We start from the raw sequence: 144,179 nt of genomic DNA, 5'->3' as shown, positions 1-144,179 counted from the left end.
TTTCTATAACTTAAAAAATTATGTTTTTATGTTACGAATGTTACAGTGATTTAAATTTATACATGTTTAAAATATTTGAAAATGCACAAACATAATAATAAGTTCAAAATTTCCGTTCAGCACTATAAAGCATTATTAAATTTCGAAATTTAGAAAAAAATTGAAATGTTTGATATCTCAGACTAAAACTTTGACGGTATGACATGATTTAAAACACAATTAAGGTTATCTGCCCAAATATATTTGATGGAGAAAATTGGAACCTATTTTCCATACAATACCACCCAGCCAACTCTATTGTGAAATATATTAGAGATAAAGATTATTTAACAGTGTGAGTAGCGTCACATATTTTGCTTCTAATATTTCATGTTTTTGGACAATATTTTTTAATATATCCATAATATAACCATATTTTATTGTTAATAAAGTACTTATTCTAATAAACAAATGTCATTATCTATCCCAGCATGTACTGAAAAAAATGAAATCATTTGGTATAAAGTTTTGGATTAACCGTTCGTAGTTGCCATTGTTTTCAATCTCTTTATTTTTAGTATATCATATACACATAATTAATAAAATTTAGATCATCTCAAACCATGAAAATACTCAGGGTTCTATGGTTTTTGTAAAAACGAATATCTATTTTTTTAATGAATATATAATAAAAATAAAGAATTTTAAGACGAAAGCTACATTCGAACGGTTAATCCAAAACCGAATACCACATGAGATCATGCTTTCAGTACATGCTAAGATTGACAAAGTTTAAGTTCATACAAAAAAATTCAATGAGTACTTGTGTGTTATAAAAACAATTTATGAACAATAAAATATGGTTTAATTATGGATTAATTAAAATCGTTTACAAAGAAATTATATAATTAGAAGCAAAATAATTACGGATATTAGCTACTCCGTTACGTCTAATCGACAACGACGTGAAACTCGACTACGCACTTCAGGGATAATGGGGAAGGTATCTGCCATTCCAACATTTGTTTGGAGCATGGTCATATAGATAGGTCTGGCAACTTCCTATTCTTTGCCTTGGCTTGTCTTGTCCGCTTAATGAAGCTTGCGGCGGCCTGCGAACTAACGGCGCTAGCAGTATTTGAGCCCATCATTAACATTGTATTAAAGGGGAGTTTCGTACATAATTTTATATTATTCCTAATTCCATCTCAATTTTTGTATATTTTTTAATTCATTTGGATGCTTGGTAAACGTCTACTCTGTACCAATGCCTTAAAATCTTTCCGCATTTATCATTTAATTTGAAGTGGTGAGAGAGAATGCCTCGCTCTTGTATTGTGCCTGGCTGAAATAAAGGTAACAGCTTGAAAACCGTTAACCGTTAATTATTATTTTAGTTTTTATACCTAACTAACGATTCGGTTGAGAAAAAAATGACAAGCTGCAATACCAGGAAAATTAAGAGTTGAAGATTAAAATGAGCTACTGGATTAAAAATCGCATTTGAAAAATGACATTTGCTTGAAGATTAAAATGTATAGCAAATAATAGCAAATAAATATTCTTGATTTAAACACGCAATTAACATTTAAAACATGCTTTCTTGTGGGAGATCCTTTTTTTTTTTTTTGTTCCGCATTCTCAACACTCAAACTTTTAACTTACAAATGCGGTGAAGTTACAAATTATTGCTATACATTTAACCTCTAAAAATCTCCTAAATAAATAAATAAATCACAAACTGTAACCGAGGTTTAAAACGAAACTGACTTAAATTTTTTTTTCCCATTTTTATTCCAAATTTCCATTTAACGCGATGTTAATAATGGGTTCAACTACTACTAGCGCCGCTAGTTCGCAGGCCGCCGCGAGCTTCACTAATTGTAACCGAACGGATAATGAAGGTAAGTTGCCGGAACTATCCATGTGACCGTGGTCTGGAATGACTTCGAGGAAACAGTGGAAGATCGATATCAAGATGGCCGGATCGGAATTCGAATTTTGATCCCCTGAATGCGAGTCCATGGCCTAGGCTTTGACGCCACCGCGCTCTACAACAACATTCTTAAAATCAACTGTAAGGAAAAATTACACATACACCGAAATAACGCTTAAAGCATCAGAGAGTATCGCACTTATCAAACCGCCTCACTAACACAGATAAGATACACCCCATAACTAGGCGGACCCATTAAGAGTTACTCGTAAGATCTAAGTTACCCAGATCGTAAATATTGGTTTCCCTTTCCCGATGTTCTGCGTGGAACGTGACTAAAGGCACACGACGCTTGCCAAGTGCCTCATCATCCCACGTGCAAGGCAGTGACCTGGCGACAACCATGCCCCGAATGCCAACAATAGTTGTGTAGCCTCGGACATACTGCTCAGTGGTGGGGAGCAGACTATCACAAAGAGCGGCAACGCACTCCACGACTCCTGTCTAGTCCGGCTAGAACCATGGAGCTAATATACAGTAATACATCTGGAGAGGACAAGGGAAGGCCAGCAAAGGATGCGAGGTGAAGCCGGGTATCGGCGTTTGTTCCCTGCTTCCTACGCTGGAAGAAAACGAAAACGAGCCAAACTTGTCTCGCGCGGCCGTAAAATCCTCCAAACTAAACTCGCAACAGCTCCGAAACTATCGAAACAATCAAACTGAAAATTTTACTGGATTATCTGTAAACATTCTTCCCCACACCGCTTTAATCTTTTTTTCGAAACATGAATACTTTCATTTTTAAAAATTAAATACCTATTTACTGCCAAATTTTTTTGTGAATACGCAGAGTAAATTTCAACATCGAGGAAAAATTTTTGTTTGCAACTATAGGTGGGGGACACCTGCGTATGAAATTAGGAAGAAGCTTCAAATTTTATTTATATACCACTCTTGACGCATTCATCCCCATACTTTTATTTTTACAGAGAGTTGAAGTGGGAATAATGTTTCAGTGGGTAACACTACCGACATATGTCTTCGTAACGCACTTCTTTTTGTTATTATACTTCTCAAATTTTATAATTTCATACACAACGTTTATAAAAAACTAATTCTTACTTACTTCATTTAATCTATTACAAATCTCTTGTAATATACGTGTATTAATAGAAGTTAGAAGTCTTTTCAATATCATGTTCATGTTCCAGTCTACTTACTCAACCAACGTAACATGCAAACCTTAGCTAAACACTGGTAGAGAATTGTTTATAATAACTGTAATGCTATGCATATACTGACAATGTAAGAAACTTTCAATTTTATTAATTGTTTGCATAAGAATTAATAATTTTAAAAAATCATAGAATAGGCCTTTATAGACTGAAAACCTTTCACGTAGTTTCAAGTAGCGTACATAAAAGTTTTTAAATATATATAATTACCAAATATTGTTGAATATATTTAACATTTTTATACATGTTACAACACACATATAATAACAAGCCTATATAGGATATAAAAAGACAGACGCCAAATTTTAGCATTTTGTATTTCTTTTCTCTGTGTGAATAAAATAACAGTTCTTAACGTAGTTGCTAATACATACTGTACTATATTTCTTAAAAAAATACGAAAACCCCTGACATCGTCACCATAACAATGATAAATTTGCAAAATAATTAAGGCACGTCTTTTAATGCTACGAAGCACACTTTTAAGAGAAATGTTTTAAACTTATGTTGGGATTTATCTAATATCTTAAAAGCATTGTGAAACCGTTCCTTTGAGGGAAACCTTAATATACCGAACACCATATCATCCTTTAATCGAGTTAGATTTTCGCTTCTTAAGACCCATTTGTCTTCAAAATGCACTGTACACAATGCATGGTTCGGAGACGCAGTCCAATTTTTCCGCTTTGTCGCTTTTTCCCAGATCTGTCGTTGATCGTCACGTTTTGGAAATCTATGAAAAAAGTAAAGAATTATACTTACAACTGAAACAACTTCTCTTTGTTAAATAGTTTTCTTAGGTTTTTCGAAAAGTTCGAAGATTAGTTACTTCTGTTTAAAACATTTGCCACTTTTTTCTGATGCTTCAATAGTTTTGGGAATTAATTTAGTTAACAAATGAAAAAAAAATCTTTAATACATGTGAAAAGCAACGCCATCCGGCTTGGAATTCCATCGATTTGTACAGCCAAATGCGATACAGGAAATCACCATTGTAGCCGCACACCAGCGCCACTCAAACCTCAAGGACAAGTGGGCTGGGGCTGCGTTTGCAGTAGAAATACGCTCTCTTCCTCTTTCTTTTCAACCCTTCTTCGCAACCGGCTGGCTTCGCTCTCGCCCTACACATGTCCACTCCAGATCTTCTTACATGCTCCTTGGCTAGAACCCAGCCACCCGTGATGCAAACACAGTCGCCTGACCACCGCGACTCTGGTGATGTGAGCAGTGGCTGACTGACGCGAACAATCCAAGCTACTCGAACATACATGTTTTTCGTATGCATTTATTCATACGTAGATCGTGGTTTAGATTACGGTTCATTTTAATCAACCAAAGCAATAATCACAGGCTTATGAATCTTGTTTGTTGCAATAACAACTGCATTCATGGAATTACGAAGCCCATCGCTGTGCGGGTCCGTTCACGCTATCAAAAACGTGACTGTGAAACGGGTTTGATGCCAGAACTATATCTTATGGAAAACTTTCGGTATATATAGGTATATATTAAGGTTTTATATACAAAAATATGAGGAAGTATACAACAAACAAGCCCCCTATCCAGAGATGACTTGTGTCGGTTAAAACCCTTCCGCAAAACTCCTGGGCTGCCCCTCTGTGAATTTACGCGAGCCCTCCCGATGATCCTACGATTAATATGGTTCACCATCAACAGCGCTCTACCTAGGACAATACTTGATGGAAAGAATGAGTAGAATGCATCGGTACTGGAATAGAAATCACTTACTTCCAAGGGAAAGCAAAGTTGTTTGCGCTGCATCCCGAGATCTCTGGGGTTTTCTCTGCTGCAGGGGTGACATACTGTGCGCTGTCTGTCGCCGATGGACGAGGAATGTCCTCTCCCCGGAGGACTGTGGCGGCGTGCCCACAGGCGGCGTCGTGCCCGGGAGGACCATAAACAACTGTGCGTCCCCGTGCCCAGGGGAAAGTCCCGTGCCGGTCGAGTCAGCTGCTGGATAAGGTGGGTCCAAACAAATCAAGAAAACTGCACCTGTAGTGACTCCTGTGATAAGAAGAGAAACACAGGCGGACGCAGTTGGGGTCTGGAGGGAGAAGGCGGAGAGGATCTAGAGTAGGTACTGAGTACTCAGTAGGTAACTGCTCCCTGATGATGGCGACTGCAATGTCGACCGAAACGTCGGTGAATTATTCGCCAAGGACGCGGCTACAATCCAGAAGCCAAGCTACTTCAGACAATGACCGCGAAAGCCTGCGAACATTATTGTACTATATTTCGTTGTTGTTTATTCAAAAGTGGTTTTCAGTTGAGATTGTGGGCCACGGAGGTTGAGCGGCGACCTGGTTCGACCCACGGTGCCGTCAGCCGGTGGGTTTCTCCCTTCACCTCACCCGACCATCCACGCTCAGCTCAGCACTAACTACAACATGTCGACGAGAGTTAAGCCCTAATTTATTCATTCATACTATTTTCCTGATCTGATATTAAACCTAGCGAAATTAACGATGGTGACTCGCCAATACACGTGTATAGACATGTTAGGATTAGTTGTACAAATATGTACTGCCCAAAGCCCAAATTCATTCCAAGGAGATTAATATTTGATTTTTGTTGATTTTTTTTACCAAACAATTGCATGTGGTTTTCGTAAAGTGCTCTGATTATGATTCAAGTAAAATAATGCATGCATTTTGGGGACGGTCCTTCCAATAATACGTTGTCAAAATCTGATTATTTGCCACTTTTGAAAGCCCATTAAATTTTGCCAGACTATGTAGATATTCTCAAATCTCAGTGTGACTGAGTGCACCTAACAGACTGTCATGTCTCACGTCGGTTCTCGTTTACTTGTTGGCTCGGGAGTCAGTTATAAAATAAAATAAATCATTTTAAAATTATGCTGTGTCAATGAACACGTAATTAGATGCCTTTTTTATTTTAAAGTATTGCATATTGTTTCTGACCAGGGCGCTATTTGGGACTGATCAACACTGATCTTCACCGTGATCACGAATCTATCTTAACTAAGGAATCAGGTGTTAGGGTCTTGCGTAATAACTTAGCTTACGCACGATTATACACCAGCACGGGGGCATACGACAAAACTTAACTTAGAACTTAGAAGACTTAGCGGTAGTTGCGTTTGATAGTCGGCCCTGCAAACATTCAGAATAATTTCTGATGGAATTTCAAAAGTACCCAAGCGATTCTCTTTGGCAACAATTCATTTAGTTTTTATAACTTACTGTACCAACAGCAGTAAACATTTTCTTACGTAAGAGCAAATGATCTACTGATACTGTATAAAAAATTGTTCTGTATATAATCTAGTAAATTTGCATTATTTATATATTACTGTTATTGTGGCGTTGCTTTAATTATATTGTGGTTTGAAGCTATAAATTAATTTGTTAACATACGCTTGTGTTTGGACTTGATGGATTGAAAGGTAGGCAATCAGTGACTTATAATTTGAAGTATATGGAGATGTTTTAAATGAGATTATACAGTGTGCACTGCGTGGTGAAAGAAGTTTAGTGCTCTGTTGGACGATCAACAATAAAGATAGAAAGCAGGGGCGAAAATTTATAGGATATCAGGGGGAGGTGGTGTCACGGAATTACGTTTATTACTCCTGTTTCACAGTTATAAGATTTGCAAGAGCAAGCTGGCTCCCTCAGAAGGGGCTTGTATATTTCGTAAGGGGGGGGGGGTTTCCGGCCCCTCCCCCCGGATTAACGCCAATGGGTGGAAGACTTCACACTATTGGGCTTCAAGGATTCTATGCGGGCGAGAGAAACAACCGAATTGCCAGAATTAAATATGCTGTCGTCAAATATGAACAAACAAAACTTTCTCGTGGGAACTAGACACAAATACTGCAAATAAGAATTTGAAATGAACACATCTGCACTTAACTGAAAAAGAACTGACTATACAGAGAGTTTCCGAGCCAAACCGACAACATGCCGCAGGTGTCTCCTTACGAGAAACTAATATAAAAACATTTTTTCTCTTAAATTATTACTAACGTAGTATTGCTCATTTGGATACAAATTAAAAAAAATTAAACGAAATACCGGAAACAGTTTCAGTTAAATAAAAAATATACGATGGATGTTTCTCATAACATACCTGTTAAAATTGAGGTGCCTATATTAATGACCTTGGGTAATGAAATGTAGATGTATAATTTTATAGCCCAAAATTGCTATAGATTTACCTCCTGCACGATCAAACGATATGATTAACTGTGGTTTTCCTGCACGGCTTTATGAAACCCCAGGTGACTTCGAACAGCTCTTGTAAACAGTGCGTGCAGTACACTGTAGTAGTGGGTTGTAATTCTGCCTAAACCATTTAAAACAAGAACGTTATTGCCATCGCAATACATTCCTGCGTGCACGAACACCCGAGCATGTAACATGTAGCACGTGTTGCCTACCTGCCAGGCGATTCAAATATAGTTTCTCTTATGTAGACGCATTGCGTCGAAACTGCTTACCTGAGGGTGATCTGACAAGACGACATTTTTGTTAACTTTAATTTACTCGTTAGTTTTGTTCAACTAAATATCGGTTATAAGTTTTTATTGTCAAATTACGTGATAAAAAAAGTGGCCAACCTCTTTTATTCCTGAAGGAAAATTATATTCGCAAACATGGTTTCACAGTTATAAGATCTCTGGAAAAAGAAACTTTAAATTTAAATTTGTTGCCTAAATGGATGTCCTTACCGTCTTTAAGAAAATGTCCTTTAAATATCACATCAAAAAAAAAACACCCTAGTTTCCATCTATTTTCGAGTGAGGAATGACCCGTCAGACTTTGTGTATATGTGTGTATATATATAAAAGTAACTTCAGGATACTCATAACATCGCGTTTGTGCAAAATATGTTATGAGGTTTGAAGTGAAGTGGTCAAAAGCAATAACGCGAAATAATTAAAGAAAAAACTTACATGAAATGGGAGCTAAGAGGTTTGACAATATTAGTTTCGCGATTAAAATTGTGCTCACAGGCAACATACCTCACAGAGTGCGTCGTTTCTTGGTATTTTTGGAGTAATTTCATTGTAAGTTTGAAAATACCCATATCACATATCACAATTATTTACATTACCGTGACTATGCATAAAAAATATTAAAATTAAAAAAATATATGTATAAGGGAATGAAAAAGTGTTTCCGGAATTTTGAGTCGAAAATTGTATGTGTAATATTTTGCATGGAGAAAAAATACATATACCGCTAAACATTTTCCTGTTTCCGGAGACGCTAAGTTAAGAGCTAGGCGCCTGGTAGATAGACAATCTGCGATGCGAACTATGGCCGCGCATGGCCTACCTCTCAGTATAGCTACTATCAAGGACTTGTTGACGCTCCTGGAAGTCTCAAGAGATCCCGCCAGCCACGTATCGATGTTGCGTTGGTTGCCATCGAAGAGTTCGGGATCGCTCGGAAGTCCAGCCCGAACATTCCACCAGCAGAGACGTGGCGGACGTTGCCGTGTGCCCGGTTTTTTCGGTCTCTCCCTCCCCCCCTCACCCATGCATGAGGTGATTCCCCTCGCTGGTCCTGCGCATATCCTCTTCCTTAGAACATCCTTGTTCTCGCTGCGGTCTTGGGTTTGAGTCCCACCTCGGGAATCAGTTTGTACTCAGCTCTCGCACTAAGGCCTGTGTAAAAACTTTTTGAAAACCATTAAAATAAAATTAATAATCAAAAAAATTAGCTGGCTCCTTTGAGCGCCAGTCTCGTCGCATCCATGCCGACCCGGCTTCGGGCGGAAAACAACAAAAACAAAAGTTTCTAGTTTCTTTTTTTAATTACTGGAATAGAACATAACATTTTTTGTGCTCGCATATGCTTCTGTTACAGCAACCGCCACGGATATACATATGTGAGATTATTCCGGATCTACGGGGGCGACAACAAACTGCCAGAAACTAGGTTTGACATGAATGTGATCTACTGAAATTACGTAAATATACAATATTATCTGCAATTTAATACATACCACCATTGCAGTTTTCAACTGTTTGTCATAGAAAAAAAAATACATGAATGAAAAAATAAGAAAACAAATCTAAATCAGCTGATGTCAAGCAGATAGCATCTGTTTGACATCAGCTGATTTAAGCTTGTTTTCTGTGGGTTTATGTTTTTTTTTTTTGCATTTATGATTTTTTTTCCCATGGAAAACCGTTCAAAACTGCAATGACATACGTCAAAAATTCCCCATTGCATGAATTGTTTAAAGGACGTATAACGAGCAGTTATAGACCCCCGGGAAGAGTTCCCGCCGCGGGTCAGTCGGGTCGAGGCGTGGTCGCCGAAGACCTGCCCCCCGCGAGGTTTCTCCCCAGCAGCCCTTGGCCTTGCCCGCGGCCTCCCCTCCCCGAGCGCGGCGCCGGGTGAAAGCCAAGTGAACCGGCGCGGGTGGTCCTCCTCGCGGCCGGGCCGGTATATAACCCGCGGGTTGCGATGGCGGCGCGCGACAGTGGTGCCTGCTCCGGCTGACGGCGACCCCCGCCTGCTGCTCCTCGGCAGCGCCCCGCCCCGGGAGCCATGGCCGCCCAGCGCCGCAGGAGCCTCGTGGTCAGTTAGCCCCAGCTCTGCTCTTCGCGTGTGCCATCTCAGCTCTCGGTATCTCTCTGCCATCTGTGGTGGATGGCGCCAACCAAACTGCCAGATAACAAGACGAGCAGTGTTTGCAATAAAGTTACTTGTCGGAAATCAGGTCCAAAGCTGGAGTTCAGTATATTTTTTAAAAAAATTGGTTGTCTGTAATGTCGGTTTACGGACGATAGTTTAACGTGACAACGTCATAACAAAACATTGACGAAATGATTGCACACTTTTATGAATAAAATTGAATCATTTTTATTGAATTATCACTATTTTGTATGGATACAAAGAAGGAGTCAAATGAAATCTACAATTTAATTGATGAATTTACTTTTATTTGCACTCATCAATTCAAATATGTTTATTACTTTAACGAAGAGATTATTTTAACTATAACTTTTATACGTGTTTGCTATTTAACTTCTTCCAATCTGTGTAATTCTGTTAAGGATAGGACGATGATAGGAAAAGTAGGAAACGTATGGGAGTGTTTCAAGTTTAATGTGCCTCGAAAAAGTCAAATCGATGGTTGTTCCAATCGAGTTGAAGAGAGATAGATGCGGCGCAAGCGTACAATGAGCGTAACGGGACAAAGCGTAACGGGACAATGAGTCATCCTTTTTCGTGCGTGCAGCCGGCGTTAATCGATTTATTAGACGTCACGTCAAAAATATTTTTTCGCTTTTGTCGGAGACGTTAAATTACATAGTTTAAAATTTTGGTTCTGCAAATGGCAACGAATTCTAGAGGCGGGTTCGGAAACTACGCGTGGTTCGCGTCCAGAAAAGTAGTTGAAAACACAATTTGCCTATATTTATCACGCTCGGCATTATTTTAAAGAATCCTACGTTAAATTTCGCGTCTTCGAGTTTCGCATTACAAGTGTATTTGCAACATAACGCGAAAAAAATTTGATCGTTACCGAAGTTACATGTTGCTCATCTCTGGCGAGTACTGAAAGACTCACATTATATTTTTTTAAAGGACTATTTCTAGAATTGTAACTCGAAACATCCCTTGCATTTGTGGTTCTGCCACAAATATATTCAACAGATATTCTCTTAGTGTAATATCATGGGTGTAAACATTTGCGCAAATGATATTTATGTTGTTTTGCGCGCCTATTAACACCCAATATATTATACTGAGTTAATATTCATTGAAAATATTTGTGGCAGAACATCAAATGCAAGTGAGGTATCGAGTTAAAATGTTAGAAATAGGCCTTTATAAAAGGTTATGCCGAAAAAAAGGAAAAAATCAACTTTGCGTATGAGACGAAGCCTTAAGGGAATAGCTTCCTAAATTATTGTACATATAAGTATAGTTCTTTATGTTGGCTTATAGATGGTCTTATTACTTCAATAAGTTTGTTTTGATGGTTTTGAGAACTTTAATGACCAATTTATATCTAAATCCTGTCAAGAATTCTTAGCATGAAATGTGTGGTATACAATTACTATAAATTAAGAATTTGTAAGAACACTTTGTTTAAAATATATATTTTTAGTATATCATTTAGAGATAAATGAAAAGTTGGGTTTTCTCAAAATCTTGGAAATCTGAAGTTTCTGTGTTTTTTTAAAAACTGAGATTTTTATTGATTCACGAATGAGATCTTTAAAATAAATAAATCTACAACAATGGTCAAATTCAAACATTTGATTAAACATCTTTAATATTTTCAAAACCATTAAATAAATCTTTATTAAACTGATAAAATCATTTATGCCTTTAAAATGTATTACTAAATATTAAATTTACTTAAAATAATGAAAAACCATAAATTAATTAGCATAACAATTATGAATACTATTTTCTTAAGTCTTCGCTTTATATTAACAGCCTTTAGCGAATTACAGATATTTGTGAAAATGGGACTAAAGAAATAAAGCTTTATGCATCATCCAGTAGTGGAAAAACAAATAATTAATTACTATTGAGTGACTATGACGCTATAGGCCAGGGAAAAATGTGAGCAAGTCTTTCAGTATTCGCCAGAGATGTGTAACATCTATCCTCGGTAACGAGTAAATTCATGTATTCTCCTGTTGCAAATACACTTATAATACGAAAACCAGAAACAACATTTAAGATATAATTCTTTAAAAAAATGCTGAGCGCGATAAATATAATCAAATAGTGTTTTCAACTTCTCGAATCACAAGTAGTTTCCGCACCCGCCGCTAGAATTCGCTGCCAGAGCTGCTACGGCGACTTTCGAATCATTCAATTTGCAGACCGAAATTTTAAGCTATGTTATGAAACGGCTCCGATAAAACAGAAAATGACTTGAAACAATACTTAACCCCAGCTTCGGACCTGATTTTTGACAAGAAAAATTATTTAATTATTGCTCATCTTGTTAAAATTCTTCAAACAGTTAATACTATAAAGTTTACCTTTGGATTTTCAATTTTGGTTAGCGTCATTCGCCATAGATGGCAGCACCGTGGTTACACATTTCCGTTCCATGAGACTTCCGTTACATTCACTAAATTACTCCTTCCAAATACCGTATACGAGAGCTAAGTTACACAACCAATAATTTAAAATATTTGCGACTTTTACAAATAACAAAGTAGGCAAAATTAAAAAACAAAAATAATTTGCAATTTTTAAACTTATTTAGTGCTATAACTATAGTATTTTAAATAAAAAAAAATATTAATGTGGAAATGCAACAACCTAACATTGGGAGTGGAAACAGAGGTTCAAGCCTGTGTGCATAACTTTGCGACATGAAACCCTATCTTTACTTTTATTTTTATCTCGATAGTTAGCACTTCCTACAGCAGATGCAATCCGCGCTACTCATATCATTTGTATACTGCACAGTAACTCTGTAATAATTTCTCTATTCAATGTTTCTTAACTTTTGTAAGAATTTTTAGCTATGTAGAGTTACAATTACTGCTCTAGCCAATTAATAGTAAGTATTTTTGTGTCCTCAAACAGTCGCATTCCTGTAAAAAATTATTTCGTTTTCATCTACGGTATTTATTTTTGTACAGCATACGAACCTTATAGTGGACATTCAATTTTACTGCCAGGCCTGTGCTTAGCTCGTTTAGACAAGAGTTATGATCTAGCTGCTGCAGAGGTAAAATCAACGTAAAAATCGTCATTTATTCTAAAGACAGGACTTGTACTGGAGAATGGTGCATAAAATTTCAGTCATATTGTTATATGTTAATTTAAAGTTATATTTTAAGTTAACACATCACGTGAGACTACACAAGTCGGTACAACCACTTTTTTTTTAAATCTGTTTGAACTATAACAGTTATTGTTATAAGGTCCAAATATTTTTTTTATTTTTATTTTTATTTTTTTAACAAGAGACAATTCGTAATGTAGATAAAGGAATCAAAACAGTCAAATGAGATAGTCGATCTCAATTTGCTAAATGAAGGAGGGAGGTAAAAATTTTAATAAAATCACCAAATATTTAGAATCTTCCTCTTTAAACATAATTTGAATAATCGAGACTTAATCTCAAAACGTTTTTATTTTATTGTTAATTTTATTTTAAGACGCCCATGGGTACATTAAAATTTGAATTATAAACAAATCAAAAATATATTTTCAACTTAACTCTTGACAGAACTAACTGCCTGTAACATGACCAGGGAGTTAAAATGCAGCGCCTTTCGTTTTACTGCAAATATGACTAAACTTTCCAGGTGGAATCGCAAATATTCATACTTTCGAAAGTGACAACGATAATATGTTACTCAATCACAATGGCTAACTTTCGCCCCACCAAATACTGTGGTTTAGAGAGTCTGGGGCAATACTTTCGAACAATTTGAGGCCTGAAAAATAAACGGCTTGTTAAACATTTCACAATTATCCGTCAGGACTAAAGCCTAATCAAGCAAGCAGTTATATCATATTACTGTAATTATTATCCTAAATTATCCTAAATTAGTTTGTTTTTAATATTTCCTGTTTTTGCATATGATTTTAAATACGTTAATAGCATAACCATTTTTAATAGTTTATAAAAGTATTTTTATACTGAACATTTACTTAGTAGTTATTATGAACTTAAAGACAAATTTTTATATCAGTCCTAGCATTAGGTATACAATTTTGTATAACAGTTCGTTTGTAGCCTTCGTCTTAAATCTCTATATTTTAGTATATCATTCATAAATCAATAGAAATTAGGTTTTCCCAAATCCATAGAAACTTTAGTTTTTCAGGGTCTTGGGAAAAAGTAATTTTTTATTGGTTTACAAATGATGTACTAAAACAATGAGTTTTAAGATGAAAGCTATATACAAATGGTTAATTCAAAACTGTATACCAGAATATTTCTAGCATTCAGCACATGCTAGGACTGACATAAAATATTATTTTAAAGTTAATTTAGTAGAAAAATACTTTTATGGACAAATATGTCTAGATTATGAATTTATTCAAAATAATGTGCATAAATACGGAATAATCAGACTTAAAATAATTTAGGATATTAACCCCTTAAACGGTGGTTTATAGTGAAATATTCTGGCTCGAACACTGATTCTAAGCCGAAATGAAAGGCGATACCGTAGATAATTGTAATTCCAGCTTCGAGTAGGGTTTTCATGTGATAGTTCTTATCAGAAGACATGTTAGTTTACTTAAACATATAACCTGCCGTGTGTTTTGCTTTCGCGATCAAAGCGTGAGTGTCTATGCTCACAATCGGATGGATGAATGAACATCTCGCCTCTTAGATGACTTTTCACACCATACACTAACTGTTACGGGTGTGTTTCTTTGTTGCTGCGATCGCTTATGTGTAGGGACAGACATTTTTTGCGGGAAAATCTGAACGCCCATTAGACTGCAATATGGTATGTCTGCACCTACCGGTTTTTTTTTTTTTTTTTTAAACCCTTTGTGATTGGCGGCCGTCTGCAAGAGAAGCCATTGCCTTATTCGACCGGACCATTCAGGACGCGTTTGATTCCACGCTGAATTACTGCGCGATTGGTGTGCTGACAGTAGGCATATACCCGAAATAATCTCGACCAATTACGAAACACAGATGATGCTATAATGTTTTAACTCTCATCTAGTGTCGAAATTATTTTCTCGAAAAACTACATGCCCCTACTTACGTGGTACGATCATGTGGCGAGGGTTGGTGGTTCGATACCAACTAATTGGCATTATTCATTTTAATATGAGTAGCGAGTCGGTGGCAAGGTCGGTATGAGCCCACTGCAACCGTTGTCTTGTCTGTATGTGCGTAGGGCTATGTGAACTCATTTCTTCACTTTTACCTTACTACAACATCAGGGTTATGGGACGGTAATTAGTTCTTTAGGAAGTGAAATATTGTTGTCGGTAGACACCAATGGAGACAGTCGGTCCAGTAGAAAACCACGTGATTATTCACTTAAGAAAGTGGCCGATTTCTCTCCGGACTCATTGTGTCTCCTGCCGTGATGACTAGAGAACCGGAAATTTCACCGATTCTTTTGGTCACCAGATAGACTGCAATCATCTGTACATCAGCATGGATTTGATGATAGGTAGGGACTGGAACGATTCGCGGTTTCAGTGACCTCTAGGATAGACTCCACGATCCTCTATGTACTCGGGCTAATTACGCCTGCTCAATGGCTATTTACTCGTAACACCTGTTAACTGGGATGCTCGTGGTTCAAAACTTCTTTGTTGAGGGTTTTACATTGCCTCAGAGTCCTTCAGGTAAACTGTGGTCCAATCACTGAAGCAGCATGAATGTAAACTAGTTTGGATTCTAGCCTATCTCGAAATGAATCTGCGAATATTTCCTGTCTCTAATGACAGGTTCACAACTGTTCCGCCACTCCCCTCTACCAGTCAACTAGCAGCTAACGACAGAGACACCGCATTCCCTTTACCCAATCGAAAGGCGAGGCACCGGAGTAAGAGATAAGCCGGTCGGAAAACAAATGTGGGCTGAACATCCACAGTACTGTGAATTTCAGGATTCCGCAAAGGGGCCTCTACGTCACCTAGTTGTCAATTAGTATGGGCAGGCATTTTTCGCGAAAAAAATCTTAGAGCCTATTAGATTGGAACTAGCTATACCCGCTCATGCGGTTTCTTACTTGTGATTGGCGGCCGTCTGCGAGAGAAGTCGTTGCCTTTTTTGACAGAGCCACTCAGGACGTGCTTGCTTCCACACTTAATTACTGTGATTGGTGTTGTAACACTAGACATGCATCTGAAGGAACATCGCCCAATCACGAAACACAGACGACGCTACAGTGTTTCAACTTCCAGCTACTCTCGGAATCTTTTCGCGAAAAATGCATGGCCCTATCGGTGAGACGCGAACCACCAGGTTCTTTGAAACGATCGGCACGCTTCCGCCGATCTCGGCCAGGGTGTGCTGATCTGGAGCCAGTGCTCACGTCTTCAGCTTCAGTGCTCTGCAGCGGTAACACACTGCGCTCGCAGTCCGGAGGACACATGTTCCCAATGCTTTCCAAACAAATATCTTTACTGTACACAGATGTGCTTGCTTAATTGTTGATAGGGTTTCATGGAGTGTGGTTACGCACGGAGGCTTTGTTTGCCCGACAGAGCACGGGCTTAACGTGGCAGGACGTCCAGGATTACAGCGGGCTCCGAACCACTAGGCGCTGACTCAGTGCTCATGACTCCGAGACGCGCCCAAGGACGTATCTGAGGACGAGGTTGTTGGGGGTGGGGGACCTGCCCTGGGCGCCGGGTTAGAGGGATCGCAGAATAAGCTAACAAATTTATTGTACATTACAAAACGTTTGAAATAAATAATAGTTATACAATATCTAGCTAATATTTTTAACTCGCTCACTATAAATAATCTTTTTTTTTTTTTTCAATGAAGATAACCCAGTTTCTACACTGTATTTTTTCCCTTGTAAATCGAACAGAAATATCCACGCAAAATTACAGATATTTGTAAATTCGTACGTTTACATGAAAACAACTGTATCGCTGAAACGTAGTGTTCGCAGTAGTACTGGGTTCGGATTCTTACCCGAGCACCTATGCTTCGTTTTGTCCCAGTACCTCCCATAGTTAAAGTTATTTGTAAGCCGCTGCCTGAATAGCTATCCAGTATTAACTGGTGCACATTAATAAGCATAATAAAATGAAATTGAATAAAAAATCAATTGGAGTATAACATTATGAGCCAATTTCAGTAAAAAAAAATACCCAGTATCATCTCGCAGTACGTATTTCATATATGCAAAAATAACCATAGTCATATGTTGTTACATGTTGTTCAAAGTTACAATGTCTTTCTTGCAGTATTAAAAACCATTTCTTGGAAGTTGCTTTCCAAAGGAATCTTCGGTTAAAGTAGAGACAATTTTTTTTTCTGTGTCGCGTCTGGTACGTGACCAGGTGAGGAGGGGATCGCAGTTTCTGCCCCGGGCGAAGGGAGGACTACTCCCCCCCCCCCCCCCCCCCCACACACACACACACGCCACCCCGAAGACGCGACGGCGTGAAAGTGCGTGCTCCCAGGCCGCGAGCGTGCCTCATTGTTTAGCGCGCGCGGCGGGCGGAGCCGCGTGTCAGAAGTCGCTGACAAGGGCGGTACTCCCCCCCCCCCCCTGCGCGGGGGAAAGTGAGGAAAGCTCACCCCGCTCCAGGCCTCTGGTGATAACTGACGGAACCTCCCGCGTCGCCCGCCGGAAGCGACCTCGGCAGCGGTGCGGGACTGCGGATGAAAGCGCCAACTCCCATTTTGGGACGTCGATTATTTGCTGCTTCACTTCTCGTTTTCTCCGACGAAACCAAGCTTTCCACTTGAATTTCAATCATACTCAGTACCTAATAATGCATCATTGGGCAATAATTATTTGGAATTGTGGCTGGGCTGACAACCGGCGTTTTGAAGTCTTAACATACCATTAAAAAACTACTAAAATTTCTAAAGGTGTCTGATAATAGTTTTTAACGTGAATTATATATATTATAAATAGTTATAATAGAATATACAGGTGTTTCCACAAAAAAGAATATTAGGCATACAATTTTTGGAATGGAATATAGTGGGTATATAGGATAGGCAGGGCCACTGAGAAGAAAAAAGGGGGAGGGGTACAAATCTCCTAGGGGCCTCACTGAGTTTAAAAAAAAAAAAAAAAAAAAAAAATTTTTTTTTTTTTTTTAAATTTTTTATTTGAGTTTGCACTGATAGGGGGTTGAAAAATACCTTTACATTACTAAAATAATATATTGGAAACCTTTACAAGTTAGCATGTGATACACGGAGATCACGTTTACAACTATGGCCACGGTAACGCGTACAGTATTTTGGGTTTTGTAAGCTTGTGCACGAAGTAATAAGGTAAAAGGGGGGGGGGGGGGGGCTATACCGGTATTTTTTGTCCCGCGCTCTTATCTTCTCTCGACGGCCCCTTGGGACAGGCACTGGACTTGCGTTTCTAAAGTTATGCCTAAGTGGCGTGTGAGAGGCGCGGGCCTCATGCGTACGGAAGCCCTCGGCCCCCCTCTCCCCCCCCCCGGCTGCCCCCACGCGCAGTTATACTGCAAGTGCACGCGCGGATAAACTGGGAAAGCGACCCCCCCCCCCCCATATTAGAAATAAAAGGAAAGCTGTGTTTGACGAGCAACAGAAGCAGAGCTTGGAGAAGCTATCTCCGCGACTGATTGCGTCAGGGAAAGCTATATGTTGTTGCTAATAAGACTTGCCACAACCGGACATGCGTGTGAAAGTTGAGTCTTTCATTAGCCAAACAACATATTAGTTCTTCATAATTACGTACCCACTATAATTTTGAGTCCAACAGTCATTTAAACATGAAAGGTGAATCACAAAACTGCTATTTCAGTTTAAATAAAACCAAATTAGGCACGCGAGAAATATTTTTTCAGCCAGAGCAACTAACGAGTAAATGTATTTTTCGTTGTGTTCTGGTATTTCTGAGTAAACGATACACATACTTAATCCACAATAGTTGAAACAGCGCGGAGAGAACTCAGTTTTTATTTTTAGCGTAATTCAAGAAATTGTGCTTCGTTGAAATCACATAATTCCTGACAGTAAAGTAGTGACCGGATTGTACTGACTAAATAGAAAAAAATTTAAGTTTTGAAGTGAATTCCTGAGTTTTGAATTTTAGTGAATCACACTGACTTAGCTGGTATCAGTTATTCGACTGAGTTTTTCAGCGAGTAACGTTAAGCCTATTCTGGTGTTGACTTCAGATTCTGTTTCAGCGTAAAACTGCCATTGCACAGCAGTTCGTATTTCTGATCTAATCAAATTATTTCGTGAAATAATCTGATCGCTCATTAGACTGCAACAAGGTATGTCCGCGCTAGCGATTGTTCCCTTGTGATTGGCGGCCGTCTGCAAGAGAAGCCATCGTCCTGTTCGGCCGGGCCATTCAGGACGAGTTTGCTTCCGCACTGGACGGCTGTGATTGGTGTACTGACAGTAGACATGTTACTGAAATAACCCCAGCCAACCACGAAACACAGACAATGCTACAAAGTCTCAACACACACAGCTGGTCAGGAAATCTGTTTGCGAAAAATGCATAGCCCTAGTTGTTGGATATTCTCATCTCGCGTCTGTAAGACATAGTGTCTATTGAGGGAAGAAAATGCAGAAGATAATGTGTATTGGGTTTGTATAATGAATAAGGACTGGAGAATTTCGCGGGTTAAATGACCTCCAGGTTAGACTCCACAGTCTTTACTGCTTTATCAGGTAAGTCACCTGTTCATTAGTTGCTGACTTATGAGTCGTTTGAACTGGGTACTGGGTACTGGGTACTTCTTTAGTCGAGGGATTCTAATTAGTTCAGATTCCACCAGATAAACTGTCAGGCAATAGCAGAAGCAAGTCTATCACGGAATTAATCGCGAATTATTCCGGTCTCTAGGAATAAAATATTTCACCAATACTTGGAAGATTCTACGTAAATAATACAGACAGTTAATTTCCTTTAACAATGGTTTGGACGTTATTGATAGAAATGCATTTTAGGAGCAGTGCTTTTCATTTAGTTCCTTCATTAGTCGTTCATATCAGCTGGCACAAGCTTTTCTGAATTATGTTTTACTAATATATATATTACTTATATATTTGCCGTTCTAATATTATACTAATATAAATACATTTAATGCAATTAGCAATCAACGCACCCGAAAATGTTGAGCTGGTCATTTGCATCATTTGTTAAAATAAACCCGTCGTCTTAAGTATTTGGCATGGAGTACCAATTAAATAATCTAAATATAATGGTGCAAACTTTGAACTAGTTTTTGTATTAACCATATTCTTGTTAATAATTCTTTATGGTATTTTTATGTGATGGTTTGTGGTGCGAATATAAGTTTATATATGTTTTGTTAGTCACTAATAGTACAATCCTCGTTAACCGTGCGAATGAGAAGTGTTTTTAGCCGTAATCCAGTTGGTCTGATTTGTTTCTTGGAAGTGTTCTAAACCAATACGCGATGCTTTAACTGCAATTTGACCTCGTCGGTGCACTCGGGTTGACAAGCATTGGCAGGGCTGTGCAGCAAATTGCCTGCAGTGAAATAGATCTACTATTGCAAAAAAAAAAAAAAATCTCTCAAAATTCCTAACGAAATCAAGGATTATTTATTGTTTGATGCACTGATAAACGCCGAATTCTTGACTTCAAGCAGGATATACTCAGAGCACAAAGCACAGTTATTTATTATTAACATTTACCCACCAGCTAAAATACGATGAGCATGAAGAGAGTAGCTCTTTGGCATCTTAGAGAGTAGGTAGTCGTTTAGTAGTTTGGTTGGTGCTAAGGATACTCCTGTCCACCACGGACGGACGTCTGTGCGAACGCACACTTCAGAGGTGGAGCGCCATAGCCTGAGGGACTAGGCCACAAGAAAGTCGCATCATAGCAGAATATAGGCTCTGCCTAGTTCAGCGTGATGTAAGTCGGCCAACTTGAACTGGGAAAACCGGTTGTCGGCAACTCCCTGCTGGGTTTTAAAGTTACACCAGAGGTACATTCTTACTGCACATAGGAAGTGTACTTTTTATATGTCTCAGGGCTGCCAAACAGCTAGAAGAGCCCCGGGTGTGAACTCGCTATTTATAAACATTTCAACATTTATTGCAGGTATCTGATTACAAATAGCAATAGCCAAGCACATTCGTATGGTAGTTTCGTTTTAGGGATTCGTTTTTAACATTTTTTTTGATAGTGAAAAAAGCTATAACGAATGTTTTCGCGAGCGTTTGTAGGCATGAAAATTTTTTGCACAGATTTGTAAGCGGGATACAATTATCAGGTCACACCTTACAGTCCTCTAGAGGTGAGTTCTCATCATTTCGGTGCCTATAGCGCGTAGAGGCGAAGAGACGTGTGATGCAAGTGCCAGTGTCGCCTTTAGCCCCCTAAGAGCTCGTGCACCTAGCCAGGCCAGCTCTGAGTCCTAATTTCAAACAATGAGAATATCTCAGAATCATCTAGAGCAAATTGCTGCAAAAAATCACTAAGTACTAATGAGTACGCTACCTGTATGACAGAATGTAATCGATCGCGGATAACTGAAATGGCTTATGCGAAGCAGTTCGTTTTTTCGGGAACCATGATAATTTTGTTTTCTAAGTCCAATATTTACGTAAGTAAAATTTTGAAAACAGTTCTATAGATGTAAATTGTAGGAATTTCCCAGCCACACAGAAAAAGAAACAATAGTGAGTAGCTTAAAAAATTGTCAAAGTAAATAAATCGTACGAGCGACACAATTAACTAAACCATACATTTTTGTATAAATAATTGCCGAATAATTCTCTATATGACTAAATTTTGGGACTTGTAGTTATGAGGCGTGATGGAGATAAATGCTGCGTTGCGCTGAGGCGATGGGGCCTCTGGCGTCATTGTGGACTCCGGGACACTTCGATGCCGATCTCAGCGCTCACCCAATGAGTACTGGTGCACAGGAGAAGGGTTAAGGGAGTGACCCTAACCCAATGAGATGTTGCCTCATCAAGCACGACCTCCGAAATTCCGTGCGTATACATATATACATAGCAAGTAAGAAAATTTGGCTGCAACGAGCACGTGTTAAGTACTTTATTGTTCAGGTTTGAACCAAGAAATAATAACATTAGTCTCCTCGCTCAAACACCCGAGGGGTTTTTCCACTCTGGACTCTTGCATGGTAAGCAGGCTATGCAGCTGATGGTTAAGGGGGACGCCTGCTTAATTCACTACTGGATTCTATTGCCGCGTCACCTTGGCTGTATTTACTTCAGCCGTCCTTGAGGTCGATGCTGATGAAAGTGCTGCCCCCTCGCCCGGGTGGACCGAGTCCTCTCGGGCGAGAAGCGACGACGTATGACCGGCACGGTGTAGGTCGGTCGAGCCGTGACCGCCTGGCGCGGTGCAGCTCTGCCCCAGTTCTCGGCCCGGCGGGGTCCCGTTAATCCGTCTCCCCCCGAGGGCCGAGTCCCTGGACACAGGCCGCTGGCTCGCCGCCGGGGAAGCGTCGGGCATGCCTGGCCCAGGACATGGTCCTCGGGGCCGGCTTCGCTCACGTGAGTAGCCTGGCTGCAGGCCGCTGTGCTGTGGCCACTGAGTAACAAACAACAACCAACTAACAAGTGCGGCTCCAGTAGGGGCGGTAACCCTCCCCCGGGATACAGTATTATTATTATTATTATTATTATTATTATATACTAGCTGATGCCCGGCGTGCGTTGCAATTGTTTTTGTAATTTGTTTGAAGTAGGTACACTTTTACAAAGCATCTCCCTATCTCTCTATGTGTATCTCTACATATCTCTCATCTATATACATATATCTATCTCGCTCTCTATCTCTCTCTCTCTCTCTCTCTCTCTCTATATATATATATATATATATATATATATATATATATATATATACAAATCTCACTCTTTAGCAATGAAAGTATTAAAATTAAAAAAAAATTAAAATCTATGTTTTTACCTTATCTATAATTTTATCTATCTTTTTACCTGTCACGGGTGTGACATGGGCGTGTAAAAATAATTAACGCGCGTATTCGAAAGCAAAGTTTTTTTTCCTTCTAAATTTCAAAGCGATCGGTGAAGAACTTTCCGAGATGCAAGATCTTTAACGAACGAACATTTAATTTTTCGCTATATGGATTTTGGAGAGTACATTCATGTTCCTAAATTCTTATGTTTAACTTCTCCTTCATCAAAATTTATATGAAACTATCTAAGTTCAGTATTTTGGAACATAATAATTATTTGTAAATATTCTGACTTCTAATATATTTTGCAACTGCGTTTATTTTCTTTGTGCGATAGGCAGCCTCTTCCCCCCCCCCTGCCCCCCCTGGAGACGCCATTGCTAACAACCGAAGGCCCGGTATTCAGGCGCAGTGTTTTCATTGGGCCAGAGCCTTCAAGAGTTGATAGTCCTTGAGCGAGGTTCGTTCTGACGGACGTGGACTCGACCCAGAAGCCAGAAAGTAGTAGCGACTGTGCCCACAGGGCCTGCGTGGGGCGCGATGCATCCACGTTGTTGCTCATGCTTCCAGCACGAGCACATCGAGGAGGTATTATAGCGGCGTGGAGAAGTCAGAATGAAATTGTGTTATACGTCCAGTCGTTTGTAGCTCATCCTCCACTGTTGATATATCATTTGCGGTGGAGGGGGGGGGGGGGGAAACTCAATTGGGTTTCACCAATAGTGTTTTGCAGTAGCTATGATAATTTTTTTAACGATAGCGAGTAAAATCTAATATGTTGATGGTTTCACGTTATGAAAATATTGGAATAAGACTATAGGATATTTTACCGTTTGGTATTTTAACTGGTATTGTGGAATTTCTTATGAATAGTTCTGATAAAGTTACATTCTTGAAAAAAAAAAAAAAAAAGAGTTGTTAAACTGTCTGTCGAAACTGATTCTCGATTTTACTAATGACCGATGCGGGGATTAAACTAACGGCGTGTTGATGCCCAAGATCAGTTTTGTTTATGGTGAATTCATCCAGCTTGCATTAGCAAGAGAGTCATGATGTGTTTTCGTGCCTCTGGTCAGGAGGTGAAATCAGGCCTGGGTTCGGATCCCGGTATCCCGGGCAGGGTCGACGGTTCTCGGTGCGAGAGAAATCTCCTCGCCGGGTCCAGGAGCAGTTTCCCACGCAGTCGCGCCTCGGGGGACGAACCAGTCTGCGGGCTGACCACCGCGGTCGTCGTGTGGAAAGTCGGCAATTTACAAGCAAGCAGCAGGTCCTCGTGTATTTTCGGAACAGGTTGTTAACCTCTGAATGCTCAAACCTGCTCCGGGAGGTTGGAAATGCTGTGCTCTATAATTAGCTCTCATGTAAGTGAAAACTTGTAGGAACTTGATTGTTCGTTCTGCGGTAGCGCAGTGGCAAAACGGTGGACTCACATTCGGAAGACCCTGTTTCGAACCCCGAGTCCCATCCCGACAATCCCGATTTCTGTTTTCCATCATGTCTGAAATTACTCTATGCAAAAAAAGATTTTTTTTGCCAATGGTAATTTTTGATGTCTAGCTCTATTCCATCGAATAACGTTGCACTTATGCAGAGGTGCCCACCCCCCCCCCCCCCAAACACTATGACTCACCCCCCCACCTAATGATACGCCCCCCCCCCCCCCGAAATATGTTATGCCATTTTCTCAATGATTTACTCAATTATTTCATAATATTATACTTTTTTAGTATTATAATTTATCACATTTTGCATTAATTAAAACTGATTTTATAATAATAATTTTGGTCATATCAGGTAATATTTCCATCCTGAACCGACAGATGCCAAACTGCTTTTGTTGAGAAAAGTGCGGGGTTGCCAATTTGATTTACAAGATCCCTTTCAATTATCAAAGCACCAGAAACGTATTTTCACAATAGAAACTATAATTATGTAAATAATATATACATTTTTCTCGTCTTTTAACCACCCCCCCCCCCTTGAAATTTTAATGACGCAGTCTGCGTCGTTACCCCCCCCTTGTGGGCACCCCTGACTTATGTGTATTGATATCGAATGGTCTACCTCCACAGAAGACCTGAAGTCGTATGAATAAAGGTATAATTACTGCATCTTATTTCAGGATACCAAAGTTAAAGTCATTTTGGCATTTAAAAATTGTACCGTTTGAAACTAAGATGGTAACTTTCCATGAATTTTTGTACTGAATTGAACTCCATTAACTTAAAATAAAAACAATTCAATCTTATGATTTTTAAAAATTCGAGACACAAAAGCTTCATGAAATCTGTCAGTTCCCACCAATCATAGTCCAAGCGATCAAAGGAAGAATCTATTTGTTAGTATATGATGTCACTTTATGAGAGACTGCGAGAAGTTGTTGAATAATTCATTTTCTTGAACTGAACCGCTCATCGTAAACGATTGGGGAAATCACGCAGGCGAGATAAACGGAATGGTGAAAGCGAAATACTGATGTCACACTTTTATTTCAACACGGACGAGAAAAGTTCATTTAATTTTATTTTCATTCACTGTTGATGCATAGTATATTATTTTGTAAATATTAAATATAAGAAAAAATCGTTAGTTCACATGTTAAAATATTAATTTCATTAAGGCCTTTACTGCTTATAATATCCTGATAATTTGTATCCCGCCAAATTCAAATTTGCACGCTACTATTCACGCCTGTAACTTTGCAGGGTTTCGTTTCCGGACATATGTTCCTTTACAAAAGTTGATTGGTGTGGGATTTCCTTCCACCCATTAAGTTCTGCTTCGCAATTTGCGAACATTCTGTAGATGTGTATAATATGAGTGTCCCTCAAGCGTTTCGCTTCTAATGAGGCACTAAAACAAGGAACCGTCACGTTTCCAACTGCCGAGTGTACAATACGTCATACATGAGCTAAATTATACGTATCAGGGGCTTTTTCTCAAAGACTGGTTTCGAAAGTACTGGATCACTAGAGAACATATTTTAGCCACTTCTCGATATTTCCAACGCAACATGCCACTCAGCCCTGAGGTTTGGTTTCCTGAAGAAGAGGCGCTAACAGACGTCAAGCACGAGGAGTCTCGTTCTATTATTTGGCAGGATGAACACTAACAGGCGAACCGCTATGCGTAGAAACGCACGGCACTGCTCCCTGACACTAACATCATTCAAACGGGCAACGCGCACGGACGGCCCATGAGTACTGCGTAAGGGAGTATTTGTGTGGCACTGGGTTATCGGTAGGTCCGTGTATATTTTCCCCGAAAATATTTTTAAGACCAGCTGTGTGTTGGAAACTTCGTATCATTGCCTGTGTTTCGCGGTTGGCTGGGTTTATTTCAGGCACATGTCTACAGCCAGTACACCAACCATAGCCATCCAGTGCGGAAGCAAAGGCGCCTTGAATGGGCCGGCCAAACAGGGCGATGGCTTCTCTTGCAGACGGAACAATCGCTAGCACCAAAAATTAAGGATGCCCATAAAATAACTTTACAGTTTCAATTTATACCGTTTACATCAAATTATACATCAAATTGAAGGTGAACTATCCTAGTTTTACAAATGTTTAAATTGTGTACCTTTAATTAACAAGTCCGGAGTAATGGAAGCAATGGCCTCTTCAATTCTGTGTCTCAACTCTGGCAATCCATTAGGTAGCGGCGGAACGTAGACATTATCTTTTATAAAGCTCCAAAATGAAAAAAAAAATTGCATGCTGTTATTCAATTGAACGTGGAGGCCAGCGAAAAATAGCCAACCATTACGACCAATCCAACGGTCAGGGACTTCAACGTTCTACCACACTCGTACAAAAGAAACGCACGTTGAACTGAAAGTACAGTTTCACTCTTAGTACATTGCAGGACACAAAAAGGTTTACGCTCAGGAGTCGCCATTTTGCGTAGGTGGCGTTCAAGCGAGAAAATGACAAAGGAGTACCCGCGCATGCGCTAATCTAAAACTGTTTTGAGTTACTCTTTAATTGTGAACCTGAACCAAAACTCTACAACGCCTACAGTCGAAACTATTATAATTTATATCTGAGACATTGCTTAAGGACGTACTGCAAATGCCCCTAGTTATTGGTAACGACAGTCCACCACTTAAAGTGCAGGCCGACCAACCCGCTAGCTCCCCGCTCCGCGATGTTGAGCGCGAGGGGTAAGCTGCCGGAAGGTGAAGAAGGGGAAGGGAATACCTACCAGCGGATGTTGAACAGCCTCCTTGGGCGCGGCATCTTTCTTCGAGTCTTTCACAGTTCAAATTAAACGTTGACCACGGCAGAAGCGTCATTACAGTGACTGATGTTATTGGAACAGTTGATGTGTAACCGGACCGTGTCGAGGGCCCAAACCGCTACTTGGTTCTGCCTGCCGGTGCGTTGCGAGCAGCTAGTTAACTGAATTCTCACTTTATGGCACTTTACGAATTGCAATTACTGACTCGGCTACTATGTATTCTTCTATGATGTAATACATGTTTTTAGCTCACCTTCATGTGTTGTTTGAAAGCTGTATCACCTTGTTTACATGTGCTCGAAAATTATCCCCTCAGCACAGAAGTTATAAAAAAAAAAAAAAAAAAAAAGGATGAAATACCATTTAGTAAATATGTTTCCACGAACCTCCCCACATGTTTGTCTGCTGCAGATTGTATGAATGCAGTGTGTTCCTCTGTGTGTTTTCAGGTTGCACTGGTGGCAACACTACACGTCGCTCTGGTAGCCAGCAGGTCCGTCGGTGATCCGCAACAGCAGCTGTAAGTAACAACGCTTCAGCTCATATTTTCAAATACAAACAAGAAACGTGGTTGATAAGGGTGGATTGCCTTCACTGTAATCTCAAAATCATATGTATATGTGTATGGAAAGTGGGAAACGTGGCGGTCGTTACCGGGCGCCGGTGGATTTTCTCGGGGTACTCCAGTTTCTTATCACTCATTTATTCCGTCACTGCTCCATCTCGTCACCTTTCATCATATATAAATTGATGACCTCTTCGACAGCGAGGTCATTAGAGAAGGGGAAGGTACCGTCCCGGCATTTGCCTGGAGTGCTTTATGAAAATCTTGGAAAACCCAAGTGAGGATGGCCGGACCAAGATTCGAACCCACGTACTTCATAGTCAGAGTCCGGTGACTGACCACTGCTCTGTCTTGCTCTGTACGTCATGAATGCAGACTAATTCAGAGTGTTGTACAGTTTATTACAGTTTATTTCTTCTGCAGAACCCTTACATGAAAAATCAGACCTCGCTGGTGCAGTAAAATAAGTTGAAAGATCCGAGAGCTGGAACCAAACAAGGAGGGAAAATTAGGTCGTTAATTATGGTCAGCCCTTTTTTTTAAATTAAGTATTTCCAACTAACCAATCGTCATCTTGAAATACCTCGACATGGTACTTGTTCTCACATTAATCTTTAATAATTATTTTATTTTATTCATAGGTAGTTTATATAAATATTCATGTATATGTGATTTAAAATGTATATAAAAATGGGGTAGGAATAACAATTGATGTACGGTATCCGCATGTAAGAATTTTTCTTAAGTGTGTGCATTTATCCATGAAACATAAAAGTGCTTTTGGAATTCCAAATAAATGGGCAAACATATACTTATATAAACTGTATGTCAGTTTCAGTGGCGGATACAGGGGGGAGGGGGATATGGGATATACATATCCCCTAACCACGAAGTTATGAAACAATTTGCAAAATATCAGTGAAGACATTAAATATGTTACTGTGTTAAAAGCCACGTCATCTACTGTTACTACTGTAAGCCCATATGTCAGTTGATAAATAGTAATGCAAGTTTTTTTAAATTCGTGTTTCAATTTTTTTCCATTTTGTTTCAAATATCCCCCCCCCCCCCCCCACACACACACAATTTCTGTATCCGCCACTGCTGTGTGTTACTTTGTGTTCGATGTCCACTCCCTCATTATTAATTTTTTCAAACTGAAAATTTAGGCCAGTTACTGTTTATTCATTAGGGTGATGGAAGATGAAACTAGTATTATTAAGTTTTTACGTTTAGATGTATATGAATATATATATATGAATATATATATATATATATATACACACACACATACATACACACGCGCGCACACTGATGCACATACACGTATGTCAAGCTGTACACAAGTGGCACTTTAATCTTATAGGTCACATCATACTAAGCTTCCTTTCACAATATATTTTACGCAATGTCGGATAACTAACGTGTAAAAACAGTAACAGACTGTAACATGTACAGCCTACAGCACCGACGTAACAATGACTATTATGGCAAAATAAAGTTTACGAGTTTACTCAGTGGTATAGAGGTAATTACAATCCATCCAGATATTTTCGCACTTTTTTTTACTCAGTTTCCCTCAAACTCTATTAGATCTAACCAAATTTTGTCTCGTGTGTTTTTACTTACATTGTACATAGCAACGTCTGGGGTTTCTATAATTGAGAATTACCTGACAGCCAGTGACTAAAGAGACAGGGGAGAGAACAGTTTGTTACTTGTTAAAGATAAACTTTTCATTGTTTAATGTAAACATACGTTAATCCTCAGTAAAACAGTATATGGCTAGAAAGGGTTAATTTAACATATGTAATATTGTTATGACCACAGACAGCCTCCCCGACTACAGTCTCGAGGAGACTACGGATGGAGCCCTGAGCCTCACGGATGGAGCCCTGAGCCTCACGATGAGCATCACATAGAGCATGGACACGAAGAAGAGAAGCACCACCATGAACCGAAGGGGTACTGGAAGAAGAAGCTCATCTGGAAGCCGGATTGGGTCAAAGTTTGGAAACCGGGCTCCAAGAAGATTTGGAAACCCGCGTGGAAGAAGTACTACAAACCCATTTGGAAGCCTATTCAAGTTCCCGTCTGGAAGGACATAAAAGTACCCGATTGGAAGAAGATATGGAAGCCAGTTTGGGTTCCGATTCAAGTCCCAGCATGGAAAGAAATACAGGTTCCTGATTGGAAAAAGGTTTGGAAGCCAGTTTGGGTTCCCACGAAAATTCCTGCCTGGAAAGAAATACAAATTCCTGTCTGGAAGAAATACTGGAAACCAGTTTGGAAACCTATATGGGTTCCTGCATGGAAAGATATTCAAGTGCCCGCCTGGAAACAGATATGGGTTCCGAAACTTGTGAAGTTCTTTGTTCCTGGAGAGAAGTCTCATGGGAAGGACGAGTATGGTTGGGAATACACATCGCATGGGCTTTGGAAGAAAAAGGTTGTATGGAAACCACTGTGGAAAAAGATATGGAAGCCAGCAAAGAAACAAATATGGATTCCAGATAAGAAACTTGTGTGGAAAGAAGAATGGAAACAGGTGTGGAAACCAAGTAAGAAACAGGTGTGGCTTCCCTCGAAAAAACTTGTTTGGAAAGAAGCCTGGAAACAAGTTTCCAAGACGGTGAAGAAACAAATATGGATTCCTTCCAAGAAACTCATATGGAAGGAGGCATGGAAGCAGATATGGAGGCCAGACAAGAAGTTAGTTTGGGTGCCTGATAAGAAGCTGGTGTGGAAGGAAGCGTGGAAGCAGATCTGGGTGCCAGCATGGAAGAAGATCTGGGTGCCAGCGTGGAAGAAGATCTGGAAGCCAGTGTGGATCCACGAGTGGCAGATCATCCACGACCCTCACCCGCCACCTCACGACTGGAACAGGAGCTCCAGGAACAGCGAGGACGTCGGTGACCCCGGTCTTGGAGCGAGCCAAGGCTCCCAGTCGGTGGCGTTCCCGCAGAGCCAGGCTCCAGACCAGCAGGGTTGGGAGAGCAGGCAGAGCCGGGGAGTCGACGGCAACCCGCAGACACCTGCAGGGCAGTTCGCTCATCAGCCGCAGCAGACTGAAACTACCGCACAGCAGCAGAGCTGGCAGTTCCCCTCGAGCTGAGTCAAGCACTTCCAAAGACTATCAGGCGTTACCCTTCGCTACTGCAGTTACGTTAGCTGTAGCCATATCTGGTTGCTTTTAAAAATGAGTATTTGTTCGTGAATCATACAGCTGCTTTGTCGAAAGGACAGGAGACAATGATTCCATAGTTTCAGGTACAGATATTCATTAACTCAGTTAAGTTCACTAATGTTTTATAAATCAAAATTTTATTTCATTATGATTTACAAGAAATTAAAACTTCTGAAATTGCAGGAAGTATAACACGATTTTCCATAGGTCTCGACTAGTATTTCTATTCCTATACCAGTATTTTTCAGGGTTTATCGTAGACGAATCCTAGTCAGGTCTTCTATAATGGAAGATATATATATATATATCCCCGATTCTTTTCCGCGTTCAGTTTGTCGCTTCTCCAGTGTGAGGCTCACTTAACTTCAGTGATGGCATACTTAAGAAGCCCTTCATTCTAAGGGCATCACGACAGTAGGAGTCATCTTGCATGTTGGTGATCTTTGAAAATACAAAAGCATTCACGCATAACTTTATTCTTTGCAACAGAGCCGCCAACCTGAGATTATCATGTCCTACAATGGAACCATCTTGCGCCGATTTACTGCCGGATATGTTTTTTTTTTTTTTAACCTGCATTTAAGATATTAGTTCCGATTTTCACTCTTTCAGGTTTATTGTACGAAATAATTCGTTACACATTGAAGTGCTGTACAATAGGTACCTATTTGTCTAACGTGAATAATAACTGGCATTATAGCGTGGATCTGAAGCTAGCACTAATCTTTGTCATGATATGTTTGGATTTGCGAAGTTACCACGGGGAAAACTCTACTGGGAATCTACAGAGACTAGAATTTTTTATGACAGATCAAAAAAGAATTATTTTTTTGGAGTCCATGCGAATGTAAAATAAATAAATAAATAATAATAATTTCATCTAGTCTCCACATCATACTTTACACACTTTGATAATTATAATATCATCATTGCTGCCATTGTCATTTGTTTTGCTTTTAATGAAACACCATAACAATTATTTAGGTAGTGTATTTAGGAAGCGTAGGCGTATGTTGATGTAACAGTCTTTGACATTCATTTTTTGTTACCATTTTAAGATCCAATACGGGAAGACTAAATTAAGCATAAACAACAAAAATCATAATGAAATTTGTACAGCTTTGAAATGAGAAAGCTGATATTCTGTTCGAAATTGGTAGCCAATTTGAAACAGAAAGGGTTTCCTTAATTTTTTCAATCAGTTAACCGAAATGTGTTTTTTCCCCCTACCTTCTATATTAGGCCTAAAGAAATAAATGATTCCATCGACGGTTTTTCTGAAAGTTTGCTTAGGTAAAAATAGGGAGAGACATTATTGTGTTGTTAATCATTGTTTACTTGTTAATATGTGTATACTTGCGAGTGTGATTGAGTGCGAACATGCGCGTGTATTAGAAGCTGCCGTGTATTAATACCGTCTTGTAAATACATATGTGTTGTTTTTACTGTGTTTTAAATAAAAATATTTTTTATAAAACCTCTTGTTAAACTTACGTACTTTATTAAACCTTGTTCCTTATAATTCTGACTCAGTTTGTGTTGGGAGGAAATAATTTATTGTTCAAGGTATTGCAAGAAAAAGGACACTGTGTGAATTAGGAGAAAATTTTTGAACAAATTATCGCGTCTAGAGCCTATATTTCTCAATTTCACAACAAAGGGAAACAATAAAAAAAAAAGCTTGAGGAACACGTCATGGGACTTATGAGGCATGGCGAACACGTGCCATTGTGCCTTACTTACGTAAGACGAGTCTACCGTTATTTGAAAACACGTACGATTATATGCCATTTTAATTTTGGAATTACACCCTGGAATGTGAGTTTAATAACATATTTTAATAAAATTCAATCAAAATTAATAAGTCAAATTTTAAGGTCCCAGTGTACATAGGCGGTGTGCAGAGCACCAGAAGAAACCACGTGATTTCAAAACTGCTCGTGATGTCAAGAGTGGTGTTTGTTTACGAAAAACATTTAAGAATACGCTGAGGGGGGATAGTTAGTTCTGTTTCCGTATTTTGTTTTTAAACTGTATTTCTAGGGGAGTGAAAATTGCTAAAAACGTGTGTTTTCGGAGTAAATTTTGTACAGAAACGTCCGGTAACGATTCTTGAAATCACTCAAAGGACTTGCAATACACGTTTATTTTCACTTCTCCACCATCTAAGTTAAGGTTTCCGCTCAAATTTCATGGTTGCTCTATGCACGCTAGTTCAGAACCTTACGCTTGGATGCGACACAGAGCTAGGAGCATCAGAGAGCGTCGCGCTTATCATCCCGCCTCAACACATTTACAGTCCCGATTAGACGGGCCTCATAAGTTATTCGGATTCAAATGAATAATGTATGTTAGTTTGTAGGTTGATACAAGGACGCGACCGATATTCTTTCTTTCATTCTCTTACTGACAGTATGTACCTATACGTATACACGATTCGCACTGGGGAAGTGAAGATTTCGGTGCCGAACTACTGATTCCTAACACCGAGATGCACGTGTTACCCCAGAGGAACTCCAGACTAGGACCCGCCGGGAATCGAACCCGCAGCTTGGAGCGTGGCAAGCCTGCAAGCATCGCCGCGAGCGCTGGTCCTGACCGAACTGCTTCACGCAGGAAAGAAATGGACTGCGCTTTTGCAAAAAGGTCTTTCAAGTCATAGTAATTGCTATGCTATAAACGCTCGCACAGCACTTTTATTGATTTTTTTCATACTATTTTCAAGACATATGGCACAAAAAAGGTAAATATTGCACAAAATAATTATGATTACTGTACGAAGAGAGTAAAATAAATTGGTTCAATTTTTGAAAAGATATTTCTGACGCCTACGAATTGCAGTTTTCAGTTTGGAGGAAGACGACAGTCTGAAAGTCGTGGTTGAGAAAAGATCCCAACATAATTGTATGTATGTATTAAAGTGCTCTTTAGAAATATATGTTTCTATAATCTTTAAAAGTTTATTAAAAACAGCAGAGTTCTGTCATGAAAAAAATAATAATGAAAAATGGTAACGTTTTAAAGGACAGGGGATTTTTATCCAATTCAAATTGTTTGAAACACGCTGAAGCTTAATAACTGGACTATCTGTGACGAATATTTCGGTTCTTTATACCTCAATAAAGATCGCGGGCTTTCGCGACTTTGGCTTGTGGGATTTAGCCGCGCCGAGGGCGTCATCGTAGTCGCCATCATCAGGGTAGGTAGGGAAGGGACGACAAGATACCCTGACGATGGCGATTGCAATGTCAACAGAAACGTCAGTGATACCTTAACCCTGGCCGCGGCTAAGTACCACAAGCCAAGAAACTCTTTGAACTAGTGAATTTTAAAATCCCAATTTCCTTGAATATAGAATTCTTCGAATACTAAGGATTTGATTGGCCTATCCGTAATATGAACACGTGTTTGAGCTCGAGGGCGTGCCTGAGATGCAACCCCGACCACTGAGAGAGGGGCGACCTACACCGCCGGCGCGCCACGCACGGTCGCGGCGGCAGGGAAGGTCACTGAGGGAGACCTCCTCTTCCCGAGCGAGGTCAGGAGCATCGCGGAAGTGCTGAACTCGGCGGGGTGAAAGTGTAGCAGAGGTGAAAGCCGTCAGGGAAAGTGTTTTCCTTACCACTGCCCACATGTTGGCATCACCGAAAGAACCGCACACATCCGGTCGTTGGGCAAGCCGCGGGTTGCCGGGTCTTGAGGGAGACGTGGCCACGTTAGCGCTTGTTCACTCTCTCTCCCCTTGTTCGTCTATATTTTTTTTTTTTTGTGGAAACGCGGACATCGGTGGGAATAGGACGACGAGTTTCTACGAGCCAGTATTTCAGGAAGCTGGTCAATGACTTCCGATTTCGTATTAAAAAAAACTTCGAAGATTTGATTGAGATTTCATTTAATTTGATCGTCTGCATTCATAAATCTAACAGGATCATAATTTATCAGGAAATAACATAAATGTTTATCAAGATAAATTAAGAACACCATCGTGAAAATTCAAGTTATAGTTTGACTTGAAAATCGTCTTAAAGAAATATTTTTTTTTAAATTTTCCCGGGGGAGGAACCGTATTTTCCAAATGTTCCCCGGCAAGCCACTCTCTAAGATACAGTACGTCCATAAAAGTATGCCCCAGTTATAAAATTTAATAGTATCAACTGTAAGAGTTGTAGACTTGTTAGTTCAAAGTCACAATTAAAGAGTAACTCAAAACAGTTTTAGATAAGCGCATGCGCGAATACTGCTTTGTTGTTTTCTCGCTTGCAGTGCGAAAGAATGGTTCTTTCCCAAATTAGTAGAGGGTGAACCTGTCAAGTCTCTGACCGTTGGATTAGTCGTAGTGGTCGAGGCGACAAAGCTCTTTTTCACTGGCCTCCACGTTCACCCGACATAACGCCATGCGATTTTTGTTTCCATTGGGGCTTTATAAAAGATCGTGTCTACCTTCCGCCGCTACCTGATTAATTGCCAGAGTTAAGACACAGAATTGAGGGAGCTATTTGCTTCTATTACTATGGATGTGTTAACCAAAGTGTAGGAAGAATTGGACTTTAGGTTGGATGTGTGCGTATAGCTAAAGGTGCACATACTGGACATTTTTAAGAATAACTAGGTTATTCTACCTTCAATTTGACGCATTTGTTGTAAATAGTCTAAATTAAACTTGTATAATACACCATTGAAAAGAGAACGTTAGTTTACGGACATTCTGTACTAGGGCTCCACAAAAATAAATATTTTCAAAAGCCACCCAAAATACAGGGCCACCCTGGCGGGACATGTCCCTAACCAAATTTAAAAATGTGTTCATAACCTGTTTGCTTTTTTGATACGAAAAAAACAACAGTGAGTTTTTATTCGGCGCTGATACATAAAATAAGATAGATTTACCAGTTACGTCATACTTTAAGCCTTCAAGAATATTGATATACTTTTTTTTTTAATTCAGAGATAGTTCATAAATTTTTGCGGATAACTTCATGTACTTTGACGAGTTTAAAGAAAAAAAAAAAAACACTGAAGATATATTTATTGAACTGATGCACCCATACATGTATGCCCTGATCTTACAGAAAACGTTATTCTCTAGCAGAAGCAAAAGAAAAGAAAAAACCTCACGAGTCGCTCACGGCTACTTCCGCAACACATCTGAAAATGCTTCAAGATCGGGTGTAAGGTGTGAGGCCAGTGCGAGCACTCACGATGTATGACATCGTATCACATAACCGCCCTACATCGGCTAGGTATGAGTACGGCTCTAACATAGGTGCGGTATAAGGTGCGTGTGCACTCACTTGACTAGAAGGTAAAATAAACACCGCTCTCTCCACCGAGTGTTCGTTACGAGGGAACTACGGACTGTAAGTGTTGGAAAGTCCGAGGATGAGCTGAAAAGGTTTGCGGGCGATTTTTGCTGGATTCAAGGCCCTTTCCACAATGACACAGAAACGGAGACGGATCACGTAAACGGAGACGGATCTCCTCGAACATTTCACTATCGCGGCTGCTGCTTCCACAATTCACGGAAACGTAACAAATGAGTTTGCATTTCAAGGTTACGAAATACTAATTTAATTTAAAAAAAAAAAAATGCTTCGAAACCATTGCACGGGTACAATTTACGTAAATAATAGAAACAAGCTACAAAGTAATAATATACACTAGATATTCTTGTACTTGAAACAATATTTAACGTATTTACAACATAAACAAACATGGATACCACCGGAGCCAAGTACTCAGCTTCTATTGGTCGCACGGAGCAACGTAAACAGAAGAAAACTCAGCATTGCCGAGCCAATCCGTACGGGACCGTCTCCATCTGCGTGCTGTTGTAGGAACTCTGTTCCGTGAGATCCGTCTCCGTTTTGGCGGGTCGACTCCCTAGAGCTCAGCGACCTTGTAATCGACACGTCCCGCCTTGTCTGCTCCGCAGATAACAACGGCCTGGAAGTCTCCATGCCGTTCCGAAAACATTGGTCGAGAACAATCTCACGTACGGTGCAACACAGCGCAGATCTTAATGATACAAAGATGTGATAATGCTTTACGGTAATTTATTATTTAAAGGTAGTGCACCATTTGCTCGACTGGGCAGCTTAGTTAAATATAGTTAAACATAGCTATACAATTCTTTAAAGTTAAGAACTAAATTTGTAATTGTGGGTTGCTGTAGGAAACACAATTAATTAAGACTTGCATGTAACTCCCTCGCTGATGCTTACTTTTCCATTTGGTTTGGCTGAAATGTGAAGACGATCGACATGACACTTTCACGCACTTCAAGAACCTTACCACTTTTATGCACACGGGTTGGTATTTTTTCCATAACAGCACTCTGAAAGAACCATTTTAGTAATTTCGAGGGGTCCGAAAACCATATTTATAACAAACCATCCTCGCGTATTTTATAGTCTCCTGTTGTTGTGCTTGCTTTATAAACAAGAGAGGCTCCGGGAAGGAAGCCCTGCCTAGAACCAACGCTTAAAACTATCAGTCTGTGCGCTGCATTTCCTGTTGCCATTACCTACACCTTCAGCGTCACCTTTCTTTTGCCAACATTTCTGAAAGGTTAAATTAGTGTCAACCCAGGATTCATCCATGTCAAATATATTCTTTCCAGCCTCCCTGCACTGTTTCATCTGAGTCAGCTACCGTTATCGCCAAGCAACAACGTCAGATCTTTCGAGAAGAAGCATTCGCTTATTTTGGCTTCTTCTCCACACAAAACCCATTTCTTTGAGTATTTTACGCAGCGATGTCTTTCCCTAACTCCATCCGATTTTTTCTTTCAAAACTGGCAGTAGTTTCCTTGTCGTTTTTTTACTGCATAAAATTCGTGGCTAGTGTCTCTGATCACTCTTCTATCAAAGTCATCAACTGACAACAAACGTTTCCCAGTTTTTTTTTTGCTTGAAATGAATAATTAAACATGAGAGGCTGTTTAACGGTCAAATAAAGGAGTGATATATATATATATATGTAAATATAAACATATAAATTGTAAATAAATAATGTATTAATATAATATACATTAATATATATCATAAAATCATATATATTATAAAATATATAATGCAATATATAATGTATATAATGTAATATAATATCATGTAATATACCAAATGCAATATAATGTGTAGCAATATCGGCTACACTTGTAGATAAAAAATATTCTAACAAGCGGTGCAGAAAGTTGGGAAAATTGCCAAATGCAAAACAAACAAACCGCGGGTGAAATTACGGGGAATGCATTGAAAAACTTATAATGTTGTTGTTTGTTTTTTATTTGTCGTCTCTCTGTTGTGTTTTCGGATGCGCGAAACTGATCTTTGGCTTATACCTGTGTATCGCGCAGCTCTTTCGGTTGCATTTGTTAGAGGTACTAGCAGACATTTGTTGGCAGCTTCTTCATCACAACACTGGATTACACTACTTATAATTTCCCTCTCCCCACTATGTATTACTTTATTGTATCTTGAACGTCCTGCGTCGGGCTCCATTATTCACTTCAGACTGAGAGCGTGGCGCCTGATGTTTTTGCTATGAACCGCATAGCGGCTGATGTGCGCGCGCAGCTGCTTCCCCTCTCATTTACTCTTCCCCGCTTCCCCGCAAAACGACACGCCAAGACGTCGCGGCCCTACAGTACGTGTCATTGTAGAACGGGTCTAAGTGCTTGCATTAGACTGAAACCTACATAAAAAATGTCCCTAACTTTCAGAAAATAAACTGCAGCTGTAATTGCAGGTTTGGCCCCGAAGCAAATATAAAATATCGGTAGTGAAACAGATTATCCCGTTTTGTAAAACAGTCTTGGAGAATTTTGATGTGGTAAGCAGACTGAGTGATGCAGCGGCACTCGTGCCTTAGATAACTGCGGGGGCGCTGGGACCCGGCGCACAGAACAGGAACACTACAGAATTGGTTTCCATTCAATTGAAATTAAAAAAGTCTTAGATGCGACGTTAAACAAGAGGCCAGGCTATTTAGTTTTCCCAGGAATACTTTTGTAATGTGCATTTTAATTTATGTATATTTACAAATTTGTGATTAGAGAGTTATAACATAATGATTTGTGCCAGAATGGACGTATGGAAAGATTACTTTTTCCTTTAGAATGAAAATAATAATAAGACTTTATTAAATAGAGATTTTGTGGAGATTTTGTGATGGAAATTGTTATCATACAGTAAATGAATATTATAAAATTTGGTGGCACACGGACATCCCCAAGTTCAGTTAAGTATGTTGCATGATACCTCAGTTAAATTCGACACACCCAAACTTTTTTTTTTTGCTAAGCAGCAGGTCCCACCCATATGGTACCAGTTCAGTTAAGAGGCATACCACCAACTAAGGTCAGTAGTTGTTCCCTGAAGATGACACAGGTTGGGGTGTCCCTGATGCCTGAGGTTGGGCCGAAGGAAAGGAGCTGCCAGTTTACGACCCATTAACACTATAAATATACAGGGGTCTTCCTACAAATGTGAAAATGCAGTTGCATCTTTCTTGACAGCTTCGCCTGCAAGATCAGTTACCATCTTCGCATGATGCTCCCTGAATGCAGCTAACGGAGAAGGGACTATGAGTCTGGCTTTAAAAAAAAAACTTTTTAGCTACAGGATTAAACTCTTACAGAATTTCTTGGCTCGCCAAGTTGATGGTTATGCATTAGGCTGGTAACCAAGAAATGGAAAATTCTTATTTACTCATAATCTTCATATAAGGAGACGACCGACTACAAACGATAATGAGACAAAGAACAAGGTTCTTGAAATACAGAACTGAATTGATGTTGCGAAAAGAAACCTGCATGGAGTGCACCTGAAAGTGTAGGAACTACTAATGGATTATTTATTACGTATTTTAATTTCTAAGTTTTACATTTAATTGATGAGGAAGCCATTAGAAATATAGGTACTTGCATTATACAAATCAGGGTAGTTGAAGAATGAATAAGCTATGACCTATTGTAACGAATCTGGAGTGATTTACAGAAACCATGGAAATTAAATCAGGATAGACGGACCACGATTTGAATCTGAGTCATCCTTCCGAATGCAAGACCTGCTTTAAACCTTTGTGCCACCTCGCTTGGTACTTAATAATGGAACCGAAGAATAAAAGTGTCACAATATTTCTAGTAACGCATGGTTAAGCAAACATGACAGAACAGTTTGGGGGGCATGGTCGACTGACATGGAGGTAACAAGTATTCGTCGTTTTGGTCCACAGCTGTGCATGCTTGAGTATCGTGACCTTGAACCAGGAAGAAAGTTGGCACAGAGCCACCCAGACAGCACTTTCCTTGGAGGCCGTCCAAAAAGTCACGACAAGACACTGCGAGTGACTTGTCTCGTATGTCGTGCATGCGCAGAGTTGTTCTGAATGCACGGCGCCCACAAGTGACCGCTCATCTGACCTGTATCCGATCCTGGGGAAATGCCTGGCCACAATGCTCGCATGCAAACTAAGTGAACAGTATTTGGCTGTGGACACGTATGCTGCTTCACAGATGTACTTCTGCCATCTTTTGGTTGCATCTAACCCACTGTTGTCAAACAAATTAATGCATCTGGATGCTTACTGAAATGTAAACTACAGTCAAACTTTAGTTACATGCTTTTCAAGTGGGGAAAAATTGCAGTTACAGGATGTATGTGTAAAAAGAGATAAAATATTGTTACAATATACAAAAATATGAACTATGTAAGAAGAAAATATACAGAATAAAATACATAAAACAATGTTTAACCTTTATTAATGCTTTACCTTATGGAAGGGGAAAAAAATTAGTTACATGATGTGTAACAAAAATAAATTGTAATATATGCTTGCAAAATATTAACAAACATAAATATTGGCTCAGATTAGATCATCAGAATTAAAAATATGTATTTAAGTGTTAGTTTATTAACACACATGGTATAAAATTTTAATTATTTACATGTATGTATTTTTAAAAACATGGCTAGATTATTAACTCTGCAAACTAAGGCAACAGCAACCTCTGAAAATGTTTTCTTTCTTTTGTAAATGGTTAAGTATAACCACTACATTAATTATAATTAATGATAAAACATATTTTAATGATTTTTAAATTAGTAATATAACAGTTTGTTGTTATACTATGTATTTATTTATTTGCAACAATTAGTCATTAAATAAGAATTGCCATTCTTAGTTTATACTTGATTGTTATTTGTATAAATTGAATACCTAGCAACAATTTTACTATGACAAAAATGTTTATTGTCATTTTATAACCTTTATCTGCCAATAAACAAAAACACATTTTTTTTTAATCTGTATAAATTATGCTTCACTAAATTCTTAGAGAAAAAACTAAAAATTTTATTCACACAATATTTAACTTACAACACACAATAACAGCACAAAACAATACATAAATATAAGTACTACAGACAGACACAACCAAATATTTTGGTGCACGGAAGCTGGTTATGAAACAAAGCATGATAGCTTACAGTTATAAATCCATCTGAATTCTGACACAAAGACTTACTAACAAAACACTTAAACATGAATTTGCGAGCAGTATGCAAGCACAACTTGTCTGTTTTACAACCTCTACATTAAAGATGTTGTACAAAAGATACTGGTGTTTAACTCATCCTTACCTTTCATGATGCACATTCATTTGCGTTTATTCATGATATTTTTTTATAAAAGATTGACTGATAAGTAATGCATATGCCAAAATGAACTGATGTCCAAATCAAGTATCAATAAATTGTTAAACACATAAGATATGACTCACATTATATGAAATACATATGTGGAACATTTTTTTTATATAGTTATGGAAACATGTTTTTTACACTGATCTCAAACATTACTATGCACATAAGGTCTAGTTGTGAATGACAAATTAATTTTTAATACTGATAAGAATAAATAAATACTAATTACTGAACAGTGAACCGATGTTCCTACAGTGAAAACTCATTATAAAGTACTTCACTGTAAAGGAATTCTCACTTTAAAATATATATATTTTCAGGTCCCAACAAGATTTTTACATTTGGAAACCGTTCCGTATGAAGTACTTTGTAATGAGATTTCACTGTTCATGGAAGTTGTAAATAGTTAATAAATAAATTCACATACTATTATGGCATGACTGCTGAGCAATCACCCATGTAGTATGTAGGTAGGTAGTTGGAAGCCCAGCTGAGCAATGAACACAAGTCAGGACGACCAGCGCTCGCCTTCACACCCCGTTGAGGCTGCCGTCGGAATCCTTCCAGATCTGCGGGGGCTTGGAGATGGGGAACCACTCGTGTATCTCCACCGGCCCCCAGACCTTCTTCCACATGGCTTTCCACACCTTCTCCTGCTTCCACTCCTTCACCCAGCGCGCCTTCCACAGCACTTTCTTCTTCCACACCCCCTTGGTGGAGTTCTCGTCCGCCAGGGTGACGATCCTGGGCACGACCATGTCCACCGAACTCTCGTCAGTTGCAGAACATTACACTGCCAAAATTTCTAAAGTACTTGGTTTGACAAAAAAACATATTAATAGGAAAAAATGGCAACTGAAAGAATTTAATGTATTCTTAATAAATTCAACAGAAGATAATTTCTGAAGTCAATTTTTACAAAACAGGAAAATAGAAAAAAAAAAAAAACCAAAACCTGAAACTCTAATATTACTTCTAGTTGTAATACTGGATGGATCTTACAATACACTTATATTTAATTTTCATCGAAAATAGTAATGATGATAAATCAAGATAAACAAATACTTATGACTGCTAAACGTAAAAAAAAAAAATTAACATTTTACATAAGAATCCAAGATAAATTAGGAAGCAGACACTCGTTAGGTGGCACGAGGATTGCCTTTATAGATTTTATTGGAGTGAGAGGTATGCTAAAGTGAGAATTGCGTTCCATACTGACATTTCTGTCATTAGGCTTGGAGATGAAGTGCAGATTCTGAGAAACCTAGTGCAGAAAAAAAAACTTGGCGAAAAGTGGAGTTACTGGGTTTGATCACTGAAAAACAATCATTAAATTTATGGTTAAGAATTGAAACGCTTGCCTAAGACATGTAGATATATTCTTTTTTATAATGAGAGTAATGTATGCACAGGTAAGATAGGCTTGAACAAGCAAGACTAGCTACAACCAGCAGGCGTGACATCCGGGGATTAAGGAACGGAACTCCTAGCAAGTGACAGTTCTACTACTGACTGAGCCTCTGTAGCAGAGAGCTCAACATGAGTAACTGTTTTAACAGCCTTCGACACAGTAACAAGTTGCACAAGTTTAAATTAAAATTTTATATTAATGGTTTAATCCAATTTCAAGTGACTGTCCGTAAGTTTGAGAATTTGAGGATTATTCATCAGCCATAACTGATCAGTAAAGAATCTGTATCATATATAGAATGGACAAATTGTTAGGCATACATTTAAAGGGTAGCAGGGAATTCCAGGACAAGCAAATTTTCTTAAGGAACACAAATACGCAACCTTGCAAAGTTACAGGCATAAGCTGTCGTTTGGAAACTGGAATTTCGTGCACACCTGGACTGCACTCTACTGATTGAAGACCCATAATCACAACACCTAGACATTCAAATGCTCCGCGGAAGCAGAAGACACATTGAGCTGGCCACACACACACTAGCAGCCAGCAGTGCCTAGTGGAATGCACAGTTCAAATCTGTGCGCTACCGTCAGCGCCTGTAACTTTTTAGAGTTGGGTTTATGAACAACAACACCTGTTCCTTAACAAAATCTGTCTGAGTTGGCTTTACCTACCACCCCTTAAAACTTATTCCCAACTTTCAACATGGCAAGGGAGACTGAGCCTTAACTACACGTTGCTCACCTAGTTGGCTCCTGTTGCTTGAACTCCAGCGCATAAGTTAAAATGACCATGGCGCACACAATCACTGCAATCTGCAACACACAGCATACCTACTTCGCAACTGTCCCACACACAATAGATGGAGGTATGTTGGTTCCAGAATCAGAGCCATGATAGTTGTGTAAAGACCAGCCCGCTTAAAGGAGGCAGGTGGGTACACTCTGCTCCGAAGATCCTGGTAGTGAAGTCTGTGGGAGATGTCAAATGCATTTGCAAAATATTACAAAATGTGCTTAGTAACCATTTATGAAGTTATATTTGTATTAATAAACAGGATGTCCACACAAACGTGGAATAAAATTTTCTAATTATCCATGACCAAATTTTAAACTACCTTGACTTGTTTTTTTTAAAAATATTTTATATAGTTTGAATTTTTTGAAAGATTTCAAGAAGGAAAAACAGCTTACCCCATTCCCATATAAAGCATAGAATTATTTTTCAAAAATTAAAATAAAACAGAACCTTGCATATGCCATTTGACAGTGTGTGACTATGCAATAAAACACCACCTCAAACAAAATTCTTAGAAGGTTTGGATGATGGCAGACTAGAACATGAAATTTTCCCCTAAAATTACTATTACAGGGGAATTTCCATGACTTTTCCAGGATTTCAAGTAAATTCCCTGATTCTCATTTCTGAATAATTCCAACTTCCCTGTCTTTTCAGAAAGTGGACAACCTGATAAACAGCAGCACAGCCTAAAGCCACACACATTAAATGTCACTGTTTTTCCATTATCTTTTAGAGGCACCACGAACCAAGAACTCACTTGTTGCACAATATTTCGGAGCCCACCCAAACACTCTACGTGTGAGCCTTTAGGAAGACACCACAAACCCACCACCTAGGCTAGCGCAGACTGCCCGAACAGCAGTGCTGTCTTTGCAAATATGGCTTACAAATGGTCTTTACAAAATGACAGGAGCTGCATCTGAAGTGGATCCCTTAGCTAAGGGCATCGCAGTGGATGCGGCCATCTTTGCGTTGCTTCAGAATGCTCACAAGGGATGCCGGTGCATCCCTACACACGTCCACTAAAATATAGATTTCAAGGGATGCGACACTCGCATCCAAAAATGTGTCCCTGCATCCATTACCTTTATAATCGTGTTTTCTTTTGTTTGTATATAATATCACATTATTTCAGACATAAAATTTGTTTAAAACGTTATAAGCGAGTAATAACTCAAATAGAAACAAATAAAAAGTTCATAAAAATTACTAAATGGCAAACTTAAACTTACAGGGGTATTCAATGCTCATTTTTGGTATATTCAATATTTAGATTGCTAAAATTTATAACATCCATTCTACACTAATTTTTTTTAATTGGTCACAGTTTTTTAAGTTTTGCTGAATATTCGTAGATATCACGACTCGAGAAGGCTACGATTAGTACGACCAACAGTCAACAGCATTCGGATACCATCCATCCCTTAGAAACACATCCTTTACATTGTGGCTGCATGTGCTAAGGGATGTGAAAATGTGCTATGGACGCATCCATATGTATTCGGATACAGCTAGGGTTTACAATAGTTAAAATATAAACTGATTACAAAATTATAACAAATTGACCAACCAACTTTTGTTAACCTCATACTTGGAGGAAACTCCATTGGGCCTGTTTAAGGGTGCATGACCTCCTCACTTTCAACACACTAACTAGCAAAGCAGAAGCTCCTGGACGGTAGAGGTGAAAGTGTGCTCCATAACCTTTAATTATATTTTATAATGGCAAATTTACATCAAAAAGTGGTTTTGGTAGTATACAGTTTATTTACTGAAGGGTTGACGGTAATAAACTTTCAGTATTATTCACTGGAATATCTGTTTTTCAACATTAAATTACTATTTGTTTAATGCTCCGATTACCTCTATTCTTCTCAAAATTTACTTATCTGCTTGTCCTACAAAGACTACATTTTGTTTTTCTTATCAATGAATTACAATCTATGTAATTGTAAAAATAATTTTTAAAAGCAGGGATATTATTTATATCCTATAAATTTTCTAATCTCACTTAAATAAATAATTTATATTAGCATACAGAACTGGATATACTATTCATAGCACTAAAGGTGATGTTATACACTTTAATTTTATATAATTTTAAGATTGATTTATTTTAAGTTAATTCAGTTGCAAAGAATACTGTGGCACACTATTTTACAGTTTTTTTTAAAAGGTGTTCATTCTCCTCTTAAGTAAAAATTTAAATATTGTTTTAATAACAAAGCGGCAGTTACTGTAGTACTTTTTAGAGCATTCTATTTACTTTGCATTCCTGGTTGCTGACCTACGTTGAAATTGACTTTACTTGTACTTAAGCTGTTTTGCAGTTATCTCTGATAAAATCTCATGAATTATGGAGACCTGAGAATATAAGAAACCACACACACCGTGCGGGAACAGTACAAGGATTACTCACCAGTAAAGTCCTCATGTTGGAGAGACACCTGATGCACTTCCCACTTGTCCCACTGTGACTCTGAATTTCAGTCAAGGCCAATCAGCCACTTTTATACGACGGCACTGTTTGGACGCAGAGAGCAGCACAGAGAAACAAGGTCACCATGGCAAAGAAACTTCGGGGAGGCCCGCCAACACTTTCCTCCGCCGACGTTTGCCGCGATCACGCATTCCTGGCACAGCGACCTGCAGATGTGACCGGCACGCCACAGCAGGGACGCAGCCGTCAGGACCCCCCCCACGCACGGCCGGCCACTCTCTCCGTCTCGACCGGGAGAGATGGAACACCTGATCAGACTCCCCATGAGACACAGCAGTCGACAGAATGCCTTACGATGTCGTCTAGTGAGCTGGTCTTTTTGAGAAGACACATACAGCACACAATCCCATGAAGCAGAGTCACGTCATGAGAAATGGAGGGTGGATCACCGAGGAGTGCCATCAAAAGGTTAGAGGACATAAGGAAAGGAAACAGATGAGTACAGCCGACTTGATCTAAAAAAATCAAGTAGGCACATTTTTGGACCAAAATTTTTAACAGGTGATTCAGCTAACATTCAGACTTTGATAGCTGAATACCTATTGGGTTTTAATATACCACACAAACACAGATTCATGTAGCATCACATGAGCTAATTGTGCACTAATAATTATTTTGTATATTTGAAAAGAACATTCAGTTGTCAGTCAGTGTGGTCGCTGAAGAACCTTGTGGGAAATCCCACTGACCTAAGCCTATTTGTGCACAACCATGTATTATAACACCAAACCTTCACCTTCTCCTGACACGTGCAGACCTGCCAACATTCAAATTTAAAAAATCATGAGGTCCTCGATAAAAACTTTCAGGCCCATAAATACAGGTTAGATACAAAAAACAACAAATGAGAATCTTTAAATTTAAGTGACATACCTGTAGGTACATATGTTACATGGTCTCTGCTTCAAAATTTCAACAAATTATAGGTTGCAGATTTAATTTAATTGAACATAATTTAGCGCTGTCGTGTAGTGATCATGCAGGGCCGCAACTAAAAAAGACGTAAAATAACATTCTGCTCGTGTAACACTATTATCACTGTTCACAGCAAAATTAATTTTTTTATTGAAAGCAATACACTTCACGTGTTAGTTGTGTTTTTTTGTAGTGACATGTTTCACAATGTCTAATCTTCCACTATGCGAGATAGAAAAATCAGCACGGCACACGCTACAAAACGGAAAATTGCTTCCTTTACGTGACTCGAGTATTGATGAAAACTCATTACTGTAAGCTTTCGTAAAACTTGTTTTGTAACTTTTACAAACTAAATCTCGGGGCCCCGAAAAATCGTGAGGAAACACTATTTTGGCGTGAGGGCGTGAGATGGACCTTAAAGTCGTGAGCCTCACACCAAAATCGTGAGAGTTGGCAGGTCTGCACGTGGCTAAATGTATTTTCCAAAAGTGGTGGAGATTTACTGAGACCCTCACTGACAGTCACATGGCATGGAGCTTGTAACTGTACCGCTTCTCTGTAACACAATCATAAGATATCACATGCGTACGTATGATATGTGTGTTGTGTATATGTGTGTTGTGTATATGTATGTTTATGTATGTATGCATGTATATACATACACATACATACATACACACACACACACACTTGAGAATTTCAAACATATAAATATTGTGTATGTTTCTTTGTATATATTAGTACATATGAATAGCTATACTACACATGCATATGCATATTTTTATGCATACTAATATAGAAAGCTTAAAAATGTAGTCTTACCTGCATATTCTGTACCAATTAATTTTTTTCACTGTTTTTTTTACAGAAAAGTTATAATTTTTATAATCATTCAAATTAATAAGTTTCATATCCAATGCATGAGAATTTCATGCACCCATTTTTTTTTATTCTGTCCTTTAAAACTTATGGATTATTTGTGACAACAAAACCATAAAAAAACTGAAAATCACAACCTCACTGTAATTTAAAACTACATGTGTATAATTTTTTGAGAACTCAAAAGTTGCAGGACAGGAAAGGACAATGAAAAATAGTGGGAATGAAAAAAACTCATAGAATTACACTATATTTAATTGCTAGATTTTTGTACATGTTATTTCGCACCAATATGGCACAAAGATAATGTGAAAACCACACAGCAGGTGTGATGTTTAAGAAGGCTGGTCAGTTTCACGAGCCAACTCTTCCTCGTCCGACTGTGCAGGGTTCTCGGGGGGCTTGATCTGCACCGGGAGCAAGTCTCCCCACTTACTGGCGCGAGCACATCTGTACGGGATCCTACAAAACACAGGTGACGTGCTGCTTTGGAAGTCAAATCACAGGAGCCAAATTATAGGAGGAAGGGAAGGGTAGAAGGATGAACAACAGTCATCCACTCCATAAAAACATTTTTTTTTAGCAATGTGAAATGTTTTAAACATATGGAGCTCTATAATACTCTACCATACAAACAATTTTGAAATTTTTTTTACACTAATAAACGTTGCAACATTGTGACTTGGCACCTTACGGGAGAATTATTCTAAATTTTGTGTTTTGCTCATTATTTTAAACAAATTCATAATATAAATATTGTTTTGTTTATAAAGTTGTTTATAAATTTATTAGTATTTATTTTAATAGTTTTTAGAAATTTAAATGGTAATTTTTTATTATAGACCCTAGAATGAAATAAGAGCATGTCATTGTGTTGAAAAAAGATATATCATTTGAGCATAGCCTTTGACATGTATTACTTAATTTTTTGTATATAATTCATAAATCATAAAATTTTGATTTATCAAAACTCTGAAAAGCTCAGGTTAGTAGGATTGTGGGAAAACCAATTTTTATTGATTTATGAATAATATTCAAAAATTAAGTAATACATGTCAAAGGCTACACACAATTAATTTAAAACTGTATACATACAACATGATTGCATGCTCTAAGTTTATGCTAAGGGTGACATAAATTTGACCTTGAAGTTTCTAAAAATCATTAAATAAATAATTTAAAAAACTTTAGATTGTTTACGTAATATAAATTTTACAGATTGAAACATAAGTAGTATTCTCAAATAAAATATTCATTTTCCATCAAAATGAAATTCTATAGTTCATTTAACATAAACTTTTCCCTCCTATAAACTTGACTGAAAACGGAAGGTGAAACAAAGCATTATTTTCACCCACACAAAACAAATACTGTATTTCTCAATTCCTAAAACAAACATAAAATAATCTTCCCGCCTTACAAACCAGCCTGGTCGACCAAAAAGGAAGTAGGTAATCATGTCAAGTGGCACCCTTTGGACAACAGCGTTAGATGTCTGCAGTGAGCATCGAAGTGATGCTGTGGCTGGCGAATGGTGCTTCTGTCCCCTGTTAACTATTTGGGCAGTACCACGTCGCAGATTGCTAACAATGCTAATAAATCAGTTGCGACAGGCAAAAAAGTACGAAAATGTAAGAGGAGAGCAAAGGAGGGGGGAAGGAGTATTTTGAACATGTAGGGCAACCCGACAGGGATGTTACTAGACTAGTTTCCACCCGGGGTGAGAAATCAGCTTGGTGCCACCTCCCCCCTTTTTTTTTTCAACCAATCAAAACCTTTACCAATACCACCTCATATCGCCACCACATATTAATTTACATTATTCTAAATATTTTTTATTTAACTTTGATGGTAAATAAATAGATTTATTTTCAGTGGTTTGATTTTTAAAATATTGCAAGTTGGATGGTATGTGAAAAATACCAGTTTTTAAAATATTTGACAATATACCTGTAGATGTTTGTATCTTTCACTACAAATAATTCAGTTCATCTACCTCCAGCATTTTTTTTTGTGTTCTAACACTATGATATTCCAGTAAATATCTATAGTAAAAATTACTCTCTCAGTTTAGCGCTCCCCAAAATATGACACCCGGGACACAAACCCCGTCTGCCCCCCTCTAGTTATTCCCCTGCAACCCGACGGGCAGTTGCTTGTAGCGAGAGCAGAGGAACTAAAAAGGAATTCCTGTAACCCATCATTTAACCCAACAGGCAGCTCACTGCTGAGGGAAAGGAAGGCTCACAACTTATCGGGCAAACAACAGACAACTGTTTCGGAGTAGAGAGTGAGGCGAAGGAGAGAGAATGAGCGAGCGAGGGGGCTGGGGTTTAGAGAGAGAGGCCAGTGTTCCAAACCACACTTTGGTAACAAGGAGGCCCATACATCAAAGCGGCAGGTGAATAGTTGCATAGCTGGCAGCTCTGGCTTTCCTTTCATACAAAATCATGGCGAGACACGAAAAGAGGGAGGAACAACGTCAATTCCTCTACGCAAGGCTGAACGGCTTCCCAGCTAATATGAACAGTTTGGAACGTACATACTTCTGATAGTTATTTCTGTCAAAAGCGGCAAGAAATTGACTTCAACCAAAGTCTTCTTACAAACTGTTCCATCTGTCCATACATCAGGACAGATTGTTTCCTGCTAAACGCTTGCTTGACTGAAAGAAAACACTCGGCAATAACTCAAAGGGGGTTCAGACTATCAGGAATGCCTTATAGCTGGCTCACTTGAATAACAATCTGCTAACTGCTCGACATGGCGGGTTCCTCCATACCTGCGGCACTGCACTGTGGCTAATTCCAAGAGCAACGCCAGACCAGCAGCCTAGATCAGGGCGGGTGGGAGGGAGGGAGGGAAGGCAGGGGGCTCACCTGCCGTGCTTGGAGGCGGTGAAGATGATCTCCCGCAGCTCGCCGTTGGCGGTGCACATCCTGCATATCGAGTGTTTGTGCCGCACCAGCGTGGGGCTCACCAGCCGTGGCCACTGCGGGTCCTCGCTGGGCCGCTGGCCTTTGCACACACGCGCAAACGTACGAGTTAGCTCACGCACGCACATAGTGCAGGATTTATGCTTCATACATTATCTAAATAGATTTTTAATCAACATGAAAAAAATCCCTGCACATTTATTTACATAACTTTTATATTAACTTATGATTATCCGGACTACTGGCACAGCCCACTATTTTTATAACATGCTTCACATATTCAAATTTCCATGGTCATGGACTACAGATAGGGTAGATCCCAGTAGAAAATTAATGTTTCAACATGAACTTGGTTCCTGTATGACTATGCCTGGTATGAATAAAAACAAAAAAACCTAAACAAATTATAACTTAAAAATTCCTATCTGGATGTAAGGGATCGTCCATTAATCACGTGAGGCTCGAAAGAGGGGGAGGAGGGGTGTAGAGAGATATCACGTGTATTTATTTTTTCACGCGATTTCTACTAAACCGAAAAGCGACGCGTGACCTTGACTCGCCGTAGCCAGGCAACAAAATCCCCGCCCGGCTCGGCTTGCCAGTCGCCAGTAAGACTGTGATTTTGGCGCTGAATATACATGCTGTGCTTAATTTTCCAGAATTAAATTAGATTAGGTATATCTATATTTAAAGATAATATTCTGAAATTTTTAAAAATATTTTGTACCGAAAAAATACACGTGATTTGTTGGGGGGTTGGGGGGGGGGGGGGTGGTAGTCTAAAACCTCACCACAAATCACTAGGGGGGAGGGGAGGTTAAAAATTTGCTAAAAAGACATCACGTGATTAATGGACGACCCCTAATGGGGCATATTTGCCTTACTAATTTGGCAGCAACCGTAACAGAAGTCAGTGAAAGTCAAGCAAGTATGAACTGACACAGTCACACCTGAGTAAAGGTCAGTGAACATAGCCACAAATATTGCAAAATGAATAAAAATTTTATTTTGCACCACATTGCCAGTGGAGAATAGACTTCCACTATTTGGCAAAAAGTGTTTTATTGAAGAGTCTCATCTGTTAAAATAATGTTAAACGACCACAAAGGATAGTACACTATCTAGGAGTTTGAGGTTTGAGTGCTTGTAATCCGAGACAAGATGTTTATCAGTAAATGTTTACATTGTCAGACTTTCATGTTAAAGCCACTATTTGCATGCATCTTCCGAGTCAATTTGTAACTTCCTTATCTGAAAAGCAAGCAGGATTGATTAATTATTTGTGTTTTTTTCAAGGCAAATTTTTATGATTGCTGAGAAGATAATTTTATGTATCAGCTATTGACAGCCCCTTGAGGAGAGGCGACAACGAGAATGTGTCAACAGATCCAGTCGCTAATATCAAGAGACTATTATTTCATGTTGTAAACAATATTTTGCATTTTGTATTGTGGAAATTATAATAATAATGCTTGTAATCAGGAATGATGTACATATTGCCTCTATCGACTCCGCCTGCATTTGACCAAAATTCTTAGTAAAAATTAATATACAAGCACATTATATATATGCATATATGCAGGATGGTAGTTTATCATAGTTCACATATTGTAAATACATTACTACATTTAGTAATTTAACAAAAATAATACTAATTAGTAAATACAAAATAAAATTTTAAATTAACTTTTAATCAAAAGTTTATCAGAAGTCTACGTAAAGCCAAACAATTTGCATGACAAACTGCTACCATGTAATGATCCCCCATACTTCAGGATCAAATAAGGCTATTACAGAAAACTTACCTTTACTCATCACCACATAGCTGTATCTCTCTTGGAGAATTTTTGGTCTCTGGCCGAAGGGAAGTGTCTCGTAAGAAACCTCGAAGTTGCATGGTATTCTCGAGTCCAAGAACCGAGGGCATTCCAGGTCATGAGGACACTGAAACAAAACACTGTATTTTATACACATATAAAATCAGGCTTTTGAAACCCAATAGCAATCTCGGTAAGTTAATTTGTCATTTAAATACAGTGGAACATTGTTTCAACACACCTTCACAATATTCATGAGCAAACAATGTCATTCAAAATGGTAGTGTTGAGTTAGAGTGCAGTCCAATCATGCCATAATGTCCCCTGAAAGTAATTAAATTTGATATCTGACTTCTGCAACAAGGTCACGCATAAGTCTTCACATCTGAGAAGAGTACACAATGGTTAGCCCAAAAACATAACATTAGCTGGACTTCAGAAAAGTTTTACCCGCAAAGAAACTATCAGTAATCCATAAGAGCCAGGTAAGTGCAATGATCATCCAAGAACAGCAATTTCATCACCATAGTCATGTGAGAAACATCTCATCCTTACAGCTTACTGCAAAGAAATATTCAGCTAATGACTTCTACCACTCCATCATTTCTATTTGCTGTCTAGAAAACATGACAAAACTACTACTATCTATATACGTGCGTGCGTCGGGACACACGTGCACGCCCATGCATACACTAAAAAAAAAAAAAATACTAAAAAACTCACCGGTGAAAATACATGAGCAGGTCCAGTAGATGTGTTTTCTCTATTGCTAGTGCTTATTAAAAAATCTCTTGCTTCATTTATAACCTTAAAAAAAAAAATCAAATCAAAACATATACCATGAAAATAGATTGCTTTTGCCAAGTCATCATTAGGTCAACATAAAGGCAAGAGGCCTGTACCTTGAAGCCAGCATTAGTCCCTTGTTCCACCAAAACCAAAAACTTCTGTGTCTTCTTCCAAAGACTGAGGATAGTCTGTAGGCGAGATTGAGAGGACGGCAGTTCGAGCAGCGAGAAAGCACTGACCACCAAGTCGTACTGTCTCTGGGACACATGGGAAAAAAAAATTATATTACTATGGTTCATGAGTTCAGCAAAGAGATGAGAATAAGGGCAAACAAATGTCCCTCTGAAACATTAAAAAGAAGCAAAAAAAAATTGTTGTTTAATAGGAAATTTTTTGCTGATTTACCACTGAGGAAGCTGGTAGAAACTGCCGATAAAAGACTCCTTTAAAAGGCATTTCTTTGGTTTCTTGCCCATCTCTGAGTAGCAGGCTGGCAAGGTCATTCATCTCCACACTTGAGTCCACGCAGAAGTACTCCTTGGGGGCATCCTGCCACAGTTCTCTGACTGCCCTGCTCACATAACAAACAATAAATAATTTAATGGTTTAAAGTAAATTTTTAATGATATGTTTGCAGCTTAAGTCCAACTACTGTGTAAAATAATTGTTATTTGTATGTAAACACCTGTGTTCAATGTCCACGTCATTTCATTAGTTACAAGAGCATAGCTAACTATGACAAAGTCAGTGTTTAATTTTGGGATAACTTCTCAACAATTATGTCTGGCATACTGTCAAAGCTAAACTTTGTATAAATAATACATCTTCTTACAGACAGAATTACTTTGTGGTTCGAGAGCCAGAACAAACAAACAAGTCGCCTCACCAAGTAGTGGTGCCAACGCCGGACCCGAAGTCGAACACCGTTGCCGGAGAAAAGAGAGGCTGCCTGTGCTTGACCTCGGCGAGGACCTTGGAGACAGCTGCGTGGTCGGCGGCCGCCCGGCACAGAAGGTACACCAGAACCTTGTGCCGGGTGTCGTACGGGACCGGCCGCCAGCGGTGAATGTGCTGCCGCAGCTTCTTCATCACCAGGTGTTGCTTCCTCTTCTGCACCACCTCCCGCTCCTCGACTCCGAGAGAAGAAAGGTCCACGCCCACTGCAGCAGGCCGACACGAGTCTCCACTGTACACTCACAGTACTTGCCACAGTACACACACCACTCTACCTATCACTTCAAAGAATCGGTGGTGTGCAGAGCCCCGGGAAAACCACGTGATTGAAAAACTAATCAAGATATTTAAGTGGTGTCTACGAAAAGCATTTAAAAATATGCTAAGAGCAGATGAGTAGTTCTGTTTCCATATTATATATTTAAACTGCATTTTTAGAAGCGTGAAAATGGCTAAAATGCCTTTTCAGAATAATTTTGATGTTATACATGCAATACAGATTCTTGCAATCACTCAAGGGACTTGCATTACACCTTTATCTTCATTTCTCCGCCATATAATGTTACGGTTACCGCTCAAATCTCATAACTGCCCTATGCACGACGATAAGAATGTGCTTTAGTCCACAGCCTTGCACTTAAAGAGGTGATACCGCGCTAGAAACATCAGCCAGGGTCTGACTTATCATCCCATCTCAAAAACACAAATAACTCTGACTTGATGGGCCACTTTACGTCTCACAGACATCGAGTTCATTAGACACAATGCGATGATAATAGTGAAATAACGGAGGGATGGGCGCAGGAAATGGAAGTACCCTGAGAAAATCCATGGGCTCTGCAACGTTAGCCAAGTTTTCCACTGGGATAGAACATGGATTGATTGGTGGGAGGCAACTGATATGATCAAACAACCATAGTTGTTTCTAAATAAGAGATTACTAAGTAAAAATAATTCTATTAAAACAATAATTCACTCACTTTCCAGCTCCACCATTTCTTCAAGTTGTGCTTTTTTGGCTTTGACCTCATGCTCCTCCGGGGGTGGGTGTCTGCCGTGCAAGTACCTCGCCAGCGACTTCCCTTCTTCCAGGATAGCCTTCACAGGCTTGTCTGCAGGCAACCATCGACACAGAGAGTTCCAGTGTTTTGCACAGTCCCAGAGTTCAAAATAAACAACGCAAATAAAGGTACTGACGCATAATCCCATCCTCCCTCCCACCTTCATGAGCTACGTCCTGTGGCCACAGGGTCAAAGAGAGTGCATGCACATTAATGTTGAAGTTAGTGCCTTGTGTCAAAATAAGCATGGTCAAGCACAGATGCTTGAAGCAAAGGATTCTCCAAGATTACAATGGGCTACAAACCTCTTAGGTAGTGACCCACTCATCACGAATCTACAGACACAAGATTTTATGGTTTTATTTGTAACACAATTTTGTTTTTAAAATGGAAGATTTCGGTGTTGGCTTTAATTTATTTTCACAAATGCTCTTTATTTATGAAGATAGTGTAATATTAACATTAAAAAAATATCAAATTAGATCAGACACTCATTACTTTTTTTCAAGTTGATACAAGCTGCATTTTCAAGATAAAATATTGTTCATTTGGGTGTATAATCCATAATTACTCAAACTAAAAATAAAATAAAAATATAAGTTTTTGTGCATTTCAAGTACACATCAACATAGTTTGCATATATGTATATTATGAATATATATATACTGAATCTGTGTCATTCATTGAATCTTTGGATGTTAAATAATACCTTTTTTTTTTAAGTGTTTTGAGTTAAATATTTAAATTTGGTTTGATTTCATGATTTAACTAGTATTTCAGTGGAACATAAGAGTATTAACTTGTTTTTCGTTATCATATGGTGTATTGACATTGATTTCTGTGTTATTTATGTTTTATTGCAGTTCACCATAAAATCTTGTCCTTATAAATCTACTAATAGAGACTCTATAGCAGTAGCTGCCAACCCATTGCCCATGGACCACTTTAAGCTCACCAAGGCTTGGGCAGTGGCTCATTACACTCTTGGGAAATCACTACTCAACTGCTAAAACAAATAAAATAAAAAAATACTTAATTTTTATTGCCATAAATGACATCTGTAATTTTACTGATATGATGATCCGTTATTGTAGGCCTTCGTATGTAGCATTTGAGAAACAGCATGCCGTAGATCATTATTTTGTACTGATAAGACCAAAAAAATACAAACTAGCCTGTTGCTAGCTAAATAATTGTAATCATCCCTTGCTATTAAAGGTTAGTCATCTCTGCTCTATAAATAGCTCATGTTTCAGATAGTTACAAATGCATTACCTCGCAGCACCACTTGGATAGCCTTCTGCACGTACTGCGGCACATGAACCACACCGTGCTTCAATATTCCTGGATGGCGCTTTGCCGTGAAGTCTTTGTTCTCAATGGACTCTTGCACTTGTTTCTCTAGGATTGCTGAAAGCTTGGGCTTGGTACAAAACTGAGGAAAAAGAAAAATTATAAATAGTAGCTTACACTTAAACCAGTGCAAAAATGTTATATATACAAGTGTCATTTTCATGGAATGGCAATTTATTTATTTATTTAATATATAGCTGCGATTGGGTATAAAGTGCCCGGTGGCAAGCATTCTCCCTACTTTCCCCTCAACTCTCCTTCTGAACTGGTCCACACTCCCAGCCGCCACACACTCCTCCTCCAGCCTATTCCATTCCCCTACTGTCCTCACGACCATCGCATTTTTTCCCCTTTCTGTTCTCCTCCTCTCTTTGAAAACCTTCCTAGTATTTTCCTTCCTACTTCTAGGCATTCCCATTTTGACTTTTCCCCCCAGCTCTCCCCATCCTCCCACTCCACTCAGCACCTGGTACATCTTGACCAATCTCTCCTTCTGTCTTCTGTCCTTTAAGCTCTCCCATCTCATTCCTTATATCATCTCTGTGGTACTGCACTCCCCCTTCCCTTCTCTGTCCGTTCTCCTCCACTTGCCCTTCACCAATCTAGCTGCTCTCCTCTGCACCCCCTCCAGCTCCCTCTCAAGTACTGCCGTGTATGGGTCCCACACTGCTGCGGCATACTCCAGCATGGGGCAGACCATAGTTTTATAGGCCTTGTCACGTATGCTGCTGCTTCCCCCCCTGAGCACTCGTCCCAGCAATAGTACGTGATAGCAGTCCCGTGGGTGGGTTCAAGAAAATACAGGAGATCCTTTAAGGTTCTAGAAAACTATACTATCTTCTTGGGTAGAAGCACGTCTCACCTCTTCTGAAATTGTATGCCTTAGCAAACAATGTGATTCTTTTCAGGCTGGTGCTCAAGAGCAACATTCGAATTAGATTAAATGTTTATAAAACTGTAATTACCTTTCTAAACGTCCTTAGATGGAGAAAAGTTACTAAAAGTATTCTGTTTGATTCTAAAACAACAGGCATCCTTTATCTTCACAATTATAATTATTTGTAAGGTTAGTTCAAAATCATGGGATTGTTTACATTTGAATCTTGGCTCCATAGATAAAGGTTATCATATGTGTATATTTTGAAATAAACAAGCACGTACCATAAATATGTTCCATTACTTTGGCGTCAATATATAAGTTAAAGAGTCCATGTTGGATTCAACGTGCGTGTAAAATAAATCCAATTGCGTTTAAGTATTTAAAACAGAAAAAAATTAAATAAAATATTTCAAAATGTATATAATTGTCTGTTGATTATTTCAGTGTAATTAATAAAGAATTAAGAGATTTTTTTTTTAGAAATGTAGAACTGCAAAAGTTATCTGCAAAACCAAACTTATATTTGCGTTCACAATAGCCCTGGGAAACTATAAAAATATTGGAATTTTAAAATTAATAATTTAATAGACGTTAATTATGTTGAAAAATTAATTACTGATTTCAAATAATTTCCATCTGTATACTTGAACTCCATGGTAATGATGGTAATGTTTACACGAAACTGGCAAGTGCGCAACGAGCATACGTGCGCCCTTTTGATAATTTTTTTTTGTTATTGTTAAACTTTGCCATTTTATAAAGCGGTTGGAAGTTCGCATAGTTAATTATATATAGTTACGGTAGGCTATGTTAAACAAAATGTATTCACATATTTTGTACAACGTACATTTAAATTTCAAAAAGGTTATTAATTGTTACATCTTAATTTTGTTGGATTCAGGATCTTTCAATGTACTAAATTTAAAAAAAAAAATAAGTATCATGTACCACAGGATTAATGTATTCAGGAACATGCCATTAGGATCAAGGGACAGATGTGGATACACTATACAAAACATGTACCAATTACACTGGGTGGGACTGTACTGTACTTCACGATTCCAAGAAAATAATTTCTGTACATTGTCCACATATTTAATGATATAAATACCGGTATTGCCAAATATAGTACACCGAGTGGGACTGTAATTCTATTACACAATATCAGAAAAAAACATTTGCTACATTTTTCACATATTTAACTATTTAAACATGAGTATCGCCAAATAGAGTTCACCACATGAGACTGCCCTCTACGATACAAATAAAATTTTTCTACGTATTACACATGATTATTGTTTTAAATACCTGTTAAATATATTACATATACCGCTGGGACTGTAGTTCATGTTGTGATACCCACCAAAATAGTAGGTATATTGATATTTCAAAATTATTTTTAATTTATTTACAGGTATCATGAACAAGACAAAACCGAGTAGGTCATTCGGCTACTCCAATGACATCACCCACTCGCCTATCTTTCCCCCCCCCGTATTAAGCTTCCTCAGTGGCAGGTATCGCGTTTTCAAATAGACCATTTTTTTCTCATACTTGTACTTAAACCCAAATTGGCATCCTTTCTCTTTCCATCCCTCCCTCCCCCTACTTCCTCTCCTACCCCACTCTTAAAAAAAAATAATCCCTGCATTCAGTCCACTATTAATTTAATCATAAAATTTAATTAATATACGAAACTCAAAGACCACACTTTTTCTGGAATCAGTTTGAGACAGGGAAGCAATGGGAAGTGCAAGGTGCAGAGCAGAATGAAGATCAGTAGAGAGTGAGGGTGCTTAGTTACATATATGTTTATTACTGTGCCGGCTTGTAAGCATATATTCATAAATTATTAAGTTTTCATTGTATGAAATATCCAAATTTAGAATAAAATTAACAACAATTATTTCTCAAAATTACTTTGATTACTAACCAAATTTTAACATATTAATACAGAAGTGAAAACACTTTTATGCAGAAACAATAAAGAGCTAAAAGTAAGATGAATGAATGAATGAATTAGGTGCTAAAGCAGCCTGCTTAGTTAGGGGTGTATGTGTTTGTGCTAGTGTGGCAGAATGATAAGTGCGACGTGTGCTGGTGCTTCTATTGCGGTATCACATCTAAGCGCAAGGCTTGAACTGGTGTGCAGAATTCTCGTGCTTAGGACACTTATGAAATTTGAGCGATATATTAGATGGCGGAGAAATTAAGATAAAGGCGTAATACAAGTCCCTTGAGTGCTTTAGAGAATCTGTACCGGGTGTTTCAAGCCTAAAAATTATTGTGGAAACATGCTTTTTAGCCATTTTCTTTCTTCTAAAAATACCGTTTAAATACGAGATGCAGAGACAACTACTCCACCCATAGCGTATTCTTAACTGCTTTTCGTAAGCAGACACCACTCTGATATCTTGAGCTGTTTTCAAATCGCATTGTTTCTTCTGAAGCTCTGCACACTGTGTGTGTGCCCGGGTAGGTGGGGCCTTAACGTCTCATCAACATCGGTGTGATCAGAGATGGATAAGAGAGATTGGAGCGAACTAGTGGGGAAAACAGGATTACCCTGAGTAAACCCATTTGCTCATTGCATTGTATGCTATGTTTCCCACTGGCACAGATCACCCGGACAAGAGGGAAGTAGTGTGACCGCTCAAAAATCACTTCATCTCCCGTTATGGGTAGGATTAGTTAGTTTTTAAAGTAGTGAATCATTACTGCTCACACATCGTAAAATAAGCACAACTGGCTGAACATGAATCATAGAGCAAGCATTATCTGAAACAATTTGCTTACTTCATATTTTATCAGCTGGAAATTTTTTTTGTAAAGTAAAAGATAATAACTTAATAGTGAATTTAATCATCAAATATTTTGTGTGTGTCCTTGAAAATGTAACTAATTGATAATAAAGTATTGTTTAATTATTGATAAATACCTATGAGGTTAAGCTATATACATGTACTATCAACTGTCTTTAATTAAGATCATATTCATGTTTTTTACAGTGACATTTCATCATAAGTGGAACACTACCTGGTAGATGTGACTTTGAAAATGTTTCTGGCATGAATAATGCTCTACAGCTTATCAGCCGTCTGTGGCTTTCCTCATATGGTGGTTAGTTTGCTCTCTTCCTTGCAACATGAGATAAGATATCTCGTCGCCTCAGTTCAGCACTTTGGAAAAGCAGTTGTGTCACTTTTCACTTGTGCTCGCCCGTACAGCTGGATCACCTGATAACAAGCATCTTTTTTGTGAACTTTGTAAAGTTTACGGTGGGTACATGTTTACATTGTTTAAAAGTATTTGGTAATGTTTTAATTCATTATTTAGTAGAATTTACTTCATATAGGAGTGGTAACGTAGTACAAATTTAGTATTTATTTATGGTTTTTTTAAACTTTTTATTAGAGTTATCTGAATACATCTCAAGAAGGAAATGTGTAAATAAGCAAAAAAAAATGCCTTTTTCCGCACTCTGTACTCTTGCATCCGTTCAATGGCACTTTTGGGCGCCTCTTTTGGTGGTTTTGTTCCCACGTTGCTTCGATAATACCTCTTATATGCTTATAACTTTTTATTACTTTTAGGCATAATGTTAAATCACCATCTCCAGCTGAATAAAATGAAACAACTAAAAAACACTATAATCGAACATAAATTACACTTATAAAGTCTATGTCACAAGTCTATTAGTCCTTTTGACATTTCAAATCACAATGTTCACATAAAAAAATAAATTACACTTATAAAGCTAACCTCTGAAGTCTATATGTCTTTTTAACATTACAACCACACTATTCTGATAAAAATGAATGATATAAAGTTAGTTACACAAATCAATAAATTTTAGATACTTTAAATAAAATAAAATATATTGTAGCGTCAATCGTTATCCGTTGTGAAAACTGAGGCCTATACAAATACAAGCAGCTTTATGAGAATTCCATAGCATCACTGCTGTGTCATTTCTACCTCTCTCCTGCTGTCTCCTCTTCCGGCCGTTACAACTAGCATATAGCATGCTGCGTTACATACCTATCCCCCCCACTTGCTGTCTTCCCATTTGACCGCTAGCGCATGCGTTGGAGTGGCGTCGCCGCTGACGCACACTCCTCTACCGGTTCCCCCTCCATGTACCTAACTATTTTGCTAATGTGATCAGAATTTTTGTAATGCTCAAAAATTGTAGCCCCTTCAGCAAAAAACTTCACTCCAAAAAAAAATTTTTTGACTCTTCAAACTTTTTTTATAATTTTTTTTTTCCATTAAAAGAACAAAATGTCACAATGCAAAGTAGTAATTAATCAATGCAAAACTTGCTAGTTATGTCAGATCAGCAATCATATTTCCATTTATTTATTTATTTCTTTCTTTGGTGTTGTGACATGCCTACCGTTAGCCTTTAATGGCAGGCACGATTCAAGAATACACCATGGTAATGTTACAAACATGAACACAGGCAAACACAAGGACATAATTACCAAACATGCTATTTACTGGACAACTTAAGATTGTCAAAAGCGAAACAAAGGTTTCAAGTGACATGGTAACATGTACAAGTTGATATATTTATGATTGAGGGAACACTTATCTTATTACCTATTAATGGAAAAAAAGCTGCAGTATTCATCAAAATCTTTATGAGTATTTAATATATCATTATTATTTAATGTGCAAAGTAAAGGTATTTTATGACTATTAAAGTGATATAATTTTAATACCTGTAGTTTCAAGAATATATGTAATGATAGTTTGGGTAATATATGCAATCTATGTAGCTAACTCGATGGTAACCAAGGACTCTAGCTTACACATGGAGTATGGGGGCCTGTCCGGAACTGGTTAGACCCAGGAGCAAGGCTGCCATAATGACTGCACCACTGCTCATACCAAGTGCAAAGGAATGGCATCAAATATAACGGCCACAAATACATAGCACATATCACTTTATTTTTACTTGTGTTGCAGAAACACGTTAACACCATGCATGCATTACTAATACTGAAAACGCACAGAGTTCTTTGTGAGTTCATTAGAAAATTAATCAGTAGACATATTTATTTACATTCATTGTTACGTAATCTCTGAACGAACAAAGTGGATGACAACACTCTTTAATTCTCTGTACACTGCTTTGCTGTACATACGTTCAGACTTGCTCTTATTGTAAGTCTTGGAAGTCATGTAAGAGGTTTTAGTTCAACAATTAGGAGCTTCAAACGTGTGTTATCTGTAAAAAAATCAGTCATAAATATGAAGATGGTTCTGTATCATAGAATATAGCTCTTGGATTGTTGAAGAAGTGAAGTGAATTTTAGTTAAATAGTTTGTAAAAGAAGAGGTTTATTTGAAAAAATATTTCCCTGTTTGATACTTTATGTTTTTTTTTTTTTCCAGATAGTTTATTGCTGACATGACAGAAATTCCGTGGAAAACCTACACTGAGAATCAGAAGTTTTCATGTTTTGATGAAAGTATGTAATTTTTTAATTACCAATTTTGAAATACATGTACATGGTACTGTGTACTTCGTTGTCGTTTTATTTGTCTACACTGGGAACTGAGAACTAATTTAGTTGGTATTGATTAGTTTTTTTTTTTAATGAAAATGATTATCAATTGTTAAATATTTAGATTTTTATATTTTAAATATCCTGGTATCCAGTGAATTCTAAAAGCACGACATGGTTGCTTGGCTGTAGGCACGGAGAAGGACTGGAACGGCAACTTCTACTTCGTCCAGACGGCCGACATCCAGTTTGGCCTGATCCAGCGCTACCTGGAGAACAACCCGCAGCCGGGCTGGGCCAAGGAGACCGCGTTGGCGGAGCTGGCCGTCGAGAAGGTCAACAGGATGAGACCGCGGCCCCGCTTCATGGTGATGTGTGGCGACCTGTGTGACGCGTTCCCAGGTAACAGGACGTGTGTTCCCTCCACGTTCCTTGCTGTGTGCTGTGGTGTCCACTTTGCAGCGAGACCCCTCCCTTCCCTCGGCTAATGTTTGAAACTTGCGTTTAATCGTCATTAAACCCATACAAGCAACACTGTATTGTTGCAATTTTATGAGACTGAAAAGATTTTTAAATGGATATAAGTAACAAAATAGGCAAACATGAAATAAACTAAACAGTTCAATTTTCGTCAAGGAAACAACAAATATATGATAATTTAATTGAGAGTGGGTAGGAAATTTGATTACTAATAGTGTTATTAGTTAGCTCAAAAATGTCAAGCGAGAAGATAAAAATAAGCTACAGTCACAATTATTGTGGGCCAGTGATGGGCATATTTGTATTCGTAGTATAAATATTGAATGTATTCGCAAAAAAAAAAATTTCTACAAATATGAATACAAATATATTTGTATTTGCAGGTGTGAATATGAATACAGTTGTATTTGTATTTTCATGTAAATATTCATATTCACATATTAGAGAACATGAATACCTACATGAATAAAATATTCATATTCGCATATTCCTATTCACAAATATGTACAAATATTTAAATTCATATACTATTCGTATTTGCGTACCAGTGAATACGCTAATTTACCACCATTACTATTTACACGTTTAATTGAGCTGTAGACCACAATTTTTTGTACTTACCAACATTCTAGAAGAAAACTTATGGTTCACACTCAACCAGTCCACCCTGTCCCTAAAATATAGAATTAGAATTTAGTAATTTAAAACAAATATTAAAAAAATTAATAACATTATATACTGTTATCTTTTAGGCAAAAATAAATTACACACACATATGTGATGTAACAATGTGTACCATAAACAAAAATATTTTCTACCAAAGTTGAATTGAAAAATGTTTTCACAATATATAATATGTTATAAAAATTAAAAACCTCATGATTTTAAAAACAAGAGATAAACTAATTTACAGTTTAACTTTGCTGTAGTTTGTACCTACATTGCATGAATTGAATACCAAAATAAAATTATATACAGTGAAACTCTGTTAAGACTTTTTCAAGGGAGAAGGGACTGTCTAAAAAAACTTCTTAGAAGGGAAAATTATTATTTCCTCTCTTTCATAGTTTACTAATAATATAATTGAACAAATTTACAAATGGAAACAATTTCTTATGAAAAATAGGGCCTAAGACTACATAACAAACCAAAGATTAAATTTCTTATTGAAAGAAACTAACTCTAATTTGCATAATATGCATAATAATATGTATGTTGAATAATAAATGTCTGCACAAAAAAAGTACAATAGTACATACATATTCTAAATTCAATTTTTCAAAAAAAGCGATCTGGTGTTGTCTGCTCTGAGTTCTTCTCGGTTTGCTGTGTTATGAAATTTTAAATGTGCCTGACACTTGCCAAATATTGTCTGGCACATTTGCAGTTCCTTGAATGAAGTCCCACAGTCCTTTCAGCTGCACTAAGGTGTCAGAACAAGTTGGTTTTGGTGGTGCTCTTGCTTCACTTTCCTCCTCTTTATCTTCTTCGTCATCTTCTACTGCAACCACATCCTTGTTGCTGCTGCTTGCTATCGCTTCAGCACTCTGAGGCTCACGAGGCAGGACGTCACTGCCAGCTTCACCATATTCGTCAAAACTATACGTGATTTTTAGTTTGCCTTACAAACTTTTCCATGCATTATTTCATGCACGCTCATCGCCAACATCACCCTTATCACCATCACCACCCTCATCAGTTGGGGCTACAATGTCACTTGAAAGCCTGCCTTCTTAAAACAGTTGGCAATGATTGTTGGGTCTAACGAATCACAAGAAGCTGCAAGGAAATGTGCAGTGCATCTCAAAAAAACACTATGTATGGTGGAGAGTTGGGTGTTGCGTGATTCATTTTTGTGATTAATCTGCACACCATTCTCTTGCGGTAATACTTTTTTTTATTTTTAGTACTTTGAGCACACCCTGATCAATGGGTTGCAGCACCGGTGTGGAATTAGCCGGAAGAAACTGTATTTTCACATCCACAAGTTTGCTACATTCTTTGGATGGGCAGATCCATAAACAAAATCACTCTGTTTTTTTACTCCCATTTTGGCATCCAGGGAGTGCAAATATTGTTCAAAGATGCCACAAGTCATCCATGTTGTTTTGTTATTTTGTATTTATATTATTCACTTATTATAAGCAGTATGCTGTTTTGCAAGCTGTCAATAGCTTTTAGAAAAGCAGCCTTAGCCTGTTGATAGGTCTGGAATAATTAATTTGGCATCTAATTGACCTACTTAGTTAATGATTTCTCACGTTAGATCATAAGTGCAAACTGTAGGGGCCCAAGTTTTGTAGGTCCATGATAGCATTTTAACTAGTACTTAAGTTTTGCAGAGCATATGGGATATGGATATACTGTAAAATAGAGCTAGGTGAATTTTTTTCATTGTTCACATACCTGACACTTAAAATTTCTAGTTTTTAAGTTTTATTGAAAAGACTTAAATCCAGCATGTTTGAGACCACGGTCATGCCAGATTATTGAATGTAAAGATAGTTTTAACAGGAATACCAAATGTGAAATGTTATCCGCTATAAAACTGGAAGCACTGTACTGAAATGAAAACCAACAGTAGCGAAAGGTTCAACAGCCGGTATCCACCCAATAAGATCTGAATGTGAGCTCCTTATTGGTGCCAGATCACAGAATGTGCTGAACCGTAGAATACCATATTAAATTCACTGTAAGAGCAAGATGTTTTACAAAAATTTTGTGAAAATAAGAGCATGTTCATTTATCCATCACAAATCTGGAGCAGTAACAGCAATGAAGCATCACGTCAATCAATTATGTATTGTAGTAACCTCCTTTTTCATATTAGTGTCTCGAGGTGGGGGCACATGCCTCTTTGACATCCACTAGATTCATGCTTACCCTTCAGTCAGAACCAGACAGCTCATGTGGTTGTTACCTTTTCTAGAGCAGCAGCCAGAACTCCGTGAGCAACAAGAGAAGGAGTTCAAGAGGATATTCAGCAAGCTACACCAAGACATCCCGCTGGTTTGTGTGTGCGGCAATCATGACGTTGGGGACGAGCCAACGGCTAAAAGTGTCCAGGCGTAAGTACGAGCCAGGGACAAGTGCTGGGAGGGTGCTTGTTCTCTGCTCGTGACTAACAAACTTTCTTCTGTGCAGGTATCGCAATTCATTTGGTGATGACTACTTTACATTTTGGTGTGGTGGTATTTTCTTCATTGTGATAAATTCACAATTCCTCTGGGACAGTAGCAAGGTAAGGTTAATTCACTCCCCCCCCCCCCCCCTCCACCAAAAAAAAATTCCAAATGATTGTTGTGCTGTGTGTGGGTTGGTCCCGTAATCTGGTTACTGTGATAGTTTTTTTCTTTTAGAAATACTTACATTGTATTTTTTTGACTTATCCACACTATGTTGCTGACAACAGTGTAAGGAATAGCATGATAGCTTGAAATTTAAATAAATACAGTGTCAAAAAACAAACCTTGGGATTTTCTATAAGAAGTAACTCTTTATACTTACGAAATGGTCATTTTATTTCAATATAACACAAGCACTATTATTTGCTTAAAAATTTATGTTTAAAAAAATTACTTGAGTTGCACATCATAGACTGCAAACGTTTTCTCAGCTGAAAAAATTTTTCCAAATGTTTTCTGGCATCCAGAACAAATGTTTGCGCCACCCATAATATGTGTTTGAATTTGCTACACACACATTTATTACTGATAGCCGGTTTTCAGCTATAGTTCGATGAATAGTTCACTCACACAATTTTACTATTGCAAATTTTTTTTAAAATATTATCAAAAGAAATTACAGTATTATTTTTAAAATGCCAGTAAATATCATCATGGCATGCCATTTCCTCTAGCTTGCTTAGTGCCTTTCGTTTTGTTGGCAGTGTTGATGTAAGAACACTTTTTTGTAAGTTATGAACACTAAAAGTAAGTAAAGGATAGCAAGGCATCTCAAACAATGTATTTAGACCATAACTGCATAAATACCACTAGCTCGATATGACTGAAAAATTCATAACATGTTTAACAGATCACATTAACATGTTACGTTTCACTGAAATCAGTTTTCCTTTTCAGTTAACACCATTTAAAATAATTTATTGGTACCTATAATGACAATATTTAACTCAGGAAGTGGGTGTTTGAAAACATTAAATGTAGACATAACGCATGCAAACACTTAACTCAATTAAAATTTTTTTGATAAATTTGAAAGTCACTGCCTATGATAAATTAATTAAATAAATTTTATCTGTATCCAGGTTTAATACCACTACTAAAATACTACAAGTAGTTTTTAACTTGTGAAGATTGTAAGAGTCGTAGCTTATGGATAGTAAGCTGAATAGTAACTTAAGTGAAAGGTTGGATAATTTAGTTCAGCTACATTTGAAACACGTAAATTACCATTTTAACAATGATTTCACATGTTAATGTGACTGACCTAACCTAAACAACCTTTCGCTTTATTATCAAACTTTTCCTGGAAGCAGTGGCACTACAAGTTTCACAGGCCAATTGTAATATTTCATACTTCATTCGGCAGAAAAACACTATATTGTTTCTGCGTGCAGATAAACTTACATTTCGTATATTTTTCTCAGTTACAATTAGCATTGACACTCAACATTTACTGTTTAACTACTTTGCAGAAGTTGTGTAATGTATAAGTATGTAATAGCTCTCAGTATACAGCATTTGGTAGGAGTAATTTTGTGAAAAAGGAATGGAAGTCGATGAAAGGAAAACTGTCACAAAGATGGTGGACCCACATGTAGCAACATAAACCCCTATATAGTCACTCTTGTAAACATTACGGGACATACCAAATTTAATTAATGGTGTGCCTAATGAAACTTTATGATAGTGAAACAACCCTGGAATATATTTGGTAAACTAAAATAGGTAGTCATAGTAAAAATTAATCCCAAGTTTGGCAATTACTGAAAGACTGGCTCACTATTTTTTTTGTTCAGGTTCAAGACATAGCCCAGGAACATGAGGAATGGCTTAATTGTGTACTAGCAGAAGCTAAGAAAAATAAGGTGAAGCGAGCGATGGTTTTCCAGCACATACCTTGGTTTCTGTATAGCCCTGATGAAAACGAATCAAACTATTTCTGCCTGAACTTGGAAACACGTATGAAATGGATGGACAAATTGAGGGAGGCGGGTATGTATGTGTTAAAGACATAGTAGCTTTCTAGTACTTTTTTTTTATTGTCAATAGATGCACATTTTTGTGTACAAAATTATCTTATTCAAAGGAATCATTACGGTTAATAATCAGTGGTGGTCACGTGCAGGTGTTCAGTACACCTTCTGCGGACACTACCACCAGAACGCCGGCGGGGCGTACAAGGACCTGAGAGTGGTCACCACGTCGGCGATGGGCGGCCAGCTGGGGAAGGACAGCCCGGGCGTGAGAGTGGTGCGCGTGCAAGAGAGGACGGTGGACCACGTCTACTACAGCCTGGAGAACATCCCCTCCGTCATCCAGGTGGACCAGCCCGAGTGAACGGCGCTGCACCCGTTGGCTTCCGATCAGGTCCGCTCGTGTGCCCACAGAAAGCTTATGATTATCTGTGTTGGTTGGTTGCCAAGGGGATAAGTCATATATTGGTTACTGATGGACCCGTGCCACCAGGCATTCCTAGAGACAAGAATGTATGACTATTTTCGTTTTTAAAACGAGAGTTTTTCGTGTTATTGTTTTTATATTTTATGAACTCTGTTTATCATAAACATAGCACATTTATCAATGAAACTTGCTTCACCAAAACAGTGTTGATGGTTGACCAGTAGTGTAGCCAGGATTTGTGTCTGGGGGGGGGGGGGGGTGTTCAAGAAGCTTGGTTTCCCCCCTGTTAAGGGGCCCGCCTACCCGGGCACACATACGGTGTGCAGAGCTTCAGGAAAAACAACGCGATTTCAAAACTACTCAAGATATCGGAGTGGGACCTATTTACGAATAGCATTTAAGCGTTCGCTGAGGACCGAAAAGTACTTTTAATTTCAGATTAAGTTTTTAAACTGTATTTTTATAAGCGTTAAAATGCCTAAAACGCGTGTTTTCAGTGTAATTTTTAGGCATAAAACAATCAGTACAGATTCTTGAAAGCACTTAAGGGGCTTGCATAACAACTTTATCTTCATTTCTCCGCCATATAATGTTACGGTCACCGCTCAAATTTCACAGTTATCCTGTGACGATGAGACGAATGCGCGCCAGTTCAGAGACTTGCGCTTAGAGGCTATACCGCGCTAGAAGCACCAGCGAGCGTCGCGCTTATCATCCCGCCTCACTAACACACATACACCCCTGACGAGGCGGGCCCCTTAAAGCGGGACCCCGGAAAAAAATTTGGATTTTAAGGTGTAAAATAGTGCTATTTGAGCAGTTTTCGGCACTTAACTTTAAATATTGTAATGGTAAAAATATTAATTTTTTAGTAAAAAAATTGTTTGAGTGGTGAAGTAAAAAATTAATTAAAGATATTTTAATAAATCCAAGTGCCTTGTCCACGTCCTCTCAAAATCATACATCATGCTCGAAGCTTGACAATAAAAAAAAAAGGAATAAAAATGGTTGGGTTTCGGCAGAACTGGCCTATTCCTGGAAACAATTAGCTTTAGCTTGAAGAGTTACCCAGTCACCACCTGCTTATAATTACCGCGCTGGTTAAATACAATAGGTGTAAGATATTTGAAAACTTGGGACCCGTCACGGCATCACAACCTTATAGCTTCTGCTCGCGACAGGGGTAGGGGAAGGGAAGGAGAATCGGTAGGGCTCGCTTACTCTTCCCCTCCAGTGCAGTGGCCGGTGATAGCAGTAAGACACCCAGGCTCTTAGCTAACCTGCTTTCAGAAGATAAGAAAACAAATGGGTGTTAAGGGGGGGGGGGGGGGGTTAGAACCCCTAAAACACCCCCCTGGCTACGCCCCTGATGTTGACTGATACATGGACTTTAACAATATAACAATTTGTAATAAACATGTATAATTACTGGAAACTGTTCCAATGTCATAATGTAAAAATTAGTTACTAATAACTCTATGCTAAATAACTTAAATTCATTGAATTTAATATATTAAAAGATTACATTATTCTAATATGAGTTGTTTTTTATAATATGTGCCAATAATTTAATGATTTTTTGTAGCATTTCAGTGTAATATGATGTCTTGGCATTCTTTTCAGTGTTATTTCGGCTTTATCGCAATTCACCATATAATCTTGTCCCTAGGCATTCCCATTTGATGTCACTGCCCGTAAGGTGTGTTATCTATGGAACCTTGCTGTAGCAGGTACACTTAAGGCTTGGTCTCTCACACGATGTTGATTTTTTTTTTCCTTAAGAGATATGTCTTAAATGATCTCCCTGCATTATTCAGACACAAATATTTTCGACAGTTATTCACTTAGTGTAATATTGTGGGTGTAAATTGCTATGGAAGTGATGAAAAAGACTTTCACATCTTTTTATGCCCATAATATTACACTAAGTGAATATTTGTAGCAAAACAAATATAAGGGAGGTATCAAGGTAAAATTTTAGAAATAGCCCTCAAATATAAATCATGTCATGACAAAAAATTAAAAAAAATTAAAAATGGCATGTTAGACCAAGCGCTGAGTCATGAAAAAGTAAGGAAACTGGTGAATTGGGTCTGTAAAATTCGCAGAATGCAATTTTAATTTCTAGCTACATTTTGCTATTTGACATTTTTTTTGTGACTCCTCAATTCAGTTTTATAGTTGCACATAAAATATAAAAACGTAATTGAAGACTGTTCACTTATAACATTTATACTTTTTGTCTGAAAAGGTATTTAACTACCTAACTTAAAATCGGAAAGTATGAGCAAATTGATCTTTTTTGCATAGGTTTAATTTGGCTTACTATTTAGTATATAAATATCACCAAGTGATGTAAAAGAAAAGAGTTATAAGAAAATTTACTAACCGGTCCTTAAAAAGGTCTTGAAATTGGTTCACCAGGTATTTGTATAGAAAGTGATGTTTAAGGTCTTCTTAAATTCCATGTTGGTTTGGATTTTTCACATTTAGGGATAAGAATCAGTGAAGTGAACATTACATCACAATATTGTTCACATCATATTTGTGTGAAAAGTTTGAATATAATTATGTCAAAAAGTTAAGTTTTTTGTTTTTCTGCATGTACCTTGTTTCACTCTACCTCTAAAATATGAATTAGTTCTAACACATGAAATTCTGGATATTCACTGGTGAACTATTTGATGTGGAATGTTTATAATTATTATTATTTTGAGAAGTTATGTAAGAAATAATCTATAAGTGCTTAAGAGACATAAAAAAGAGATGCTTTGTGGTTTTAACGTTTGTTTTTCATTTTACCAGATTACGTATTGTAAAACGTATTGTAAAAGTGCTTATTTTATTTCTAATTTCATTTCTTGAAATTTGAATTTATTTTCAATGTGATAGTTGAGTTAATACTTGAGAGATCTTACATGATGCTTCAGATTAAAGTTGCTTGGCTTCTGGGTTGTAGCTGCGTCCAAGGCGAATGTATCACCGACATTTCGGTCGACATTGTAGTCGCCATCATAAGGGTAGAGTTACGTACTGAGGTTATTACAAGTTCTTCTGCCTGTCTTTTGTTAGATGCAGAGCTAGGTTTTGAGGTTTTCTGAAGAGTGGATCCCATATTCTGCTTAATTTGTGGCCATTTTCTCTATATTTGCTGGGTGTTTTAATATTTACACTGATTCTCGAATGTATCTTTTCTTATTTTGTTGGATGTTGGATATGGTGTGGCATTGATCGAAATCAATGCTGTGTCTGGTTTTCAAGGAGTGTTCTGCTTTAGCTGATTGTGGGTTTTCATGTTTATAGTCGCTGATATGTTCTTTAACCCTTGTGATTATTCGTCTGCCAGTTAGTCCTATATATACCTTGCCACAAGAATATGGAATCTTTCACAAACCAGCTAGGTTTTAGGCTGGAAATTTGTCTTTCACAGATGTTAGAGACGCCTCAATCTTGTTTATAGGTTTGAGAATTGTATGAATTTTTTTTTAATCCTAAGAATTCTTTCCACTTTGTCTGAAATTCATTTGATGTAAGGAATGAAAGCTTTATTAGGAAGATAATCTTTCTTTTGCTGATGAGTTGGCTTCCTGGCCTTCTAGTCCATTGAAATGTTACATTTTTTAGGCCTTACCTTGCATTTTTTAGAGGACGCAATTTTATTTTTTTGATGTGTAGGGGGGGTCAGTGTAAAGCTAAAACCAAGTTTGTGGGGTCGCCACCCTTGTCCCACGGCCGCCATCTTGAAAATAGGGGTTGAAATGGTTTTTACGATATATCTCTTAAACTATTTATTTGATAAAAAAAATTTGTTAACATTTTTTGTTGCAAATTAAATTCTCTACAACTTTGGTCCAGTAGCTTTTTGTCGTAGAACTATAAATAAAAAAGTTATAAGCGAAAATATTCAGAAATTCGAGAAAAAAAATTTATATTTTTTGATATAACTTTTTTTTTATCATTTAACAAAAAAATGATATCTGACCATTTTTGTAGATCGTTTTTTGAGGAACAACTTTTATTCGCAGCATTTTTTCATTAAGTCAATAGCTAAGGTTTTACAGCGCTCCGAAGTGAGTACTATTTTTCAGTACTCTGAACTATACCTAAATTATACGTGTGTACTAATAATATGTCATCAGTTATTGTTTTTTTTATTTTGTTATTATAACTTTTTTAATTACAAATTTTGCAATATTATTAATCATTAATTATTGACTTTTTTTCACTTCATAACAGGATTTAACAATTATTGATTTTTTAATAATAATTTTAAATCTGATGGCCGTTACCGAGAATACTGATCAGATGCTGAACCGCAGCCTGGTCCATCGGAACGACTGAGGACGGAGTAGTTCTAATTTAGAAAATCACAGTGGGTTATGCCTATTGGGGATACCACGTAAAAAAAAACGCGCCTCTAGACTCTACCTCGTGGGTGGTGGGGAAAAGAGTCAATAATTAATTATTAATAATATTGCACAATTTGTAATTAAAAAAGTTATAATAACAAAATAAAAATAAACAATAACTGATGACATATTATTAGTACACACGTATAATATAGGTATATTTAAGAGTACTGAAAAATAGTACTCACTTCGGAGCGCTGTAAAACCTTAGCTATTGACTTAATGAAAAAATGCTGCGAATAAAAGTTGTTCCTCAAAAAACGATCTACAAAAATGGTCAGATATCATTTTTTCGTAAAATGATAAAAAAAAAAAGTTATATCAAAAAATATAAATTTTTTTCTTGAATTTCTGGAGATTTTCGCTTATAACTTTTTTAATTATAGTTCTACGACAAAACGTTACTGGACCAAAGTTGTAGAGAATTTAATTAGCAACAAAAAATGTTTAACACATTTTTTTTATCAAATAAATAGTTTAAGAGATATATCGTAAAAACCATTTAAACCCCTATTTTCAAGATGGCGGCCGTGGGACAAGGGTGGCGACCCCACAAACTTGGTTTTAGCTTTACACTGACCCCCCCTACACATCAAAAAAATAAAATTGCGTCCTCTAAAAAACGCAACCCCAAATGTAACTTTTCAATGGACTATTCCTAATTTATGATTTTTTTTTTTTTTTAATAATAATTTGCTTGGAGAGCACTTGTTAGATGTTTCATTTCTCCTTGGACGCAACTACAATCCAGAAGCCAAGCTACTTCGGACAATAGCCGAAAAAGCCTGCAGTTTTTATTAATGCTTGCCGTCCGCCGTAGCGTAGTCGGATGCACACCGGCTTACAGTGCGAGGGGTCCTGGGTTCGAGTCCCGGGTAAGGCATGGGTGTAATATATACATTCTCATCTTTGATAACGACTGGAAATTGAGATTCAACGCTGTGTTTAATGACCCTTTGGCTATGGGCGAAAGCTGTAGGCCACATAACTATATAAAAAAAAAATTATTAATGCTTGAGATTGACTGTGTTTATGCAGAGTTAACTGGCTGAAGTGTCCTGTGACAGTAAGAAGTACATTAAAGAAGCATGAGCTTGTTCTCACTATGTGAAACAAAGTGATTGAGGATAATAGGAAACTAGACCAGTATTTGACCACAGTGAACTGCGGTTATACCTCTATGATATGTTCATTCAACATCATATTTACATGAGAATAATAGTTATTTTTGGTGTATTTAAACACATAGGCTATCCATGGACTATCGCTATCCATGGACTATCACTACTTCTTGGAAAGTAAATTGAAACACAACCAAATGCAATGTGTGTGGTTTTCTGAATTTTAAACATGTCTCAAAAGGTTAATGACCAAATTTTTCTTAATGCTTTTAAACTAATCTTTCTTATCATCAAGTGTGACTACAAGTGCATTGAAATGAGTATTCCAAAAGATATTGTTAATGAAATTCATGAGGATTTTGTGTGATCATGGATATTTTAACATAATGCTCTGACATGTGAACTGTTTCTCCATCTTTGTAGAAATGAGAACTCATTTCAGTAAATAAGTACTTGCATCTGAAAGGGAAAAAAAGTTGGCTTCAAAACATTCAGAAAAAACTGGTCAAAAGCCTTTTCGGAACTTGTTTTCAAGTGCAGAAAATCGTACATCTCTGTTGCATTTGTTTTCATTTTTTCAAATTGTAGTGATAATGTATAGACATCCTGAATTTTGAATAATTTGAAAATTCTGGAGTTGCAAAGAATGATCTAGGTTTCTATGATCATCATGCATTAAAACAAAAGTTTTCATTTTGTTTTTCCAAGCCAGATGTTCACATAATGAAGGATCCTGACAAAATGACATTACTCGAAGGAGTGATGAAGGCACAACTTGAGAATATTAACAATAAACAGAGCAGGGTGGTATACATTGGATCTAGTGTAACTTTAAAATTAAACAAACATTAAGGTGCAGTTCACATTGAAAACTGTGTAGTGTGATGCCGTTACAACTTGCTTCTCTTGCCTTTAAGTCGCAGGTCCTAACATCATCACTTGTTAATGGGATACACTCAAAAAAATACAGTACTAAGATACCAAGAGAGGTTTATTAAAAAAAATTGTTAAATGAGTAGATGTAAACTATTATGTTGCAGCAGCAACTTTTGTCACGTATATTGGCCAAAAATTTTGGGAATGTATCGGCAGAAGTGCACACACTACTACTAAATACTTGCGAAATTGGCCTCTTCTGATGCAATTTGACATGACTCTTCATAATCACAATATGTTCAGGCAGACAATTATAAGCAATGTATAATACATAAAATTACATTACAATTAACATTCACAGTAGGTTCAAACTTTGTCCATACAGTTGACAAATATTTAGGGTAGACTTTATATCTGAAAATGATCCTAGTAATGTTGACAAACTTTGTTTACAGTAATATGGGCAGATTGTTAGCAACTTTTTGCACTATCTGGTGGAAAAATGAGAGAATTTGTATTTGAGTAACTCAATTCAACAGAGAAAATAAATTTTAGAGCAAACTCATGATTCATACAACATGCAGGGATCCTGTGGAAAAACAAAGAGAACTCAAGGAATTGAAGGTGTCTCTTAAAAAACCTGGAAAACATGGGGAGATTTTACAATATCTTTGTCACAATACAGTATGAGTAATCTATATACTTTGCAGTATATTAAGGTCTTTAAAAAGGCATTTATTTTAATCACATATTTGTATTCTGTAAATAATCTGTATCTGATTTTTACTAACATGAGATACAAAAAAAAATTTGTATTAAATTGAAGTACAGTCTAGTACTCAGTCTGACAATGTCAATAATTTGTTGTTTAGAAGTTTGATCAAAGAAATATGTTAAGTTTTTTTTTCTCCAGACTCTGTTTACTTAGTGCAGTAATGTGCAGAAAAATATTTTTTAATTGATTCTGCATGTAGTGTATATTTGTTGAAATTTTGTTTAGTGTGCCTAATGCATCTGTTATCTTGCCTGGTAGCCTGTTCATACAGAAAAAAGGCGTTCACTTGGTCAAGGGAAAATATAGATATTGTTTGAAGTAAGAGTGTAGGTACTCTGACATGACTGCAGCAATGAACAGTATTAGGTAATGCTAATAGTAGTAGTTTACATAATATAAAATGAGTAATAATGCATTATTGCAAAATTTTATAATGTTATTTAATCTCAAAATGTAACCAAGTACAAATTATATGTAACAGGATAAAGAACAGGTATAAACATATTGTGAATGCTATGACAAGTATAATGCCTACAAAGATTTGTACATTAAGATACCAATAAAAAAAATTCTAAAAAATGGACAATTTGCATATACCAGATGAAAGTAAATTGGACAGCATTAAGCAGAAAGGAACCAACCCTCAAAATTGAAATTTTTAGGTTAAAACATTCCTTGGATGCAGAACATCACATTACACATTTTATTAAAAAGAACCAACCCATAAGTGGCTTGATAAAATTTTTATTCTACCTTGAATATTATACTGAAATGTATCTGCTCTTACAACATTCAGCTGAATGGAACCATGTTTGGTTCTGTTTAACTTAATGCAAAAAATTTCTTTATATGTTGCAGCAAAAAGAATCAGGATTAGTTGGTTCTTTTTTGTTGAATAAATGTTGGTACTACCTGTGTTCAGATGTTTGCACCAAGTGAAGTTTGTTCCTTTGTGTGAATAGTGTTTATACTTAGTTATTGTTACAGTATTATTTTATGCACCAATATATTATTATAATTACTTCAGTGTGCTACATTAATGATGTCAAGAGGAAAAATAATGACAGAATTGGCCAAGAATTTAATTGAAGGTAAGGTTCTAAAAAGTTATACCATTTACATCTATATCGACATTATAACTTTCTAGAAAATGCTCATATTATGTTAAGGTACTGTTTGTTGTAGTATAAAACAGCTGTAATTGTTTTATGCATGACATATTAAAATAATTTAATAAAAAATTAAACATTTAAATGCTAACAATATTGCAGTAAGTATAGAGGTAATATTAGTCATTAGAATAAGTTAAAACATAATGGGAATTAATTTAATCCTAATGGCTGTACCATTTTTGACATGTTAAATTGTTCAAAAGAAATATAAATGTTTTTTTTTTTGCATTGTTAGGTAACAATATTATAAATACTGCCTGTTCATTGTTTCTTTTTCAGCAGAAAAATTGGATGTTCCAGAGAAAATTCTTCCTGCTGTGTTAAAACCATCTGATATTTACAGACGAAACCAAGGTCTTTTAAATGATAGAACTGAAAAACCAGCTGATTTTGAAATCACAGCAGACCTACTGCCTAATATTGACATAACACCAAAACCACCAGACCTGGTAGCAACTCCAGCCTCAGACATGCCTCAAGGAACAGAAACAGATGCTGTAGACATTTGCCCAACACCATTATTAAATTCTGTTAGTGAAGGTAAGAATACAATATTTTGGTTTATTTACACACACACTACAATCAACCTTGAAAATTTCCTTACATTTGTTTCATGTTAACATTTTCCATAAATGTTTCAGATAAACAGAATAACGAATGGCTAGCCGCATCTTGGAGTGACCATCTTCCAGATGTTCTACAAAGGGATCACCTTTCATCAATATTGGGAAATGAAGACCAACCCTCTGCAGTGGAAATGATGTTACCAGTATCAGAACTTCAAAGACATACAATAGATTTTTCCACAGAGATTCTACCTGAAATACCTGATGTTCCTATTGTGCTGTACCAAGAACCCATCTCAATATGCGAAACCCCGTGCAACAATGATTCATTTGACTATTCTGTATTAGCAAACACCTCAGATAGGCCTAACATTTCAGAAATAGAATATGATAAAGCATCATATATTGGCAACAGAGAAAACACCAATAGTAATCTTTCTCCTGAATGTCCCGATGACCCTGACTGGCCGATCGTCCATGAAGAAACGGTTGATAATAATGAACTGACCAACCAAAACAACACAGACGTGATAGATGGTGATACGGATGGAAATGTATCACAGAAGAAAAGAAGTGGAAGAAAAAGAAAAAATGAAAATCAAACCAAAAAAATAGCCAAACAAAAGAGAAACAGCAATGAAGATTTTTATAACTACAAGGGACAACTTGTACAAAGAAAACTTTTCAGAGATTTTGAATGTAAATGTATCCGGAAATGTCACAGCCTTGTAAGTACAGCCACCAGGAATGAAGAGTTCAACAAGTTTTGGAAACTGGGAGATTATAATTCACAAAACATGTACATTGGCGCTTGTGTAAAAGAAGTTGGGAAGAAACGTCAATATACAAGCAGTACATCCAAAAGAAATTTCTCAAGAGTGTATACTATCAGAACTATACCTGTGTGCCGAGAAACATTCACAGAAACATTTCAAATCTCCAGCAAAAGGGTGAACACTGCATTATGCAAACTAAGATCAGATGACTTGCTGGACAAGCGAGGAAAAAAACAAGGTGGTTTAAACAAAGTCAGTGATAAAAAAATGGAAGAGGTTATGGCTCAGATAAACAAAATACCTCGATACAAATCCCATTATAGAAGAGTGAATACTGATGCTGAGTTTCTTCCACCAGAGATGACATTACAAAAAATGTACGATCTTTACTTGCAAGAAAAAACTGAGCAATGGGTGAATGAGGGAGGAGATGAAGAGAAAGTTATAGAATGGAATGAAGCTAATGAATATAAGAAAAAAGAAATTATTAAAGAAATAGATGCAGTCAGCTTCTCCACATATAGAAGAATATTCTTAACGAAGTTTGACTTGAAATTTAAGAGTTTGAAAAAAGATACTTGCAAGACATGTGATGCATTTGCTGCCAGATCAAGCACTGTAACTGGGAAGGAGAAAAAAGAAATTGAAGATGCTCACAACAACCACAAAGATATTTGGATGAATGCACGCCTTCAGTTAAGAAAGGACACAGAAGAAGCACAACAAGACATTTCTTCTGAATGCTTAACATTTGACTTAGAGAAAACTTTACCACTTCCAAGAATACCAGCAAATATTATATTCTATAAAAGACAGTTATGGGTTTATAATGCTGGTGTTCATTCGTGTAAGACAGGAACTGGATACTGCTATGTGTGGGTTGAAAACCAAGCTGGAAGGGGAGCACAAGAAATAGGATCTTGTCTCATAAAACATATACAGAATCATGTTGGAAACAATATAAAACATCTAGTTTTATGGAGCGATTCTGCTGGCGGACAAAACCGAAACATAAAGATTGTATTAATGTTGAAAGCCTGTTTGGAGGACCATCCCTCATTACAAAGTGTTACTCTGAAGTTTTTACTTTCTGGCCACAGTTTTTTGCCTAATGATGCAGACTTCAGTGACATTGAATGTGCTCTGAAGCACGTCCAAAGATTGTATCTGCCTGCTGAATATATAGAAGTCATGAAGAAGTGTAGAAGGAAGAAACCTTTCATTGTTAACAAAATGCAGTCTCGTGATTTCTTTGGTACAGAAAAATTGGAAACAATGGTTGTCAATCGCAAAGTTACCCAAGAGAAAGAGAAAATTAACTGGCTAAACATCAGAGAAATAAAAATAATGAAGGAAGAGCCTCTAAAAATATTTACTCGAACTGATTTCCAGTCTTCGTATTCTGTAGTTGATCTCGAGAAGAAACCAACGAAAGGAAGACAAGTTCAACAGTTTAGTTACAGGAGTTGTCTTGTACCTATGTGGGTTGGTGGTAAAGATATTGCTGCTCCAAAGCTTAAGGACTTAAAATCAATAATGTCTCTAATCCCAAATGATGCCAAAGAGTTTTATCGTTCATTAACTGGAAGTAGGTCTGTGGAAGACGATATAGATGGTTTCTGCGCACCTTTGGATTTCGAAACAGAATAAAATGTGTGATTAAAAACTAAATAAAACCGTGATTACGGAACTGCATTATGTGCGATTTTGTAAAAATTTGAATTAAAAAACACAAGAAACTAATTGATTATAGAATTTTAAAAATTATTAATGTGTGTGTTTACTTTAGTATTTAGAAACGAATGTAAATCTGATATAGAGTAGAAAAATTTCTGTATTTACATGATGATGAGAGATTTTGTGTTTTAACTAATGTTTAATTCACAAACTATTCTCTGTAGTGATTTTTCAATTATTTTCTTATATTTTATTAATGAGTATTATGTTCTGTTCGGCTGCGATTGTGCACTTCCTTGGCTAGTAAATAATTCAGAGAAAGGAACCAACAACTTGGTAACTTTCTGCTTTACAAATGTAGGTTTTTATTGAATTAAAGCAGAAAGGAACCAACCCACAATATTTGACAATAACTAAATAATTATTTAATGTACCAAAATGATTTTAGTTTGTAAAAAAAATAATAAATGTATGTAATTATATGCACAAAAATGAAATATTTATGAAATTTCCTTGATTTACAGCTTACTGTTAACTTTCACTCCATTTTTCTCGAAATGGGTTTTATGTGGCTTGGTTCCTTTCTGCTTAATATGGTCCAATTAACACTGAGTAAGAATGCTTACTTTGCAAAATAAAAAAAAGCTAAATAAAGCATTAAGGTTAAAAAATAAATAGTATGTGACAAAACTGTCTTGCCATTAGATAAAAATTTCATGTACAGAATTCTTGGAATAAGCTGATTTAAGTCCACTCCAGTAGGAAACTGTATTAGGATCAAAGAATCTCACCATGACCAAATTATCTCGGCAGTCAGCACCAGGGCCGTCAAGATTTTTCTAAGTTGTTAATCCAAAGTCTGGAAATAGATCTCTGAATCAACAGAATTAAAAATTCTTCAGGGCTCATTTGCTGTTGGAAACAAATGTAAAAATAATGCAACAGGAGTGAAGATGGCTATGGAAAAATTGAACAACAATATCTCTGTTATTCATTTTAATGAATTGTTTTTTATTTAGTTACCATGGAAATAGAATTAATGCTGGATTTCAAACATTTATAAACTTGAGAGATTTTTTTTTATGGTGAACTTTCAACTTATTCCAATTACCCAAAAATGTACGACTTGGCCCAGGACACATTCATGCCTAAACTGCATGCTGAGAGAAACAGCTAATATTGTACTAGCACAAATAACATTGTCGTAACTCGTAAGTTAACGTACATCTCCGTATTTTGAACACAATTAACCGCTAATAATTGTTTTAAGTGAAAAATTTTTAATTTGATTCTCAAAATAAATAAAATAACCACAGATAATATTAGTTATAACATTAACACTTAATGCCTAAAATAATTTGTTTTATGAAAAGTAGTAGAATGTTTTTACAAATTGAGATGATTATCAAAAACTTATCCAAAAATTTGTTTTAAATCAAGAGGTAGTATGACTAATTTTGAAGGATTTATTGTGGAGATACAGAGGAGGATATCTGAAGCAATGATCGGAGATGTGAAAAGTGTGCTATAAGCACAGGGAGATAAAATAAGTATTAGAATATGACAGGAGCAAATAAGTAAGTTGGATCAAACGAACTGGTCTGCATACTGACAACCTGGGACCTATTTCTTAAACGTTACAACTTTACAGGTCGCAGGCAACATAAAATTGCCAGAAAGATGTAAAGGTGTGCAAATTTGTGTTTGATTAAGATCTTAAAAATGTACAAAAATTGCCATGACAATGGAGATCATGCACTATTCTCTCTAATACCATTCTGTTAGCATGTTTGTTGCCTCATGTGTAGGTACAATATCAGCTATTGCTTCCCATGATTAAGTGTATGGATGTACCTGGCCAAGCCAACCGTTAGAGGAATTTTGGATGACTTCTGGAAAGGGCAGGCAGTTTGGTCTCCATGAGCCATGAAATTGCCACTTAGATTTCACGGTAACAAACTGAGAAGCTTTCTACAAGTCTAACACAATTGAACATACACATTCAGCATGGACGAGTACAAGAACAACTAGGTAATGACTAGATATCTAGAAGTATAATATCACATATAAGACATGTATGCATAATCATGAAAATGGTTAGTGAATGTTAAGGCAATCTTTGGCCCATATGTTAAATACATTAGGCTAATAGATGCAAAGTGATGTGTCAACTTCATTATTAAATTGAGTTAAGAATGGCATCCTCTCAGTTAATACACACTGTATTGCAGCAAGAAAGGTTAATTAATTTACATAAGTGACCACCAGGCAGCACACCATGAAATATGGCAATAAAGATGTTTATTTTGAAAGTGATAAACCCACATCAATAAATGTTATTACACTGTTTGAGAACTTATACTGTATACAGTTAACCATACATTCTCATGTTCACAGTGGCTTTAAAACCACCTTGATTACAAGCCATATGCCAAGGACTGGTTACTGACAAACACTGCATGTATGAAGAATGTAATGCACCCTGTTAAATAGTCTTGGAATTATTCTAGCAACTTTCTCCTAGTATAATAAGTACCTATATTCTCAAAGAACCTTGGGACTAGATTACCTAGGAACAGTAACCCCAGCAATAACTAAGCACAAAAATAAAAAAAACCTGGTTAATTAGCATAAATATTTTGTTAAATTTAGAATTTGTTTCAAGAAGGTTGCAGTGTAGCATTTTAGGTCTTTTGAGGAATCTTCCAAGTCACCCTACACTCAAATATTTTTAATTATTATTAGCATTTGGTCAGTGACTCAATAAAATACAGGAATTGACCCATCACTCCTCATTACACTTTCTTAAATAACAGAATATGCACATTTAATGTGAAACACTTTGGTACCCAAACTTCTCACAGAACTGGTAATATGTTAAGCTTAAAATGATACTCATGAAAGTTCTATTTTAATTAATCTCTTATTACAGATGTAATTTTGAGTACCTGTTTGAATCCTCCTACTAGGCACTTGATCTATTACGTGACCAAGTTAGGCAATAAAGGTTTTTGAGGTTCAGTGTCTCAATTTAAGAATTGGCAGTACTTGTAAACAATCGAAAAAAGCTCCATTCAGTTGTTTACTGTTGTTTATGTTTCTTTTACCGCCTACTTCAATTCATATGAAGCTTTTCAGAAGAAACTTTTGTTTCTAGATTTGAATGTAACAGAACTTACCGAAAATTTATTATTTTTTTATTGGCTACCAAAAATAGGATTGTAGTTCAAAACTTCAAAGACTTAGTTTTAATAAGTCAGTTACAAATTACACACCTTAAACAATTCAAAATGTAATTACAAATTCGGTGCAATCCCCCACAACTTAGTATTTAAGTTCACTTTCAACATCTATGAAAAAGAAAACTGAGTAATTATAATTACTATGTATGTAGTAAAATAGGTTTAATTCACTAAAATTACACAAGTCAAAATTGTGTACACAAAAACATATAAAGTAATGCATGATTTTGTACATAGACTTCAATACAAACTAGATACACTAACAGTGATAAATTACGACATACCGACAGTACAGCTGTTGGTGATTACTTTAGAATATATAACTTTACTGATTATTTCATACTTTATATAGGTAACTGTATTTACCTGAATATAATGCTATGATTTTTACCAAAACTGGAAGATAAAAGTGGGGTTCGCTTTATAATCGCAAACTTGTGGCTTACCATTGGGAACAGCTTACTGGAAAAACTACAGGTTCTGCTTCTTAAATGTGTCACTTATGCCACTTTAGACTGCTCTTAAGTACCACCTCCTGAACTTCCATTTAGTTGAAAAACTACACGTTGTGCCCTGTAATCTGCATCACTCATGCCACTTTAGTCCAGGGCTTCCTGAACCTGTGCACAGGTACGACAGATTTGAGATGCAGGATGGAGAAGAGGGTGGAAATGAGTTTGTCACTGGGTTCATTCTGCTTTTCTTCACTGTGGTTGCAGCGAACCACCGTACATTACCACAGTTTTTGATTTTTGAACTATAGTCATAAAACACAAGTTTTTTTTTAACTGCAACTTGGTGTTTCTAAAGAGACCACATAAATCACTCTACTGACAAAAGTGACACCTGAAAGGGTCTTGTAAATATGTAATAAATCTAATAATTTAAATAATTTTTAAGTGCTATATACCTGAATAGTGATTTCCAATCTGAAAAGTCTTTTTAACAAATTCATAATCAATAAATTTGGGGTCGCATTATATTCAGAGTCACATTATTTTAGGATACATACAGTGTGTATGTGGCAACACTGACTCGAGTGAATGCCCAAGGTACACCCACTGGGATAGGAGACTATTGAGACTCAAGTTGTCTCAAGACACAGTATTTAATGAGTTTTTACTACATATATTTAATAGCTATGTGCATATTCTCAATATGAGAAACTTATGTAATTTTTTTTATCTTTTCATATTGGGGACTGCAAGTATGAAAAATGTCATCAAACAGGAGGAAAAAAAACTGAATAAAATATATGAGACATTCTGTACATTACACGAATTCGATGGCTCCTCCATTTTAAGTGAACATTACAAATACAACAATAATTTACTTATTACTTAACTTCAAGTACTGTAGAACTGTAGAAGCACACACAAAAATGACACACATAAATAAATTTGACAAAAATTGTTAATATTTGTAAACTGCTATAAGGGCCACACAAAATTTACTTAACAAGTGTAAAGTTAAAACTAACTAAAGTAATACATATCACATTTCTGAACTAAAAAAAAATTAAAACATCCAGACTCATTAACTACAAAAACATGAAGGAACATCACAAGACTGTTTCACAGTATGATTTTTCACAATAATAATGTGATAAAGTGTCACAAGGACTAAGCAATACAAAGACAAATGTGTGAGACATTAATAATTGCTATACGTATTTGTGAAGATGACAGGATTTTTTAGTTTTTATGATTAAAATTACATAAAAAAAAAAAACATTGTGTAAGAAGTTTGTACACATTAAAATTACGTGTGTGTGTGTGTATATATATATATACACACACACACACACACACATACATATGTGTGTGCATATACACACACACATATACATATAAACACTTGAGTGTAAAGCATAATAATAGTAAATACATTTTCATATCCATGTTGATCTTTCCTTGAAGTATAAAATTGTAATACTTATTTAACTGCACATAATATTAAAGCAGGGTTTAAATAAAAATATCATCTGGTTTAAGGCTGATTTCATGTGTAGAGGTACTTTCTTCATATTGGGGAGCTTGAAACTGCGATAAGTGCACTCACATTTTATGTGACTGTTGTACTTTCATCTCTTGTACAGTCCTCTTCATTGGATGGCACCAGTTGTTTACTCCAGAGACATGCAGCCTCCCTACAAACGAGATGAAAACTGCATTTGGATCTAATCACTCATCAGCTCACAAGAATTTAATTACAAACTCCATCTGCATACACCAAAGCATGCAATTAACCTTATATTAAAAAAAAGTACACAATTTAATTTTAAGTACATTTTAGCAAAAAAAAAAAGTTTAAACTTACTGTAAGCACGTTTCGGGCAGCGTGTGAACTTGGTACCACAACACGGCGGCTAGAAGGATGGACCACGTCCGCAGTGGCCCCAACAGGAAAGCCATGGTTCCATATGCCAGCCAGAAGAAGTACGCATACATAATCTGCAGTGCTATCAGGGCAAAGAAGGGTAACGACTGCCACAGCGTGCTAACAGTCAGACAGGGTTTCCCCATGCCATATGTTCTTATTCTGGGGAGAAAAAAAAACATACATATGCAGTCACATAATCATTACGTTGATAAGTATTAGATGTTATACTAAATTTTATTCAATACAATTTTTTTATTATTTTCAAAGGTATGAAAATATTATATTAAATGCCATTGTTGTAAAGGCTACGTCTCACACATGTTGATTTTTTTTTAAAGTTCTTTTCTTGTCATTGCATTTATTTAAGGGCTATTTCTAAAATTTTTGTTGCTCTGCTGTTCACAAGTCTTCGTAATTATCATAACTTGCGTGGCTTTTTACCCTCATGATATCACAATAAGTGAATATCTGGGAAAAATGTTTGTGCGAGAACAAATGCAAGAAAGGTAATCAGTTAAAATTTCAAAAACCTTATTTTAAAAAAAATCCATGAAAAAAAAATCAACATGGCATGCAAGACCAAGCCTTAAGTACCTGCTGTAGTCATAATTAAAGGTTCCATTTATAAAACCTGAATAAGCTTGAATTTGTGTGCAAATTTTAGACGATTGTCACACTCCAGACCTCTGACAAGCACAACATTGGTCTAGAGTGTACATACACGAACACTTGAAGTAATTTGTTAGGCGCTGAAAATCTGATTTCCAAAAAAAAAAAAAAAGTTACAGTCAATTATTGATCACTGAAATAACATCTCTTGGACACAAACTGATATTTACTGTTTTTATTTATCCTTCACGAGAATTCACAAGTCACCATGGTAGCCATCTTCCGACCACGGAAACAAATACATGTCGAAAATTCAAACTGTTCATACAAAAACAACTTAACTGACTCAAAACAGATTCACTGCTTGTTGGTAGGTACCAAAAGTGTAAAAAACTACCTACTGTACGCAAGAAAATCCCATGGTTACTTGCAACTCATGTTTCAAGCCAAAGTACTCCGTCTTAGGAACAATGACAATATTACTTATTCGGTTCGAACTGTTACCGACAACTGTGGTCAAACAAATTCTAATTCAAAATGTCCAAAACTGTTTTAGGTACAGCCTAACCCGGACCATAGTAACTACATTAATATATTAATTATGAGCCACCGCCCGACACACGACCTTTCAGTACAGATGCTGACTGACTCCACTGCCGCCCTTCTCTTTGGAGAAAGACAAGGGTGCTCATGTAATGTTATTTCTGACCAATCACAAAAATACTCATAAAAATAACAGCCAATAATGGAGCATGGCAAAAGCATTTCAGCCCAAACCCCGAGTCTTTGCCACACACAAGCAATGTCTCTCTCCAAGGATTACATGAATGACACGCTATTGCATCATTCTTCATATGTCAGGATTTCCCGACCTGAGTTGGAAGCCAAAAATCAACTACACACAAGAGTAGGGATGGGACGATTCCAAAATGTATGATTCCGATACCCGATTATCAATTCCTTAAAAAATCCTTCGATTCTCGATACTCACCTAGTTAACTTAATATTAAATAATTCAAATTCTATTTGCAACATTTTTTTTTTCTTCCAGCTTTCAATACATATATGATGTAGCATAAATCATAAATTCATATTTATCAAATTTGAGTACACAACTAAGTTAATATAAATGTTTACATTATTAGAAGTTAATGGCTCATATGTCAAAGGGGTCAAACTAATCTAAAATTTGTTTTGTAATACGTAATAAACTATAAAAAAAAATTTAAGCTTTCCTTGAGCAGTATAAATTATTTTCGTTCATACAACTTGCCTAACTTAGAGAAGGGTACAAATTAACTAAAAAATTTGTCAAATGAAACTGTAACAAAATTAAGCAACAACTAGAGAACTAGCAAATAAAAGTGTTGTACTTGATTGTGGTATTTCGGCGTTAAGTTACATTTAAGAAACACAAATTCATTCGTTATTTCGGCGTTGTGGTAACGACCCAACAAAATCTAAAAAACACTGACCAACTAATCATCATCGTCACACCATTCGAAAATGAATGTTTGTTTACATTTTTCCGCTTTTTGGCGCGATTTAAAATGCTTGTGCTGCCCCGTACGGCTGGGTGACGAAGTAGCCTGGTTCGCCCGATAATCTGCTTGATACTACGACGCTGTTCCAACTATATGCCAGCGCCCCCTGCTGACGTGGTATGGCCACTCACGTAAGGCTGTTCCAAACACCGTTCGCCCAATCATATGCTTGCTTTTGTATTTATTTGGTGTCGCTGTTCCAAGCTGACGCCAGTGCCCCGAGCGGTGTGCGTGAACTTTAAAACTTAGCCTGTTTGTCTTATCTATCCAAACATTGTGCCGGAAAGGAAAATAAACGCCGTAGTTTTGCGTATTTTTACAGTATATTTTTGGGTTTAACATTATAACGTGAGTGTGTGTAAGCTTTTGTTTGCTTTAGTGCATTTATGATTAATGTTCAGTAGCGGCTATGTTGCGGTGTTTGTTTACCAGTGACGAGACAAATCTTTTACCCAGTATTTAAATTTCCTGTAAAAACATTGTGATTTCGCGTTTTAATACTAAATTTTGTGGAGAAACGCTGTGTTGTGGCGATTTCGGGTAAAAACTGTATTTTACGGTGATTTCGCGTTTATCGTCGTTTAATCGCGATCGCGAAAAGAACAGGCCCCTTCTAATACGCAGTGATAATTTTTTTATAAATAATTTTTGTACTTTGACTTGTGTATAACATCGACCCAAGTTTTAGATATTGTTTATTTGTGGAAATATGACTGTTATATATGCGTCTAGTCAGTCTTAACCCCACTCAAAGAGTCGTTAAATATTTGTATCTGACAGATTTGCAATGTTGTGAAATGGTTTTTTTTTGCTACATGCGGGAATCGACTTTTATCATCGATTCTCGATTATCGATTATTTAAGTAGAATCGGTAGGTATCGATGAAATTGGGAATCGGTTTTCCCATCCCTACACAAGAGCCAAGTATCTAAATCACAGGACAAAGTGGCCCAACTTTTAACTGTGCTCATAGAACATCTTCACGAATACAAAATCATGGTCTCATTTGCTGATTGCTTACCTGTAATCCAGAGCGTGTGCCAGTAGTAACGTGAGAGGAATTTGGAAAGTAATCATCTGTAAGAAATGACAGAGAACGATCATATCAAAATATCATTGCTGCACAGTATGAACCATTCAAAAAATTTGACTACTCTATTCACTACAAAAAACTGTACTTATAAATGTTTAAATTACAATGTCGAGAAAATAATTTCACTACCTAAAGGATTCCCAACAGTAAAATACAAGACATGCAGTAAATTACATCTGTTAATTAGGAACATTAAGTCAGATTCACCTTCACTAATTTTGACACACACTGTGGCCAATGAAGCAACACATAAACATGTAAATCCTATCATTGTTACATTGTTACATTGTTACATTGTTAGGAGGTTAGCTGTGAGTATGAAAATATACATACAGTAAAACCTGTTCAGAAGTTTCTCAAGGTATTAAAGAATTGGGACTTAGTAACCGGGAACACTTATCAAAAGGTAAAATTGCATGTGTTTATAGGTCAAGTGCTACATTTTTGAAACATTTTATGCAGGAAATTTTCTTAAGAGGGATTTTTTTTAAAGGTTTTTACTTTTTACTGTAATGCCAAAAAGATAATTTTGTAATTTTTATATTTTAGAAAACTTAAATGAGTTCTGGTGTTATTCATGCTTAAAAATTAATAAAAAAATTTTTTTATAAATTATATTCACCTACTGCCTCAAAAATGGTAATAAATGATACAATAGATCGAGACAAGATTATATAGTGAATTTCAATAAAACTGAAATAACACCGAAAAGCATGTCAATAAAAGTTAAAACACTGAAATTCAAATTAATGCACCACAGAGCACCGAAATGCAATTAAAATCCTGAAACTAATCAAAATTTTGTATCAAAACTTAACTCTAATGATAAATACCTAATTTTTAAAATATTAAATTCAATGAAAGTAATTTATTTAGGAAGAAGTTTGTACCATAATTTAATTTAAAAAGACTGGAAAAAGTTTACCTTTTTTTTTTAAACTTACACCTCTTATTAGTTATTCATTTTTACATTAAGACCTCTGAACATTTTTCAAACACAGAAATGCAGATTTATTTTATTTGTTCCGAATTAATACTGATGCCATTGCTTTGGTTCATTGTAGGCTGGGGGGAAAACTTGGAAATTTTATTCTTCCAAATGATGGTAGTATGTATTTTTGTGAGTAATTTCTAAACCTTTGCTTTATTCTGCAGTCTTAAATCATAAGTGTGATAGAGTAAAAAATATATATTTTTTTTAGCCACAGGTGTAATCCTAAAAATGTAATGTGGTGGTGATGACATGAATTGCCTCTACTAAATAAATGTGTTTCCACAGAAGTTTCATTAGTTTTAGTTATTCATATTTAAATTTTTTTTTTTAAAAAAAAGGAAGATTTTGTACAGCAAAATCAAACACGAAAACACCAGGATCAGACCCACGCTGTCTATTCAAAAACTACTTGAGGCATGTGTGGCATGTGATGGACAACAGGTGTGATGATAGGCTACATGGTAGTGCACTACTCTTCAGTAGAACTGTCTCAAAATCGAGTGAAGTTGTGTGATAAACCTTTAAATGCAGGAGGTAATGTTAGCTAAAAATTGAAATGTATTTTACAGAAGTGTTTCTTTAAAGAAACAAAACTCTTGCATATGCATTGTTCGAGAATTTGAAAAGAAAAAAAAGTCTGTTTTCATGACAAATACCAGGCAGACCAACAAAAGATAATAAACAAGTTAACAAACTCTCTGCATTTTGCAAGGCAATTCTGACTTATCTATACCCGTAACATTTTTAACAGAACAACATACTATAAAAAGTAGTTTAATCTACAATGTTGAAAAAAGTGCATTGCCAACAGATTCAATGTGAGTTGAAGCAACATATACATAATATGAATGATACCAACTTGAAGACTGCCATAGGCATATGTGAATGAGCCAGGAAGGTAGACTCCATTGACGATAGTTCCCCAGGCAAATATGAAGCCAATGTACCCTTCGATCACTTCACCCACTGACCAAGGACCTTAAAAAAAAACATTATGACACCTGCCATTGACAATATTTACAGTATATTTAGTATTATTCACATGCAGTTAGCCAGTTACAGTTTTATTTAGAACTTTAAAAAATATTTGTGCACTAATATGTTATAATATTTATAATGCTTAGTATCTGAGCGTTAAGAAAAGCATGGAAAGAGGTTAGAATTTAATTATGTAACTTTTAGAATTGATTTGACTGTTACGAGTAAGGACAATATTATATGGTGAATTGTGATAAAACCAAAATAAGATTGAAAAGAATGCCAAAACCCCACATATCATGGAAATCCAAGTTAATACACCATATAGCATCGAAATAAAAGAAATATCATGAAATTAAATAATATTTAGCCAAAACTTAATTCAACTCGTAAAAAAGTAATCTTTTAATTTTGAAATTCAACAAATGTAGTTACTTCCAGACATAAATTGTACGAAAGTGCATTTTTGTTTTGTTTTATCGTGCATTGCTTATTGAATCACCTTTAGACCACAAATGCTTGCTAATTTATTTTTATTGTTCTAATTGTATATGTTTTAGACCAATTAACTACAAATTATTTTATTGTAAAAATCTAGCATATGATTTTTACCGTTATTTATAAAAATAAAAAACAATACCACTGAAATTCTCTCTTTAAAATACAAAATTGGACTAAAAATAAAACCATAAAATCTTGTCACTAGTTATGACGTTATGGGCTAAGATTACTCAAATGAAAAGTCTATGCATATTTCAGGACTGTTATTAAAATGTTTGCTAATACAGTACAACCCTGTTATAATGTTTTTCAAGGGAGCACAAGAAATAAACATTATAAGCAGGAAAACGTTATACTAAGCAGGAAATGTCAATTTAGCACTTAACAATGTTCGAGCTTTGTACCAATGGACTCACCAAGCTATGTAAACAACTTTAATGTTAAAACCAAAGATAGTATACTTGAAACATGAATACCTGAAACAAGCCAACAATTTTTCAACTTCGTCTTGTTCCCTGGTTAAATTTTGTTTGTCTTTAAAGATACACTGCCACATTTTTTGTAAAATTGTCTCACGATTCATGATGACAACATTAAGAGTGAGAACGTCTACTCCTTCGCCACCTGAAAATGTTTAATTTTGGGATTCCTACGTATGAATGAAAAAAAAATTATTTGTAAGCAATAGAAAACACTTTTAGTTATGCCCTCTCTCAATGGTTGGCCACTTAAATATCGTAGGACTATGTACGTGCATCTGAATACCCACTGGAATGGCAAGGAATAGAAGAGTTGACTAAGGGTGCCAACTGACATGTAACTATGAACATTGTGTACCTTCAGTATATTGCATAAAATTGTATTTTAACAAACTTCATGTATTGTATGGCAGTGATTGTAAACATAAACATACATAAAGGAAACTTTTTATCGTAATTGTTGGAATAATTTGGTTTTAAAACATTTTTTCCCATTTATTGAATGTTAGAAAGCAAACATTATAAGCAGGAAATTACACTATTTATGAACGTTATATGCAGGAAATAAATACATTGTCCTTATGGGGGAAATATTGGGACTTTAAAAATATGACATTATAAGCAGGAAAACATTATATGCAGAAACATTATAACAGGGTTCTACTGTATTAATATTGTTAGATACATGGTATGTTGGTGTCACCACCATGCTTATTCTCACTGAATGCAATTCTCATACTCACCTACTGTTAAATACAAAGCGTACATGACGAGGGGGTAGAATATTCTATCCACAGTTGCAAGGATCCAGAGCTTCCGCAACCACCAGCGCACAACAGTGATTGGTGGTCTTGGCTTCCGACATTTTCCAGCTGGCAAGAAAACATTCAAATTGAGTTGTGACCTCATATCCGGGAAGCAGGCATGTAGGAGCCAGGGAGGTAAAGGACTGGTAGGCTGCTCCACCATGAAATCAGACAAAAAATAAATAACATACGAAGATGTAGGTAACCTGTGTAAAATGTGTCTTCCCTCCACATGACAGGTTTTAGTTTTCATCACACTGGGGTGTAGTCATATTCAAAGAAGCAACACTCTTTACCATACTTAGGTTTTTTAAAAGAGTGGCCAAAAATAAGCAGCTTGCCTTAATCTGGAGTCACAATGAAGATGACACGACGGGTCTAACATGCTCAGTAGCCAATGAAATATAATTCATTGTGACGTCAATACGACGAAATACGCACTCCGATAACCCACAAGAAGTAGATTATATTTCTAATTTCGTCGTGTTGTGCCACACAACAGAGAGCCAACTGGTAATCTTACAAAAGTGAACTTCAAAAATTATTACCTCCTTGGTACATCTTTATGCTGAAAATTTAAATTCTGTTTTACGTTTGGGTACACATTCACATTTGTAGTGTGCCTTTAGCTGTTTATTATGTTAATCTTTAATTTTTAGCATAGCTAACAGCTATGTCATTTATCAACATATCTATATCTTGCTTCCTTGTAACTAAAATAAACTTAATCTCACTTTGTGCAAGAAATAACTCAATGTTATATTGTTATGCACTTCAGCTATCAGCAGGAAAAAAAAATATTCCTATAGGGTCTACACTGTTTTTAGCACATTCTATACTGAATTTAATGGATGCATTTGGCATGGGAATATTTGCCGACAGCCATTTTAGAGTTCGCAGTGTTATGCTGTGATGGTATTGTGACCCTATCCTGTAAACTCTGTTGTGCTGGAACAATGTACGACGTATAATCAGATTTGTTGTGTCGTGTCCTTTGTGGCATTGTTACTCCAACTTTATGATGCTATCAACTCTCTTTTAATTTTCTAAGAAATGTGCACACCCAGAGTTTGACAATAAATGATTATAAAACGATAACACACATCAGACAAGTTTACTTCCAAAAATATTCAGCATAAAAACTTTACATCAAGTCTGCAACCATCACTTGCACTAAAATTAACACTCTTCTATGTAAATTTTATAGTAATACTATCAACTACTAGAAGAAGAATTTTATCTTACCTCTAACAACCTTGTGCAAAAACTTCAGAATGCACAATGGTACGATACTCACTACCAACGTAACACCAAATACCAGCTGGAACTGAAATCGAAAGATTTATAATTGTATAGGGTGTTTTATACACTCAGAGAGAATGTCAGTAATTGTAAATAAAAATCTAAGTTAGCACAAAACCATGTTTAAATATGTGTGTGTGTGTATATATATATAAATAAATATAAATAAAACAAATTAATAGCATACAAAAATAAAGTAACAAAGATATCATTGCATACAGTTGTAAAAAAAAGAAGGTAAAAGCATTTTTTTGCTACTCTTACTATTACACAAATTCAATACATACCGTCATGTTTTACTATTTATGTTTTTCTTACATTTTCGTAACTATGCTGCTAACTAACATTCTGTCACCATGCCAACTATGTATTACCATAGCAGATACAAGCGATACAGGAATGATACTACCATGTTTTCTCGTATAATTGTCGCACATTTTATTCTAAAACCAAGTTTGAAAAGTAGGGGTGCGACGATTATGCGAGAAAAATTTTTTTTATTAGATAAAGTTATTCATAAAAACAAAACCCATTCATGGAAAGTACGTTTATTTAAAAAGGGAAGTATAAAAGAGCACGCCAAAGAATTTAAATTAATAAGTCATACAACAAAAACCTTTCTTCAACTTTAAATAGAAAAACAACATCTGTGATCCAAATGCAAGCCGAACGAACGCGTAACTATCGTAGTACACAACACGAAAGAATGTGGGCTATCATATGTGATAACTCAGCACCTGATAGAGAGCGCGCGTTGTATGCAATCGGCAAGATATTGATATTCAGCTACATGTGCGCGCTCTATACGGGAAGCGACACAACCAAATAGAGCGCGTGCGTCGCATGCACTCGGCGAGATAGCGATATTTGGCTACGAGCATGCGCTCGATATGGAAAGCAACATAACCAAACATTAATGATTGCAACGAGCGCTGGCTACAGTTTTGTATGCGGTACACAGCGGCGACGCTGACGAACGGATGAAGGTTATAACGTTTAAAAAGTCTTTAAAAGATAATTTACACGTCAGACAACTTCGTATTACCGTTAATTAAATAAGTAAGTGGTAATGTCCAAATAAATATTGGATTTCTATTTTAAAAAACATCGTTTTATACTGTAAATATACCCACAAAAAACACTCGGAATATAGGTAATAGCGGGACCAAAAACATGCGACGTTTACGCGAGGTTTTCTTTTTAATCCAAATTTTGATGCCCTAAAATATGGGTGCGACGATTACGCGAGTGCGACCATTATGCGATAAAAGAGGGTAACATGATATAATAATAATAAAAATAATAACTAGTGATGGTTCAAATCCCATTTTTCTCGAATCCGAATCCCAAACAGTACCTCGAATCCACCCCTCGAATCCGAATCCAGTTCTCAAGGGTTAATTATAAAATAATTTATAAGTTAAGAGAAAAAATTAAACATTATGCAGTATTATTTAACCTTTTAAATTTTTATTTAAAAAAACAAGGATTTTGACACGGTCTGGATCAAGACGATTCCGTTTTTGGTCACATATGTTTCCTGCAGTGCTGAACAAACGTTCAGAGAACACTGTCGCAGGTGGTGAACACAAATATTTTTTGGACAGTTTATGTAGCCTGGGTGAACACGTAGACTGAGTTTTCCAGTATTCGAGAATGTTTATTTCTGGGTTAACTGTAGGATCACGTAAGAATCTGGTCACTTCATCAATTGCTGTAGAATCCGACTTGGTGGATTTAAGGCATTCAGGCATTATCTGTGAGTACAGTGATTCATGTATCCACGGAAATCGGAAAACAAAATTCAACATCCGACGGAACAATATTTTGTAGTTACCAACTTGATATTTGTTTAAAGTCCCAAATGAAGGTAAACACTTTCCTGAAATATTTAATGGAAACTGAAAGGCGCCATCTTGTCTTCAATGGTTTTAGGCCATAAGAAATATTGTCGTGCGTCTTTTAAAATTAAGCCTCACTAAAGCATAGTGATTAATATGCCCTAAGTTAAAAGTGACGGGGTGTTTTCACTAGTTTACCCATTCAAATTTTTTATATTAATATTAGTTATTTTTTATGTTGCTCAAAATGATTGGCTAACAAATTCATTGGTTGGCCATCATGGAATTCTCAGATAATACCTACATATTTTAATGTTGGTAGTCTACACAAACCAAACTTGGTCCTAAAAAAATTCATAAATAGAATGTGTATCAGAATATTTAAAATTGAATTGCGATTAAAATACATGTGTACAAATACAAGTGCATCCATGTTCATGAATATAAAGTAAGTTTCCCAAATCAGTACATGCTGGGGGGGGGGGGGGGTGCAAGGTCAGCACGATCTTATCTTTCTCTCTTCGGCTGTTGTAAATGACCGTGAACTAATGGCTAGGCAGTGCCGTATTTTTTTAAGCCGAGACACTAATTCGAAGACGGCCGGCCCTTACCGTGAACGGCCTTTACCCAGCTGCACGCCGGTGTCTGAGAAGCTTGACAAGACCTTCCGGGCATTTAATCGCTAGTCCGTGAAATTTGGTAATCTGTGATTATCTCGGTCCTGACCATCACGTATTAACGAGGTTCTACTGTACCTCAATAGGATGTGTTCCAAGGAAAACGTAAACAGGCCAAGTAAATTGTAAGCATTTAAGTTTTTAAGTACTACATTTACATCAATATTTTTCCTCGAATCCCGAATCTTTTCCCTCAAATTTCGAATCTTTCGAATACTAGAGATTCGGTGGGATTCGAGGATTCGAGAATTCGACCAGCCCATCCCTAATAATAACATATATAGTAATACTCTCAATGATAGGGCAATTTTAAAACATTTCAGTCGAAAAAGATAAAGCTAAAAATATTTAAAATATTGAAACTTGATATTGGAAAGATTATTGAAATTAAAAAAAAAGTTCTTTTTTATAAAAAAAAGTTTCACAGATAAACGTTTCACTGGATCGGGTATCACAAATCAGTCTGAACCGACCCTCAAATGATAGGTAAGTATGGCTAGCCAAGGACATTCTAACAATGGCGATTTTTTTAAAGAAGCCATCTGAAGTATATATTGTATTTACCTGAATACAATGGGATAGTTTTTACCAAAACTGATAAACCTAAATGTAAGAGTTGCATTATAACCCAAACTTGTATCTTGAGCTGGAAGATGTGAATTCACTGCAATGGGAATAGCATAGTTGAAAAACCGCATGCTCTGCCTTCTAATTGTGTCACTTAAGCCACTTTAGACCGCTAGTAATTACTGCACCCTGAACCTCCGCTTAGTTGAAAAACTACACAATCTGCTTGTGAACTGCATCACTTATGCCATTTAAGTCCCCTCTTGTTTAGGCTTTCTGGACTTTGCATTGGGGAAGGGGCAGGCATGACAGAGTGAGTACTTGGAATGCAGCTGTTAGCCAAGGCTCACTCTTTTCCTGGCCACCTCAATATATATCAGCATTCTTGGCTCTCTGACAAATGGCTTATGAACTACAGCCATAAAACTCTTTTCCTGAACCCTTTTTGGCAAGGAATAATAAAAACATTTAAGACCAGTAAATGATTTTTAAGTTTATTTCATTTATGAATCATAGAGAGTAACTTTCAATGGAACTGAACATTTTGGCACCCAGCAAATATTTCAAGTGATTTATGTACGTAAAAGTAGCGGTGTCATTTGCCAGGCCAATCTGGATTGTTACACCTTAAACCGAAGATATAAAAATTTACCAATTTAACATGGAATTTCTTACACAGTATTTATGAACTATATTATTATTTTAGACTTCTTGCCTTGGAAATTTAGCAGAAATCTGTGTGTAATACATACAAAATAATGTTAAAATTACAAAAAAAAAAAAAAAAAAAAAAAAATTGTAAAATGTAACATTTTCACTGTAGAATTAAAAAAAAATTGTATAGAAATTTCAAAAGTATTTTGAGATTCTAAATAAGGTGTAAAGCTTATTATATAGATGTATTAAAGTTAATTTTTCATGGAATTACTTTCATATTTTGACATATTTTGACATTCACTTAAACTATAGGCAAGAAAAAACCAACAGTTCTCCATATTTACCACCACTGAAAGAGTATATATTATGTACTTATTAAGAAGGTGAAAGATTAAATATTAAATTTTAAGTTCATATTGAGAATAAAACACATAAGCACTTTGTGTATTTAAAATTATGTATACACTAATTGACTAATTACTCTTCAGAACAGTTAAAATCTACTTTTTCTAACAAAGATAGAACTAACCTATCATTGCAAATGACAAAAATATATATGTATGGTATATCATTTTTAATATGTAGCTGTTAATAAGTACTTCACTAATGATAATACATGATACTTCAAAAGTTTAAAATATTTAAAACTTACAAAGTATTTGATTCTACATTCTTTGTATACACCAAATTCTGCAAATTCGTGATAATCTACTTACCACTAAACTGATGTTGCACATAAGTGCAAACCTTGGAAGAATGGAAAAACTAGTCCGTGTCTCATCCAAGGAAAATGGCTGTGATAAAGTTCTTTCTCTATTGTGATCATCAACTGCATACACCTGAAAGACCCAATAAAAAATGTATGATTAATTTAAAAAGTAGGTACTTAAAAATTAGTTATGGACATTGTGGATAGTTTACATTTGCAAGCAAGAGAAGAATAGCAACTTATCACAGGCTAGAAGTAGTTCTGAAAAAACCATTTGTGATTTGCTTTAATAAATAAATTTAGGAATTATTAAATTGCTAGCAGAAATACATGGCTTAGCATAAGCTAAAAGTCACACTTTCATACTAAAAAATTTACTACTGGTTAAATAAGAGAGTGCAAAAATGTAACTACATACATAGTTTTGTACTGCATCTATTTGGACTGCCTCTTATGAGAACTATTTTAAGCGTATGTTTCTTGTGAAAACTGCTTAAGCAACAGAATCAAAATTACTGTAAATTTAAATGTCAGTCTAAGGCACACATTACATTCAAGTAAAATATATGGAATATTTTTTGTGAAAAATTTCCGTTTGAAAACATCTGTTAAAAAACTCAGGTCTACGTGATATCGGAGAATTTCAAGAATATGTTTTTTTTTTCCCTTCATAAGGATGTAGTTTCACAAAGAAGGCAAGCCCAGCGATGAACGAGCTCACCTCAAGATGATGAACTCCTCTGGCGTACAGACCAGACTGCCACTCGGCAACGTAGAGGGGGCCCTCTACGTGCGTGCAAGGCCGCCAGTCTTCTGCCTCCACACGCACTTGCACCCTCTTGATCGGGGACAGTGAGAACACCAGCACCCTGCAAGTTACTTATTCATTTACTAGCTGAAGTACCCAGTGTTGCCCGGGCTAGACACATCACAATATAGGGAACATCACTACCGAGTTTCAAGTCTGTAGGACACACACTTGAAGAACTGGAAAGTTTGGTTTTAAAGTTCCATTAGTTGCACAATCTTGGTGCATCAAGGCTACGCATCAGCAAAACCGGCATGCTTATCTTCAGCTTCATTTTGTGGGAAGGGAGGTAACTCCTAGGCACCTATAGTGACAGATGAACGAAACAATAGTGCGTTACAAATTCAAGGCAATGCCATCCATTGACCAAGTTATAAAATAAAATTTTATTATCCCCTTTAGTTCGCTAGTAGCCGTGAGCTTCACTAAGCGGATGGGTTTCGCCAAGGAGAAGGATAGGAAGTTGCCAGACCTTACCATATGACCATGTGACCAACACAGAGAAATGACACAAACTCACTGTGTGTCTATGACTTACCTCCAATGATTTTTTATTATAAAATTAAATTTACTTCTTTTCTACTCCCTTAGAGATGGAATTTCATAATTATATATACAGGGTGTCTGCCAGATCTAGTAAATTAAATTCCCTGATTTTTCCAGGTTTTCCAGGTCTAAAACTGAATTTTTCCAGGTTTTCTTTAACACAATTACGACATTCCAAGAAACTGAAAAAAAAAATGCATAATATTACATTGACGGGTTTCAAAGTATTTCAACTTACTTAAATTAGTAAAAAAATTACCTTCTTCCAAACGTGGCCAAAGTGACTCAATTGATGGCAAATAAAACAACTGCTACAAATATTTCACACACTTCATTTTGCAAAAAATAATTAGTAAAAGGAAGCTCCCATCAATTTCGCAGTGACTCAACTTTTGCGTCTATTGCACTTAGGTACATACTTCAGAACGAGCCAAATCCAACATTCGAGCCTTCTTCAATTGCAATGCCTTGATCGCCTCTTCAACTCTTCTTTTTTCTGTCTTCTTCTTGTCTGTAGCTTCCTTTTCTTTTTGTTTTGTTTGCAGGGCTTCCTTACGCCTACAACTAGCATTTCTTACATACTGCTCTACACCTCCAGAACGTTGAACAAAGTCATACATCTGTCTTTGTGCGATCAGTATTTCTTCCTGCAAGTTTTCAGTCAGCTGATTAGAATTCCCTGAAAATCCTCTTTCCAATGATGCATTTCCATGGGAAAGTACCAACACCATCCTCACAAACTTTAGAAGGCCTGTTTTGGAAGCTACTGTATATGCCTTAAGAATGAGCATCCACAAGTGATCAAGGCGCCCGTCTTCTCGAGAAAAAGACGAGAACAGTGCTGCAGAATCTTGCATGGAACATACCAACTGATATGATCACTCAATGTTATCAGCTTCTTGTCCTAATAGCCACCTGTTTTGAAGACAACATTCTAAACTGTACTTCACACGCTGTTTCCTCACACCCGAATTTAAAGCCACAGACGGACATAAGCAGGAAATTCCCTTGGTAAGATTGTACTTCAGGGGACTTTTGTCTTGAAGTTTTTTTTACCATAACCTTTAGACAAGTCCTATCATTTTACTGTAACAGGACAGACTTTTCTGGTACTTTCTCTTTCTTGATGGCATGGCGTACTGCATAACCCAACTTGATATTGTTAGCAGTCAATAGATTTTCCTGGTTATCTACATCCAATGGAGATACATTGCGTTTCTCCCTAAAGCTCCTCAGTACTTCTGGTTTCAAAATTTTCCTGCCAAAGCTAATAAAACCAGTGAATCATAGAGAAAAGGTGCCATGGGTGCTTCACTTTGGAACATTGTGAGAAACAATTCCAGCTCTGATGCCAAATAGTAGAAGAATGTCAATTTTACTTTCTTCAAGAGCACTTTTCACTACACTGAAAGAGAGAGATGAAATAGAAACTTCACTAACCAATTTCTTTAGGTGGGGTAACGTTTTCATGGCACGCTCAGCAACTGCAGTATTCCATGTGATTGCACAAAATTTCTTGGGAAAAAGCTCTGATCCAGTTATTCTAATGTAATCTGCCCTCCTTGCAGATATGTGCTTAAACAAATAGTAACTGTGCCTCAAAAAACTAAAAATGTCCCATTGTGTAACAGAAATTCCAGTTTTGAAAGCACCATGGACCGTATGAAGCCCACAGCTACCAATTTATAGCAACGATGGTGAATCTTCACCAAAAGTGTCTGTGATATGTATTTTCAACGCTAACAAAAATGTCCAGTTTATGTTGAGGGCATCCATAGATACTTAAAATTAAATGCACCTGTCGGTATAATCTGAACGTGGGAAGCACATGCTGCAGCACGTCACGTCAGCAGGATAACAGACCATCTTGAACCAGTTTGTATCACGTGATTTGATGCCACTTCTGAATCCGATGGTAAATAAAAGAATTTGGACGTGGGAACTGTTCGTTATTTGCCATTCAAAAATAAAAATGGGAGGGGATACACATGATGCCACGTCAATGCTAGCTGATCAATAAACAAAAAACGTATTGCCAACTACAACCTACCAAACAAAAATTCCCTGATTTTTCCCTGATTACAAAATTCCCTGATATTTCCAGGTTTTCCAGGGTCAGTAGACACCCTGTATATAGTCTATAACACTCTCCAGCCCAAAAACTGTGTATATGCAAAAAAAAAATGTTGATCCGTTGCTCCGTGAAAGATGAACAAACATACAAACACAATGTGCACTTGTGTTCGGGACACATCATCAAAATGCCAGTTCCACAAACTGAATTTACAACTACGTAATCCATACTGTTCACTATGTATAATGTCCAACTTATGAGTTATGGGTACTAGGTAGTTATTCCTTAGACTTAATTGTTATTACAAATGATTTTTTTAAGACATCTTTCACTCAGCTGTTTTGGTATAAGAAAGGTATTTTAATAAACTATAGTGTGCATATGTGTACTACCTGCTAGGCTGATTAGGTTAGGTATTGTTATAAAAATTACTTTTAAGATGCCAAAAATGTTTGTCAACAAACACAGCTCTATGCAGATAACTCTTGTCTAACAATATACAAAAATAATTGGGGCTATTCTGAATCTACAGTAGCTACATTATGGAAATTACAAAATAAAATATAGGTTGGAAATATATAAAAAAAAAATAAAACTCTAGATGTGGCATTTCATCAGCTATGTGTTCATATCATAGTGGCCCAAAGACAGAAGTCTATTTTCAGTTCAAAATGTTCAAAAGTTCAAAAATTACAAATTGTCGCATTTGACTGGTGCACTGCTGCGCTGACATCACAACAAACACAAGATAATAACGTAAAATTAAATCAATACTCCTTACAAGGATCACAGCAATTGCTTTAGGAGTGGGACAATAGTCAAATCAACAACTACACTAGAGTCCCGTTATAGCGAGGTGTCACGGTTCCGGGTTTGATCCTCGCTATAACCGTGTCCTCGCTATAAACGAATTGGACAAATTTTGGCCCCCAAAAAATAAAAATTAACCGAAAATAGCATAAAAATTGTGTTTAAACCTGTATAATTGGAAAATAACAGGTTATATTAACGAAATCTTAATTTCTGTGAGCAGATGTGTGAATTCTCTTTAAAACGATACCCCATAAGTACGGATGCGATCACCGATTGCGTCAAAATAACCAGAATACCCTACCACGCCACGTAGGTATAGTATCTCAGCCCGCGGCCGACGCAGCATTGTCCTGCTATCTGTAGTCGACGCGGGCTGTCTGCTGGCGGCCATGTTGGTTCGGGATGTTGATAACAGGTAGTGCTAGTGTAGCGCGACGATTTAATTCCTTACAAAAAAGCAGGAGTGCGGCTGCGGCAACGCACGTACGCCTCAAACGAAATAGTCGCTGGAAAACTATACTTTTTCATTTAAAGAAACCTGTCAACTTTTTTAGAAAATAAATTTGGGATTAAACTCGAACCATCACCACCCCTTTCCCGGACAAATACCCCAACAACTGACCGAAACAAAAGTTACAAGAAAACTGTCCTAGCGATTCGGAAATAAATACGGTAGTGCCTACTAGAGATGTAAAAGTAACGAAAAAATGTGTACCCGTATGTATTTGTTACTATAACAATTAGTACTCGTTACTATCGTTACGTTACTCGTTACTTCTGATACCGCATAATTTGCTATGTTTTATGATGCAGCAACGAATCCAGTCGTATTGCGTACGCGTACAGTATGACGTCGCGTAAATAATAATAAATAGAATATAAACAATTAATAGTTTTTGTTAACCAAGAAACAATTAAATTTCATTAGAGCGGCTTTTTAATATTATCTCTTTTAAGATAACAAAAAAAACGTGAAAATATACGCGATTATAAAAACAAAAACATACATATTTCTAATTTGTAAAAAATACTTTCTTACGTTGTTTCTGTTCCAATATCAAAATTTGTCTACACACGGTACAGATTACTAACGGAAGTTTGATAAAATAAAGAAAGGACGGGATTCTATTTTTAAAGCCACGCACTTAGGTGGCGACTGCACGGCTGAAGAATGTGACAGGCGTCAACGGCAAGATGTCTAGGGGTGGAGATAAAGCAGACAAATAACAAAAGCGCGCTTCAAGCTCTCACGCCGTAAATTCCTCAAAAATACCTCGTTATAGCCGTGTTCTCGCTATTACCGTGCTCGCTATAACGAGATTCTACTGTATATTAATAAAGAGAGTCAAAATATATCCAATTGAAAACTACTTTACAACTTGACGGTGTTTATTGGTGTCTCCTCTCAATTGCACCGAACCCTCTTGACAGGGAGCCAGCAGGGGTGGAGGAGGTCGAACTGCTGGTCTGGCCCCACGTTGGGCGCCAACTTGACGGTGTTTGTATTGCTTGTTGTGGTCCCGTCTCCTCTCTTCTCTCACCGATGTCTCTCTTGGGTGAGAGCCAGGTATCGGGTGGAGAAGGTCCAACTGCTGGTCTTGCGGCAGGATTCACACTCGGCTGGTGAAAGCGAATAGCTAATGGGGTGAGGGATAGGGGGCTAAGCTATTCATTGAAAATAATGTCGGTATTTTGCACGGAACTTTTATTGACCTGAATTGTCCAAACAGTTCAATTTGTCGCCTGCGTCGGCCTTCACAACATACACTGGAATGATACACTGTATACCCTATCGTCCAGAAAGGAGGGGGAAGGAAAACAAATTCCCTAGGCCGAGATAGGTCCTCGGATGGCCTGACTCGCGAAGGAGGGGTGCGAGCAGCAGAAAACGGATAGCCAGTCGTTCTGCTGCTCCCCCTATGATCGTCCTATGGCCAGTGGGCGGAATCCAGCCTCACTGGCCGTCGGGCCGATCAACTGACTTTCAGGTGGATGACCTCGCCTTTATATAGGGAGAAATGCGCGGGAACGAAGAAATGAAGGGAGGGGCGAACTGACTCCTCTTTGGAAGGGATGAGATGCGCGCGCATGAATCTCGCCGAAATTTCCCTGCCCTGGTGGTGGAAGTATAAACTAGATATTAATAATTAAAATGAAAAGATAAACGTGGCATAAATAATTATTTGTAAATACATATATATTCAATCCTATGCATTAAAAACTATTTAAACTTTCTTTCACAACTTAATTAGTTAAATTTATACTTTTATAAAATATAAATACAGTTGGTAGTTCGCCGTTCACAAGATGGCGTCACAATGTACATGTTTAGCTGTGGCAAGAGAAAAAATATACATTGTTTACACAACTCGTTCATATTTACTATTATATACTGCAGTGCATTAATATGTGTGGTTATAGCGACGTAAAAAAATAAAGGACGAAGATGGTTGGTTGCTTTAATGAATTATTCTATTGTTCGTCGCTTTGTTTATAACCTACAACGACGCACAGATTCGTCGCCGTATATTACGTGAGTAGGCCTATTGCCAAAATACCTTTTTCCCTGAATTGCTTCTGAACTTACTAAAACTCGTTTTTGGGTTTAATTATCACGTAAAGTAACGTGATATTTAATATAGGGAGGGCGGGCACGCGTCAAATTCACTGAAAATTCAGAAATGTCAAATAAAATTAACGATCAAATAGTTTTCATAACATCTGTGTGAATGTTTCTGCATAATACCAAATATGATTATTTGTAATAATTATTGGCTTTTTCACTAAAAAATTGACTAATTCATGCCAATATGATAAGAGTGCATGATGAGTTTGTCCAACAGACATAGAATAACATACATAGCATGCACACTCATGTGCCTGACTGGGAAATGAACCATTCTCAAGAGTCAGAGTCCCATAAAGTACATTGAAAAGGTAATGGTCACTGATAAGTGTTGGTTGCCAATCAATGTGAAGTACAAGTTGTGTTAACACTTCTATAGGGAAAAAAAATCCCCATGAACTTTTGTATTTGCAGAAACTAAAAAAGTAAAAATTAAATGTTACTATCTATTATTTGCTATATATGCTGCATGCACACACATACAATTCTGCACCTTTAGTACAAACACACTTCAAATAAACCTGGTGCACACAGAAAACCACTTATTGCAAACACAATTTTATGCTCTTCATGTGATGATGCCTTTGTTTTAAACACAACATAAAATCATTTTTTCATCTGTGAACATACCTAACGTGAGTTGAGAGCGCTATCTTTTGCAGTGGTTCTCGCAATGGCATCCTGAACAGCGAGTGTTTGGGGTTTGTGACGAGTATCACGGGCCAGTCCCGATGCTTCACATCAATGAATGAAAATATGCCATGATCTATTGCAGCCACTCGGTACCTGAAACAATCACAATAAAGGTGCTAAATACCCATTTAAAATTTATTCAATCCCTGAATATGAGACTGAACAGAAGTGGCACTGCATCAGGTTCAGCTATTAACATTCATAATGTGTTCCTTCAAAGGTCCATAGAGTGCATGTACGATTATGCTGAAGGTCACCTCTGGTGGCAATTCAGGGGATGCTGAATCACAGTGATATGTCAGTAACATCCTGAACCCTTCTTGCCTCAAGATGCAGCATCCTAGTCCAGTCATTCAATGCTTGTACACAATACTTGTTTGTACGAACTACTGGCGTCAAGTCAAGTCAAAGTGTCGCAATCTGTCCCCGACAGAAGACACGTGGGATCAGTTCCGACATCAATTGGACCCAACGCGCCGATCCGCTGGTTGGCCAGTAACAAAATCTGTGGACCAACCTGCTTCTTGAGAGGATACATTGGCCGTACGACTCCCGAACTGAAATGGCGAATGTTACCGGGCCCATATGGGTGCTACATGCTGTTGATATGGAAACATCTGCAGTGCTAGTTTCGTTGTATCCTGTTAATCTAAAATTGTAATCTTTATAACACATTTAGTTTAATTTCTTTTCCACAATACATACTTTCTTTGTGCTTAACTTTACCTGTCAGTCATTGCATCCAACACGAGTGTCGTACTTACAGCCTGTTGTCCTTCCAGTCGCCCAGCTCCAGCTCCAAGAAGCCCGCCTTCTGCAGGGTGTACATGTTAGGGACCACGCCCCCGAACGTGTGGAAGTGCCCGCAGAGGTATGCGAGCCCTTCGCGACCGGAGCCCATCAGCTCCCTGATGCCCGTGCCGCCCGGTGACAGGATGCAGGAGGTGGGGTAGTGGCCGAACCACACCTCGTGCGTGCTGCCGCGCCGGCGCGCCTCTGCCGCCAGGCCGCGCAGGTGCGCCAGCTCCGCGCGCGACAGCACGCCAATGAAGTTGAACGGGCGGCGAGGCCCGGGCTCCAGGCATGCGTCCACGCCGATGAACGAGTACGTCCGGTTGTCGCGGGCCACTTGGTGCATGTACGATCTGGGGTGCGACGAACCTTGGACCGAGTATTCACGGTAGAAGTTCTCCTTGGACGTGAGACCAGGAACGTTGAAGTTATCTGGATGATGTAAGCGCACAAACATACAACAGTTAAAGAAAATGCATACTAGCAATAAACACAAATTTTTAAGCATATCTAGAACAGTTCTCATATAATACATAATATAATATGAATTATCCTTCAGGCAATTGAAAAAAAGTGCTATTATCACCTTTTCCATGTTTTTGAACATAGATAATTACAAAATAATAAATTATAACTTAAAGTCTTGTCACCATCTGGGTCGTAATAGAGACGGCAAGTGGTGACATGATGACAACGGTGCATAGTTGGAATGGGGGAGCAATGGGAGTAGCTAGAGAAAATCTACAGTAATGCCCATTGAGTTACCCACGTACAAAAATAAATTAGGAATAGATTCTGCTGGGAATAAAAACCCAGATCATTTTATGGGAGGCAAATAATCTAACCACTCAATTACTTTGTGGTCCACAAGTAGCTCAGTGTTGTAGAACAGACATTACACCTGACTAATGTAATACATGTGGTACATTTTTAACAGCAGAGTGGACTAAGGACAGAAAAAAGGACTGGCATAGCTTTCTTTCTCAACTTTTAGCTTAGTGCATCTTAGTATAAGTCTTAAGTTAGTCAGTGTGGTTTGAGACGTCATTGTGACGTCATGGCACTAAGAGGCTAACTGCAACAGTGACGATTCCAGTAGGCCTACTGGTCACTATGAAACCAGACTTCACACTTACATAATAAACAGTACAATCATTGCTTGCATTAAACAGTATGTTTATTGTTTGCATTACCAGATTATGATACCCAACAGTGAAACAGAAAATAAGTACATGTATAGAACATAATTCAAAGCTAATTTTTAAGAGAAAAAATAAAAATTAATTTCAATATATACATTTTACCACTTAGGGACAATTTCATACACACATACTAAGAAATTTTTTTTTCTACTTGAAAGAACCGGTACCTATAAATCATCTTGATAACCTGTCATTTAAGATTCACCAATAACTTGCTTTCGATTTTCTCAACTTATTAAGCTAAATTATCTGAGCTTAAATCCCCAATTTTGTTATTCAGCACAAAGATGAAAAATACAAAATTTTCTACGAATAAGAACCTAAAAGTTTACTTGTTCATTTAGGAGAGTTATAGTCTATCAATTCTTAATGTAAAGTACTATCAACATACGGGGAAGTTGGAAAACTGTTTGACTTTAAATCATTAGTCATCTCTGATTATACCATGCAATAGCATTACCCTCTAGTCACAACAATAATTTTTTAGTATAAAATGCATTAGTTCTGTACAAATATACACTCTGTAAGTTTTACAAATAATTAATGAAAGAATTTATGTTCTATTTCAAAAAATAAAATTAATAATTTATGGTTAGTAACTTTGTATTTAAATAATTAAGTACCTACCTAAATTTCTACAAATCATAATTTACAAAACACCATATGTACTTTTATGGCTTTTTTTTTTCGATCACTGGGGCTCTAGGTAAAACTCAAGCACAGCACAGCACAGCACAGCCAACATAATTATTTTTTATTATGTACTTTGAATAGAAGCTTACTATAATAAATAAAATGCTATCAGTGTAAAATTATAACACTAACCATGGTTTCCTCGGATGTCCAACCAGACAGTCTTGGACTGAACTCCGCAATCTTGCAAAAGTTTTCTGTATATCTGCCACTCGCCGACAAACTGACTGGAGCCAATATTGTCTGCTGTCTTGGCGTCCGTCAGATCACCTAAGTAAAGCATTAGGAATAACTGATTGGTTGTCAATGCCAACCAAATATTTTTCAGGAATCACGTTCACCCACTTAAGTAATTCAGAAAAAGAAACTATTATTCTGAAATCAATAGAGGTACTCTCAAAGGGTCGTTACCACAACGCCAAAATACCACAACGCCGAACGTACAATAACGCCGAATGTCAAAATTGACCACAACGCCGACAGCTAGAAAACTGCTGTGTACCACAACGCCGAATTACCACAACACCGAAAAATTATTTTACGGGGAAGGGGGGCCACAGGAGCAAAATGAAAAACAACTGAATGAATTTGTATGCTAACCTTATCTAACGTAACCTTTGTGGCAGTCCTGCAATGATATTTTTCGGCGTTAATGTATTTCGGCGGTGTGGTCAATTTTGACATTCGGCGTTATTGTACGTTCGGCGTTGTGTTATTTCGGCGTTGTGGTGCGTCCCCCTCTCAAACTGCATAAAACTTCTTGTTAACAGACATATGCTTCTGAACATATGATAAAAAAAACTAATGAGACAATTACAATAATTTTCATTCTTATTTATTTAAAACCAAAATAAAAAATAGAATTAGCTAACAAAAGTTACCAATTAAAATATCACACCTTTAAAAATGCATTATGAATACAAACTACTTTCCTTAGTTCACTAAAAACTCAACTGCGCATCAAGTAGTTCAACTGCATATAATTTGTTGTTAAGAAGCAGTGAACTGTTAAAGTGGTTTGTGTTCAAAGTGTTCTGTTCTGTGTCCTACTTGCACATATTGGATGTTGAATAATTGTGAAAGATAAGTATTTATGGATTGGTAATATTCTGTCATCTGCTGATACCCAAAACAATGAGTTGTCTGTCTACTAAATCTGTTACAATAACAGGTCTAGATGCACATTTAGACATGGTATATGAGGCACAATCCCATCAAACATTATAAAAATGGAAAGAAAAAAAAACTCAAGTTAGAAAACAAATCCTATGTATAAAAATACACACAAAAAGTTTTTTTTTTACCTGAAGCTAACACGATGATTGGATTGATAGCATTCAAAGTGAGATGACAAAACTCCTTCAGTTCTGCTATCCTGGTTGGGTCATGGAAGATGCTTATATGCAAATCAGAGATCTGGAAGATAAAGGCATTTAAAAATCATCTCACGAAAAATTAACAGGTAAAACCCTGCTAAGAACATCACAATGAACCACAAGGAAATGATATATCAATGTAGATGTCAAAAATATTGTTGTACATTACCATTCAGAATATCCACAATTACTAAATTCATATAGCATTTCACTGCTAGTTATTCATTAAATGCAGCCTGACAGTAGTGCCAGCTTAAGTGCTTTTGTCAACCAATCATCCATTATTAAAATTGGGATAATGAAATTTAATTTTGCCAACAACACTGTCTTATTATACCTCCCCTCCAAACAAGGTAACATTACATACTACCTACATATTTAGGGAATACTAAAAGAATGAATCAATCAATCAAATGATACTCAAAATCTCATTAACACTGAGGTCATGACAAGGGTTGATCAGGTGAGAATGGAGCATTTATGGAATAAAACAAGAGAAAAAAATTTATGGAAAACAAGAAAACCCTGAGAAAACTCATCTGCTCATGTCAATGTCCACTAAGTTATCCAATTAATTATAAGAACTTTTTTATATATATTGTGTGATAAAATATGTAATTGTACTGTGTGTTTAGGGAGAGTAATGGACAGATACAATTATCTTTGAACAAAAATAAAAATTACATCCAGAACTTTATTTAAATTCTCAATATTTTGATAAAGATGTATTTAAGTTTACTAGTACAAATCATTATCTTAATATCTTATCAAATGCAAGCTATCATAGTGACAAAAATTCAAAATTGATTTTTCCTGGTCTTTCTGCTCACTGCGTAGTTGTCGCTTTCCCCTACCTGAAAAAGCACAAGGGCCGCAGCAGTGTGGGACCCATACACGGCCGTACTTGAGAGGGAGCTGGAGGGGGTGCAGAGGAGAGCAGCTACATGGGTGAAGGGCAAGTGGAGGAGAATGGACAGAGAAGGGAAGAGGGAGTGCAGTACCACAGAGATGATGATAGGAATGAGATGGGAGAGCTTAAAGGACAGAAGACAGACGGAGAGACTGGTCAAGATGTACCAGGTGCTGAGTGGAGTGGGAGGATGGGGAGAGCTGGGGGGACGAGTCAAAATGGGAATGCCTAGAAGTAGGAAGGAAAATACTAGGAAGGTTTTCAAATAGAGGAGGAGAACAGAAAGGGGAAAAAATGTGATGGTCGTGAGGACGGTAGGCGAATGGAATAGGCTGGAGGAGGAGTGTGTGCCGATTGCGAATGTGGATCAGTTCAGAAGAAGAGTGCAGGGAAAGTAGGGAGAATGCTTGCCACCGGGCACTTCTGTACACAATTGCAGCTATATAATAATAATAATAATAATAATAATAATAATAATAATAATAATAATTGTAAACACCACGTCAGTAAACCGTTTGATTTTCTATATGCTAACTTAACACCACATAAAAAAATAACCAACCTGTATAAACCATATCAAATGACGCAATTCACTACCTAACCCTTCCTTATTAGACAACGTAAAATCAGAAACATTATACTCTAAAGGGGTAGTAGTAGTTCGCTCATAATTTAAGTCGACTGTGGATATCATATTAGAAATATTAGAAACGAAAACAGAAAACAAAATAACAAACACAACCAACATTATCGCGGCTTTAGAAATAGACATTTTTTTTCAAAAATAGAGTTAACTTTAATATATATTTTTATTAATACTTCAACGGAATTATAAAAAAATTCCAAAACAAAACGTGCATTTGACAGATACACTTAAAAAATAAACACTCCCCACCAAACCTTATTTTAATAAAAATATACATAAGTCAGAGACCTTGAAAAAAGTAGATCACACTTCAAAACTGTAATATAGTTGACTCTTCTTTCTGTGGTCCCATGATTGGATGTCGTTATATTCCCTTTTTAACCATTCGTATGTTATATGATAAATATAATAGCTAATGGGCTTATATTCTTTGTTTTAATATGATCTATAAGATTATTCTACATTTTAAGTTTTTCGTTTGAATCGTTTGGTATTGAAAGACGTTGGATTAAAAAAAAAACATTTATGCTTTCGTTTCACCATGTTTCATTTAAACTTATTCATGATTTATCTTATGTGATTTGTTTCGTGAAACACAGTGGTAACTCAATACATACTGCCGTCACCCAAACTCTGTGAAAGGCCCGGGAGGTACTTGACGGGCGCTACGGGCGTCGCGATCAGGGATGTTAGACAGTGGCTCAACGGACCTGGTACAGATGTCACTAAAAGCTGGTATCTGAAGAAAAAAAACTGGTACACTCCAAGATCTTACATACATACTTTATTTGTTGACAAGTGTGTAACCTTTTATGTTTCCATAGTATATATCGTATTAAAGCAGTTTATATAAATATATATATACATATAATCTATGAAACAAAATCTACAGGATCTTTGTCAGTGTAAGATTTTCGGCATGACGCTGTGAGAACTAGCATCTGAAATTATAAGATGGCCATAAAAACGTTAGCACCTAGTATGAATACTTTCAATTAGCACCTAGTATGAATACTTTCAATCAAATTAGCATGACGCCGACCGCCAATGCTCCTCTGTCGCATAGACCGCTATGCCTCATCAACGTCTCGCAAAAGCGTGTGCACCGAACGCGCCCGTGCGCGCAGCAAAGTGCAGTTCGTGCAACGAGGCGAACGCCATACAACGAGTGCTACACCGGCGCAAGGATCCGGCCGGGTGTGGCATATCCTTCCGCCGCACTACAACAAATTGTTATAATTATGTTTTTCCACAGGATTTTATTAAACATTATTTTTTATTAATTAATAATTAAGTCTTTGCAAAATCATGTTTCAATGTGCGATTTGTCCCGAACCTGGCCGGTTCAGTTTCCCGCGAAATTCACACGTTTCCGCGGGAGGGCTGGCGGGGGAGGGGGGTCGCGCGCGGCGACACCGCTAGTGTCCTTCGAGAGCTCAACCAGGCCGGCAGCCTGCGCGCAACGCGGAACCTTCAACCTTTGCATTCACCGACATGTAGTTTTCCATAGTGTAATTTCTTTTCAACCTTTTGTACAGTTCCGCGGTCGGCCTAAATTTACCATGAGGTACTTAACTTAATTCAATCAGTGCTCCGAGATGAGTGTTTACGTCATACGTAAGTACTGTGGGGAGAGTATGTGTTTTTACGTCGGCGCTTCACGCCCAACCTAGCCTACAGGCTACTTAGTTTTGGCCCGCACGGGGCAGCCAGCAGGCGACACGTGCCATCCAACTTAATAACGATTCAGTCCCTGGGACACACCTAGACACCACGTAGAGTCGCCGGAGACACGGGCCTACGTGTTGCTAGCCCAGTTTATCAAGTGTAATGTGTTAGCGGAATAGTTGTTCGCCTAAGTGTAATTCGTCATGTCAGGGCTTATGTATCACCGTCGTACTGCAGTGCGCCACCAAACTTAATAACGATTCAGTCCCTGGGACACACCTAGTCACCACGTAGAGTCGCCGGAGACACGGGCCTACGTGTTGCTAGCCCAGTTTATCCAGAGCTAGGTATTAGTGTAGTGTATTGTGCTTCAAAATATCGTGTGCCATGTCAGAGTGTCTTTTGTAACTTTCGCGTCACGTATACGAGTCTGCCCCTCACGCGCATAAGAATCGTGAGCCGCCACTGAGGAAGTGAGCTGCGCGTGTGACTAGTCGCGTCGGGCAAACCGTTACGGCCAGAACGGGCAGCACCATGTATTGGGCTGTGCTGTATTAAATTCACCAACTATCTGAAGAGGTTTTGTGTTATTATTCAGGCGTCCCGAGTGGCCTCAACAGCTCGGGGGGCCCTACTGCGTTGACCCCTACCTCTAGCCACAAGGCCGAACCTTCCCTGAGATCACGAACTGAACAAAATCACGTCTAAATACTCAGAGGTAGCGGGGACGGCGTCAAGCACTTTAAAAAATTCTCTTAAAATGCCGTTTTATTAATAGTATACAGATGGAATTATTAAAACGCAACTATTCGAATTATTCGTCCACGCCTAATGTTAATTGTTAATGCATGGCGCATCGCGCATGGTCGATGTTCAAAGTTGGTATTTCTGCATACCAGCACAATTTCTACTTGGTACATGGTACAAGACCCTGAAAAATGGTATGTGTACCAACAAGTTGGTACGTCTAACATCCCTGGTCGCGATGCTGTTGTTGTCCAGAGGGACGCCAGGCTAGCGGGCTGCTATGCCGTTGATGTCGGGTCGTGGGTACTCTGCTCCCGGGTGCCCCACCAGGTACACGGCTTGAAATCTAACCTGAATGGTTTACCCTTGGCTGTGAAGGCCGCTCGGCCGTGTGGAGAACGGAAGACTACGGAAATGATTGCAACACAAGTTGGTGAGAATTATGTTTAATTTAAGAGCTTCACCGGGGGTCCGCGTGGGTACATGGTACGCTCTACACGTTCGCTCTGCGGTTCATTCCCGCTACAAAAACTCTCACCAACACTTGGCAACGTCTAGCGGTTACACAGTAACACTTACAAAACGATCAAAAACCAAAAAAAAAAAAAAACACTAGGTGACACTGAAATGATTACCGCTGCAGTCTCGCGGGACGTGGGTCAATGCTCCCTGGAGACGGCCAGCGCCGAAAGTTAACGGGTGCAGAGGGGGCTCGATGAGCGGGCTCCTAAGTTCGGGGTAACACTTATGTGATAGTGCAGCTGGCAGGCATATATGCACTGCGTCCATAAATAAAATGCTCTCGCTGGACTCGGCCAGTACCGTAAGTTTCGTGATCCGATACGCAGCGCGGTATCACAATGAAGACGGTCGGGATATGCCCGGTTCCGCAAAATACGCATCGAGTCGACATGGGCAGCGGTTAATTAATAAAAGGATATAGTTATGAAGGTATAATGCAGAATAAAAATAATCAGTGAAACCAACTTGAATGCTGCCCACGGACACACGTCTGTTCCCGGCGCGGAGTGATTAGAGACTGCCGAAAGATAGCCGCTTCGCAAGGGAGGGAACTTTCACCTACTTTGTGAGTCGGCGCCAAAAACTTATAATAACCTAATTTGTTATACTATGAGTAAAAAAAATGTTCCAGCTGCTTGATTAAACTTTGCACCTGGTCAATAGTTGCCAAAGACTTAACAGTTGTTTTAAATGATTTAATAATTTAAAAAGCTGCACCAAGTTGGCGACTGTAAATTTAACTATAAATTGTCTCAACGTGCACTGTTTGGGTTTGAATTCCCTTAGTTTGGCTAGATCACTATCACAGAGGCCAATTAATCAAGGCCAGTAGCCGCTGTGGCTAGTAACGAGGTTTGTTTTCTGTTCCGTGCGTGCCGCGCATGCACGGAGTCTCTACGACACACTTGCTCACTGCTTGTGATTAATTAATTTTGTCTAAATGCCTCGTTTGTGAATTGTTTTCCGTAGCCGAGCCCCCCGGGGTTTCGTGTCCTGATGTTTAATTCAGTTAATTGAGGTCACGCCCGGGGCACTCGCTTGACTCATTCCGGCTGGGCTAGGGGTGCGCTCCGAAAACGGGATCCGGTGACGTTGACCCAAGTGTCTCCCCTGCTCATAAAGTCCGTTATGCTGCGCCAACCCCTGATTGTCCCTGCCCTGTGCAGTGATAGTATAGTAGATTTATATGTTTAATGTTTTATATAATTTTGTGTATTTTTATTTTACATAATATTGTGTAATATTATTATTATTATATTGACGTCCCTCGGCCTATGGTCCCTAATTCCCTGTGGTGAACTGTCCTGTTTTGCCCGCGTAGCTCTCGTCGGAGAGGGAGTGGAGTTCAGGCCAACGTGACCGGAACCGGAAAATAAGGGACCAGGAGGAAAACTTTGCGTATGTGGAAGGAATGGTAGATGGTAACAAGGATAATACGATGCTGTCCGTTTTCACGAGCTCCTTTATTCCGTGAAGAATCCTATCGCAGCCCGGCCGGCACGTCGCGAAACGAGCGTCCTCCTCTGCCGCGACCCCGACTACCGGAAACAAACACTTGGAGACAAAAAGAGAACTGGCGTAACAGTGAATGCGGTCCCGTAGCGAATCGTACCGGTTACGAAAGTTCAGCGGTGCTTTGTAGCACGTACGCGACTCGTGACGTATGCGTAGACGACTCTATAACGATACATACAGATTAAGAAAGTAGGAAGGTCCAGACGTGCACTGCGTGCGTCTCGAGAGGAGTGAATTGCGAAGTTACGAAGACGCGATCTTGTTAACGAGGTTTATCCAGGGCGCACGCGGGTGCGTCCCTGTTTGTAGACACTGCACTTAGGTTGCACTAGTAATGCAAGAGAGGACGTTGACGAGGCATAACGGCCTGAAGGAGCAGAGGAGACACTTGGGTCAACGTCAATATGTTTTTCTAAAATATTATGTGATTTACGTAACTGTTCACCGGGCAACGAAGCCGAGGCCAACACCCAGAATCACTCCGAGCGCTGCACGTGTCACGGAGTGGGGGTAGGACGGGCGGAGAGGCGCGACGCGCAGCAGGAGAGGGGACAGTAGGCATCTGGCGGCTGAACAAGGCGGTTGCACGGCGAGAGGAGTGTCGCAGAGAGACGAGAGCAACGACGGGTGAGATCTAGTCCGGGGATTGGGGGTCTCGCGACCACGCGTGTTACGCTGTCATTCACCATTGTCAATTTTTTAATTGTACATAAGTATTTTTCTTGTTTCCTTGAGACTGGACATTGCACGTATAGGCGGACACGTGCATACCGCAGCGAGACGGACTCTACGTTTCCGGCGACGGCATTCAAACTGAATTTGTTTTTCGCTATCATATAGAAAGGGCATCGAGAGTTCTTCAAACGCACACGAGACCAGGGGGTGCAGCCCGCACTTGGCGCCTGCCCACCCCAAAACACGTGCAGCCGAGCCTCACTCCGCGGAGAGACGGGTGTTGTTCCGCGGATTGCCCATGTAAATAGATTGTGTGAAGGGCCCAATAAATACTTGCGTTCAAACTGTTGAACCATCATTGTAGTACGGATAGTGATAATTTCCTATACCCTTTATCATATCATTACATTCCAGCAGTCTTCATCAGACCATTGCCCGAGGTGGACACTGCTCAGTGGGAAGCCTTCAGCCTTATACTACAGATATTTTCAATCTGATAATTATAATTCATCAACTCTAAAATTATTTTGATTGCTGCCCACGTGTCTCCCGGTCACTTTGCGAAGCAGGGCCTAGCCCAACTCTCTTAAAATTGCCACGTGACCACACCGCGAGGTTTATCATGTACGGTACAGAATTGTGTAACCATATAAGTGGTAAAACAATTTTTATTAAGTAAAATATTTTTACCAGCCGGTAGAGTAATATCAGCATCACAGGGCAACGGAAGTGAGCAGGTAACAGAGTTACACATGTAACTTATGTAAACGAATATTCCTCGATGGCACTGGGTGTAAAAAAAAAGTTTTCAATTTAAATATCTTCATAGCCAGTTACAGACGGCAGCAGCAGCACATGATTTTGTATACTTTCTGTTACTTTTGGAAACATTTACATAATTTCTCTTACTTTCGCATAGTTTTGCATAGTTTCACAACCCAACTCTCAACTTCAAGGTTGGAACCAGTATTAGCATCAGAACTGAGACAATTTTCATACACATTTTCAATACGATTATGTACCATATTTTAGCTATCATAAACCCTTTAGTAATTCATTCTTAGATTCCATTACAGACGTGGACATACACTAGTAAATAAAGCATGATTATGCATGTTTCAAATATTGAGTAGAAAATGTAAATGTTACCATGACAACAAACTGTTAACGTGATGAGTGTCACATAACTTATAAAGGTGTCACATTGCAAGACCCTGCCCTCCCCAACTTTTAAAAGAAATTTTAAGGAATAAATTTTAAACTTTGTCATTCATAACGGATCAGCTGGTCAAGGTCACAGTGATCTAGTTTTGTATTTATATTGTATCAATAGTAATATTATGGTAATTAAAGGTGATATTTAATTATTTTACTGAGAAAAGCCTTATAACTAGATTTTTTTACTGATTTTTCATTTGGTTCTAAGTTATTATGTATTTAAGTGTGAATTTCAATGTTTTGTTTCATTTAAATGTATGGTTTATCTTTATAATAATTTAACACATATGATACATTGTGTGGTTGTGACATGTCTAGAATGTAAGACAGTGCTGTGGAGAAAAAAATAAACATGCAGTGACACAGCAGCACCGAAATGGACAATAATTTATCGCATCCTGTGTGAGAGACAGTTGTTCGCCAGGACTGGGGAATCCCACAATTGTGTATTAGATAGATAAAGACAGGTGTGAAAGAAAGACAGACACACATGACAAATTTAGGGAAGGCCCACTGAGTGGGAAATCACTGAATAGTAGCTGTAAAAATAGTATGTGTAGCCAATAGGAAAGCAGTATTTCAGGGAAGTTCCCAGCTAAGTGAATTTTCCTGTAAGCTTGGTAATGTGCTTTATTTCGTCGGTCGTTAAGTGAGGGCTGGGCTGAGAGGTCGCGCCATCTCGGTGGCTCTACAATTGTATTGTCTTCATAGGAATAAATTGTAAAATTAATTTCAAACATTTTCCTTTAATTACATCATCAAATGTTTTAGTTAGATACATATCATAATCATTAAAAGAGTTTTAAACCCAACTACCTGCAACAGTCATCAAAACATTTCTTCTAGTGTTTATGTTTGTGCAAGGAACAGTGATTGTGACTCATTACAATGTTTCCAATGAATTATTTTATCAATAGACTTGTAATTTTAATTTTCGTGCTATCAGAAAAAAAGTCTCGAAACTAAACCAGGTCCCTCTGGTACCCGGGCCCTGCGGATTTTGCCCTCTCTGACCCTCCCACTCAACCGCCTGGGTTTTTACTATACTACTAATTAACCCTGATTAACAAGCATAAATAGTTTGGTACCTAATTTAAGAATTTTGTTAAAAGGGGTTTACTAAACTATTGATGAACCTCTGGGAGGCGCAACATTCAATGTGCATACAAGAAATAAAAAGAACAGTTTTTCTGTAAAAGTACAGCAGGCAATTTATTACACTTTTATTTAAAAAAAAAAAATCCAAGCAAATGATAAACTCTATTACAATCACACACACATCCATGCACACAACCACCCTGGAATCAGCCCTCACAAGTAGAGTATGTCGTAGTGGCCCGGGCGGTACAACAAGTGTATCAAGGGACTGCAGCCCTCTGGGAAGTCGTGAGCTATCACTTCAGCCGCGTCCCCCCGGTCCATGTACCGCACTCGGATGCCGACGCCCAGAGCCGTGCTCAGGGCGATGATGTGGATGTGGTCGCTTTCCTTGTACATGGGCTCCACTTCCTGTACAAGCAAGCACACACATGTATCTGGTGTCAATGTAATGCATAGGGACAAGATTATGTGGCAAATTGCGATAAAACTGGAACAGCACGAAAAGCACGTCAATACACTGAAATTCAAGCACACAAAGCACCCAAATGCAATCAAAATCAATCATGAAACTAATCAGCGTTTTCAATCAGGTTACATTTTCATGATTTTTTGAAGAAGAGCTCTAAATCACATATGCAACATGATAGCAGAGATTTATTTAAACAGTAATGCTTATCTGTATTTTTTATATCTTTAGGGCAGCTTCTAACAACTTGTTTGAAATGTTATTTCTGTTTGTTTTGTACATTTTTTTTGTGTGTGCAATGTCAGTCTATAATCACAGCTGTCTTTGGCTGAAAAATTCAATGAATACGTAAAATGTAAAAAACCAAATACCCACTAATTTTGTAAAAGCATAGCATGTTACCTGGTGTCGGAAGTCTTCTATGGAACGCCCACCCTCGATAAAGTTTTGGTAAAACACAGACTCTCGCTGAAGCTGCCCTGACGTAATGAGACGGAGGTAGACCACAATGTAGTCTGAGTAGCCTTGTTGATTGAACAGTTCGTACAGTTCTGTCTGCGAGAAGGACTGCGGGGCACTTCCCACCTTCCCCACCACCTCCATGAACTACAAACAAAACAGAGGATCACACATCATTTATCTTCTCTTTCACCCCAAAGAAATCATTTCATAAGTACAGCAATCACAAATGACATGCATCTATTTCTCTAGGATAAAAGTAAATTTCAAAAATTTAGTAGATAGACATGAGCAAAATTAGGTAACATTGTTTTTACTATTTATTATAACTGAGATTTATAACATACCGTGTTTTCTCGTATAATCGTCACACATTTTATCCTAAAATTTAGTTTGAAAAGTAGGGGTGCAATGAATTTGTGGGAAAAAAAAATTTTGTTAGGTAAAGTTATTCATAAAAACAAAACCCGTTCATGGAAAGTACGTTTATTTAAAAAAAGGTGGAGTATAAAAGAGCACGCCAAAAAATAAATCTATATTAATAATTCCTTAAACTAAAACCTTTCTTCAACTTAAAATAGAAAAACCAAAACTCTAACGCGAACGCAAGCCACTTGAATCTGACGGGAACTAACGTGTCGTAGTACACACTTGCCAAGAAAGAATGCGGGCTATCAAATGTAGTTAACTCGGCACTGGACAGAGAGCGCACGTTGTATGCACTCTGCGAGATATCGATATTCGACTACGTGCGCACACTCTATACGGGAAGCAACATAACCAAACATGAATGATGCGCTGGCTACATTTTTATAAGCGGTATGCCGCGGCAACACAATCAGATAAAGGAAATAACGTTTAAAAACGTCTTTATAAGACAATTTACATGTCAAATAACTTCGTATTTTTCCGTTAATTTATTAAGTGGTAATGACCGAAATTAAATTTTAGATTATACCTACACCGCGGCGACGCAGACGATCAGATAAAGGAAATAACGTTTAAAAACGTCTTTATAAGAAAATTTACACGTCAAACACCTTCATATTTTTCCGTTAATTTATTAAGTAAGTGGTAATGACTGAATAAATATTATATTTCCACTTTAAAATACATCGTTTTATACGGAAAAGATACCTACATAAAGCGCTCGGCATCTACTAGCGGGACCAAAAACATGTGACATTTATGCGAGAAGTTTTTTTTATCCCAATTTTGACAGCCTAAAATATGGTTGCGACCATTACACGCGTGCGACCATTGTGAGATAAAACACGGTATATTATTAATAAAGGTTTAAAGACTATTTTAAGAGTAAAACTTTTTAAGTTAACCTATTAACTTATAATCATAAGCCATTAATCCTATTGGATAAATATAGTGTTCCAATTCAGAGATCAAAATATTAAACCATTATTTTATTGAACTTGGTTACAGTTAATGACTTAGAAACCATTTATGAACAATTAATGCATAAAGACTTTTCTTGTATGTGCCCTTAAAGATAGAAAATGAAACATTAATAACAACTCTAAAATATATATATATATACCTACTTATTAATAATTTATCTAGAGAAATGTATAGTTATCAATTAAATATTATCTTAATTTTAAAGTTTCACACAAACTGATTAAACTAGTTACCAAATATGCAGATTTAGCTATGAAGTAAGTAAAAATAACTAGAATAAGACCCAACTTAAAATGCAGCATTTGAGAAGACAGTGTTTTACCTTTCATAAGAAAACCAGGCATTGTTTAAAAAAGAAATCTAAATATTTTGACAGTTAAAGTGCACTCACAGTGTCGTGAAAGTCTTCGACCGTGAACTGGGGAAAACCAAGGGATACTAAATCGTCCTTGCTCTTCCGCGCAACTTCCTGAAACCTAATAATCAAGCAAACACACTGAAACAATAATATATTATGAGGCATGTTTGGAAAGTAAGTACAGTTTCCTTGGATAGTTGCGAAAGCATGGCAGTTTTCTAAGCAAGTACACTGAACTGTCATTAATTTTCTGTTTACAACTACCATTTTGAGAAAAACACTTGTTTATGGTTTGTGTTATAAGTGTGAAATCCTTAAAAGTCATTTGAAAGATATGTCGGTGGTGAAATACAATCTGTAATCCATTTCTGGAATGGAAGAAATGTGAAATTGGCCAAAATTCTCACTTTCACAGGCTAGTGAAGAGTACAGTAAAAAACAACCATCAACTTTTTTTGTCTTGGTTTGACTGGGTTGTCATCATTGGGTTTTCAGATTACATGCATTGTCGGTGCATGGCAGTGCGTTAGGACTAAGGTGCTCCAGTGGGGAGAATGAACTGTGGACCTTATGAAAGAGCAATAAATTTGTGGATAGACAACTTAATCGTTATAACTCAATGGTGTAAATTATGAGTAATAAATAACTAAATTTAATTGGGCTATCATTTTCCAACCTGTTTTCCCATTTATAACATTTTGTGCCAGAAGTGAAATTGTCCTAATTAAAAGGTTTAGAATTATTAAAGAAAAAAAAATGAATTAAATAAAAAAAGGTAAAAATTTTTATAATTAAGCTTTTTGAGTTAGTTTTAAATGTACAAAGTTAGTGTTAGTTTTGCACAGTAGTTTAAAAATTTAAGTTAAATTTGAGTGTAGTTAATAGACTTATAATGCATGTGGACAAGGAAGATGGCTGCTGATGAACTTAAAAACATAATAGCTTTCTCGGCCTAAATAAGGAACAGCCAAGAAGAGGTGAAGAATGGCATGAAGAGCAAAAATTACAAAATGAGGAAGGGCCAAGAAGAAATAAAAAAAAGGCAGAAGATTCCTGCAATGATCTAGTGGCGGCCCAAGAAGGCATACAGAGTGAACTAGTGGCTGATCAAAAAGACACAAATGAAGAAGATTGATGAAAATCAGTAATCAGTTTGAAGGAAAAGTAGAGAGTTTCGAGCAGATTCTCACACAACAAGAACAGCTACTGCCAGACAGGAGCAACAGCTAATTCAGCTCGAAGAGGCAACCGAACACATGTAGAAGCTGTAACTGAGGAGTGCAGGTGGATGATTAAAGAAGCTTCAGCTGCTGCAAGCCGGAAGAGCACCTCCAGGGATGCCGAGGTGGAAGGCTCTACTAATGACCACCCAACATTCAAACCACCCACTTATGAAAGAGCACATTCAACTGCAGTTGTCTTATTGAATGTGTGGTAAGAAGAATCTGAACATTAAAAGCTATCTAGTGTCACAAGCTAAACTAACTAAACTAGAGAGAGAAAAAAACATGATAAAAAAAATTAAATTTTACCAGAGCATTTGTAAGGAACTATATGTACACACAAAATGTAAGAAATTAAAAAAACCATAAGTACCTTTTGTACTCTTTCTTATTGTCTAAAAGGTGCTCGAAATATGCATAAGCAAATGCACGGAAAAAACAATTTCCATCTGGACGTGTCCGACGAATACTTTTGTACTTTTCCACCAGGTCATTCACTTTCTGTTTGTATACATCATCATCTGAGTATTCTTCTAATAATGATACAACAGGCTCCAACATTCCAATCAGTTCTGTCGACTCTGAAATCTGAAACACAAAATATTTTAACATAACACAACTCAGCAACTCAGTTGTGTACTGGTAAAATGAACTTAAGATAAAACATATTCACTTTATAAACTTACCTAACTGTAAATTACAATTCAGTTATATCAAATATAGTAACTGTTCAAAATTTATCCTACAGAATATTTCTAAAATAATTCTAGGATATTCCAGAAAAAAACCACCTGGAATGAAAAAAATATATGATACCTGGTACTTGTCAAATAAGAACCATACAGATATTTTAAAACTTTTGTTGAAAATAAAATTGAGCATCTATATCTTACATTGGTTTGCCAAGGTAATGTCACAAGGGCATTTTGAGTTTTAGGTACTGTACCGGACTTCAGAAGGGAAGTAAAGTCAGAACTGTATTACATCTTAATATTTAATAGAATTTGCAGCTATGGCAAACTATAAGGTTTGAGCGTTTATTTATAAGGAAATTTAAAAATTAACACATAATTAATCAATGTATATATGAAACAATTCAAAGTTATAAAGGTATATGTATATTAATTAAATTGAAAAAGAATTTTTTTTGGGATATATATATTTGTGTGTGTGTGTGTGTGTGTGTGTGTGTGTGTGTGTGTGTGTGTATATATATATATATATATATATATATATATATATATATATATATATATATATATATATAAAAAAATGTTTTTACTTATAGCTCAAAAACTGCATGAATCATTTTGATGGGTGGGGCATTTTTCAATTGTTTAGCTAAACTATCACAGCCAAAGTACAATTAAAAGTGTTAAGCTCACCGGACAAAAAATTAGTCATCCTAGTGCGCACGCAATGATGGATCGTTAAGCCTGTACACATGGTGCAGCGAACGAATTCCATGCACAACCGCATGTGCACTGCCTCTAAGTGAGCATAAGGCAGTAGTAATCAGTGAGACAGTGATATTTCAAGCAGACAGTGTACGTCAACATAGGAAGATGTAAGGATGTGACAGTGTGGCAAAAAGGGGCAATCGTGTTTGGCCATGCCCATGGCCATACGGTATGTGAAGTTGCTGGATTAGTTGGTGTTTTGCAGCGAACTGTTCAACAAGTCTACAAGCAGTGGTGTACTACACGTAACCATGAAACACGTCAGAATTGTGGTCGGAAAAAGATACTGACTGAGAGGGACTCGAGACACGTTTCATGGATTGTGAATCAATATTGTTTCCAAACCGACAGGAATTTCTGCAGTCAGTGAACGAAGTTCCATCCCAACCTATTAGCGAGAGAACACTGGGATGGGAACGGCATGCAATGAACATTTAGAGTCAGTCACCTCACAAGAGGCCATTGCTCACACAGGCACATAAAGCTGCACGTCTTCAATGGGCTATAAATCATCGAATGTGGACAGTAGATGACTGGCGGAACATAATGTGGTCTGAAGAATCATATTTTTGCCTGTATTCCAAAGACCCACGTCATAGAGTGCACCAAAGGCCAAATTAAGCATTTTATCCTGGACGTGTGCAAAGTCAGGTTCAAGCCAGAGGTGGGTCTGTGATGTTTTGGGGGTGTTTGTTTGTATCATGGATTGAGCCTGCTCACAGCGGTAACCACTAACATGAACCAGCATGTTTATTTTAACATTCTGGATGATCAGGTGTTGCCTTTCAGTCAGCATCTGCATGATGAGTATACCATAATTTTTCAAGATGACAACAGCAGAGTTCATTGGGCTGGACGCATATGTGACTCCCCCACCCTATTACATGTTGATTGGCCTGCAAAATCACCTGACTTGAACCCCATTTGTGGGAAATGTTTGAACAGCAGGTAAAATGCCGAAATCAGCAGCCTGCAATTTGGTGGAATTGCACGGTAAAATCCTCAGAGAGTAGCTTAACCTGGATGCAACGTACCTGCACAACCTTGTGGATCACTTCCTAACCAAATCCAGGCGGTTATCAAGTCCAGAGGTACATGGTATTAAATGATGCTTGTAATGATTTCTCCAGGGGTGACTAATTTTTTGTCTGGTGAGCTTACCATAAGTCACTGTGGCTAACCCTCTTTTTTCCTGCAAAACTATGGGCATATTTTTTGTTGGTTGTATACTTACGTTCTATAACAAACCAAAATGGCATAAAATCACAAAAAATATGGGCTCATTGTTAATACGACATAAGATAAAAACCATCCCGCTAGATTTTGTAATTTTTATAACTAGCCCTTACAATTTAAAGGTTGGCCATCAGTCCCCAGATTATTTGGGAGGTAAGCTTTATCTTGATTTTAGGAGACAACACTTATTGTACTCACTGCAAATTTGCTATGTACGTACTATTTTTGGCTTTTGCAGAAATATTGATTATTCTGATACAATGTAATGCCAAGGAACCAGCTACTTTTCAAGGAATAAAACAAATTACAAAACCAAAAAATATATCCTCTGTCAATAAGTGCATTAGAAAAATTCCTTTTTTACTCATCAATTACAAGTTTGACCAGAGCAACATCCAGAGACTACGGAAGGAAAATTGGAGGAGGTAGGTGTGATAGGCTAGTCCCTCTTGTTCAGTAAATAATGTGTTCCCAGTTTCCTTACTAAGAAAAACATAACTTAGCCTATGTAAGTTGTGATCAGAAGAAAAAGGATCCAATACAGGACATGACAGTTAGATATTAGTCCATAGTTTGAGACAACATTATATGTGAATTGCAAAAAAAAAAATGAAATAACACAGCAGAGGATGCCAATACAACTTATAACACCTAAATGTAATTAAAATCATCAAATCAATTAACATTTTGACAAAACTTGAACTCTGATTACAAAATAAATGTGTATATACACACATATATATGTGTGTGTGTGTGCGTGTGTGCGTGTATATATATTGACGACAGTCGTCGTGCCCTCCTAGACGTACAGGCCGTACCTCTCCACCTACGTGGGCCTAAGGGAGGTATGTTCCCCTAGTGCACCGTCAGTGAAGTGTATACGATCAGGGACGCACCCGCATGCGCCCTGGCACGTCCGCAGACAATAATGTGTTTGTAAATATTTATACTTTCCTTGTAATTATAGTGTCATCATGTACGTTTGTAAATAATCACGAGCATCAACGTTTTATATAATTTGTAACATAACAGAACTCTTAATTCATAACTTGTGTCTACGTTTGTACAAATACTTATCATGCCATTTAATTTTTAAATAATTAACTTGTGTTTACGTTTTGTCATTTAACCCTCAATTACTTATAACGTCGTTTTTCTTAAATAATTATGTAATTTCTTTCAAGTGCTATGCTTAGTAAAATGTAAACCGCAACCTGGCCCGCCGCGAGTCGAGTCTCTCCCACGCCGGCCTAATTCCCCTTCCCCTCCTCCGCGGCCCGCGAGCTCCGGTGCGTGGACGGGCGGAGGAGGTAGTGGCTAGCCAGACTCGGGGCCGAGCATACGTGTGCTCGCTCCGCTCCGCTCGAGACGTGCGCCGTACGGAATCGCTTTCGCTACCAGCATAGTTCGCCACGGGACTGCCTCCGCAGTCGTGTCAAGCCGCGTCAGAATTAGTTTTGCACCGCTGAACTTTCATAACCAGTACGTTTCGTCACGGAACTGCCTCTGCAGTCGTATCAGGCCACGTATGCGTTACTTTGTACGTCTTAACTTTCGTAACCAGTACGTTTCGTCACGGGACTGCCTACGCAGTCACATAGAGTCATGTTCCGGTTGTTAACAGTGTATTTCCGGGAGTCCGGGTCGCGGCGAGGGAGGACGCTCGTCCCGCAACGCGTCGGCCAGGCTGCGATAGGGCTTGGGCGGAATAAAGGAGCTCGTGAAAAAGGACAGCAACGTCTTCTCCATGCAACCTTCTACCTATGCCAATCTCCCTCCTGGTCCCATGTTTCACGGTCCCGGCCACGTTGGCCTGAACTCCACTTTCTCTCCGACTGGAGCTACGCGGGCAAATCAGGGCGAGTCTCAGGACAATTCACAACAGGGACTTAGGAACCGCAGGCCGAGGTACATCAATATATATATAATCACAATGGATTCATTAAATGTAATTTAACATGAATTTGTGCCAGAATGTATTACCTAAATGGATTGGAAAAAACTTATTATATTGTTTGATCTAGCATCTCTCACATTAGTAACACATTTTTACATTAATGATGGCACATGTTTCAAACACACAAAAATTTGCTGTTTTATTTTTCTGATTAGTTCTGTTTTAAACATGCTTAATACTAATGATGTAAATTATGTGTCATACAAAATGAGACATTTTAGTGAAATAAGTATTAAGAAATATTTTACTTTCATATTTGTTGAATAATACACTTTGTTTTAATGAATAAAGACAACATATAAAAATAAAAAAAATAAAAACTGAAATCTGTTTTAATAACGAAATTGTCCTAAAAATAAAACCATAAAATCGTGTTCCTAACAATAGTAAATTATATAAATATGTATTGTAGTTAAAGGAAGCCTGATAAAATAATTGTAAGGTGAGATACATATTTGAAGAAATGTCTAAACCAGAATCTCCATTTGTACTCCTGTGAAATGGGATGAGAAAAGAAGGCATTTTTGAAAAAAATTGGAAAAACAAATGTTGAGAGTTTTGCCATCTTTTCATCTCCACATGCAGAAGGCAATTAGAAACCTTGGCAAAACAACCTTTTGGTGTGGACTGCTTGAATGGGGAAGCAAGGATGAATGTTGTGATGCTCAGCTGAGAACGTGACACCACAAGCATAACTACAAGTGAAACCTCATTGATAAAAACACTGTTAATAAAAAGCACAGTGCCTAGATATGACATAACAGTATAGTGTTAAAAATTAAATAAAAAAATATGTTTATTATGTAATGTTTTTGAATCAAGGGTAAACAATTACATGTAGTAAAGGATGAGTAGTACAAATATCCCAGAAAAATGTAAACAAAACAATGTGAAGTTTCAAATAAAATAATATAAATGCCATTGCTTTGGTTCTGTGTAGACTGGGGGAAAAAAAAAAGCTTAGGAATGACATATTCTTTCTAAATATTATGTCTTTTTGTACGTAGTTTTTAAACCTTTTGATTACTCTTATGTCTTAAATCCTTTAAAAAATAGTACAGTTCAAAAACGTTTTTTTGAGCTATAGCCATAGGTATAGCCTTTCTAACATTGTATTTAACAATTCCAAAAAAAAAAGTATTTTTGGTGCTGTATAAAATTGTGTACTAGTTTCCATGAAGCATATTTTTTTTATTTTTTTTTTTATTTTTTTTAGGTGTGTTATAAGTATATTTACTAAATGAGAAAAATATTTTTAACTTTATTTGAATTTGATTTAGGAATTATATAAAAATTGTGATTAAAATTTGTAATAGTATGGTCAATACAAACCTCATTATTGCAAAGTGGCAAAATTATGTTCCCTTCAGGTTTGTACAGGTCACCAGGTCACTTCCAGAAAACAATCTGTCAGACAAAGCTTGTGACTTCACTAAATTTGTTACCGAACAAGATAACTTGTGGCGAACTACCATATCTATGTGTATGTACAACAGGGTTGTAAGAATAAACTAGTACCAAAGCACAGCACAAAGGCAACAAATAATTTCAGCAATGCAAAAATTATTGGCACTCACTTCCTTCTCAATTTCTCTTTGCTGCTGGATAATAAGATCATCTTGATTAACACCTGCAAAAAACCACACAAGTTGGTTACAATAGCACTATCAACTATCATTACAGTCAAACAGCATGCAACATTGAAACTTCATGTGGTAATCCTAACATTTAACTGATACGAAGAATATGAGAATATGCAATTCAGTTTTATGTATCCCAATTTTACAGGTACTGAATAAAAAATCACTCATTTTTAATATATGCTGGTAATTATTAATGTTGACCATCAGTTCTGATGCTGATTTCCGAGTGAAGTGACCCCAGTAAACGCCACAGCTTGGAAGCTGTGACATCTGGAGATGACAGATTGATACTGCGATGGTTTTTCATTGGCATTTACAGTATGATGGAACCGGGAAGGAAAATCAGAAAAAACCAAAATCCCTGATCCAGCTAGGAATCCAATCCAGTACTATCAGCTCACCTGTCAGAAACTCTAACCACTAAGCCAACAGAATCTAATTTTGGCCATGTAGATTTTAAGAAGTTTATTGTTTATTTTCATGATACTACTTGTCAATACTGGGTTACGCTCGACTATGATGAGTAAAATAAGCCTATGTCTTAAATACAATTTATTTCAATCCACCATACCATATTTATTTTGAGAATATCTCAGGACTTAAGTAATCCATTCAAATGTATTTGAGTAACTGACATGCATGCCGTTAAAAAAAAAGTGTTTCACTTAAGAAGAAAACTGATTATTTGTTTCAGAACCCAATAACAAAATGAATATATATTTATTTAAATAAATAATAAAATGAATAGGAAATGCAATAGAGGAATAAATCTTAAAATTACATCTGAGATAGTATCTCATTCTTGAAACAAATCCAGAATGAAACTAAAATGGAGCAGCGTATTGATAGAACTAACTGATTTCGTTGAATGGGAGTGTACGCCCCAGAAACCTCACCCCCACCAACCGGCTGTAACATCCATCAGTTGTCTCGAGCTTCAAAAAGACTTCATTTCTCAAGGTAGCATTCTTAACTCCCTGCTTAACATCCAGATATTAAGATGAACTTCGCCAAAGTAGCGTGAGTCGAGATCAGCTTGTTTCTTGCTACTTCCTGCTCGACTAATCAATTAATCAAGTTGGAGAATTAATTAATGTTGCTAAATATGTATTCACAATCCACTTACAATGCCATTATGCGTCACTGAGGAGCTATACATAATTTTTTCTCTATTTGTGCTTTCCTAGAAAGTTTCTTAATTTATATTTATAAAACCTAAATTACAACCAAATAAATAAAGACTGGATCACAGTTATAGGAGGTTGGTATGCTTATTACATAGTCACAGAGTCCAAGTTTATGCATACACTAGCTTGCCACATAGTCTCCCCAATTTCTACAGGGGAATAAAATGGCTTTTTACTCCACTCCACCTCCACTGCCACTTCAGACAATTTCCTAACACACCCCTGACTAATTCAACACACGACTTTATATTTTTTTTGCAATTTCTTGCAAAAAAAATAAAAAATAAAGAAAATCTGGCTTCCACCATCACTACACTAGGCATAATTATCTATACACTTTCTATATTAAAAAAACAAAAACAGAACCATTAATATACCATTTTATTGTGTGCATGACTATGCACTGAAACACCATCTTAAAAAAAATATATATATTTTTTCAAAGTTTAGGTGATGACAAACATGGGGGAGAAACACTAATTGCAGAGACTGAAACCTAGTTTTTTGAAGTAGTTTAGGGCCCACCTGCTAGATAGTAGCTTTCGTAAGATATTACTACCTAACATAGCTACATTGATCGTGAGAAGTAAGCTATTATCAGAAAAACAAACCAGTTAGAATTAATTAACTTTATTTTAGTAGTCACATGTTTTGTGGTGTGGCATAACAGAAAGTTATATAGAACATTTTTTGTCTATCACAAACAGTATTAAGTGTTTCTTGCTCAGTTTAAATTTCAGTTATCATGCAATTATTTATCAGGTGGTTAAATTAACATAATAAATCTAACACTTTGAATTTGAACATCCTGTCGAGGTTTTTTCTTTTGGAAATAGTTATGAGTCCACTCAAAAGATAGCATCACATACATAGCACATAACATGGTTTCAGTTTCCACTGTAAGAGTCACATTTCTATATCTCCCTTCTTATTCTACGATGACAGACTAAAGCATGACATTTAAACTTAAATTACAATGACTATAGAGTAGTGTAACTTTTCCTAAATTTGAAGCAAATTTCCTTGTTTTCCCTGACCAATTCTAGCTTCCCTGACTTTTCTCTGATATTCCAGAATGTGTGAAACACTGTTATAGCATGTACAATAAGTAATTAAAAATAATAATACAACAATTTACACCTTACCAGGATCATATTTGGCTTCTGATACTGGCTTGTCCTTGTTCATTTTTAATACTGAAAAAAAAAAGTTACACAGTAAGTAACATCAAATAGTGTAGTAGGACAATACAGGAAACTCAGGCCTTTTAACATGGCGAATGCTGGCAACACCCCACTACAACAATTCTAGCGGCTTAGCCTGAAATATTCCCGCGAAATTCAAATTTCCTTGTATTACAATAGGCGATCTTGACACACATTTTCTCTCATCTTTTGAAATATTGTTGTTGTAGAATAATGAATTTTCGCTCCATATATTTGTATGAAAACAGTGTATTCATAATCAAAACAAGTTTTCGTAATCTACAAAAATATATTGATTTAACGATCATGAAAAATAACCTAACTTTGAACATGAAACAGATAATACAAATTTAACAAAGAAACATACTTAACTTTAAGGTATTTTTGAGTACTAACATCCCGGGAAACATTATTAAGTGATTTTAATGTCGCTAACTTATACTTATCAAACATTTACATCATTATACAGCATTTGAAATGTAGCTAACCTAATTGCATCAATTTTTCAAAATAGTGAACTATTGTTATATGTACTACTTAAAATATCACAATGCTGTTTAGCAGTCATCAAATAGAATGAGAGGAACTCAAACATACAATTTTCAACATATTATTTAAATTTTTTAGAAGAGTGCCTACTCTTGAAAATTAGTATTTAATATTAACAAAAATGCTTTTAAAAACTGTATACTTCATATGCAGTAATTTAATTCAGATTTGTTTCTGTAAACGTTGTAGACATATATAAATTTTCTTTCACATTTAGTTTTAACCAGTAATATTCCTCTTATTTTACATGTCAGTTGAAAAACATTTCACCAAGAAGTACTAAAATTATGCTTTAAGGTGTGGGAAAGGGTAATGGGGGTGGTTTTTTTAGGAATCTTCTGTAGACAGTGACATTCCTCTTGTTTTGAATGTCAAGAGTGCAAAATTTCATCAAGCTCAGAATAAAACTTTAAATTTGCATAAAAAAATGCAAACAAACATAAAACATATTCATGTACACCCAATCAATTATTTTGAATATAATTTTTAATATTATACAATTTATTTTTATTGTAGAAAAAAATTAATGTTATATGCCTACCTAGTGTAAAATAACCAATTCAATGGACTGATCTGTGTATTTAAAGTTACTATAACACTTTCTTAAACAAATAACAAGTAATAATATCATTTTCTTTAAATATGGTGTCAAAATGCAATTATGAGTTATTTAAGAAAATGTTAAAAAAAAAAAAAAATTGTAATGAACTCAGATTTGATCCCATATCACGCATAATAACACAATGCTAAATATAACAATTTAAAATAACAGTATAATATTAGGTTATCAATGCTGTAATCCCAAAATTATAATGTATTTTTAAAGTTGATAATATTTCTTTATGTGACTATTAAAGTATATAAAATTTATTCCAAAATATTTTTGTTATCACAGAAATTTATTTGGCACACTGGTACGCTAGATATGAAAGAGAATACAAAATAGGTTATTGCCACCACACAGAGAAAACTTCGGCACCAACTTGAAAAATGACTTCGAGCAGTTAGCAACATTGTAATTTTTGCAAGCAAACATTGCATGAGCTTTTCCAGCAATAATAAATAATTACAACTGGCATGAAACTGGGGAAAAAAGTACACTCAAAATTGCCATAATACCCTTATCGCAAATGCGCTAACGTGGTAGGATCAGGTGCTGCCGCTAAAATGTGCTACGTAATGTGAATCCCATTTTTTCGAACGACTTTCCTATATTGTTCTACTACAATATTTGGTAACATCACTTATTTTATAAAACATTAAGGAACATTTAAAGAAACACACAAATATCTTTCATACTGCCATACATAAACAATAGTATTTGAACAGATCCAAATAACATGTTAATAATTAAAGTTATAATACAGTGTCAGCAGTCTAATTTTAATACATAATTACAAAAAGAATTTTCTCCACTTAGACAATAAGTGTCATTTGTGGTTATTTCAGCAGATAACTTTTACTTTTTTGTTCAAGGCAGTGTTAAACATGATAAAAGAAGAAGAGGTCAAAACGTACTGTCACTTAAACCGATCAAACTCTGTGCATGATGTTTATCTAGGGAGAACTCTGGAAGAAGGGTCGCAAAGATATTCACAGCATGCTACAATGCTTCTAACTTCTTTTTTTTATAGTAAAACTGAACCTCTCAACTACAAACATTTTGTATTGATTTTATTTATTTTTTAATTTCCTTCATAAGGTGACTGCATGCCTAACTCAACAACAGTACACAGAACTTCATTATAAAATTCTTGTTATAATTTAATATGTAATAAATGAAGTCAAAATTGTTAAATTTGGTAATTAGCTACAAGACTAGTTTTTAGGCATAAAAATATGTAAATAATACTCAAAGTGATACTAAGGGGGTTTAATTCATATAAATACTTATCTAATTATCATTAAATGCTATGGTCATTACCTAAAGTTCCCTCTGAATGGATGAATAACGAAATTGTTTTTTTAACTTTGTGTTGACAATGAGGTCATTAGAGATGAAGAAAGGTGATGAATTGAGAATAAACATTGGCGGAATAAATGGGTGGGGGGAAACAATAATGCTCAGAGAAAATCCACCAGCTATGGCAACAAATGCCACGTTTCCTACTGGAAAAATGTTAGGGTTTGATTCAGCTCCAAGATGTTCCTTTAAAAGTGATTGCTGATAAGAAATATTGCAAGCAAGATTAAGAATATGAGCATAGAGGCAAAAGTATCTCACATATATGAGACCAGAGTACCCGAGTCAAGTTCATTTTACGATACCGAATTCCTATTGGTTGGAAATAAATTAGGGGAAATGTATAACATCATGGAAGTTTAAATGCCAATGATAACAAATTGAATTGCGGAACACAGGAAAATATAATATGTAATATTGGCAACAGTGTAAGCCAAAACCACACTGTGGAGGAAAAAAAATAATGATAACTTTGAGTTTTGTAAGTAGGCCTATCATGGTATAAGGAGTACTATTTTATTGATATTATGAAATAGAATACAATCCCACCTGGTCTAGTCTAATATGTGATACCAACATCATATTCAACATGATTAACCCTAGAAAGCTAAACTGATCAAAAGTTACATTAAAGCTAAACTATTGTAAAATCTATGAATGGTAAAAAAAATTATAACAAAATAGTTTTGAATACAAGTACAGACTTTATTGAAAACATTGTGTTAAAATACATCATTCAAAACATGTTTCTGTCAGATTTGCAATTTTACAAGCCCTCAACACAGTTGACACAACACTTTCCGCGATGCTCTGCGCAGATTGGTTTCCTGCAGTAGCAGCAGTAGATCGACGTCATCCTCCTCTTGACGGATGGGCAAATTCCGCAAATTGTTCGTGGAAGGTTTTGAGGGAGGTCATGGGCCCTTCCTGGGACTGGAATTTTCAGGATATCTGCAATTGATTGCCGGAGTTTGCAGGTCAAAGTTGGGTACAGTAATCGCTGTTGAAGCCATGGCTCTACAAGGCTGTGGTGGATTTGCATAGCAAATTTCCTTCTTTTCACAACATTAGTAATGTAAACAACATATGCATTTACTAGGATAATGTTCATCATGCCATAGAACACGCACAAAGGCCATCGTCTGGTCTTGCGGCTACAGGACATTTGATGACACATCTAGTTCAAGGAGTCAACTGCTCCTTTAGTGGCACTGTAGGTCTCGATGATTTGAGTTTTTTTGGAGACTTTATCGATGACAGGCTTTTCGTGGCAAGTAGATAGTAACAAAACAGTTTTGGAATTTTTTACTTTGTAAGAAACCAAGGTTTTTGGGCCATCGAAACAAAACATACTTGTCCCTATGGCTCTGCCCTTAGGGTCTTTCATTTCAGGTGGAATTTCTCACTTGTCTCTTTTTAGTGTACCTACAAGCGTAAGTTTGTATGGGTTTCCTAAAAGTGAGGTTGCTAGTGGAACAGATGTGAACCAGTTGTCAACTGTTATGTTGCGATTGGATCCAAAACAAGTTGTTGACAGCTTTTTCACAAAAAACTCAGCTTAAGGCAAACCTTCTGTGTCTAAAGTTTTACCTGTGTAAGGAAGGGCATCAACCATATATTTTGTGGCAGTATCACACATAACAACTATCTTCAGCCAATATTTATCTGGTTTGTTCGGAATGTACATTCTGAAACTACATCGCCCACAAAATGCAAGTAACTGTTCGTCAATAGTCAAGAAAGAACTAGGCTTGTAAGAACTTCGGCACGCAGCAACAAATAAGTCCCAAACTCCTAACAGAGCAAAACTGTCAGTTTTTATCCTATCGGCTCGAGTTGCAGAATCATCAAACCGCAAGCACTCTAACAAAAAATCAAATCGTTAACAACTCATGGTTGCATGGTATCTCTCACCACTGATTTCTGGGTTGAACATCTCGTTTGACGGTAAATTATTGTCCTTTTGGGCTGCTGAAAGAATTAGTAACTCTAATAGAGCATCGAACTCACTATTGTTCATTGCTCCAACAGTTTTAGTTTGTGCAGTATAGTTAGCACTCTTTTCCTGAATTTTCATGTTTGTGGAATAAACAAATTGATTTTTAGTTTCATCAGTGAAAAAAAGCCTGAAAACTTCCACAGGTATTATTTTATCTTTAGCAATACCAATGCATCTGGGTGAAATATGAATGACATTCCTCGCTACCGAGGCTATATTGTGAACAGCTGTTAGCTTGTTAGTCCAACTGTGTCCATTTTTACCCCTCAGGTTAGTTTTATTGAAAACCACTAAATGTGGATCACCTGTAGGTCCGGGTGTAGCATCAGCATGTTGCGGGGTAGTTGTGCCACTGGTGGATGGTTGTGATGCTGTAGAATCTCTTGAAGGTTGCAGGGTAGTTGTGCCACTAGTGGATGGTTGCGATGATGCATTATGCCCTGAAGGTTTCGGGGTAGATTCACTACCAGAAGCTGTTTGCCTTGCTGCAAGTCGGTGAGACACAATGGGATTTACTTGACAAGTCTTTTTTTTCCTCACTGGCGGTGACAGTTCTTCTTCCGAACTTGACAGATCTTGCTCTGAATCAGGGCGATAATGTGGGTCTGCATCGGAATCATCTGTACTTATAACGTTGTCATATTCCACATGATCGACTTCATTATCTGAACCAGCAACGCAGTCAGAGTCATCACTATCTTTATCTTGAAGATGTTTAAAAATGTCTTTGTCAGTGCACTTTTTACTCATTTTAATAACATAGTTATTACTAACGCCCGTATTTAGAACACAGTATTATCACTTTTCAGTTGATAATAAATCACTAAGCAAAATGAGTAAATTATAAAATCCAAACGTAAAAACTAAACTATCGTAAAATGTACAAGTGATTGTCAGCCGCACTGAACTGACAACAGGCAGCGAAGCGAGACGAACGCTAACTAATGAGGTCGGTCAAGTGAGGCACGGAACTGGACGGACGAGTCCATTTACGCCAATTAAGGGGTGCAAGGTACATGTAAACAAAACATGCTCGTGAAATCTACGATAGTTTAGCTTTCTAGGGTTAACTACTTTTCACACAACTTTTATTTTTCAGTATCATGAAGTTTTATTATAAACAGGGCACAATGTTATAATTTCATGATACCGCCATAATATGTGTCTACAGACATAATTTCTTTGATAATGTAATATCAGTATCACAAAATAGACTAGAGCAGGGGGATTATAGTCTAGTTTACAATTCCAAAATAGTATAATATTCCAAAAAAGAAATAGTTTTTATAGTTCCCCGCCCAAAACCCCAATATTTCTGTGCTTGTCCCGTAAGAAGTTTGGGGTGGTAATGACGCAAGCAACACCATCTTGGTGATATCATTGATATTGTTATGGAATCGGGATCTAAGACTACGCCAGAGTAGCTACTGGTGCTCCAAGCTTCTAGGACTTAACACTAAAAATATTCCCAACCATGCACCCATAATAATAATTAATGCAAAGTAAGTTCCATAGTTAAAATGTACGAACTTGATTTTGTGTTAATTTAGTACATCGAAAAAGCTTGAACATAACAAAAATAATTTTTTTAAATTGTTTATGATCGTACGTTGAATAGGAAAGAAACTTCCCACAAGACCTGACATAGTTTGTTTGTATTGTAATAATTTGTTTTTGTTTGGCCAGAATATTTCCACATATTAAATTATAACAGCAAGCATCATGCAAAACAGTGTCAATATATACAGGATCATGCTATCAGGATAACAGGATAAACTTGGATACGCTGTAACAATAAAAAATCAATGTGTGGTGATACACGACCCACATGAATATAAATATAATAAATATAAACTTTAAAAACATATATATTATAAACTATGCTCCATTGTTTCATTGTTTACATTTTGAGAGAATCCTACCAACACAGTACTCCATGGAACAATTTTCAAATAACTGAAGTGGGGTTACACACCTGTAATCAGAAAGCCGCAGGAAGTATTTTCATATTAATTATTAAGTGCATTTTTATTAAACTTTTTAGAATACATCAGTAATAACTACATGTGTTAGAGTGGCATATGCACCACTACATAATTATTAATTTGGATTGTTGTTTATCGTGATTGTTACGTTAGGCGCTTAGGTGCCAAATATGGACTAATTCCCGCAAGGCGTCGTTACGCCGGCATATAAACGCCAGATCCCGTTTCTTCAGGGAGTTCCTCATGCCTCCACGGACTGAACCTGCGACACTCAGTTGTATATTTAGACACTAATTTGGACTTTGTGAACTTAGAAATTTTGAAATAGCATCTACCTTTGATGTAGGCCTAGCAGCATCTTATAGCCAAACATTAATACAGGATAGGATGGGCTGCATTATTGGACTGTGCGTGTGTGTGTGTAAGTAAGTTGCTACACCGGCTGTCCTACCAGTGTTCCCTATGCTCGCAGCTGTTTCCACCATGGCGCGCTGCAGGTAACAATTCCATCGTAGGTAATAAACAATAGAAACGCAACCATCTAATTTTCCCTAACGATGATGTGTCCAATTGACATTTTGTAAACAAGCTATTGTTCGCCAACACTGCGAATATCAGTCTAGTTTGGCCCAGTGGTTCTTTGAATAGAGTTTGTGCCTACCACTGGGTTACTGCTAGCCAGCGAAATTTATAATGTCAAAAACTAGAACCCTGAGAAACTATTGTAATGTTAATACTAGTTATGTGATGATACTGTTTTTGTGAGTGTCCGACTTAACTTCCAGTTGTTAATTTGCATTTGTCTGACACAGACTACTTATGCTTGTTTTATTGAAGGACTGAACTATGGTGTTTTGTTTAGAGAGAGCCTTATTTACACTGTTAGCTGTCAACTATCCATTGTTGTTTTATAAGTCATTGGTTTTGCAAGCTACCCTAATAGCTTTAGTATTTGTTTACGTTCGAAAACATATAATTCTGGAGCCATATAAATAATCTATTTTAAAAACATCAGTATTTTGTTCATTGTGGATAAGCATCACTGTCTCACACTTAAGGTTTCGTCACAAGCTATAAGCAAGTGTGTGTTGTTTTTGTAGATTATTATTGCTATTGAAGTACTTGTGTGTTTTGCGTGACTGAAGTGAGTTGACTGCTGGATCAGAATCCAGTACACTGCCAATACCAAAACACAAACAGCGGAATATCCCACCAAGTGGGAAGCTGCATACGCAACCATGTATAATATAACACGCTACTACTACCTCAACACGACGACTACTCACGTAAGATTTTATTTGAAAGGAAAAGGGACATTTTTTATAATCACCATTACGAGAGTTTTTACTCAATAAATTAGTTTCAGAAATAACAAATGCTGAATGAGTTTTCCTTTGCAAGCGTTCACGGTGAATAAAATAATAGAATATCATAATAAATTATGGCATCCACCAATCTTTGTTTTTGCAAGAACATTACCTTTAACTAATTAAAAAATTCCCTCTGAATATATGTTTTTGACCCGATAACAGAAACACAATAAAATCTGTAAACAAAAACTTCACATCAAAACAAACACTGCAACTGTTTACGTTTACGAGAGATATCGATTCTCTTTCAAAATACGATAATGTTTGATTATGGAGAGCGTTTAGTATCCTGAGAATAACCAGGAAATTGATTTACGTAATTGTTTAGCCAATTATATAAATAAAAAATATATATTTTTAAGTAATAATAAAGTATTCCAAATATATAATGAAACACTTATATTTGTAGGGGATAACTTGCAACAAGACGGGTTGATATTATTATCCGAACCTTGACATAACCCAGGATTATATGGCTACAACTTCATAATAACCGCATATTTTAAAGAGAAAAAGTGTGGTTGTTGCCTGGGGACCTTCCACTGTGCCAGTAACAATTCAATTCCCGCTGGCATAATGCACCATTCGCACACTCCGCACAAATCAAAAGCGCGATTTCAACAATTGACAATTCAAGTGCGAAAAACGCTAAATTAAGGTTAAGGCAGTCACTGACAACAAACAGAGTATTTACAGCAGTAACAGTCTCCTGCTTGAAACATAATTTTAAATTTATATTGTAACTCAAGAGCAACTGCAGTGTACTTACGCCCTCAGAAAAATGTTTCCCCACCCTAGTTTTTATTCAAGGGTTTTGTGTTATGTTTAGCTTGACACCAACCGTCAGTGCTCCTCTGTCGTACATGCCATTATGCCACATCGATCTCCCCCCTCCCCCCTCTTACAGTTTGGTGTGTGCATACAACGAACACAGGCGAGATCGTACTAATCTGGTATCTTGAAAACATTATTTTGGAGGAAACAGAATGTGAAACAGTGTTCATCTGTCTGTATAGTGATCATCTGTATGTTTTTGTGGCATTGTAATGGTTATATCAAGTTACAGAGCCAAACAGGTCATCCAGATATATTTTATTCACTTTCCTGCCTTTCAGGTGCACTGTTCATTAACTGTCCCACCAGTTTCTCTGCCTGGTGTAATTCCTCCAGTGTGGAGCCGGTTATATTACTAATGGGAATGGGAATTCCCATGAGTTTCTCCGCACACAAAACTGTGTGATGTACCTACAGCCGATCTCGACACAGTTTTATCATTATTGACATAAAATATCCCAGATAATAGTTGATAACTTAAATGATCACAATTTACATAGGTACCTCAATCTCCATCTTACTCTGTGCATTCTTTCTTTATTGGCACTGACAGTAAAATATTGCTCAATGGTCGCGATTGGTAAATGCAAAATGCTTGACTTCGACCCAAGTGTCGCCCTAATTTCCGCAGTCCGTTATGCTGTGCCAACGCCTTCTCTTGCCCGTGGCAGAGGCGTGTAGTGTAGCGCGAACAAAGTGCAGTGTCAGTGCAAGGTGCAACGCGACGATCGGCCGCAAGCCGGAAGTGCAATAGCCGCCCGCGCGGCTATTCTGTGAGAGTGATTGAATCTGTGCATCTTCCCCTCCTGGGACCAATTAGTTGTGTAAAACCATTAATTATATTATATTTATAATACATTTTATAAACCATCCTTCCTGTAATGTTTGATAAGTCATTTTGTTTAATTCTGGTTCACCGCGCGACAAGGCCGCAGTTCGAGCCCAGACCGTCTGCCGCGCTCCGCACGTTTTTCGCGCGCGAAGTTCCGGCGGGGGGAGGGCAGTTCTCACGACGAGGCGCTCGGTGGTGGACGCGCTGCGCAATACGAGACCATCATCCCTCAACCATTGAGGAGCCGTCATTAACTTTCGAACCATTCGAACTCGTTAGCATTGTCGTTGAAGTCCGCCCCGAATTTCGGTGATATCAAGTCTGCCGTGTAACGGAGTAGTGAAAGAGTTCACCGCGTCCGCGTGATCGGTGTGAGGGGGCGAAACTAAATATTCAGAGTTTTAGTGTATCTCTATTCGTAACCCGTGTCGACCACTGATTGGTCCACTCGTGTGGTGTAGGCCAGACACAAACATCTGTGCGCTCGGAATCAACCAAAAAAAGACCACTAGTGTACTGTAACCTGCATGGCTGAAACCCAGTATGATTAGACGTAAAGACTCCGGCTTGGGACGTACCTAGAGTCTTCCCTAACCCAGACTCCTCCCAAACAAATATCCTTAGTTTTAGTTAGGTTAGGAAAAATTTAATAGCACTGTGGGAATGTGTGCGAGACGCTAGAGCGAGGAGGGCGATCACGCTGCGGGCTGCTAGACCATGCCTCGCAAGAAACTGTAAGCCATATTGTCCTGTATTTTTTGGCTCTTTATTTAACTGAAGAAATATTTTTATGTGGGTCTGCTGTAAACTTGCATATGATAGTTTTGACTTTTTTTTCTCCTGGAAAATGTTATTTTTTGATCAGCATGTGACTCGGTAAATGGTATGTCCGAAGTAGACTTGGCTTTTTAAATGTGGGTAGGAGTTTATCCACATGAAGAGACTTGTTGCTCGTTGATATTTTTAACGAGTGTTATTATTGCATTGCTAAATATGTGCGCAGCCTCAGAAAATAAAGTAGAGCTGACCTCCGTAGCGTAGTCGGATGCAAACATGCTTACGGTGCGAGGGGTCCTGGGTTCGAGTCCCGGGTAAGGCTTGGGAGAAACATATATGCGGGTATTTGATTACAATTTGATAATTACATTTGAACAAGGACAAATTGATCCATTGGCCTTTGGCGTAATGCTGTAGGCCACAGAACAAAAAAAAAAACTTAGTATGATTTAACACACTGATTGTGAGGGCACTACCAAAGGGCACGAAGTGTATTGCTGGATGCCAACTTATTTTGGACACTGCTTGGACACTGCTCAAAGCAAAGCTTTTGCTAGATTTAGTCATTCGGCTGCTTTGCGGTAAACGTTTTGTGAGAGTTCGCCTTTGGCCTAGTATAAGTTGACAGCTCGCATGTAAGTTGCTGGAGAGATCATGGTTAAATTGGGCCAAGCTTACGTTGTTACTGAACTGTGTTACTGCTATTGGCTTTTATCTAGTATATGCCTTTGAATTCATGTTTAAACAATGGATTTTTTTTGCAACCCAGGCATAATAAGTGTTAGCAAATGTTTGTGGGGGAGAAAAAAGTGGAGTTGAACTGACAGACTGTGCTTTAAAAAAAACTTCATGTTAGTGACCTCGTGCAGGACGCGGTTCAAGTAGGGGGAGCAAGCAGCTTCTAGACTATTTTACCATTATCAAGAATTTTGTCTAGGCTATCTTTTTTTACTTATATATATTTAAATATGTATTGAGTTAGGTATATTATTGTTAAGGGAATTTTTTTGGATGTAATCTGAGAGGACTGACATAGAATAGTATTGCTATTTCATTTTGTGATTAAATTTATTTGAAGACTACAATTTTTAGGATGTAAGTTTTTGTAACGATCTTTGTGAAATGGTTTTGCCCAGCAATATACATATTATTTCTTAGTGTCCTTATGATAGTTATGATGATACCTTTGAGGTTTTTCAATGTTGTGGAGAATTTATTCCATTTAGCTAATCTTCAGGAGAGCATTATACGACTTATGTTGTATGTAACTATTTTTTCCATTTACAAAATATATTTAGTTTATCTGAATCATGTGTTTACTTTTGGGTGGTTTCATGCTCTGCTTTTATCATATCCCTGCGTGCTTACAAAGTTTAGATCTGCATTATAATTGGAAATTAACCGCAAGCTCACTGGGGTAGGTTAGATAGCAGAGTAAAGAACTCCCCAAAAAGTTTTTGCCTTACTCCCAGTTGGGTGGCAGTGTGTTGGCTGAACCTCTCTTGCAAGGAGAGGGGTTACAGGTCATGGGTTTGATCCCAACAACCCAAACATTTAAGGGCGGA

The 144,179-nt window shown here is 37.2% G+C and overlaps 7 protein-coding genes and 1 long non-coding RNA gene across 13 annotated transcripts; 3 read left to right on the top strand and 5 right to left on the bottom strand.

The window, feature by feature from the left end:
* Positions 1 to 9,625: 9,625 nt before the first annotated feature.
* Positions 9,626 to 32,222, top strand: LOC134530467 (uncharacterized). The gene is made up of 3 exons (XM_063365297.1): positions 9,626 to 9,731; positions 27,431 to 27,501; positions 29,377 to 32,222. Exons 1-3 carry the CDS (start codon positions 9,702 to 9,704, stop codon positions 30,659 to 30,661), a joined length of 1,386 nt encoding a protein of 461 aa, XP_063221367.1. The 5' UTR covers positions 9,626 to 9,701; the 3' UTR covers positions 30,662 to 32,222.
* Positions 21,841 to 31,440, bottom strand: LOC134530468 (uncharacterized). Its single transcript, XR_010074823.1, has 3 exons — positions 30,410 to 31,440; positions 27,368 to 27,499; positions 21,841 to 22,354 (listed from the first exon to the last, which is right to left on the bottom strand). It is a non-coding gene; the product is annotated as an uncharacterized LOC134530468 (long non-coding RNA).
* Positions 32,223 to 41,062: 8,840 nt separating the features above from the next.
* LOC134530466 (uncharacterized) lies at positions 41,063 to 47,208 on the bottom strand. The gene is made up of 3 exons (XM_063365296.1): positions 46,071 to 47,208; positions 43,595 to 43,665; positions 41,063 to 42,180 (listed from the first exon to the last, which is right to left on the bottom strand). Exons 1-3 carry the CDS (start codon positions 46,083 to 46,085, stop codon positions 41,967 to 41,969), a joined length of 300 nt encoding a protein of 99 aa, XP_063221366.1. The 5' UTR covers positions 46,086 to 47,208; the 3' UTR covers positions 41,063 to 41,966.
* Positions 47,209 to 48,185: 977 nt separating this feature from the next.
* LOC134530463 (methyltransferase-like protein 17, mitochondrial) lies at positions 48,186 to 60,896 on the bottom strand. Of its 3 annotated transcripts, none has more exons than XM_063365292.1 (10): positions 60,775 to 60,896; positions 56,781 to 56,940; positions 55,425 to 55,556; positions 54,377 to 54,650; positions 53,896 to 54,061; positions 53,604 to 53,747; positions 53,425 to 53,508; positions 52,690 to 52,828; positions 50,828 to 50,966; positions 48,186 to 48,410 (listed from the first exon to the last, which is right to left on the bottom strand). In XM_063365292.1, exons 3-10 carry the CDS (start codon positions 55,438 to 55,440, stop codon positions 48,284 to 48,286), a joined length of 1,089 nt encoding a protein of 362 aa, XP_063221362.1. In that variant the 5' UTR covers positions 55,441 to 55,556; positions 56,781 to 56,940; positions 60,775 to 60,896; the 3' UTR covers positions 48,186 to 48,283. The 3 variants fall into 3 exon arrangements, with proteins under 3 accessions (XP_063221362.1, XP_063221361.1, XP_063221360.1); XM_063365291.1 differs by lacking the exon at positions 60,775 to 60,896 and adding an exon at positions 58,020 to 58,098; XM_063365290.1 differs by lacking the exon at positions 60,775 to 60,896 and adding an exon at positions 57,824 to 58,036.
* LOC134530464 (serine/threonine-protein phosphatase CPPED1-like) lies at positions 58,395 to 80,761 on the top strand. Of its 3 annotated transcripts, none has more exons than XM_063365294.1 (7): positions 58,395 to 58,538; positions 63,142 to 63,218; positions 63,447 to 63,656; positions 66,664 to 66,802; positions 66,879 to 66,975; positions 68,716 to 68,911; positions 69,045 to 80,761. In XM_063365294.1, the coding sequence occupies exons 2-7, from the start codon at positions 63,158 to 63,160 to the stop codon at positions 69,254 to 69,256; spliced, it is 915 nt and encodes a 304-aa protein (XP_063221364.1). In that variant the 5' UTR covers positions 58,395 to 58,538; positions 63,142 to 63,157; the 3' UTR covers positions 69,257 to 80,761. The 3 variants fall into 3 exon arrangements, with proteins under 3 accessions (XP_063221364.1, XP_063221365.1, XP_063221363.1); XM_063365295.1 differs by having other exon boundaries at positions 58,403 to 58,602; XM_063365293.1 differs by lacking the exon at positions 58,395 to 58,538 and adding an exon at positions 60,927 to 61,016.
* On the bottom strand, positions 75,823 to 112,540 carry LOC134530462 (transmembrane protein 62-like). Of its 2 annotated transcripts, XM_063365288.1 has the most exons (13): positions 112,169 to 112,540; positions 110,625 to 110,736; positions 109,453 to 109,590; positions 107,398 to 107,857; positions 106,571 to 106,726; positions 99,795 to 99,942; positions 99,081 to 99,203; positions 94,566 to 94,647; positions 93,258 to 93,386; positions 91,416 to 91,534; positions 89,491 to 89,546; positions 86,253 to 86,474; positions 75,823 to 86,082 (listed from the first exon to the last, which is right to left on the bottom strand). In XM_063365288.1, the coding sequence occupies exons 1-13, from the start codon at positions 112,376 to 112,378 to the stop codon at positions 85,998 to 86,000; spliced, it is 2,040 nt and encodes a 679-aa protein (XP_063221358.1). In that variant the 5' UTR covers positions 112,379 to 112,540; the 3' UTR covers positions 75,823 to 85,997. The 2 variants fall into 2 exon arrangements, with proteins under 2 accessions (XP_063221358.1, XP_063221359.1); XM_063365289.1 differs by lacking the exons at positions 75,823 to 86,082; positions 91,416 to 91,534 and having other exon boundaries at positions 86,348 to 86,474; positions 112,169 to 112,505.
* LOC134530460 (uncharacterized) lies at positions 78,130 to 80,761 on the top strand. The gene is made up of 2 exons (XM_063365287.1): positions 78,130 to 78,212; positions 78,314 to 80,761. Exons 1-2 carry the CDS (start codon positions 78,143 to 78,145, stop codon positions 80,662 to 80,664), a joined length of 2,421 nt encoding a protein of 806 aa, XP_063221357.1. The 5' UTR covers positions 78,130 to 78,142; the 3' UTR covers positions 80,665 to 80,761.
* Positions 112,541 to 119,782: 7,242 nt separating the features above from the next.
* Positions 119,783 to 140,478, bottom strand: LOC134530459 (ubiquitin thioesterase otubain-like). Its single transcript, XM_063365286.1, has 7 exons — positions 140,281 to 140,478; positions 132,246 to 132,296; positions 129,848 to 129,900; positions 123,991 to 124,205; positions 122,428 to 122,512; positions 120,567 to 120,770; positions 119,783 to 120,106 (listed from the first exon to the last, which is right to left on the bottom strand). The coding sequence occupies exons 2-7, from the start codon at positions 132,286 to 132,288 to the stop codon at positions 119,909 to 119,911; spliced, it is 798 nt and encodes a 265-aa protein (XP_063221356.1). The 5' UTR covers positions 132,289 to 132,296; positions 140,281 to 140,478; the 3' UTR covers positions 119,783 to 119,908.
* Between the last annotated feature and the right edge of the window lie 3,701 nt (positions 140,479 to 144,179).

The sequence above is a fragment of the Bacillus rossius genome, chromosome 3 (assembly GCF_032445375.1).
Source record: "Bacillus rossius redtenbacheri isolate Brsri chromosome 3, Brsri_v3, whole genome shotgun sequence".
NCBI lineage: Eukaryota > Metazoa > Arthropoda > Insecta > Phasmatodea > Bacillidae > Bacillus > Bacillus rossius.
The sequence above is the reverse complement of the archived record's forward strand: the minus strand, read 5'-3'. Positions and strand labels throughout refer to the sequence as shown.

Coding starts and splice junctions, on each gene's coding strand:
- LOC134530467 (XM_063365297.1), top strand. CDS start 9,702: ATGGCCGCCCAGCGCCGCAGGAGCCTCGTG. Junction 9,732..27,430: donor AGCGCCGCAGGAGCCTCGTG/GTCAGTTAGCCC, acceptor GTGTGTTTTCAG/GTTGCACTGGTGGCAACACT. Junction 27,502..29,376: donor GGTGATCCGCAACAGCAGCT/GTAAGTAACAAC, acceptor TTATGACCACAG/ACAGCCTCCCCGACTACAGT.
- LOC134530466 (XM_063365296.1), bottom strand. Junction 42,181..43,594: donor AAGCAACAGGAGCCAACTAG/GTGAGCAACGTG, acceptor GGTCGTGCCCAG/GATCGTCACCCTGGCGGACG.
- LOC134530463 (XM_063365290.1), bottom strand. CDS start 57,892: ATGCCTGTTGTTTTAGAATCAAACAGAATACTTTTAGTAACTTTTCTC. Junction 54,651..55,424: donor AGAAATGGTGGAGCTGGAAA/GTGAGTGAATTA, acceptor GGCCTGCTGCAG/TGGGCGTGGACCTTTCTTCT. Junction 53,509..53,603: donor GGACTAATGCTGGCTTCAAG/GTACAGGCCTCT, acceptor TTTTTTTTTAAG/GTTATAAATGAAGCAAGAGA.
- LOC134530464 (XM_063365294.1), top strand. CDS start 63,158: ATGACAGAAATTCCGTGGAAAACCTACACTGAGAATCAGAAGTTTTCA. Junction 63,219..63,446: donor GTTTTCATGTTTTGATGAAA/GTATGTAATTTT, acceptor GCTTGGCTGTAG/GCACGGAGAAGGACTGGAAC. Junction 66,803..66,878: donor ACGGCTAAAAGTGTCCAGGC/GTAAGTACGAGC, acceptor TCTTCTGTGCAG/GTATCGCAATTCATTTGGTG.
- LOC134530460 (XM_063365287.1), top strand. CDS start 78,143: ATGCCTCAAGGAACAGAAACAGATGCTGTAGACATTTGCCCAACACCA. Junction 78,213..78,313: donor ATTAAATTCTGTTAGTGAAG/GTAAGAATACAA, acceptor TAAATGTTTCAG/ATAAACAGAATAACGAATGG.
- LOC134530462 (XM_063365288.1), bottom strand. CDS start 112,378: ATGTCTATTTCTAAAGCCGCGATAATGTTGGTTGTGTTTGTTATTTTG. Junction 109,591..110,624: donor AATCATCGTGTTAGCTTCAG/GTAAAAAAAAAA, acceptor TGCTTTACTTAG/GTGATCTGACGGACGCCAAG. Junction 89,547..91,415: donor ATGCCTATGGCAGTCTTCAA/GTTGGTATCATT, acceptor CATTTCTTACAG/ATGATTACTTTCCAAATTCC.
- LOC134530459 (XM_063365286.1), bottom strand. CDS start 132,288: ATGAACAAGGACAAGCCAGTATCAGAAGCCAAATATGATCCTG. Junction 129,901..132,245: donor AGAAGCCAAATATGATCCTG/GTAAGGTGTAAA, acceptor GGTTTTTTGCAG/GTGTTAATCAAGATGATCTT. Junction 120,107..120,566: donor TAGAAGACTTCCGACACCAG/GTAACATGCTAT, acceptor TTGCTTGTACAG/GAAGTGGAGCCCATGTACAA.